Here is a 144,179-nt window from a genome sequence, read left to right on the forward strand (position 1 = left end):
AGGGAGAGAAAAGTGGCAATGGTGCTAGTTAGATGCACTGTCATCACACACACGGACAAGACACAGATCAAATGGAAGAAGTAAACGGGCACTGTTCAAAGACACTCATTATTTTCAGAAGAGAGTAAACAACTAGCATTTTTGAATACACAAGAAAAAAAGCACCTCAGTTCAAGGTTTATTCCTTCCACATTTCAAAACAGGAAAAGTTGTGAAAACCTGTGAAAGGAGAAGTTTCAGAATACTGGGAGCTTCTAATATGCCTACTGAGGAAATCCTGCAGACCTTTCCAGAAGGATGATTGCCTACAGCTGATGCAATATTTGCTAAAGCTCTCTGTTTTCAAATGGAAGGATAAAGACTGGCAAAGAGAATTTGTTTCAATGGTCCTATTTAGAATCAATCGGAGGTTTTGACGAAAATATTGGGCTCTATCCCAAAGCAAAAATTATTGAAACTGCTGGAAGAAGCATTTTGCTGATGTCTTTCAGGAAGTAAGAACACACTGGAATGGATGAAATGGAAAATCATGCTTGGAGAAGACGCTACTTGAAAGCTGATCCAGTGTTTTCCACTGCAAAAGAGAGGCAGATCTCTTGAGGTATAATGGCAGGTAAGTGGTGAGATGGAGCATGTTCCTGTGGCTGCAATGAAGGATAGACTCACACTCATCTCTGTGATGATTTACAGAGAACTACTAGCATGACATAAAAATCACTATCTGTCATCTACATGGAAGGATATGCTCAACTTATTAACTAATGATAAGAATTTCCTTACGTGTAATTCTACATAAAATTGAAACTGGTGTCAAGAAACATTAACTTACCAATGTTGTTAGTGTAAAAGAGGCCAGTTCCTACAACAAAATGATTCTCTGCTGGTAAAGATGCCCTGCACAGGTTCTCCTTTCTCTGACAAAGACTGTAACTTTATACACAATGAAAGATTACACTGAAGTGTCTCTTGCCTCTGCTTGTAGGTCTCTATCTCTGCCAAGCTTAACTATCTCATACTGAGAGCAAAGCCCCAAATGGGCTCTGGGTATGTAATAGGTTTTATCACAGGTCACTGTCCTGTCACTGACATGTCCACTCAGAGAAGACCGTGATCATCACTTTTGAAAGCTCACTGCTATGCCATTTATGTTCAGAGTTTCAATCAGCAAGAAAATGCAGCCTGCTGGTAGTTTCACCATTAGTAGGAGATAACAGTAAGCAAGCAGGAACAAGGAGAATCAGAGTGTTTTGCTGAACAAAGGCTGAACAAAACATGAAGAAAACTGAGAACGGATAATTCTCTATCAATAATGAATATAATACAAAAATGGACTAGCTCATAAGCTTCCCTATGGCCACAAGAACCATGACATAAAACATTTTTTCATGAAATAATCTCCTCCATGCAAGTTTTTACAGTTTTTGCTTCTCAGAGTCAAAGGAAAAGGTAAGCCTTTTCTTCAAAGAAATATACTGTGGTTACTGAAACACTGTAGAAATGTTGCCACTTCAGCAGGACGGGGTAGGGTAGGTTAGGGTATGGTAGGGTAGGATAAGATTGGAAGCAGCCTCGCCTTGGATGCTCTCTCCAACCTGGGCCTCCTCACCTCTTTGCCTGGCTGCACACTTGCTGCAGCAAGGATCTGCTCTGCATATTTCTTGCAGTAGCTGATAATCCCACTCTCTTCCAGGCCTTCTGATTTTATTGAGATTTAGTATTCCTTTTGTTAAGCTCTGGTTTATAAAGATATTGAAAGACTTAATATCTGAGGTTCAGGGCCTCCAACTGTTTCTCAAAAAAGCCTTATCTCTGTCATTGCTTTTATCCATTTCTTTTAACTGTGTACAGTTACATACAGTGATATAGAACAGGTAGACAGTGGTGCCAACTGATATTTATTTCTGACCTATTACTATGTATCTGTCATATGTCTCCACAGCCCTATATACAAAGATTTATGACTATTTGCTTTAAGAGGACAATACACATAAAAGATTTTTTTTATCTATGGGCAGAGCTTACTTAGTACAAGAAAACAGAGGACTAACCAATTACTCTCTTGCAACAGTTTTGCGGGTTCATAGAGAGAAATATGATGAGATTGCAGTAGATACACAGTCTGAATAGCCTTAAGGATCCCATGTGTATCAAATACATCCTGAATGAGGATGAAATTTCGAAAACTGTTGCCTTTACTGATGGCATCTTTTGAACAGAATGTGGATCACACAGATCACAGTTTTAATCCAAATTGCTGTTTGAAATTATTTGAAGCACATCACATTACTGTCTTACCATCCTGCCATAATAATATTAGTTGCAAGTTGGATCCAGATATTTAGCAAGCAAAGTATGTCATGGGTCCAAGTGTGCCTGGTAAATGCACAGTGTGCCAAGCCGTGCAGCAGCTGTTCCATTGGGTTTATCAAGCTCCTGTGAAGCCTCGGCAGAGGGCATGCCTCCATAGGGTTTGTCATTGCCTTTGCTGCTCAGCATCTGCCATGCAATTTGTCACATTACAGCCACTATTTGGAGTCCTGCTGACACACTCGTTCTGAGCAACCAGAATTCTGTTCAGCAGGGTCCACTGCCAGGATCTAAAGCTGAAACTGAGAAGGTGACATTACAGAATCAACGAGGAGGATCTTGTTTGTTACTGAAGTAGAAAATCCACTTTTCACCTTAGTGGAATAGCACACTGTACAATGGAGTCATGCTGGTGGAAAAAGCCCAAACACCTGCAGATAGGTTGGAGAGGTTCATATACTGTAGGAGAATTGAATTCGTACAATTTTTCTGAGGTAGCTGGAGAGCTGCATCCTCACAATACCTCTAACAGTGATTGAAAGATACAGGAACAGGGAATGATGCAGTAGTTTTGGTATGACAAGGGTGAGCATAGTTGCTTTATGGGAAATGAACAGCTCCAGATTGAAGCACAAAATTCTGTAGATGAGTAGCAGATGGCAAATGAAGGCATGTGAATACGTGCCTCCCATATTAAGCAAGGCTGATACTTTATTTATGATTTTTCTTCTGTTTTTACAGGTTTTAGCATTGATACCTGTTCCTTTTAGCCATTCACAAAGAGTTAAAGATGAATGAGAATTCACAAATTGTTCTCTCTTATCTGCAAGTATTGCATTCCATTAGTGCTTACCACATTTTGTAGCATGAAATCTCACAGGAATAGGCCAAAGCAGGCATAGCTCTTCCATGCAAGTTTGAACACACATGCATCCACAGCTGTTGAGAAGCCCTGTGAGTATTGCATTCTCTTCATATGGACTTGCTGTGTGGAAAGAACATGGTTTTAGGTAAAAGGATTAATACAACTGGCCCAATTCATAAATATTTCTGATTGTGGTTAGAAGAATTCGTAGTTAGGAGTGCACAGCCATTTTAAGGGTCCTATGGTGTTTTCTTCAGAGCCCAAGGAGAGAAGACAATGGTCATCTAAGCAGCTTCCCTCAAGTGTGATTTCCTATATGGATCAGAAAAGCAGAAAGCCTAGATTCTGTCAGCTCTTACACACACATCTGCTTTTATCTTTGGACTCTCTTTGGAGTCAAGCAGGTGAAATTTATAGCTGATGTTTATCCAAGGCATAAACCCAAATTAATGCTTTTGGAACAATGTGTTCTTGTTCCCATTCACGTAATGAAATTTGTCTCTGACTTGAATGGGAACAGTGCTGCGCTCTCTGCAACTACTGATTATGCATGTCAATATTGGGCTGCGTTTGAATTATGCTGTATTATGCATAAGAATAAAGTATCATGGAGTTGTGAGACACAAGACAACATAATTACATGGACTGCAAGAGAGACAAAGGAAAACACACACCATATACTAATGGCCCATCTCAGTCTTGCCTCATTATATCTGGACCTTTATTTACTAAATTAGGAATTATTTAAAAGTTAAATCTGCGTTTATTTTTTTTTACAATTATGGCTTTGTTCTGAAAATACATACACTGAGAAGCCCTTGTTGACATGACTGAGCAGGATATTGTATTTGATTAAATTCACTTTGGAGACTCGTGATGCCAATTGCTAACACGTTCACTGTCCCAATTGAAAATCCAATATCAGCATGAGCTTAGATTAATACCCATATGTTGCTCCTGGGTGAAGAAAACATTACCACCAAGTACTGGCAAGCTACAGGAGGCTGAGATGTGGTTTGCTATTAGGGTTAGGTAAAGGAAGCTGCTTGATTTTTTTTCTGCTTACATTCATTCAAACGGATATGAGAAAAATTTCCCACCCTGTGTCCACAGCAGCATGAAAAATATTGTTATCAGTGTCTGCAAAAAATAATCATAGATAGCGTGAGCGCTATTATTATCTGAGGCAATATCAATATTACGTGTATTTATTTTTAAGGTAGGAAAACAATCTGAGACTTGGTTCATAAATGGAAAGGTGGCACTGAGGTACCAAGAGATCAAGGCAATTTAACACAGAAAATGCAGGAGACAGAAACAAAGCCCCAGTGCTAACATCTAAGTAGAATCTATCTGCTCAGAAATAACAAAAACCTGTACCTGACATGCCATTATTATGATATAATCCAGTTTTTCTTTTAATCTTCAGTGCAAGATTCCTCAGCAGGTTTTGTACTTTCTTATAGGAGACCTGGATTTCCCATGATCAAACTTGAGGTCCAAAATGAGCAGTTATATTTCAACAGATTTCTTCAAAGCAAGGCCCTTAGCTGTGCCATGGTCCAGCGGCGAATCAACTTGGGTGGTAGGTAAGGTTACCAAATAGGTGTTTTGTGGCAAAGGGCAAGTCAAACTGGTGTTAATAGAAATAAGGTTGATACAACCTGGCAGGCATATGCAACAAGTGTCTTATATTTCAAAAAAAGGTATACAATCTCTTGCAAAGCAATCTCACACAAACAGATGTATTAGGACCAGCTAATGACTGACTTGCTATCTACAGAAAGCTCCATTAAGCCTCTCCTGCTGCCTGTACTTCATCTTTATGTCATTATAAATACTGACAGCTTTTCCATGATATAATTACATGCTTGTAGATGTGGTTTCAGAAGTTCACAAGAACCTGAAAATAAAGCCAGCATTATATGCGATTACCACAATGTTTTGTTGTTCAGTGTAATGTATGTAACATTCCTCAATCGATGTTTTGTTTCTTAACACGTCAGTTATTAACTACAACATTTTCAAAAGAATCAAGATAGAAAAGATCTTCATAACAGTCTCAGTATTATTGATGGGCATCTCCAAGCTCAATACTAAGTCTGTAAGAGATCCACTGCAGAACCAAGGTGGTTCATACTGAAGCTTCAGCATGCATTGTAAATCTGCTGTTAGCTTACCCAGTGTTTACAGCAGTTAAAGGGAGAGAAGTCAGAGCCCTGTTCTGCTGATGTCTTGTGTTTTCTGAAGTCCTGGTTTTGCAGTACCAGGATTCTATCTCCCACCAAAAGATGACATGCTTTCAGTACTCAGGTAGCATTCTTTCTTCCTGATGAGTTTCCATGTTTATTGTTTGTGTCAGTGTTGCAGAGTTACACATACAAACAACTGGCCAGCCATCAAAAAAGTATCCAAAAGCAAAGAAATGGGCTCACCAAGAAGGCTGTGTCTTCTTCCTCCTGCTGCAGGCAGGAAGGCACAGGCAGGGCTGGCCTTACAGGGGGTGTTTGGATATCCAAATCTGTCCGGCTCCGAAGTTGCTCACATGTGCTGTCCTCTGGGGTCTCTGGATGTGGGCTGTTTTTATCACATATAGATTTTAGCTAGTGGATTCCATGAAGTCTTATATAAAAGGGACAGTTAGTTAATCTTATTGAATAGAAATGTCAGTATAATTCACTAGGGAGGGCAGGCAGGTGCTTATTGTGCTATAAGGGTGGTTCATTCTGCGAGTATGTTTTCTAATATCTCCCTTGTTACATGGAAAAGAACATCATATATGTAGTGTCCAATAAAACAAGGTAATCAAATGCAATCTCCCTGTAATGATTGCAGTACAAATATCTGACAGAATTTCATAGAAGACAGGAAATTGAGAGAGACTGTAAATATCAAGCAGACGGAAAATTGACTCCTGTGGGAACTGCATGATTAGAAGCTTGGGCAGATATGGATAGATCCAAGCTCCACAAATGATTGCTGGAGTTAGCAAGAAGCAATGTAACACGTAGTGAGCGGGTGAAGGACAGAGGCTGACATGCTGCAAGAGACAGATTGAAGTCAGTAAACAGGATTATTTGCTTCATTTTGGGCATTGTGAAAGATTTTGGACTTCTTTAGGAGGGTGGGAAGGATGCACTTCTTCCTGGTTCGGTATAGAATGACTGTACTGTTATTCTAATCTTAAAATTCGAAACGATGCTACTGAGAAAGCTAAGTCGCACAGATGTGTTGTTTTACTCTATGCCTTCAGCACAGAAATTCAGGTGAGACCAAGGAGTGGGCTCTTGGAAGACCAGAGATGCTTGTTGCACTGGAGCAGGGGGAAGCAAGGACAAACAGTGGTGGTAAGAGCACTGAGTGCCTACGGAATGGGTGGTTCCAAAAGGCTTCATTATAATGTCAGCCATTTCGTTTTTAACCTGAAATGCACTGAGCCCTAAAGTTGCTAGTGCTGTTCACTTGGGCAGCCTCGTTGCAGAAGCCCTGTATTGCAATGTGGTCTGGGGCTTCAGAGCTGAACTTGGGCAACCAGCGACTAGTGGTATAGGAACAGAGCAGACTTCAGTGAGGTTCTGAAAGGAGAGGATCTGCATCTGCTGCTGATTCAGAGGCAGAAGCCCCTGAGCGATGCCCGCACACTGCCCCGGTGCAAGCAGGCTGCTTGCATGTAGAGTATGGGTGCCAAAGGCAGCATAGGAAATTGTGAAATGAAATTGTACGCGGTGCCTACATTGCTGATTCCGCAAGTCGCTGATACAAAGTGTGTTCTGAAAATACGAACCAATGCACAAACCAGAGAGCCCTTTAATTTAGTTGCTGTGCTTGGGGCATATAACGTTTTCAAGACTTGTCCCGTAATATTCGTCACTGCAGTCTTCCCCGTCGAAAAGCGTTAACAGTGAGCGCACGGAGTTAATGCTGTCAGGGGGACTCCGGTACCTCCGGGAGCTCCGTCAGAGCGGCCCTCAGCTCCTCCCGCCCCGCCCAGTTCCCCGAGCAGCACACCGTGCCCGGCCCGCGCCCCGGGGCTGCACTGCGGCCCCTCCCCTCCGGGCTCCCCGACCCGGCACTGCCCCCGGCCCGGCCCGGCCCGCCGCCTTCTCCTCCCCTTCCCCTTGCGGTCCCTCCTCCCGCCGGCGCCGGCCGTGCCCGCCTCGCTCCCCGCCCCGGCTGAGGGGCGACCGCCACTGCTGCTGCCTTCGCTGGCGGCGGCTCCGCTAAGATGTCCGAGCGCGGCGGCTTCTACCGGCAGGAGCTGAACAAGACGGTGTGGGAGGTGCCGCAGCGCTACCAGAACCTCACGCCCGTGGGCTCGGGCGCCTACGGCTCCGTGTGGTAGGTACGGGGCGGCGGGCGGAGGCCGGCAGGTGCCGGGAGCGGGGCGGCCGCCCTGGGCCCCGTTCCTCGGAGCCGCCCGGCGCGGGGACGCGATACCGCAGCGAAGGCCGCGCGCGGCGGCCGAGGGGGGAACGCGCGGAGGGGGCCGAGCGGCGGCGGGCAGCGGCTTGGGGAGGCGGGGGGCGGCGGCCGGCGCTCTCCTTTCGGCGCGCGGCGCCCTCCCCCACGGCCGGCGGCGCCCCGGGGTCGGGCCGCGCCTCGCCGTAACCCGGGCAACAGCGCCCGCCGAACGGGGCGGCCGTGCGGCGCTGCGCTGCGCTCCGCTCCGACCTTTCGCGCCGCTTGCGCCTCGGTGGCACCTGCGGGCATCTTGCACAGTCACGGTGCGCGCGGGCGGGAGGCGGACGGCGCTCTGCCTGTTGTTGCATTCTGCCCTTGCCCAGCCCGGAACCGCCGGTCCCGGGGAGCGCTGCTGCCCGAGGTTTGGGCTCGGGAGTCATTGTGTCGTGTAAGAGTTTATCACGCCGCTTACCGCACGGCGCTCCTGGGTTTTATTACAATACCGTGTTTGCGGTCCCAGTGCAGGGCTGGATGTATTTGATGCGCTGAGCTGTCTTTTAAAACGCCCTGAACCAGATTTTGGAAATGACTGTGCTGTTTAAAGAGTTTTTGAGAAAGGATCGTGCTGCTATTGTAAGCCAAGTGGAATTATGTGAAAACCCATCAATAGTGGGCCTTTAAGTAAATTCTGCGAAACTCCACCTTTTGCAGTTCGCAAAACTTTTCCCTCTGTACAGTTAGGTGCCAGAGCATTCGTGGAGTTTCTTATTTATTGCTTTCTTCTCTAGCTCTGTGAAATGCCCCACATGTAAAGTAGGAATATTTATGTAAGAACCCCCCTCCAACCAGTAGTAGCACCCAGGGCTTGAGAATTCTCTCTTAATTCTTCATTATTTTGGTTTGATGCTTGCACAGGGGAAAGCTGGGCCAGCACCATGGAGTGCTACCTGCCGCTGTGCAGTCCTGGGGCCATCTGATTCTTGTGAATAGTTTCACAAGGATGTGGTTTAATTTAGATCACAGACATCTTCCTTTTCTCTGAGATTTTACTAAGGAGAAGCTGGATATGCCGTACAACAGTAACTACAGTCATTTTCCAATTAAACCTGTGTTTCTGATTACTTTTCCTGTGGGGGGAAAACCCACTCTGCTGGCTTTTGTAATGAGATGTCAGGGCTTGAGAGATTGCAGCGGAAATGAAAACATGTGGTGGTTTGCTCACAGCACAGCTGGAGTTTTGTTGTGGCTGTTTTTAACAGGGTTAGTGTTGTTAATTTATGGTTGTTGTTGTTGTTTTTTTTTTTTCTGCCTGTGAAGCAAATCGTGGTATTTTGTCAATGGAGATGCCCATGAACTGGCATATGAAGAGGAGGGTGCTATAGGAAATGAGGATGCTGTAGGAAAGGTCCACTCTAAAATACCTGTTTAAGCACTGAGTGCAGTAATGAGATATTACTCTACGTTAATAGTCTTGTTAACATTGATGAGGTACGAGCCCAAATAGGTCCTGAATGTGAGGAAAAGACTCATGTCTTAAAAAAGCCATTTATTTTTAGTCCCTATTGAAATTGATTTTTTTCCCTCTATCAGCTCATGCTTTACCCAGGAGACCCATGAGGCACAACCATTCCCCTGAGAAACAGCTATGCTGCTTCTGTGAATAATCGTACTCCTATTCAGGAAGATGTCACAAAGCGTGTTTAAGTCTTACAGAAACCCCTGGAATTAAACAAATTCTTAAGTGCTGTGCTGAAAAGAAGCCAAAGTCCTGAACTCCAAACACTGGATTTAGGACAAGAACAAAGTTCCTGTTTTCTACCTCAGTGAAGCTCAGATTTTGGTTCTTCCCTTTCCTCTTGTACAGTAACTTATCTGCAAATCGGGATACTTGTGCAACCAAAGCAATATTTGGTAATAAGAAGTATAATGTAGATACTTGAATTTAAGCTAACTTCTGCTTATCCTCCTTTTGCTTGCAGCTGAAAATCAGTAGAGGAATTTGAGACAGAATGCCATGTTTTGGCCCAGTTTATTGACAATTTGTAAGCCCAGCTTTTGCTCTGGGCGTCAGCATTACCACCTGTCTGATAAAAGCTTTTTCATCTTTGAGCGATGTTTTGTTGTGCCCTAAGTTACATAACACGGACAGCTATTTGTGTGGGGTTTTTTTAAAGCTTGTATGCCTCTTTTCGTGCCAGGTTTTCAACCTGCTTAATTCCATCTCTGCCTGGGAGGTGCAGACGGCCCTCTGTGGTGTGTTGTCTCTGATCTCCCCAACAGGTTATTTTCCATTAGCATATTGAAAACGTTGCTTTCTGCCTTCTCAGGAAAGGACAGACCTTGCCCGATCAACAGAAGCACATGAAGGACTTCTTTCCAAACAGAAACGTGTGGTTTCCTCAGAGGCCTTTGCTATCTGAGGCAGTACAGTACTTCCTCTGTGCTGTTCTTTCCATACGCTTTGCCTTTCCTCATGCAGTCAGTCTCCTTTAGTTTCAACAGCATGCAATGCCCAGCACAAACTCAGGTTGCAAAAGTAGGAAAAGTAGGCTGCTGAGTGTGATGACATAGACCTCAGATCAGGAAGTGGGTGAGCAGAGTCTCCCTGAAGTTGTGCACATAGCACAGCACTTAAACAGGTCCCTCCACCCTGCTCACATGAAGGGCACACTTAAGATCCATTACATTTTTGTCCTGGCTTATCTCCTGAACAGCTGGGGGTAGCTTAGGCTTTTGTTTTGCTTTGCTTTGGGGTAGTACAAGTGGAAAAATAGAAGTGGAAGACTTGAATCCTGAAGTTTAACCGCTTTTGCCCCCATCCACCCAGTCCTGTGGTTGCTGGTTAGGCTGTCACTCTGATGTGTTGAGGGCAGTACCTTGTGAGACTGGAATGTAAGATCACTGAGACTTTCTCCATCGAGGGTCTGTAAACAGGTGCTGAATCACCCGTGCAAATTAAAAACAAACAAAAAATTCCGATATAAATTGACTACCAAAGCAAGAAATTACTTCATCCAAGGTTGTACTTGATGACTTATTGTATGATGTGCTATGATAATGTTTCTAAAGGGACTGAGTGTGAGATTTCAACTATAAACTCACCTTACTGGAATTATGATATGTGTCCTTGTAACACTTCATGTTTGTTCAAATAGTGTGTGCTTAGATAAGCTTTTAGTGTGGCAATAACACACAGCTGCTGTGTGTAAATAGAGATGGAAACCAAAGATCTCTACAGGTTGAGGCAGAATCCCAGGCACATCAGAGCTAACTGATTTCAGTGGACTTGCTTTGAGCTGCTTCTCATGTGGATTAGATCTTTTGTTTCCAGCGTATGTAGAGGGGCTGAGATTAGTCCTAAATATGATTGTATCTTATGGAAACATTAAAAAAAAAAAAAAAAAAATTAACACATTAACATTGTTGCTATCTGTGCTTCAGAAGATGGATCAGGGAAGGAAGAAGACAGGACAGTATATCTGAGCACTGGCCAGGGAGGCGAATACTTGAGTTGGGTGAAAGTGACTTTGTTGGAGTACAGGTGGGGTGCAGAAGGCATGTCATTGCTTTTGTCCCATTTCATTCAGCAGGTTTTCCAGTTACTCAAACAGTGTAGATACTGACTTTGGAAAGGAAAGGGAAGTGGTACTGAATGGAGTTGAGGTTCATATTTCAAATAGAAGTGTCTAAGAGTGTATTCAGTGAAAGATATTGAATCAGGAAAAAAGTGTTTGCAGAGAAGAGCAAGAAGGGCTGCAAATAACATCTGTAGGTAGGATGCTCTCGCTAAGCCACAGGAGTAGTAAGGGAGAAGATAAGAAACATGCATGAGGAGTGTGGTGGAATTAGGTATAGGATAGGTGAAGAAATGTAAGCTCAAGAAGTATGGAAGTCCTCCTTGTGTTTTGCTGGTTTTCTTCTAGGTGGAATTAATGAGAGCTTTCTTAAGGAGTAGGGCTACATGAGATGTGAAAGAGGTGAGGAGCATAAGAGGAGCGAGTTGTGGCAGGAAGTCAGAAATACAGAATTACGGCTTTCTATATATATGGCTGTAGGAATACATCAGCAGAATAAAAATTCTCTGTAGAGGGTCTCCTCTGTCTCTACTTCAGTATGGTTTGCTATAATATGCACCTTCCTGACCACTCAGTCGAGCAATGGCATAGCTAACAGCTTTCATCGTCACAGATATTGGGATTGCTATGGCCTAGGATGCATGGTCCCTGTTCCAGAGTCCTACAGCCTGATTACTTCCACACTGCTTCCCAGGGAGCTGTCTGCAATTTCAGAATCCCCTATTAGCCAGTGGGTGCCAAAGAGGCCCCGTCTTCGCCCTGTGTGTACAGTTGGAGGAAGGAGGGGAGGGCATTTCAAAACCCCTACGTGACCTGAGAACAAAGAGCTATCATTTAATATTTTGGGCAGCGTGCAGAGAGAAAACAGGAAATGTGAAGGAGCAGTGGGGGAGAAATAGAAAAAAGGACAGAAATGTCAATTGGATCTTGTCTCTTCAGGTTTAAGTAATGTATTTGAAAGCACTAATATTTTTCATATTAAACTTCATATTGCGTTTCACTGGGAGTGTTTCTGGCATGAGGTTCTGAGCCTGCAGTTTGTAGCTGCCTGCAGTCTTTAACAAAATGCTGGATAGAATACATTTGTCGTTAGCATTGTATTGGCTTTGAGGCAATTGACTGATTTTCTCGCTTAAATACTGGCATTGGGCTTATAGGCTGTCTAAAACACATTATTATTTTAGTGTCCATGAGTTGGCTGCAGATGCAGAGAAGCTAACAGCTTATGGCCCCATCCTTTTGTTTGTTTCTCTCATAAGGGTATTTTTAAATGCATCACTCCCACTGATGTAAGCTATACTATCTATAACTCACCTAGAAAAGTGTGGCTGCTCCTCCGTAAAGTTATTTGAAAACTTAAGTCTCCGTGGAGACATAAAAGACAGACCAGCAGAGGAAAATGAGCTTGTAGATACAGAGGCTGATACAGCATAATGATACATATTATCATTGAAAGAAAATTGGTAATGCATTCATGTAAACACAGGCATAGGAATTATTCAATAATGCTTTTGCAAGGTCTGCTTAGAAGTATGTATTTATTTTTATGTTGGTTAAGGAACAGTTACACCGTGTACGTAATAGATATTTCCTACTTTTATGTTTAGTGCTAGTGGTAAATTAATCTGAGGTAATTGACAGTGATTGAACTAAAGCCAAAACAATTGATGCCAGTGCTCAGCATAGTGTGTAGGAATAACATCCAAGTGATAGGATGTAATTTTACAATGAATAACCTGTCATCATTAAGGAAGTTCTTTTTCTCTAATGAACAGATTAATGTGTTGTTTCAGAGCTGCCCATTGCTCATCCTCCCACCCTTTGTCTAGTTACTGTCTCATTTTTTTGCCACGGGTTCCTTCCAATGCACATATGTGCTGTGATTGGTGTGATTTATTAACAAATACAAACTCTACCTCTTAATGGCTGGAAGTCACCAATTTGAATTCGTGTAAAGTAACAAACCATTTATAAAGAAGAAACAAATGAACCAGTGGATTTACTTAGCTGCCTGACTTGATCTTATCGTGGGTGGCCTTGTTCTGCTGTATTACCACTGGCTGCTGCAATCCATTTCCAGGTGGATAAATGCTGTCTATGCTTTTTTCAGGACTGTTCACATCATTGCTGAATGACTGAGGTTAACATTGATCCACTGGCCTAGCTGTGTGGATCAATTAACTGTGGATCCACTTGGCCTAATCCCTGCTCCAGTAGGGACACCTAGAGCAGGGTGCCCAGCCGCATGTCCAGGCAGCTTTTTAAGATCCCCAGGGACCTCCAGAGCCTCTGTGGACAGCCTGTGTCAGTGTTCTGTCACCTGCATAGCAAAACAGTTCTTTCTGATGCTCAGATGGAGCCTCCTGTGTTCTGATTTATATCTATTGCCTCTTGGCATGGCACTGTGCACTGAGAAGAGCCTAACTCTATCTTCATATCTTCAGGTGTACTTATTATATACCTGTAGACATATTCTGCATTAGTAAGAAGTAGTCTGGCTTTAAAAAAAAAAACCACAAGATCTTGGAAAAAATCCAGAAGACAAACATCGTCAACTAAACCTTGCAAACAAAACTCCGAACCTTATTACATGTATGTGCTCACATGTTATACAAAGAGCACAAGGACACTGTTTGGTGGTGCAAATTCTCAGCTACAGAATACTCTTTTTCAACATTATCATCACCATTAGCTGTGGATTTTTGCCAGCAACATCCTGCACGCTGTGCTCATGTAAATCTGCATTGAGGTGACCCACAGTTGCTGTCACCACTGCTGAAATGCACACCCACCGCCTTGCTGTGCTCATGTCCACTGCTTGGTCTCCATAAGTGTTCTGCAAGCACTGAGGAATGTCAATGGGTGCCATGTTTTCCACATGAAGGAATTCAATGACACACCTTTGCTTCATATGCACATTCATGTCAGACACCATTTAGTCAGACTGCCCCTCTGCTGCCATCTGTCACATGGCAACAACGTGTAATGGGATATTGGTGAGAAGGTTCAATGTCTATTGCTATACCACCAATATCTGCCTCAAATGTTGTGGGCCACCATCATAGCATAGGAAATATTTCTTTTGGAACAGCCCTTCATAAAAAGAGGTGTTATTCATGGCAGCTGTGAGGAACTCAGATGACAGACTGTGCAATAGAAAGTGTCAGGTCAGGGTTCCTGTGTGTCTCACTTTCTCTGATGTACTTGCCAATGCATGCTGCTTACTGCAGCAAGGGCTGCCTATATCAGAGCTTGTATTTGCTATATGCTGACTTCTCTTCCATACCTTCTCCTCAATGCTTCCTCACATACACCCTTCTGCTGCTGCTACCTGTTTTTTTGTTACTTTAAGGAAGTCAGGATGTTACTATGGGACATTTGGCCATAAAGATATTCATATTTCCTGCAATGGGAGGAGTCAGTGGGGATGTGAAAGGATGCCAAGGTCTGTGGACAAGATCTCAAGATGTGGCTGTGCTTAATATGTGGCAGGAATTCTGTGCGCTTTCCATTTTGTTTTCTGGATGTTGACTTATTTCTTACCAAAGTTATTAAGGTTCTGCTCATGTTAATCTGTGTTTTGAGTGTGAATTGCGTTTTGTTTTCTTTGATTTTTTCCTTTTACATTTACGTGTACGCATTTAGTAGGGAATACTCATTCTGGGAAGTGTCTCCCCTGGGTTGGCCAGTGAAGGAAAGGAACTCCTGTGTAGTGCTGTGCTAGAGGATGTAAAAGCAGTAGCCTTGAACATTATGTGGAAAACCTAAATCTCATATCATTGTCACAACAAATTTAAGGATTGACTTATGCATCATATTATCTCTCTCAGGTTTGGTATATAATGTCCATAGTGTCCAACCAGCTGTCAAACGTATGATGATGCAGGGATAACAGCCTCACAAGCTGGAACACTGAGTTGTATAAGTTAAATTGGAAGTGTTAGTCTTCTGTATTTATGTTGGGTGTTTGTTTGTTTTGCACTTAATCCTAAATTAGTCTCTTAGAACAATTATTTTTATGGATACAATGGTTCTACAAACATAAAATCACACTTTTCAGCCTACTAAAGCCTTACAGTTGTCTGCAGTGATGGGGTATGGAGTATCAGCTGGTAGGGATAATGGGGAAAATTGGGAGTTTGCTGCAGGTGCGCCATACTGGCACCATGCAGTCAGCTTGGGTCATGCCTTCATTGTGCATCAGTTAGACCCCCGCTGGCTGCTGAAATAAGGAGAACTCACTCACTTCATTCAAGCTGGGCTTTTTCCAGATACCTTTTACAGTATTGCACTCAGCAAATAGGCCCTCTCAGAGCCCAAGGCATTTATTAAGTTCAGGAATGGGACTTGTTGAGTTCTTCCTGCATTGCATACTGAAGTTTACTAAATGAGATACAAGTTGGCCCCATGCATGGCTTGGTAGATTGGGTTCTCACAAGCAGCCCTCCAGCTGTTGGAACAAATGTGATTTCAAAGTCTAAAACTGCCATAGCTGAATGTTGTGCTCCTAATCCAGAAAGCCCTGAGGGATGTGGGCAGGCTGCAGAGGAGTAGATTGTCCAGTATTACCTGTCTGCAACCACAGAGGATAAATGAACCATGGATGCTGTAGAAATGACTATATGTATAGTCAATATTTATAAACTTCAGCACTAAAAATCCATACCCTGTCAAAGTCATGAAGTTAGCTTGAAACCATTTTAAAATCTTGGACTTTTTGCCTTCCGAATTTTTGGACTACTTTAGCTTTTTATATCCAAACTTTTCTCTGAAGCCTTAAGAAGTCAAAACATGTGCATATAAATAGAGATTGTTCTTTCATCTGGTGGAACATCAACCAAAATATGAGATACAGGAGCTGACAGCACTGGAAAGGTGTGTCTATTTTAAGCAGTGATTGAAAGTTGCACCCAGCAAAAGTCTCTTATCTGTGTCACAATGATGCCATCCCTTCAAAGAAAATGATGACTCTTTTAGATCCTTGATCTGAGAAAGGACAGCAAAAAATGTTTGGCGTAACTGCCAGGGGTTCTGGGTCAACAACAGTCATATCTAAAAAAGGTATGACTGAGATAAGTGCAATGTTGTTTCTTGTAAAGTAGAAAACAGACTTGAGTTTCTTTTTTCCCATATACTGCAGAGATGTGAGAGCATACTGCTCTGTGGTAATGTTAGAAGGCTCACTGAAACTACACGATTAAAAACTCATTTTCATTGTTTTCAACAAATGAAATGCTAGAAGTAAAGAACAGTTTGGAGATGGGAGGTGATATCCCTTTATCAAAGTTTATCTCCGTAGCGTTATTGTGTCCAGCTACATAAAGCAAATAATAAATAAATAATAAAATAAATAATCAGCTCAGCATAAGTAAATGGAAAGAAACGGAGGACACAGCGGTCGAGTCATTGGAAGGATGATCGTTTTTGCCATCAAGCAATTGTTTCAGAGCTGGTTTACCCGAACTGAATCCTGTGCTCTGAAGGACCTGCTTCAGCAGAAAATGCCTTGCAAAAGAAGAGAGCTGTGAGTTTTCTGCAGATAAAGAGGCTGACAGAGCCAGGCCTCCCTAGTTTAAAAGCAGAGATAGGGTAAAGTACAGGGGTATGTGAAGAGTGTAATGCATTATTAGAGAAGGTGAGGGCCTGTAGCCCTTTTTTTTTTTTTTTTTTTAAATAGCAGCAAGCCTTTGGGCTGTTAAGGACACACTTGTTTTGGAGGAGCCATTTTGAATCTCTTTGATCAGCAGCTGGTGACAGCCACAGGGGATTCCTGCGGGCGCCGGCCAGGTGAGCCCACAGAGCTGCGTGGCTGCCTGCTGACAGGCTGAAAGCCCTGTGCTCTGAGAGACCAGCGCAGGAAGGGAAATGGCTACTCTTGCTGCTAACAGTCTGCCCAGAGGGCTGCAAGGGAATCTGGGGATGACTCAGATCACAACTGGGGTGATGCGCTGGGGAGAGGGGAGAGACTCAGTCTGAATGTCAGAGATGGAAGTGTGGCCCGCTGCTTAGAAGCAGTGATCAGAGGTCATAGATGCAAGGCATCCTTGAATCTGACAAACAAAATGTTCTAACAAAGTGAAATCTATCGTTTTGAGTGCTCCAGTGTTTGTAGCTTGAATTATAATGGTAAACCAGGAAAGGAAAAGGCTTGAAGGCATTAGCTCCAGTTACCGTTCTCCATGGTTTCTTGACTGTGGGGGGGACGCTTTTAGACCAAGACAGATCCTGGCTTGTTCAGCTTCAATTCATGCTTTTCCACTGAAGGTCCCAAAACTCGGGGATGTGGGTTTCCATCCTGGGTCTAAAAAGCAGCTGTCATAAGAATTACTAAAACAGAAAAGTAGTTCTTCATATCATCTGAATCATATGCAGGGTAAAATGCAACCTATCTGAAAGATCCGCAGTTTTTAAACTACTAAAACCTACATTTGACTTTAAAACAGGGAGGACAGGGATGTTGGTCATGCTAACGGGATTTCAAACTTAATTCTTCTTAGCCATATATATGATATTTCAAAGACTAGTACAAGCGCAATTGGGGAGGCTTGTGAATTGCCAGAAGAGCTGAGATATTAAACACACATTGCTGCTTTGGGCAATGTTATCTATTTGTCTGTATAAACATTTCTTTTTTTACACTGTAAAATGTTAGAGAGGATATAGCAAGTACGCATTTCTGGGTTTGTGCTGCTTTCCATTGGCTTCACTGACCAGGATTACAGTCATTGCAATTATACTGCATTTTTGTTATACTAACAGCACAGTACTGGCTTCCTTTTTATTTCTTCAGATTTACTTTTGCAGCCTTCATACTGTGTCTATGACCAATCTTGTGGAATTTAGGGTGTCTCTACTGTCAGCTCTTGCACCATTCGCTCTCTGAGCTTCTCCACATATTTGAGCAATGCAGTGTCTTTATATCCTGAATAACTGTGTCAGAACAGGCGTCTTTATGGTATCCTTTCACTCCTCCAAGTGAAACAGGTTTTCTCCTACTTCCTATGCTTTCTTCTGCTCAGGGAATGCCCTTCCTGAGGTGCTCAGCAAAGGCACAACCTTTATAACTGCCCTGAAGATCCGATGCTGTGATGCTGGTGAAAAAGTAACTAAGTAATCTGCTTATCTCTTTCATTGATCTTATGAGTGATTCACTCCTTCCATGGTGCTTACAAGAAATTAGTTGATTAAATCTGTTTCCTCTGATTCTGAGGAATGCCACTCACCAGACCAGGCTGCCCAGGGCCTCATCCAGCCTGGCCTTCAATGCTTCAAAACTGTCAGGAGTGTTTTAAAGACTGATCGCAAGGACCTAATAGCATCTAGTGTGGCTATTGCCTCTTGTCATCCTGCACAGTGCATTTTTCATGTCACTTAATTTTTACTGTTTTGTAATTCAAAAATAAGTTCAGTAGGATTAATGTATTAAGGTCTGTGCTTGCTAATCTGTTGCTAGCAATTGCAGATAGTGTTGTCCACATTTTAAATTGAGAATTTCAAAGTATTTTAAGAACTTTTAATTAATTGAATAAATAGCGAATTAAAGCAATATTTTTCTTAACAGTGGGAAGCAGCAAACTGAATCTTTTTGTAATCACACTGTTTGATGTCACAAGTAAAATATAAAGGGATCATTTCAGTTCTTGTTTTCCATAACAGACAGTATTTAACTGTGCTGTATTGCACTTGTATCATTTAATGCACAGCAAACAATGGTTTCCTTTTTGTGCAAATGCCTGTGTGTTTTGTGTGCTCCTCAATGGGATATCTCCATGTCTGAAGTTAAGCACATACTATATGTCAGCAAGAGCTGTGAAGTTCAGCATGTATCCATTGTTCATTTATTACTGGTATTGCCTAAGGAAACGTTATGAGAATTGTCTTTGAATCGTGGTTACTGCTGCCCAGCTTCTCCCACTTGCAACCCATGAGTGGAAGGTAAAAGAAGACAAAGGAGAGCTTTGAAAGGAAGTGTTCTTTCAACGTGGACTTTCTTCTTGTTGTAGTTCAGCTTATGATACCAAAACAAGACAGAAGGTGGCAGTAAAAAAGCTTTCAAGACCTTTCCAATCGCTTATACACGCAAGGAGGACCTACCGAGAGCTCAGGTTGCTGAAGCACATGAAGCATGAGAATGTAAGTGAAGAGTGAGTGCTATCCCTTCAGATTTTTTATGACACGAGTTTGTCATATAGGTGTAATTTCTAACAGGTACAATCTTACTAGAAAAGTGCATACAACTCTTTCTGGCTACACAAGATACCTGAACATGGATACCTCACCTATAATGAAGTCACTGGACTGTAAAGACTTCCAGTATAATAATGCCTTTTTACTGCAAAATGATCTACTTTGGTCTCAGAGCTTCAGCTAATGGAATCTGACGGAAGCTTTTCTGTAATGTGGTGTTACATTTCCTGACTTTCTCTGTTTTTACTGTTTATCTACAGTCCCATTCTGCTTTTTGCAATTAATAGATTTTTTAATTGGTCATGTTGAGTTGAGTCTCTACCTGCACAAACTGCCTGCCTATTTTGCAGGTTACACTGAGTCTTCAAGATGAACACATGCCGTGTGTTTGTAAGCTTCCTGCAAAAATTCTAAGCACTGGCAATAATAATTGTGTGTTGCTTTCCATCTTTCTAAAAATAAAATGTAAGTTCTCTTGCCTTTCAGGTTATAGGATTGCTGGATGTTTTTACACCTGCAACATCAATAGAAAATTTTAATGAAGTGTAAGTAACATTTTAAAATAATTCTGACTAGTTAGTAAGTAACCAAGTAGTACTGTTTGTAGAAAGGAAGCACATACGTTTGTAGTAGATTTGAAGCCAAATTTGACTCTGTATAAAGAAACACAACAACTAAAAAAAAAATCCCATAGAAAGAAAAGCAAGGTGACAGGCCGCCCTGTAGTACTTTGTGAATGATGGTTTATAAGGCTGCAAGTATCTCATAAATGTTTTGGTACTGTAGATTGTTTTTTTCAAAGGCAGATGGGATCATTCAGGAATGCAGGAAAGTATTCTGTTGGCTACTTTAGACAAGATAAATTAGATACCTGGATAGTCGAGAGCTAGTTGTAATTTGGTGTTACTCAAACATACCATATGTACTGAGTTGCTCTTGGCTTACATCTGCTATAAGCAACTACATAAACGGTTTAGACAAGGAAATACTAACAAACATTTTTTTTCTCCATGAAAATTAGTGGCCAGGCTCCTCTGGGGCAAAATTATACAAACAAGAGCTAAGAATGATAGAATGATAGATGCATACTTTTGTCCCAACACTTTTTTTTTTTTTTTTTTTTTTTTTTTGTGGCTTCTGAATATTTCTACAAGACTTACAGGGAAAAAAAAAATAAAGTAAAACCCAGTGGAGGTAGGGAAAGAAATTACACAAAACACTCGAAGCACTCTTATTTCAAACAATTTGATGTTGATTTCCATCATCAGATATTCCTCACAGGATCTATCGTTTTGAGGCCCCGATCTCCCACTTCTATGTTGTTCAGAATCCCTATTCATCTTGAGGCATGATGCCTTCTCCCCTGATTGAACTGCTTTAGTATTTCATGGAGAGAAAAACAGATCAAAGCTTTTAATGTGCCATAAGGATTTTTTTTTCCCCCATATTAAATCTCATAGCTGTGATTCCTTTATTAGAGCTTATAGCTGACTGGAGGGACATAAACCATACGTGAGTAGAAGTTGGAAAAGGAATCTAAACAGGAGTGTGTAGTTTACTCATTAGTTGTACTTCTTTTACATTTTGCCAATCTCAAATGGGGAATGTTTATTTGTTTTCTTCTGTGAGGTCTGTTTTATTTTCACAGGTATCTTGTGACAAATTTAATGGGCGCTGACCTAAATAACATTGTGAAGTGCCAGAAGTTAACAGATGACCACATACAGTTTCTTATATATCAGTTACTTCGAGGACTTAAGGTATTGGCTCAATATAAGGATATATATGAGAGAGCAACCAAGATGTTGTGGTAATGACTGGTTCAGTACTTAGAACACTTCAGTTGTGTTGGGAGTGTCTTTGAGTGCCACTCAGATAGTGGCAGATAGTTGCCACAGATAGTGGCAAATATTTCAGAATTTTTGATTATTTTACTAACCAAAAGTAAACCCCAAGCCTGCAAATGGTGACATGTGCACATGGAATATTTCCATCAAACACTGACTTTGAGTCAGTCCATTTAAGCTATTATTGAAGGAGATTCACTTGTTACATGGTCTCTCAAGTGAAGGTGTTTAGTAGCACGCATTGTGTGCTTCAGACATTTTCTCTGTCAAGGGAAAGTAATGAGAAACTTACGAAGAATATGAAATTGTTAAAGCTTAACATTGCAATTAATTCACATTTTCACATGCTTTGAAAGACCTGAGCCAGTTTGAAAAGAAATACAGCCCTGAGAGAGAGAGAGAGCATCTCATGGGTGGGGAAATAAGTGAGTTGGTTGGATTTATTGAGAAACTTTTGGAAGTAGTAGTTCATTCTAGCAATGTACAGCATTACACAGGATCACTTAGGATTTTTTCTTCCTGTAAACTCATTCTTTCCTTTAATCACATTGTTAAAGTTTATACAACTCAGTCATGTAGGCAGTTGGCAATGAAATTGTAGCAAAAACTTCCTAAAGAACTAAAATATGTTTCATTTTGCTGACATTAAACATGAAAGAGTCTATAAACAGCAGAAGATTTAGGAAATGCTTTGCAGTACTAGATGATAAACATTTTCCTCAGCCAGTGTTGAGTGTTTTTTTCAAGGCATATGCAAAAAAAAAAAAAAAGAGCTCAGCTGCTGTAGTAAACTTCATAATGAAAACTTTGTCATGGAAATACAAGTGTGTGTTTGAAAGCAAGCAGTGGTGAAAAGCTCTGAGATATTTACTGTGTGGTTTTGAGGAAGTCATCTGGTGCCTGAGAGGATAATTCTTATTTGTGCTTGTGCATTCTGTCAATTTAAGTGCAGATTTTAGGGAAGAAAAATTGCAGAACTGAGCCCTTAATTGCTTGGTCTCATTTACTTAAGTTAATAGCTGAAGTAGGAAGATGAATCCAGAGTTAACTATCCAACCCACGGTTTTGAATATGACTGTGTCATGTCAGAGCTAAGTAACAGTTGTGCTCAAAAGTGAATGTTCATTTCAGAAATGCACTGTTTGTGCTTCCAAGGGAAGGGGTTGCTTGTTACTTGGAATCGAAATTCTCACATCTCATTAGCTGAACGTTTGATCAGAGATAACTCCCTCTTTACATCTAGGCTGCCATCATTACAGCTTTAGTCCTTATACCTGGACTCATGGGTACATCTGTCTGGGAGTACACAATTCAGGCTCAAGCCCTGCAGATTCCATTGGAACACATGAGGGGCTGGTGTGGCAGGCAGGTAGAGCTGCTTGGTGGTACTACAGCAGCCCTTCTCAGCAGCTGTATGCAATTAATTCTGTTGCAAGCAGTGTTTGGTTTCCTCTGCATTCAGCTGTTTACAGTAATTGTGAAGAGCATTTAAATGTGTCCCTGTCCCACTGATAAACAGTGTGTAAGCCTGGAATTGAAAGAATGCAGTTTTGTTTTCTTTGGGTTTTTCCCCAGTTGATATCAACATTTTTCGTGCAATCTTCACTCCTGAAAGATGGTAGTTGCTTCTTTAGCGAATGGAAGAGTATGTTTCAGAGCTCCTACTGGTTTTTATCAGTAAGATTATATAAATAAATTGGCAGTCAGTCTTAACAGCTGAACTATAGGCAGTTGCAGGTTAAGCTTTTCTCACTCTTTGAGATCTAGTAATATACGTAAAATAGCAGAGACACTAAATAATCATTGAAACACCACTTTATGTCCCTCCTGAAAGTGGATCTGAAACAATGCCTGGATATCTGTTCTGGCCACTATCTTGTCCAGGGGAGCAAATAGCTGCCACCCACATTCAGTGTTCACAGTATGGAAAAAATAACTTGTATTACTTAGGTGTCAGCCATACTGTTCCCAAGGCCACTGACTGTACTGAGAAGCCAACTGCACAAAATGGCCATCTAGGTAAGATTGGAATATGTTTCAGTATTTTTAAATTTTCAAAATGAGAAATTTTTGATGGAGAATTACTGCTTACGACAGTGTTTACAGTTACTTTTTCTGAAATATCTATCTCTGGGTAAGAGAAAGCAGATAGGTTTTGAAATTAGTCATTTCCCCATCTGCCTTGAATGTGTAGTGTGACATAAATCTTTGCTGTATATAGAACCATCAGGTCCAGTAGCAAAAAGATAAAGCAAGTGACCCACATCTTCCTAACCTCTGACTTCCAATTTTACCTTTTTTTTCCCCATGTTGTTTCACAGTATATTCACTCAGCTGGAATCATCCACAGGGTGAGTTCATTCATTGCTATAATAAAGATGAATGGAGTGTGTCCCTCCGTGTGTCAAAAGTGTTATTAAGACATATTTATAATATACCTTAAAAGGTTAAAATGGTACCTGACTGACTCTCTGTGTTCCGGTCCAGGATCTGAAGCCCAGTAACTTAGCTGTAAATGAAGACTGTGAATTGAGGGTAAGAATCATTCTGCTGTAATGAAGAGTGCGTGAGGAATCAATCTATTATAATGAAGAATGTTTTAATAGCTTTCAGTGTTACAGTTCTCTAAGGAAAATTTTTATTTGCCAGTTTTGTTTCTGATTCCATTAATTTTGTACGCTTACTACTATTGTTCCCTGGCCATAGAGGCATTTCCATGAACATGTTTTCTCCCAAATGTGAGTTTATCATCACCACGTCTCCTTACAAAGCGTTCCTCCCTAGCTCCTCGCAGACAGAACATGGACGTATTTGTCTAGACACATCTCATGACGGAGTACTTAACTGGCTATCTCTTGCACTATGAACACATGCCAAGTTTAGATGAGGCCATGTAGCAGCTTTCATTTTTATATCTACAGAATAGAGTTAAATTTAATAAAAATGTTATGAAAGATGCTGGTATCCCGAGGTGCAGTCAGCATTAACACCAAAACAAAACAAACCTATAATTCACAGTATTCAGGTACTATGTTAATTCACATCTCTGTATAAATACATATCTTTCTGTGTCCATGTGATGCAATATTAACTAATAGCACGAGGAAAAAGGGGAAGTTGCTTTCTAAGCCTTAAAGCTTGAAAATGAGTAGCTTAGCATTTCTCCATGACATGTTTCTTTCTCTGACTGGGATTCTGCTATAATCACTTTATTCCAGCTGTGAGGGATTTAAATTTCCAAATATTGTGAGAACAAAAAAGAGAAATGCAATACTGAGTAAGAGCAATGCTTTTAGGTTCTCATGCTAATCCTGATCTGTTGTAAGAAGCTGTAGTTCCTGTTTGGGTTAGTGAGAGCTGCAGATGCTCAGCAATTTTCATTATTATCCCTTTAATGTTTTCATGCATATATGTTCAGCATCTGTGAAATGTTATAGTTCATCTGGTTCTGATCATTCACTTTAAAATGTGTGCAGTGCTTTTGTGCTGTAAGAACCTTTTAATCTTGTTTTCTATTATTTTATCTGTCCACATTTCTTCCTACCATTTGCTACATTGTTCTTTGTTTTCTTTATAGCTTTCCTTCCTCTGATGCCAAATTATTTTGTAGTGGAACAAACTAGTGGACATCTCCAAGTACAAACAAGAAGGAAATAGAAGCAAAAAGATGCAGGACATGTTTGTTGTACATATTTGATAAAAGGCATCAGCTGTTAAAACAAATCTTGCTGACACTTATTTATAATAATGGAGATGTTGGTATTCATGTTTCAAGCCCTTATTCATGCCTTATTTGTCTCATGTATCTTTTTATAGAAATATATAATGCTTTTAATGTTTATTGGAAGTAAATATGTGTTGTTTATACTTTAGCATTTTCCTTTAGACTTTTTATATCATTACATTGGATTATAAGTGCATAATTTTGAATTATAGTCTTAAAATGTTTACGTTCCCAGTGAAAAGGATTTGCCATCAGGTTAATAGATAGCACTGGATCTCAGCATGGGATTGTGACTGGTTTTATTCATGTTTCTGTTTGAAGAGATGCTGAATAGTCGGATAGCAAACAGCACTGAAGCTGAACATTGCCCTTTCACAGCAGCACCTCTTAAAGTATGGGATACCTTTTAGCTCCACAATTAGTTGGACATGGACTTATTAAAAAATGGAAAGAAAGAAATGAACAGAGAAAAAATATTTGAAGTAACTTTCTGTCAATGTAAATTCACCAAGAGAAAACGTAAGCAAGGGAACATTCTGCCATCGTGCCTATGAGTAACATGTACCTAAACCAAGCCTGTTGTTTCACTGGGGGAGCTCTATCAAAAACAGATGGCACATGATGTAAATATACCTTGTTGTGCAGGATATATGTTCCCCTCCCAGCGACATCAGAACACTGCTTGATTTGGGTAAATGCTGCCTGCGTGCAACAGTGCTGGAAGCAACATGAGGCAGAAACAACAGAACTTCTGGGGCTTGTGATTTGCTTGTGTGGTCTTTAAATGCTCTGTCCAGTGGCATTTACTGTTGGCACTTCATACAAATGTTCCCAGTTGGCAGTGTTTCATTTCTATAGCAACAGTGCTTGTTTTTCAAAAAGCAAATGTTAGAGGAAAGCTGAACATTAGGCAAGGTGTAGAGTTTTTCTTAGAAAACGAAGGGTCAGACTCATCATTGTGGAAGTATCTCTATAATCCCCACAGACAGCACACAGCACGGAGAGCACAGGAGCTCATGCACAGCACTGCAGTTTTACTTCACTGGTGGAGAGATGCTTGGGCTCAGATATGAACCATCATGGAATGGCTTGGGTTGGTGGGGACCTTAAAGATCCTCTTGTTCCAGCCCTCGCTGGGGTGGTAATAGGGAAAATCAGTACCCATAACAAATGTAACAAGAGCTGTTTCTATTTGTTTTTATCATTCTGTAGATTTTAGACTTTGGTTTAGCTCGACAAACCGATGATGAAATGACAGGCTACGTTGCAACAAGGTGGTACAGAGCTCCAGAAATCATGTTGAACTGGATGCACTACAATCAAACAGGTAGGCTACGGAGACTTCATTTTGCTGCAGCTGGATATAGTTATAGTATATCTATATGGAAACAACTCCACTTATTGATGTCTTTGAGTCATCCTACACATTTCTCTCTCCTATTTTTGACAGTTGATATCTGGTCTGTTGGATGCATCATGGCAGAGTTACTGAAAGGGAAGGCCCTGTTTCCAGGAGATGATTGTATCCTTAAGTAAAAGCAGAAAAATGCAGCTATAGAAATACTGTACAGTTCTTTCATTTTTCTAATAGATCAGGCTTTTCAGGTAACAAACTTCTAAAACGATAAACAATTTTTGTTATTGTTTCAGTTTGATACATATTGCAGCTAAATATGAGACCATCCGGTAGAAAAAGAAACAGGAGCAGATGTCCCTAAACAGTAGTTACATTTCTTCCTTATGTTGTATCTGTATTTAAATAACAGCCTGGTTGCAGCAGAACAGTTTTCTTCCACGTGTGTGTCTTACATAAATGATGGATGTTAAAAACGAAGCTGAGTAATTACAGTGTTTTTTGATCTGCTAATACTGTGTTAAGACATAGAACTGCTCTAAGGCTGGAAGTTCCTCTAGTGCAAAAAAACCACTTTTCAATACTAAGTGAATAAATAGGGATATCATTGCCTGTTACAAAACAAGCCAGGATTTCCAGAAGTGCCACAGAGGAAAGAAAGCATTCTGTCACCTGCAGCACTGTGCTGTGGATTCCGTTGGCGCTGCCTGTGCTGACAGGAGAAATAAGAGAACAGGTGCTGAGGAGAGTAGTAAAATAAAGCAGTAATGTTAATGGGGAAGGAGAAAATAACTGCACCAGAGAAAGAAAGCTTTTAATGTGAGAAACAAAAGCACATGCTTCTGTACTGGATATTGACAAGTCTTACTACTCTAAACCTCCCCAAAAGCCAATGCTTATGCTGAAACCAAACCATTGCCAGGTGTGGAACAGCATCATATTAGAATTGCCTGATATGTTAAGAGAAGTGAGAGGCCAAGTCTTCCCACTGACTCTTCTGCCATGCTCAGCCTCATTAGGCTCTACTATTAGCACAGGCATTGTTCAGATGTCCATCATCTGGGTGATCACTGTGCTTCAGGCTGGTTATGTGCTACATGGAAAAATCAGTACATCCAGCTCTGAAGAAATAAGGTATTTTGCTGTTCTAAAATATTGTCTACGACTATATGATTAGAATTATGTAATTAATTATATGATTACAACTTGAAGTTGTAAAATAGCATTTTCTAGGGAAAAAGTAGTGCGTTTTATGGGTTGTATATGACAACAAAAAATGCACATTTTAAAGTTTATGATCCTGACACGGATATAAAACAGTTTAAAGCTACCAAATGACATTTTTCCTTTTACCAGCTCTCAGATTAGTGATCTAGTCCAATTTAGTATGATGTACTGTTTTTCAGTCCTTCAGAAAGAAAAATGCACTATTAAAATTAAGCTTAAGAGTCTGTTAAATAGGAAGCTGGGACAGGGAAGCAATGTTTTTGCAGGCAGTGTTTTAGCTGGGGCAGGGAAGCAATGATTTTCTCGCATATGGGCTCACCAGACCAAAGATTCACATAGTGCTATAGAAAAGATAAAGAATTAGGTACTCCAAGTTAGGTTTAAGCAGGTGTGAATTTAAATCATCCAGTGGACTCAAATGGAATTGTCTTGCTTGTTTTAAACAACCACCTGCATGAAAGCTCATGAACTGTTTAACCCAGCAGTTCTGTCTGACATTTACTTTTATTACGTTGCCTTTAATTTTCCTGAAATAATGTAGATATTGATCAACTAAAGAGAATAATGGAAGTTGTGGGTACACCCAGTTCTGAACTTCTGAAGAAGATATCATCAGAACATGTGAGTTCACAGCTTCATTGAGTTAGCCAGTGTTTTATCATTCTTCTTTAACTGTGTGACAGACATATCTGATTTGGAAATGAGCGGGCACCTTAAGATCATCTTTCTTTTTTAATGCTACAATAGCACCATTAAGAAAACATTATTTTCTGAGCTATCCAAATACCTTGACTGTCAGCTGGATTCATTTTGATACCTGTTCCTGTTTCAAAGGAGTTTGCAATTGATCCTGATGGTTTTTTTTCTGCTATACTTATAATAAAAGAATTCAAACTGACATTCAGCTCAGAGCACTACATTGTTATTATTAAATCTGATGTCGTTTTCACTTCTACTTTTTTCTATCTATTTTCCATTGATGTGAAGGAACAGAGATATCAGAATCAAATAATGCGTCCTGTGTGAGTAATTTTATTTGGAATAATACACTAATTTGAAATTCATATTAATTAATCTCTCTGAATGCTTGTGTGAGGTCCACTCTTAATGGTGGTATCTGTATCGTTAATAATGTGATTTTTAACTCTCCATGTAATTTTTTTTCCCTTATTCAGTAGACAAACTATTTCCACTTTGTTTCTCTGCTAAAGCTACGCTTACAATTCCCTTAAGGCAATAACAGTGCGTGTCCAGCTGAGCTGTAAGGAATGAGAGGTGGCATTGGCTGATAAAGGCGTGTGATGGGCAGGGTGTAAAAATTCAGATAAACAACAGCACAGATACCTGCTGAGCTGCAGCTTTTTTCTTAAACATTTTCTATATAGACATCACTCTAATATTGAAGGCTGTTTTTCAGATCATGTGTATACTGATGTTTCCTTTGAACTCAATAAAGAAAATGCTAGTTGTTCAAGTAAGCAGAAAGAATAGGGGAGCCTAAAACCAACACTACCTTGCTTGAAAGTCCGAGCATGATGAAACCTCATCAGCACAAATCAGTGTGTACCCTGGAGTTTGTGGCTACTGAGTGCCTGTGAGCCACAGGGCAGGAAGAGGATCAGCCCTTATGCCAGGAGATTGGATCAAGTCTTGTACTGTGCTGTGTTAAGCGTAGGAACTTGAGTAGCCTTTATAAGTTACTAAGATTCTATGACTTTTGCAATATTAGATACCATAAACACTTATTGGAGATGGTATCTGGTTCTGTCTTAGATTTCTTGTTTAAACAGACATGCTGATCCACAGGGACTCTGAAACTGTGACATGGGGGCTAATTATAGAGCATAGGGAGAACACAAAAAAAAACGGGTTAATGAGTGGGAGTGCAGCCAGGTCACCTCCAGGCTTCTGCTACTGAGGTAGAGGAGCATTGCCAAGAAGGTGCATACCTTGTTTGGAAGTAATTGTCTTGTGTGTGGGAGTGTCTATTCCAGTCCTCCCTTCTCGTTCTTTACCATTTATTTTTTTTCATTTGTCCTTACAGTTTAGATATTACTTAATGCAGCTAGTTTTTGTGAGCAATTTTTTTCTGTTTCTCTACCAGCAAAGCTGGAGGTTATCTGGAATCTCAGGCCTATTTTCAGTTGTCAGTAGAGTGTCAAATAAATGAGAACTAAAAATCAACAGGATTTTTCAGCACAAGTTACTGAGCTGTTTTGTCAGTCTGTCATTGTTAATACAGGTTTTAACTGATAGCACTTCGTTATTTTCAGATTAATTTAAACATCTAGATTCTATTAGTTGAGTTTAAGTGGCAAATACTTAGATGCAGCTGAATGGTTGCTAAGCATACTTTGACAGGTCTGCATTGGTTGGAGGCGATTTTGACCATATCTTATTCAGTCGTGGTTGGATTAGTGATGTTAATTGATGTCAGCATAGAAAAAACTAATCCTCAAATCCACAGATGTTTGTCATGAGATAAATGTATGTTTTGTCTCTGCCTAGTCCATAGCTTCAATGCAAGAAAGTGCAAAAGCTCTCTTCTGCTGCACTGTTCATACACATGTATAAACTAATGCCCCAGGAACATATTTCTGACATTCTAGCATGTGTTTTCTACCTCTGTGAAATTTAGGAGTATAAAAGAGGTGGTGTGAATCCTGTGTTTGTATAGACTTCAAACATCATTCTCTGGATAGCTGGCTATAGCTGCTGAAAGCCTTGCTGTCAGCTCCTGCAGCAGAAAGGGAAAATGCTAATATCATTTTAGTGTGTTGGAGACATAAGTCATGAAGTTTTACTTCCATTAGGATGGGAACATTATTAAGATTCTGAAATCACTAATGGTAGTCTAGAATTACAGTAGACTGTGCCTATAGCTTTGAAACGGCAGGAAAAAAAAATAAAGATCTGCCTTGTTAAATTAGGACACCATTTAAAAAGACTGTACTATGTAATGCAATGAATTTAAAAAACCTTTACATCAATTCATAGTAGCTGCAGAAACTAAGACGTCAGAGAAAGGTAGGGAACAGGATCTGTTTCCTAAACGTGGCTGTAGGTCTGTGCAGGTTATGTGTCAGAATAACCTCAAGAAGTTCAACAAGGGAAAGTGCAGCATCCTGCACGTGGGGACCCCAAGCACCAGGACGTGGCTTCTATCAGTTTGGGTAGGAAACAAACTTGCCTCTTTAGCTGTTTTCAGAACTCCTGGTTATGTCTGCAGCCTTTATGATCAGCATTCAGCCTCCTCACTGAATAACAGTGATTTATCTGCTCAGCCCTTTCCTTGGATGATGTGGTGTCAGGCATCACGCCAACATCTGTGGGTCAGATATGAGTGTAGGCCTTCCTAGTGGAGTTTGGATGAGCCTTTCACAGCTGTGGAGACAAGGCAAGCTGTAAGTTCTGTTAAACATCTGCAAATCTGTAGTCTAGGACAATCAGGCTTTGTTCTTTGGTTAGTGAAACTACTGCTCATCTGAGGAGAGGGAGAAGGAAAAGGAAGAACACAGGATGATGCCACTTTACCGAGGGTAACTGAAAGGTTAGGTGGTGATTTTTGGTTGAAAGCTCCACGCGTGCGTTTCCTGGGGATGCACATCAGTGAACCATTTTGCACAGATGAGAACTGAAGTGCTAACGTAGAACCTCTAGAGTTGTACACCTGTTTCAAACTCTCCTGCCTAGTAATCATATATATGAGTGACTGTTTAGAAGGTTTCCCATGTGTAAGAAATTCGATGAGTATTTGATTATTTTTTTTTTAGAGCTGATACTGTTACTATTGGGCAAAATGTAACCTCTGTGCATGTGGTATGTATATTGATCTGTTCCTAGGCAAGAAAGTACATTGAATCTCTTCCACATATGCCTCAACAGGATTTGAAAGCAGTATTTCGTGGTGCCAATCCATTAGGTAAGAAAGTCAGAGTGATACAGCTTAAATCTCTCACTAACATATGAACCAAAGATTTCCTTTGCTGTGTGATCCCATGTGATAATTGGCGCTGTGGAGAGAGCATTGTGTTTAACCTTTCATCCTGAGATGGTTTTTCCTTTGCGAAGTCCAAAGCTTTTGTTGTTGGAGATTACTGGAACCTCCTAATGGAAAAGTTGGTGGGTGAAAACAGACTGTGGGTGAAAAGCAAAAGCAAGCTATATATAGCAGGGGTAAATAAAAAATGTCACAGGATCTGGACTAGAGGCATCACTTCTGGCTCAGGAAGGCCAGGAGCTGTGAATTGCTGGCAAGGGGGAGAATACACCAGGAAATAGAGCTGTTTGAATGTTCCTCTTGAGTATTGTTTCCTAAGAATTTATGAACCATTGTTGGACACAGGATACGGGGCTAGACTGACTGTTGGTCTGATCTGGCACAGCTGTTATTGTGTTTAACCAATTGGATCTGCCTGTGCAAAAGAGATTTTCCTATGAATCATTTGTTGTGACATGGCAAACAAGATGCTCGAGTCATCTGAAACATCTTGCTACACTTTCTAGCTTGTTTCATCTAGTGCACATTCAAGAGTTGTACAGAGGGACAGATTTTCAGTTAAGATGTGGATTATTTATATTTGTTGAAATACAGTTTTATTTTTACAAATATAACTAGTTGTGAACAAAAATGGAATCTGTTTGCATGTGTTCCATGAGTACATGCTATGCACTGATATTATAAAAGGAACTTGATGACAGTACATATATGAAGGCAGTAACAATTGTTTTATGTAATAATTTGTGGTAAACTATCCATATAAAGCCAATTTCAGTCTTAAAGATCTCTCTCATTTCTAATAATCTGCAGCTGTTGCCTTTAAACACCATTTACTTGGTGGTAGGTCCTGTAAAGTTCTTTTGGAGTTTTTGTCTGATGGGACCGTGTTAAGCACCAGATGCACAACACTGGGCTATTTAACTTGAGGCACACAGGTGTTTTCACAGTCAAAGCTGTGAATGTCTGAAGAGGTGAGATAGATTATCATGAACCAATACACATTCCACAAGCAAACCGGAAGCTTCTTCCAACTCTGACAGTTCTACTCACAGTATAAAATCTTCAAAAATTGTTTGTTATATTGCTTAAGTTTTGTGGGTTTGGTTTTTTTCTTTTTTTTCCAATAATGTTAAATGAGCATAAGGTGAGAAGAGATAGCATGTGAACAGTTGCCTTCTCTTTCACTTCTAGATGGTCCCTTCTGGTTTTGATCCTAGTTTCTCTTGTTCCCGTAGCGGTAGACCTTCTTGAGAAGATGCTGATACTGGACAGTGACAAAAGAATTACTGCCTCGGCAGCCCTTGCACACCCATACTTTGTACAGTATCACGATCCGGATGACGAACCTGAGGCTGAGCTCTATGATGAGTCAATAGAGAATAAAGAGCGAACCATAGAAGAATGGAAAGGTAACAGATAACTGCACACAGGTGGTAATGTGGTCAGCAGAACAAAACCTGACTTCAGAAACAGTTTTGCTCTGTTTCTAACCAGAGCAGTTTTAATTCTTAAACTTCAGGGGTGCAAGGACAGTCCATGTGTGTTCCTGTGAGTAGAGGGGTGGAAGGGTTGGTAGTTTCTCTCTGGATTTTGCTCCCTTTCCCCGTTATGCCTCTAACAACTCCTGACTAAGTTTCCTATAGCAAGTTTAATCTTAGCTAAAAGGTGACTCTACTTACCATGCAACCACTCATTTCATCTTCCTTTTAATCTGCTAAGCCAGATCCTCAGCTGATGTAACAGTCTTGTAGCTGATGCTATTTGGGATTCTGGCCTTGCTTTCTTCAGAACCAGAAATGAAAAATTGCTATGTAGATGTGTATTTTAATAATCCTTCTTGATATAGCCAGCTAATTGGGAATAGATAAAGCATGCTGTTGATCCTGTTCAAACTGTGAGCAGTTCATCTTAATTTGGAGTGACAAAACCCAAACCCATTCTTGAGGAATACTGCAACAGTCTTTTTTCAGTAGTTAATTTCCTGCTTGCATCATGATCATATCGCAGTATAGCATCACAGAAATAACGTGCCTAAACAATAAGTTTGCAAGTATACTAAAAAGCACAATCCAATTTCATCAATGTCTGATGAGGATATATCATGCTAAAGCATCCTTACTCAATGTTTTAAATTGAGAAATGTTCTAGAAAACTAATTCTTCCAGTTTATTAATAAAGCCCTCTCCTTGGCTTAAGTTCATCAGTACATAATCTATGAAATAATTGCTTTCCTGTTTCTATTTATATATTCTATAATTTTTTCTCCAGAAAAGTTTAATAAAATATATGAGCGTAGTAGCTTATTTTATGGTGAACATTACTGATCTCCTGTACCTTCCTCATGTCCTTGCACTGACTTTCTGCATTTTGTGCCACATTTTATCCTGGGCGTTGAGGAGGTTGACTAAAACAAACACACCTTCAGGCTGCCCAGAGAGGTTGTGGATGCCCCGTCCCTCGAGGTGTTCAAGGCCAGGTTGGATGGGGGCCCTGAGCAGCCTGGTCTAGTATTAAATGGGGAGGTTGGTGGCCCTGCCTGTGGCAGGGGGGGTTGGAGATTCATGATCCTTGAGGTCCCTTCCAACCCTGGCCATTCTGTGATTCTGTGACACCTCAGAGAAAGACAGGAAATGGTTTGTGGATCTCTGTACAATAAAGCAGCCTCCTAGAGTCCTGAAAAGGCTTTCTAGAGTCCTGGAGGGTCTGTAGAAAAAAATGAGGATCGAGTGGCATCATTTGCTCCTTATCCATGCAAATCTGGCAGTGAGGAGGTGTGTTCAGTTTTCTTTAGCAATGGATTTGCTTTCTGCTGCTTGTTAAGCTGACGGAGTCCTTAACAGATAAGTTTAACAGTTTGCAATTCATTAAAGCTGATTTCTGTTTGTGATGGAACTTTGTTAAAATAACTTAAGAACAGTCTTAGTTTGACTCTGAACTGATGAATTGGAAGCAAATTCTGTAGGAAGGGCAGCATATCCTGCATCAGTACCATATTCTTCTACATCGCTGTGCTTTGGGAACTACAGATGAAATTCCTTCTTTATACAGGAGAAAACCATTTCAAAACTATACTGGCATGGAACGCGCAGCTCTTCCTCCTGGCCACATTTTTAGCTTGGGAAAGTAAATATTTTCACGTACCATGTGGGGTACATTTAATAAGGTGACATTAAAGGTCACAATTTGCATAAAATGTTTGAATTGTTAATGAAATATTGACCCATTTTTCTCCAGACATCAGTGCCATATTTCTCCTTTTCTGTTCAAATTAAAAGCGGTGTTTGATCCCTAGGGGCACTGAGCAGCCAAAGCAAAATGAGATTTCAGACACTTTGTGTTACACGTTGGGCACTTAGGAGTTTCCTTGACCTCTGCTGCACAGCTGAGGTTTGCAGCCCCAGCTCATAGATTTTGTTCTGACATGTTTAATCAGTTAGAAGATATTTCAAAATGCAGAGGCCAAGAGAATGCCATTCAGCGTTGAATGCTACGCACTATCGCTCCTTCGCTGCTGCTCCAGTTTCACATATCTCAGCATAACATCTGTACTTTCAGCTAACTAGGTGACAGGAGAACAGGAAAGAGCTTCATAAGCATGCAGTGCACAGCCAGCCGCATAATTTATAATACAGTCCCAGGCACCTGATCCGTGAAGGCACTGCCTTACTGACTTCTGCCAGGAGCTCCTTGACATACCTGGCTGCCTGTGACCAGGTGCTCTTCAGATGCTGCAGATGAAGCACTGAGTCACCCAACAAATGCTTCAGCCCCAGGGCTCTGTAGGTGGAATTTCTTCCAGGGGAATCCTTCAGTTGTTAGCAAAGCTCATTGGATGTGCTGTGCTACTGAATGCTGCGCAACTGGAGCACAGCCAAGACCCAACTATAGGGTTTGTACACACTTCTTACAGTAGTGCTCAGTCCGCTTTTATGTTTATTAGCTGTCAGATCCTGAAGTAACACATAGTTGATCATTTATTTATGTATGGACTGGATTTGATCCTTAAAATACATTACCTGGCTTGAGAAAATCCATAGGAGGTGGCCACCGATGCTGTACATCATTGCTGCGCAAGGCACAAAGTATGACGTCAACATGAGAAGATAAAGGGCTCTTCCAAAAGCAGCATAAAACAGTCAGTCTGTGTTTCTAGTTAGGCCTCTCTGGGTGAAAGTAGAATTGCTGCATGCTTGTAAGACAGAAAAAGAACATTTAGTCAGAGGATCTTTAAGTTAATCGCAATAAAATACAAAAAAAAGCCTAAACCACCTGGATTCAAAGGCATCAGTGCATTGTTGCACGTGATTTACGTTGTAGGCAATTGACGGAAGATTATAAAGAACATTCTTTGTGGTTAAAAGTGCACATCTTAAAACCTGTTTTGGTGCTTTTAAAGATTCCAGTTTGCATTACATTTTGTCTTTTTTTTCAGTAAGGTCATCTGACAGCGTAACTGATGGTTCCATTTCAGGGCCAGTTGTGATTCAGTAATTAGGTGAAGGGGACAGACACATTAATAGAATAATGTATCCAGGTTAGCAGAACTAGTGAATGCAGTCTGAGTTTCGATCTAGATAGATTGATGAGGCTGGAAATACAGACTACAAGTCACGCACGCATTTAACAGTTCTGTCTGGAATATTTTTCTCATAAAGAGAAATTAGAGAAAGTCACGTAATTCTTCTCTCTCTCTTATCCCCTCTCTGCAGAACTTACCTATGAAGAAGTGATGAGCTTTAAACCACCTGACCTGAAAATGGATAGCCTGGAAATAGAACAGTGAACGCTGGCAGCTGTGCTTTGCCTTGCTGCACTACAAGGACTGTTAAAATATAACCATACAATTTAACCTGTGTTCAAATACACATAGATTTCACTATCCAAAGATGTGGAAAAGCAGATACGTTACACAGAAGCCAGATGTTGTCTGTTTCGAGGTTTTCTTACCTTGTAATATGAATGTACTCCCAGTTCATAAAGGGTGATAAAGAACTGCTCTGTTCTGACAAAATAATGCACTGAGTTCTGTTTAACGGTGTTTTCTGCATGTTTCATTTTATCAGTCGTATTGCCAAAATGAAGGTGATGTTTTTAATTAATTTTAAAGTTGTGCATTTAACGCATGAATGTATACAAACATAAACATAGAATTCCATACAGGCAATCCTTTTTTTTTTTTTTTTTCCTGGCATTAGCCTGATTTTAACTGTCTGTTTTCATTTTATTTATAGTTAGTGCCTTTATGAAGAGAGGCTGTGGTAGCAAGATAGACAGAATATGCACACGTAGTCCTATCTGTGGTGGTCTGACAGATTTACTAGATGTCTCTCAAACAATCTAGCACCAGTTGGAAGTCAGTAAAAAATAAATCTTTGTCTTCTGTTGCCATTAAAGTGTCTGTCCTCGTTCTTTTATCTTTAATCTGCACAGTGCCAGTTTGTGAGCCCATTGTAATTCCCCATGGTGCTCCTAACCTCACCTGTGCCGGAGGGCTGCTGGTCTTGCACAGTTTACAGGAGGGTGCCCTGAAGGCACCCAGCACATTTCTGTGGTTTTCTGCAAACATCAGCCAAGGCTGTCACAGATCAAAGTGCAAGAATTCCAGTTCAACACTTGGAATTCAGTATTCCTCATGATCTTATTTTCCTTCAATTGATCTGTGAGAAAGTAGTCTACAAAGTGCCATTGGAAGACAAGACAAAATGAGGTTTAAGAACAGATTTGTGAAAAACAAAGTAGCCATCTTGACAGATTTTCTTTTCAAGCAAAATGTGAAAGGCTTTCCAGCTTGGAAAATTAGAACATACATAATAAATTGCAGGGCAGACTGCATACTGAGTTGTATTAAATAATTTAATTTATTGCCTTTCCCAGTGGAAGGCATAATACTAAGACAGGAATATCCTTTGGCATAAGGCCTCCTGTGATTTAATGGCTGTCTTTCTCACGTACTAACAAGCTTGGTTGCACAAACTACTCGGTGTTCTTTTTTGTGTCTCGTTCTCATTGTCAGAGTCTCATTTTGGAGGTGGCTTTTTATATTACTTAGGTTTTCTTCAACTTTTGTCATTAAGATCTAGTTGTACAGCTATTACATGAGATAATGAATTCTGCTGCCTTTGTTTACCTTCCTCTGTATCTTTTCTATGTAAAAAGATTTTTTCTTAATAAACAGACAGAAAAAAATCAAGTCCAAGAACTTTTATTTTTCAAAGACACTTGACGTAGCACTTTTGTCTTCTTTGAGAAATAGAAATCATCATTCCACCTAAAAACTTGCTCCTCATTTGTGCTTTACACCGGTAGATAGTGATAGGAAACGGGGAATGGTTTTAAACAAAAGGAAGGGAGATTTAGATGAGATGTCAGGGAAGTTCTTTACTGAGAGTGGTGAGGGGCTGGAACAGGCTGCCACAGAGGCTGTGGATGCCCCATCCCTGGAGGTATTCAAGGCCAGGTTGGGTGAGCCCTGGACAACCTGCTCTAGTATGTGACCTAGAGGCTGGCAGCCCTTCCAGAGGTATGGGGTTGGGACATGATGAGCCTTGGGGTCCCTTCCAACCCAAGCCATTCCATGATTCCATGACTCCTGTCAATGTTTGCCAATTACCTCTTACTTACATTCAGTAGAACGCAGCAATCTGAATTCAGCTTTCTTCAGCGCACATTAAGCTTGCGTGGATTTATTGAGAGTCCTTTGAATTGGCGTGTGGCTGTCATTACAGTGCCACCCTTTGGTGCTGCAGGAGGCCTGTAATGGTTGGGCAGCAATCATCTGAATTTCACACTAAAATAGATGACAAGGTTATAAATCCTTAAATGATCTGTCTGGCTGCCTAGTGAAAATCATAACTCAGGCATGTCTCACGCATCTATTTTTTCATTTACTTGTTTACCACTTAACAGAAAAATAGTTCCGTGCTTTATTTTCTCTGAAATCCCATGCTGAGCTTCTTGCCTGGTCTGCAACTGTTTTCCAGCTGGAAGGGCAAGGATGCAATAAATTTCATGAGAGCCCTCTGCATCGAACGATAATGAATTTAGTGTGGGATTTGTCCCATCATCTGTTTAATCTGGTTTCCTAGCTATGGGGGTCTCCAGCTCCAAATGTTTCCAAAGAATGTGTAGAACTCCATGATAGGCAAATAGCAGACGATCTCTGGTTATTATATCTAGTTAAGTAGAAAGACAGAGTTTTTTTGTCACATCCAAAATTTGTTCTCCTGGCAACTCTGAGTCTTCCTTAACTGGGTAGTTAAAATATCAAACAAATTATATTCTATTTTCCATTCACAGATGTGATTTTTTTTTTTCTAGGAGATAAATTATGTAGGGAGAATACAGTTGTAGCCACATGCAAACTAATCAGAGGTGACAGTAATGGATAACAGGAGCTCAGCTATTTTTAATGAAGTACTGTCAAAACTCATAAATCATTATCTCATTGTAATGTCAAGAAAAATGACAGCATGAAAGACAGTTTTTTCCTTCATTTCCCAAATCAAGGCCATTTCTTTGACCTCAAAAGCCACTAATTAACCTATTTTTCCTAGAACAGGTAACGGACTCCCTAGTGGAAATGCAGGAAGGCGGTGTGGTAAGTTTATCAGTTTACAACAGCAGGACAGGGTAATTGGAAAGGCAGTAACCCTACTGAGACCAAAACAGGGAAGGCTTACTACTAATAATGCTTATCATCTGAACACAGATGGAAAAAAACATCTGTCCACCAACAGAAGCAGGGAAAAGAGGTAAATATCTCTATTAGGGTCTTTCACAGCTGTATGATCACTTAGAACTAAAAGCAGAGTTTGTAAAAAAAGTAAAATAAAAATAAGTATTTCATTTTGGCTTTTTGATAAAAAATGTTTAATAAAGGGATTGTTTGCATGGCCTGAATTTTAACTGCAGGACTTTTTACAGTGGGCTTAACTGGGTTTTTTTTTTCAGTCTCCTGACACCATTTTTATTACAAGCACGATTTTGTATGTTCTCTAAATATTGCATGTACATCATATTGCATGTACATGCAGAAAGTGCCCTACACTGTCCACAATAAATGGTCATAGAACTGCTTGAGTTGGAAGGGACCTTCAAAGGTCATCTAGTCCAATCTTCCTGCAGCAAACAGGGACATCTACAGCTAGATCAGGTTGCTCAGAGCCCTGCCTGGCCTGGCCTTGAATTTTCCAGGGATGAGGCTTTCGCTGCTTCTCCGGGCAATCTGTTCCAGTGCTTCACCACTCTTATAATAAAAAACTTTTTCCTTGTATCCAGTCTAAATCTCCGCTTTTTTAGTTTGAAACCATTTCCCCTTGTCATACTACAACAGACCTTGCTAAAGAGTCCATCCCCTTCTTTCTTACAGCCCCCGTTTAGATACTGAAGACACTATTAGGTCGCCTTGGAGCCTTCTCCAGGCTGAAGCCCCATCTCTCTCAGTCTGTCTTCATAAAGGAGGTGTTCCATCCCTTGAATTGTTTTTGTGGCTTATCTCTGAATGTGCTCCATGTCTTTCCTCTACTGAGGACTCCACATCTGGACACAGAACTTCAGATGAGGTCTCACCAGCACAGGATCACCTCACTCGCCCCACTGGCCATGCTTCTTTTGATGCAGCCCAGGATCCTGTTGGCTTTCTGAGCTAAGAGGACACATTGCTGGCTCGTGTCCAGCCTGCCATTCACCAGTACTCCCAGGTCCCTTTCAGCAGGGCTGTGCTCTCTATCCTTCCATCCCCAAGCCTGTACTGATAGTGGGGGTTACCATAATCCAGATGCAAGACCTTGCACTTGGATTCACTGAACCTCACGAGGTTCATCTGGCTCACTGCTCAAGCCAGTTCAGGACTCTCAGGCATCCTGTCCTTCAGGCATGTTGACTGCACCACACAGCTCGGTGTCATCCAAGGGTGCACTCCATCTCAGTGTCATTCATGAAGTTATTAAAGAGCATCGGTACTGAGGGAAACTACTCATCAGTGTTATCCAGATGGACCATTAACCACTGATCACCAATCTCTGCGTATGATCTTGCAAACCAATTCCTCATTCGTCAAATAGACAACCCATAAATCTGTATCTTTCCAATTTGGAGTGAAGGATGCTGTGGGCTGCCGTGTCAAAGGCCTGACTGAAGTCCAGATGGATGCCATCAGTGGTTCTTCCCCTGTCCACTGATGCAGTTACGCCATTACAGAAGGCCACGAGGTTGGTCAGGCAGGACTTGCCTTTGGTGCTGCTTATAATTGATGGTGCTCGTTATCCCTGACCTGTAAAGCACAGAATTAATTCTCAGCAAAACACATCTAAACAACACAGCTGTGCCTCAGCTACTCACATTTCCACTGAAGGAAAACATCACAACCCTCTGAGGGCTCTCACTAGTTAATTACTGTCATTGTTAGCAATTTACTTCTAATCTAAATTTACCTAATTTCGGCTCTCAGTCACTAGAGCTTGTTATCTCGCTACCTGCTAGACTGAAATTACCTCTAGTATGTATTATCTCACTCTAATCAGTGTTAAGTGCAACTCCAAGCCTAGTAATTTTGTCATTGGAAGTAGAAGGTCTTGCAAAAGGAAAAACAAGTCTATACCATGCAGCTCAATCTTTTGACATGCTCAGGTGTAGGCTGCATATCTTTTACAGTCTGCATCTTCATTTTTAAGATACCTCAGCAACACTTCTAATTTACAAATGCACCAATAGAAAAACTGGGGATGGGTTAGGGGAAAAGCACAGCCTAAGGCTGTCATGTGCCATAACACACAGAATTTCCTCCTCCCAGTACTTGTGGCCACAAAAGTAGGAAACAGCACAGTTACTGTTTTAGGAACTTATAAAAAAAAGGTCAAATAGAAAACCAGGTAATCAACACTGGTAAATGAAAAAACACCATGCAACAGTAGGTCAAGACCTATCAATTAGACAGCACTGTTGCAGAATTCCCATTAACGCTCTTAGTATGTTTTTATTTGGCACAAAAGATGAAAGGAAAAGAGGAGGTGGTTCAGTTCACTGCAAGGTCAGACACAGAGAGTGAGCACTCACCCCAGGAATGGGGGGGCAGCTGTTTCAAGGACAGAATGCTGGCAAAAAAAATACATTTGGCAGAGGTGGGGAGCATCAGTACAAAAGCCACTTCCTTCCTTCTTCCTGTCACATGTGCTCCTGGATAATAAAGACCATGCAGACATCCACCTCTCCAACACTCACAACCTGCTCAGAGATGAATCTATTAAAAATTATACTATTTAAATGCAGTGAACTACTTAACTAGCATCCTTAGTTCCAACTGTAATTGCTGGAATGGCTCAGGAATCCCTGACGGGTGAGCAGTTGGAAAGATTTAGCTCTTGCTAAAAGAGAAATACACTGCAAGTTGCATAAAACTATCTCTTTTGTTAGTAGCAGAAAGGAATTCAGGCAAGGCAAGCTCAGTCTCACTGGGAAAGAATTAAGGGTAGCACCCCTGCTCCTCTTTGAAGGAGCTGCTCGTTTCTCTTGCATATGAACCATGCTGCCAGTGTCTGCAGATACAGTGCAGCCCCCTAAAGCTGCTTCTCAGGAAATCAGCATGCTCTTGCAAAGCCTGCCTACCAAGTGGCATTCATTTATCAGTCTTTGACATTGATTGGTTTTCAGTTCTGAGTGCTATGCGCATTATTAAATGGGACCCATGTAAGTAGGCAAAGACAAAAGCACGAGGATTTTATGTGACTAGTATCAAGAGGGTCAGAAAGCTGCATTAATGTAGCTGCCATCGACCTTGCTGCTGCTATATGAAGTGCAGAGCTGATATGCATAAAAAGGTCTAAGTTAAGGGGGGATATCTTGTGAGCTTCCTATACTAATGCTGATCTTCCAACAATCCATTATACAGAAAATCTCTACATAATGAACGAAGCTGTTCAATTAGGCTTCAATCCTCCATGCATACAGATGCTTCATTTTGCACTCGCATAGTCCCTCAGCTTCAATTATTGCCACCAATTAACATGTGCAGTTGTACAGAGGTTTTAGCTGCTCCTTTTAGGTTCCAGATTGATCACAAAGGATAGTGAGTGCAGTAAATAATGAATCTCAGTGGCAGCCACGAGACAAATAGGCATTATGCCTGCCATAACTGGCAGCCTCCACTGAGCCATACCTTGCCCCTCATACAATGATGCCCTCTAGATTAGCACTAAGATATATTCCTATTTCATACTCACTTTGTTATAGAGCCCAAAGGCTCAAACCAAGAACAAACCCCAGTCATGTTTCACTCTGTGCAGAAACTACACAACTTGTCCTGTCCAGCCTTCTCATCAGGCTGAAATGGAAAAGCAACAAATGGCCCCAACATCAAGGGTGATGGAAAACACGGGTAAGAGTGGCACTAAGAGTGGTGACATAAGCAGGTGATAGCACAGCTATGTAGAGACAAATAGGTTACGCTTTCAGCTATATCCATTAATGCCCTTTTTGTATGATTTTTGCATCAGAGATGGAAAACTCTTCAAGAGTAATTTTTCCTCTGCACAATAGGATCTTGGGATAATAATCTGTGATAGTTTAAAAACACCACTGCTTCCTTCTGACCCCCCAAATTCAGACACAAACCCAGACTCCCCACACATCAGTTTATGGCAGGAATCAGTAAGAAGAGGTCCTTTAGGCAGGATCTGGGGACAGAATCATGAGAGCAAGCAGTTGTTCTATACATACCCATCTGCTATGTCTACACATGGCTTTGCTTCTTCCATCCCACTTCCAGAATGCAGAGATAAATGGGGCAGGAAACACTGTTGTAACACCTCACTCAACATCCTGAACAAATGAAATGCCTAACCAAAGAAAATAAAAATAAAAAACACCTAGGTAGTACCTAACTATTCCTATCAGCTTATTGTAGAGCATTCTCACAGCATGGCTGAGCAGCTCCCCTCTGTGCCGCATACAGTGGAATTCAGGCACCCTGTTCAGGGGTCAGAGAAACAACCTCTGAATAGTTGCAAAACATTTGGCAACAGCTCCACGAGGAAGGGTGTGGACACAATAGCACAGGAACATTGTCAGAGGAAAACTGACATTTTTGTTTCAGCTTTATTTCTCCTTGCAATAAATGAAAATTGATTTGCTTCTTCCACAGCAACAAACATGAATAGGCAAGATCAGACTACTTTAAAAAGAGGACTGGCTGTTGGCCCATGCTCTTCTGCCCTGACAAACTGCCACCTTGTCACCATTAATAGAGAGTTTGTCCTGAGCAGTTATCATGCAGCTCCCTCACCAGGCTGTGTAATTTTTCTTCCTCTGCAGAACTCCTCAGGAAGACGTGGTTAGCTTCTCTACTACCGTCTCACAGAACTGCTTCTCCAGCACTGAAGTCTCAGGTCCTGTCTGGAGTGTGAACTGAGTTATTAGTCCCTGGAGAGATCATAAAGTGTAATCTCTGTACACATGTGTACAGTGTACACTACTGTACACATCCTATTTACCATGTGTTTTGCAGCTGATGGCAACCTTACAGCAATGAAAGGTGCTAAAAAAACAAAACAAAAACTTCTCCACAGTAACAATCTTCCCAATGTTCCCCTCACAGGTTGGGCATTAAGTGTGTGTTTTGCATCGTAATACTATTTATTACCTTTTATTCATGATGTCTGAGAAACCTTTTGTTCCATTATCTTTACATTAAAAGTATGCCAAAAACAGACATATGATAGCATTTGTTTTTCAATTAGCCCTTCCCAGCAATACTGCCTAGGCTGTATGGCTGTAGTATCACACCAGTGTGACTGCAACAGATTGTCTTCAGGAAAATACTGTATACTCCATCCAACCAAGCCCAGCAGGTCACCAAGACTTTGCATTTTGTGACTCTGCTGTAAGATTTGCCAGCTGTGGATGGATCCAAGCTATTAGATGTTAAATAATGGACAGGCTCAACACCCAGTAACAGGTACTGCTGTTTAGCTCTCACCTGGCCCATACCATATCCAGCCATCATCTGAATGTCAAACAATTCAAAAAAAGCAATGTTGGAAATTTAATAAACAAATTGGGGATGGTTGGGATGGTTGATCTGAAAAACAAATGTGTACAATTGATCTGACAGAAGCCCAGCACTACCTGCCGAGTGCCAGAAGGCTGCTTTCTGTTCTCACTAACATAGCGAAGCCAAACGGGTCACCTATCGGCAGAGAGCAGTACTGGAGATCGCCTGTGCGGTGGAAGGATGTGAGTTTGTACCTGACACGTCAGTAGTGAGAGGAAGAGGGCAGGGCTGCTCGCCCGAACTGAGCAGACACACAGCACGGCCAGATCGCCCCTCTCCAGATAAGCCACAAACTGAACTCTAGCAACAGCAAGCCTGAATTGCCTAACCTCAGCAACATTGCTCAGGGCTGAAGTCAGACCACACAAAGGGCAAGAATTCCAGTTATATACGCACAGAGAAAATATAGAACATATTAAAAAGAAGGCACAAGCCTTAAATGTGCCGACCAGGACAATTTGCTGCGGAAATACAGCACCATGGAAGATTTAAGCAACCATTTGAGCCGCTTCATACCACTCCAGAGATGCATGGACCACTTGCACATCCACTGCCTCCTGCCTGCAGACACCCCTGCGCATGCAGAGCTGCAGGCAGCAGCGGTCGCACAGCCCCAGCCTGGCAGGAGGACTGCCCACACCCTGCCGCTGTCCCTGTCATGCCCAGGGCTGCTGCTGGCACCTCTGCTCGTGTCCTTATGACTGCAGCACCATTCCTTGTCACAGCCACCACGCATTTCTCTGCTCCAGCTTACTGGTAGAATATCATTTGATGCAGTACAATACTTTAGTGGCCTCTACAATTATAACTAAAGGCAGTTTTTCTCCACTGCCTGTAATTCTCATTTCTTCCTCTTTCCATTTCTATTTTTCACTTTGTATCTCTTAACACTTCAGTGTAAAAGTCAGCAGAGTTTTACCACATCCAAAGCACTGACGCAAGAGTGCAGACTGCAAGAGCCACACCACAGGACCACAGAATGGGTTGGAGGGAATCTCAAAGACCATCTACTGCCAATCCCCTGCCATGGGCAGAGCCACTCAGCAGCTCAGGTGCCCATCCAGCCCAGCCCTGAGTGCCTCCAGGGATGGGGCACTCACAGCTTCTTGAGGCAGTTGTGCCAGTGCCTCACTGCCCACTGGGTAAAGCATTTCCTTTGAATATCTAACCTGAATTTCTCCTCTTGTAGTTTAAAGCCATTCCCCTTGTTGTACTGCTATCAGAGCGTGTAAAATGTCATTCCTCCTCCCATTTATAAGCTCCCTTCAAGTTCTGGAAGGCTGCAGTAAGGTCTCCCCGGAGCCTTCTCTTCTCCAGGCTGAACAAGCCCATGGTGGGCACACACCCAGATGAAGGCCGGGGTGTGCTTGTGCTCAGCTCCACAGTAAGGATTCTCAGTTTACCCCAGCAGCACAATACCCAGCACAGCACACAGGGCCTGCACGGAGTCCTGGTGTCACCACGCAGCCATCCATCTGCACTCCTGTCAGCTCCCACTCCCACCTCCCATTTCCAAGGCTGATTTCATAGGACAGGGGAGATATTTTGAGCTTTGCAGAACAATAAAGCACACATCACCCACCAGATCCATAAACACACGGCAGCATGCAAGCGAGTCATAAGGAACAGATGGATTTTGAGCGTGTCTTGGTGCGGCAGAAGCCTCACACCTTTTTCTCTGCACGGCGTTGGATGAGGCTGAGCGGCCACGGCCGCATCTCAGCTCCGCCGAGCTTCTCGCTCCGCCGCGTCGGCGCTATGAGGGAGCTGCCCTCGCCGTCCACGCAGGCAGCGGCACGGCTTCGGCCACGCTGCTGCGAGGACAGGGGCGGAAAGCAGAAGCGCTGGAGGCGCTGAGCCGCTGGACGAGCTAACGCGGTGTACGCAGCACGGGCGGTGTGAGGGAAATGCCGGGAGCAGCACTGCCACGCACCGTTCCTCCCGTGCCCAGCACCTGCCGGGTCGCCGCCTTTCCCCGCGGACAGCCCGCCGGGGATCAAGAGCGGGCAGGGCGCCGGGCCGGGCGGTGCCCCCAGCGGAGCGCGGCGCTGCCGGGGGAGCGGGGCAGGGAGCGGGGCAGGGGCAGGGGCGGGCGAGAGGGAGGGAGCGAGGCGCGGAGGGAGCGCGGCCAAGCCCGGCCCCTCGGCTCGCTCAGCCCGGCCTGGCGCTCGGCGCTCCCCCCCGGGCTCTTTGTTGGAGGTGGCGGCAGGAGCCGCGCGCTATGTCCTCCCCCAAGAACGGCTTCTACCGGCAGGAGATCACCAAAACTCTCTGGGAAGTGCGGGACCGCTACCGGGACCTGCAGCTCGTGGGCTCCGGCGCCTACGGAACCGTCTGGTGAGCGGGAAGGGGTCGGGCTGCGGCTGCCCTGGGGAGGAGGGCGCACCCCGGGACCGGGGGCGGCCGAGATGGCGGGTCGGCGGGGCGCAGCCCGGGGTCGGCGGGACGCGGCGCTTTCGCTTTCCTCCCGACCAGTTTTCTCCGGCGGCCGTTCCGAGCCGGGCTGCGCTGCCAGGTCCGGGGGGACTGAGGAGCGCCGGCCCCACCCGCACCTGGGCGGCCCCGTCCCGCGGAGAGCCGGGCGGGGGAGCGGGGGTCCGCCCGTGCGTGGTTGGGAACGCGCTCCGAGCCGCGCGTGTCCCCATCCCGGGCTCCACCCTGGAGCGGGACGCCTGGCTTGGGATCGTTTTTCTGTGCCGGGCACGCCGCTGGCAGGGCGAGGCAGCAGAGAGCGGCGGTGCCGCTCCGCCCGCACTCACAAGGCGCTGTTCTGCTCCCCTGAAGCTCCGCTGTGGATGGAAGAAGCGGCACCAAAGTGGCCATTAAGAAGCTGTACCGCCCCTTTCAGTCCCAGATCCTTGCCAAGAGAGCCTACCGAGAGCTGCGCCTCCTGAAGCACATGAAGCACGAAAACGTGAGTTCAGTCTTCGCAGAGCTTACGTGCACTGAAAAAGAAAAGAACTGGGCAAGCTGATATGCAGCTGTAGCGTTCAGGGCTCTTTGACGAGACCTGTGGTCTGTCCTTCGTCTGCCTGTCCCTGATCTGCAAACGTCAGCTCACACATGGGAATCTCCTGTGAGAAGCACATCTCACTGTCCTGTAGGAAAGGTTGGGTGGGAAGGTTTAGAACTGCAGTGGAATTTGTGCTTCAGACCAGTGAGAGAGATGGAGTGCCCAGAAATTCCGTCCTCGTCATTACATCCCTGTGAGGTACAGGAGGATGGGTCTGTGCTGTGCATCCCACACGGCAGCATCTGAAAAGTGAAACAGGTTTTCAGAACTTGCTGAAGGTGGGCATGTTGTGCATGCTTACCTATTTGGGGGAGTAGGGCTTTCTTTATCTTTCGTGAAGTATTCGGAAGTGTTGGGTTTGTGCTAATAGGAAACAGGGAGTGTTTGGGAATAACTAAGCAAAGTGCTTTACTGGAAAGTAAAGAATAAGATACAGCACTCGGCACAGATTCCCACACAGTACAAAAGAAGAACAGCTGTAGGAAGAAGTGTTGAAAGTGTGATTAAATTGTTTATCCTGAACAGATCTGTGTGAAAACTTTTGTGGAGTTGAAGCGTGAGGAGAGGCTCCCATGGTGGGCTGGGGGGATCAGAGTAGTGGCTTTAAATGCTTTAAAATGAAGAAGAAAAAAAAAGGAAAGATTGGGGGTAGTGGCTTATCAAAATGATACATCAGAGTCTGTTTTCAAGTAATAATGTGGGAGATTAATGTGGGAGGCTGGAACATTTTTCCTTCATATAGCCTTCATGATGGCAAGCTACATGATGGAGAGTGAGGATGAGAAAAACTGGTGCTAACAGTAACCTATCATTGTCATTTGACATTATGGGATTAACAGTCTGAGTACCAGTGTTGTCTAGGTTTGTTTTGAAGAATAATCAGTGGGATATCTGGACTGTCCAGAAGAAGAAGGCCTTTTGTAGGCTTAAAGCTTTTCGTGCCTCTTAACCTTTTGGCCTAAATCTTTTAGCATATTTCCTCATTTTACTTGAAGTAACAGCTTTTTAACCACTATTGTACATATCAAAGACTTAATTTTTGCAGGGATCTTCCATGTCATACATGGGCTTTCATACTCTCTGCATTTTCTCCACTGAATATCTGGGAGCAGTTATCTCCTGCAGTCAAAAGCTCTTAACGGTGTCCAGAGTTTGCAAACTGTCTTCCGTTTCCCAGAGTCATGCGTTGGGTTGCATTTTCCACTCACGTAGGCCCTTCAGGACAGCACTCTGGAACCTCACTACATGCTTGTTGGATGACTACAGAATACAGACAGAAGTGCTCACTATGGAGTGTGAGTGCCATTTGTAACAGGTACAAATCAGTATACATGGAGGAAGGGAATATTATGTAACATATAGTCTTAGAAAACAATTTGGGCCACAGAAGGATAAATCTGGTCTAGGTGCTAAGGAAAAAAATTGCCACAAATTATGGTATTTACTCATTAAAGATCAATGACCAAATAAATGATCATGCAAGGAATGTGTGGACGCTGGGGAGGCAGACACTGACCCTCGCCCATCCAGTATAAGGCTGAAGGGGCATTACAGCTCTTCATGAGGATTTCTATCCACGATTCCAGTCCCATACCATTCATTTCACCCACTATGAATTAGGACTGGCAGCAAAGCCTTTCAGGATTTCTAACCCTCATGCTGACCTCGGGATACTCTTTAAACATTCCTCCCATCCCAAATTAGACCAGAGTGGCAGTAGCACTCCTCATCAGGATTTTCAGGCCTCCTCCCGATCTTTGATCTGCTGCAATTCTGTCAAAGAGCCTCTTTCTTTGCACATTGTTGTTCCTTTCATCTGTTGTCATTGCCTTTGGATAGAGCACGTCTGCCCTTTGTAGCTTTCAAGGGAGCGTTATGATGTGTATGCATCAATGTATTATCATAGTTTATTTAACCTTATGATGCATTCAGAATAATAGAAGAAAATAGTCTGACACGCCACAGTAAAAACTGGCATCTCTGACCCTCCATTAAGAGCACAGGAGACATCATAAACCTGTGCTACATTTCTTCATTGTGTCCTGCTAGAGTGAAGAAAACGCCTGCTCGATACCCTGCATTACCTCTATTGTTGATCCTTCGAAGAGTACGCTCATTTATTTAGTGTGGAAGTGTCGTAGGATGTCCTGTTATCCTACAGGATGAACGTAAATATGGGAGTCATCTCACTTAATTTTACTGAAGTTGTATTTTACCTTGTAGGAGAACTAACTCCCAGTCATTTTGCTCATCTATTCAGGCATTTTCAGGAGTAGGCAATAGCGGTTGCAATGTACGATTAACAAACATACAATTAGCAGAGTGGCATGGTTGGGATGGTATTCTATAGGTTTCATAATTAGAAAGATTATTGCAGCGGAGAGAGAGAATCAAAAATAAATGGAATGCTCACTCATGTCCTAGGCTTGCAGTAGAAAACTCCAAAGGGAGCCATCTCCAGAAAGAGATCCTTCCCCCATGGCAGTCAGGCCTTAAATGGGGTCTAGGAGAGGTGCAACCAGCTTCCACCTTTTCTGCACACAGCTGAATTGCCTTCACCTGTGCTCCCATGGCTGAGCCAGTCTTTGACTCAGGTGGTCAATCAGTGGCTCAGGCTGTGACTCAAGAGTTCCCATACGTTGCAGAGATGACTATCTCTTCATTTTATATGCCAAATCATTGTGGTCCCTAATGGCTTTCTAGGTGTGCGTTACTGAAATGTAACAAGGAATATTTCTGTGTAAGCCATGCAAATTTGTAACATGGAACTTCTCTTCATCCCTCAGAAAACAAATCCATGAGGGAAGTGGTGTTGAGGACCATGGGGTAGAAGCCATCTATCAAGAGAGTGAGACCTGTCTCTGATGGCACTCAGATCTGTCTTTTGATGGATGTTATAGTCTGAGAGAATTTGGGATGTTTCACAAGCATCGTAAGTTACTTCTATTGCCTAAGAAGTAATTTAACCCAGATATTAGATATTGCCTTAGATATTGCCAAAAAGGAAAGTTAGCTTCCAGCAAGATAAGTTGCTGGATCACTTTTTAGCTATATAAACAGATACTCTGGCAGAAAAGAGGAAGTGGTGTGAAAATGGGGAATACAAGCAGCTAAGCAGAATGAAAAGCATACTGTGTTTTTTGCTTTTCTTCATTTATTCATGCTATCTCCCACTACAGATCTTGGTTGTTTCTTTGGCACCCACTGCATCATGTAGAAGACCAGGCTGCTTAGCTTTTGGAAGTTTTTTTGGGTAGTGCTGCTTTTGTTCCCTGCCTTTTTACATTTTGAGTTCATTTAAAGTGAGGACCCTTAAAATTATCTATTATGGCTTTGACTTAAAACCAGAAAGAAAATGAAAACCTGTGTGCCAGCATACATTTGTATCTATATATAAACATAAGCACACGTGATAATTCTGACCCAGTTGTACCAATTTAAATTCTGAATATGCTTTTGGAATAAGATTTTTGACAGATGCCCATTAAACATCTCTTTAAGTTGAGTCAGTTAATATTCTACAGATGTCTTTCTGGAAACCTACTAAGAGTCAGCTGCAGTATTTGTTTAAAGGTACTCTATATATTACTCTCTCAGTCATCTCTCTGTGAGAACATTACCCTCTGGTGAATTCCAACATCTCAAGAACAATGTATGTTTTACATTAGGAGAACCATTTAGTGTTTTTCCCCCTTTGGAAGGAGCTCGGGTATCCAACAGACACCAAATCAGCTCTCACTCTACAGCTACGCTTCTGAGGATGATGATGCAGGCCTTCCATTTCAGGTTAGCTGATGCTTAATTATCTTGAATTCTTAATTATGAAAAAAGTGAGGTCTTTTGGCATCAGCCAAGGGGCAACATTTTTTCAGAGAAAATGCTAGGAAGGTATGCTCCTACCTGAGGAGATCTTCAGACTGTCACTTTTGCAGCTCATCTGGCCTGGCGTGAGCATTAGAAGAGGAAGTATACTAAGTCAATCCAAGAAGAGAGTTACAGGTGAGCAGTGCCTTTACACAGATGTGTGGTGCCACTGTGAATGCTCACTGTATTGGATTTCCTGCAGGAAACCCTGTAGGACTGCATCAGCTGAAAATTCACATCCTTTAAGGAGATAAGTGCCATAAAATGCAAATTGTGAATCCTGTCCGAAAGTGGCAAATCTGCTTTCAGATTGCAAGTGAGGCATGGCTGTATTATTTACTGCTGTCAAAATGTTGTAGGGCAGTAACATTCATGGTGCTTTTTCTGCATGCTGAAAGCTACAAACAGCAAGGCAGCTAACACAACACCAAGTACGGAAAGAAGTGACTCCAGGAGCTGCTGGTAAATCAACATGGCAAAACCAGTCATCACACGTTGGGCTTGTTTTTACAAACCTACCTGGTAGGTGTTTTATCCAGGCTGAACGTCAGCCATCACCTGTTTCTTCACACCCAGCCTTAGACAGTAATAAAGCAGACGGATGTGCTTAGTCAAGTAAAACACGGTGAGGACAGCGCTGAAACCCAAACCTTTTTGTTTTAGGATTTTTGCTCACTCCAGGGTGTAAGTCTAAAGCATTTGAGTCTGTTGGGTGTTGCGTATAGGTCTCTAGCGGAGCGTGGCTTGTGAGACATGGCTGGTGTCTGTGGATGTGCTGCCATTTCCATCTCTCCTTGAGGTGCAGCAGAGGTAACCCTGGGTGGAATGGAAGTGACTGCAGCATGAGCCTTGTGCTGTGGGTTACAATTATAGAAAGATTGAGGCTTCTTAGCATAGTTAAAAGGACACCGGTGCCCTGTGATGTGGAAGAGCACAACAACATGAAGTTGAAGCTAACACTGCAGAAAATGTAATGCAGTATGATATATAGTTCAATATACCCCAGCAGGGCTCTCTTAAAAAATGTATTTGCAGCTTGAGTGCCAGAGCTGCTCAGCTTCGCTGTGTGTTCATGCGTAACATCCATGGGATAAAGAAGAACTTATTGCATGAAAGACATAGTCTGCATTACTTATTAATTTATAGCAGACCATGTCTTTCATTTGCGTACTGCTGCTTGCATCAGAAATTTCCTTTACAGAAATCCAGTGAAACGGTCCTTGAAAATACATGAATGTGCATGGGAGCATATGGATGAGGAGCTCCGCGCTGCTGTGTGCCCATGGTAGAATTGTGTTTGGAACAGGAGATATCTGAGAAGAGGAGGGTGGTAACCACCTTACAAACACAGCTGTTATTTGCTGCCAGTAATTAAAACTGATCAGAATGATCAGTGTAAATGTCTTGTGCAGGGGAATGATAGAGATTAAGAATAAGGCTGGAGCCACTGGAGCGGCTTCCTGGGAGAAGGGCACAGTCAGCAGTGTACAGAGCATGAACATCCCCACTTGAAACAAGTAGGAGCAGCAGAAGTGTAGTTCTGCAGCTGGTTGGCATTGCTTTGCAGGAAGATGGGAGAGGCACACATCAAGCTCTGTCCTTAGACATGCTTTGTAACAAGCAAGGAAGGTACTGCAGGGGAGCTGATGAAAATCCAACCTGTTTTTCAGTGAGATGGGCAGAAGTAATCAAAATGCATCCTTTGTGGGGGCTTCATTCTTGAAATTGCTTCCTGGCATAGTTTGTAGGGAAAAAATGTGGTCATGGCTCCTGGCAGTTTCTACAGATGCTTTTCATCGCCATCCCTGGGTGCAGGGAGTTCATTCCTTATTGGAGGGGAAGAACACGGCTGCAGGATGCTTCACAATACCTCAGCTTTCATAGAGAACACGCTATGAACAAGAGATGATTCTTGTGATGCATGTTTTGTGGTGGCTTCATTCTGTGCTGGGACAGTATCTTTAAGCACCACGAAGTTTTTGCAAATACTGTATTTAATTTGGAGAAGAGGGCATTTTAGACAGACTTGGGATTTCCCACAGTACGGAAAAGGGAGTTTCCTGTATTCTGTCCAGTTCTTTTCCTTTTCCTGGAGAAGTATCTGGAGATGTATCTTCCTGGGAAGACTTATTTCATTCTGTGCCTCCTTGCTCTTAGCATATCCGCAGAAAGCAGTGGTCTGGGTGGAAATACTAAATGACTCTGTTCCAGGGAAGGAAGATCACCCCAAAGCACAACTGTTCCATAAGGAGCACCAAGGGGAAGCAATTGGGCCCCTTTTATTTTTAAATCAATTAACTATTAACATGACATATATTGGGCACTAATGTGGATCTCAGGTTTTTCAGAAAACTTGCTTTGAAGAACAAGAAAAGGAGCACTGTGAAACACTTGGCATATTAGAAGAGCTTTCTGTGTTAGTATTTAAAATTCCCTCCAGTGGGAGCAGTGCTGGTCTCTGTGGTATTCCTCACATCACGGGGTTTGCAACAACTCAGGCCAACGGTACGCTCATCTCCGGAGGTTTGCAGCCTCCCTTGGAATCAGTAGTTTGTACCTCAGGAAGCATAAAGTAACGATGGGACACAGTTTAATGGAGAAGTAAGATTTTGGTGTGGTTCACGGAATGATTTTTGTTCTGCTGTTCTCTTTATTGAAACGTGTTCTTGTGTTGACAGTGGAGGCCTGATAACATTTTGTTATGATGAGATGGAAGCAGTGCAGCATCCTTATCACTTCATCTTCTGCTCCATCAGCTCTGTCTGTGGGGTTGTCCCCCGTGGGTCACTGCTGCATTCTGGCATCACAGAGTTTATCTTCAGTATGTTTTGTGTTGGTGAGGCAAGTAGCTTAGGTGAATGAAGGCATAGAAATACCTCCTTGGAGAGAACAAGCAGGACTTCTGGAAAAGTGGGAAGAGAGGAAGAAACGCTGAAGATGTCACTTCAGAGAATAACCAAATCCTCTGTGGGTATAGTCACTGTTTTATGGTAGTCACATTACTCTGAATGAGTTTCAGATAACGGTCCTCAGAAAAATATTACTAGCTATTTTTTCTAAGATACGTTTGGCTACAAAGATGAGGGATTGTGAGGTTTCTGTCCTCATCTAAGCCTTGCAATGTTGTGATAACACCCAGTCTAAGTGTGGTACCTCCCTTGAATGTGAAAAGGATAAAAATAGGTGCACAAAGGATGTCATCAGTGTTGGTTGCGTTTATTTAAACCTTTGAATAAAGGAAGTTGTTCTTCCTTTCTTTCTTTTTTCCCCTGCATTTCTGCTCTTTCTGCATTTGTCTTTACTTCCCCATAATTTGCTATGCTATTATGCTAATAATGTCCCAAATCCATCCTGATTGTTATCCAGGTGAACTGTGCAGTAATTTCAGTACTTTGATGGTAACATCGACAACATAATACGCTGTTAGTCTTGTTTCCTTTCATGAAGCTTCTAGTTTTTCAATTTTAAACTGATGTGTAATCCCTAAACCACACAGCCATAAAGATTGCTCTGAATAAGGCTATAAAGATTACAAGTCTCTTAGGAATAATATTCTCTTTCATTTTCCATTTCCATTGCTTTCTTTCTGTGCCCCCCTGGTTGGTACTCCACAGGCCTGCTGACAATAGGAGAAGTGCTTTCTGTCAAAGTGTTTGGCTTCTAAAAAAGCATTTCAGACCTCAGCACAGAAGCCAGTCTGCACTGATGACATCAGAGCCAGACAGACCTGGCATCAGTTGGGGGGTGGCATGATAGTCTGTCTTACTGATCTAATGCCATTCCACTCCTCACAGGTGTTTCAAATACCTTTTTTCAGTGTGGCCTTCAATTCAGTACCACAATAAACCTTAGCCTGTGACGTGCCTGTCTAAAAGTTGTGTTGCAGAAGGTTGCTGAGAGAGGCATGTGCATCAGTTAATCAGTGCATCAACCAGCCTAAAAGCTGCCGTTTGAGATAGTGTGCATTCGTGCAAACCCAGAATACCATGTTCCAGTGTCAGTGTGGCAGCCTGGACCTGGCACAAGTAGCCCACTGCCCAGAGCACCAACAGGCTGCTGGCAGAGCATGACTTCTGGGCCCTGCTCAGGGGCTTCCTCTGAGCAAAGAGAAATTGTGAATTAGCAGTGCCTGACTGCAGGACTCCAGTTTGAGGTTTGAACCACAGATGTTCCAGGAAGCTGAAAAGAAACAACTCCAACTGCCTGTAATGTGTAGGAATTTACAGGATTAAGCAGTGTCTGAGCTGAGATTTGGCTTTAGACAATGCCAGCTACATCTTTTGAAGCATCTAGCTCTGTATATTTAATTTACTAGTCATTAATGAGCTTGAGAGAAGCACTGGAGATGACTGTATTAAGTCTATGTTCAGCTGATGTAGTTGCACTGAAAAATACACCCTAGAATCATAGAATGGCTTAGATTGGAAGGGACCTCAAAGATCACCAGTTCCAAGCCCTGCCATGGGCAGGCTACCATCCACCAGCTCAGGCTGCCCAGGGCCCCATCCAGCCTGGCCTTGAGCACCTCCAGAGATGGGGTGCCCATGACTTCTGTGGGCAGCTGTGCCAGGGCATGACCACCCTCTGAGTGAAGATCTTCTGCCTAACATCTAACCTAAATTTCTTAGGAAAAGCTGTGGTGGGGAGATGTACTTTGCTAGGTGGTTATTTCTCTTGATAATGTACTCTCTATGGGAAGAATTTAGGTCTAGTTTCTTGTTTGCTCTCCCAGTTAGGGATTGCAATCTTTCTACCTAAATTACTTCCTCAGGGAAATCAGCAGGTGTTTGAAGTGTTCTTCATTGTTATCAGTGCAGGTCCAGCTAAGTGAGGACCACTTATGACTGGTTCAGATTATAAACTGATTTATCTGGTTTATTTAAAATACTGAAGTCATTCAGGTTCAAAGGCGCTCCGTCTTCCTGTATAAAACGGTAAGCCTCTGAGCTTTTTATTTAATACATACATCTTTTTTTATCACAAGTAGCCCTCAAAGATTTAAAATTTAACACATAGCGAATCCTAAATGTTGTTAGGCGCTACTTCAGCCACCTTTATGCCCGTAGTTAATGTCTTGTTATGGAAATGTTTATTACATTTCTCCACTAATTACACTATTCAGGAATTTTTCTGTTAAGGTAGTATTAACCCATGGTTTCTTTCTCTCCCTTCTCCTTATTTTCAGGTGATTGGAATACTGGATGTGTTCACACCAGATGTCACAGTGGAGAAATTTACTGGCTTGTGAGTTTTGAGTTGTTTCTGTTTGGGAGCAGGGGACTGTTTCTTGTATGGAGAAAGATTTGTTTGTGTGTCTTAATAATGGAGAATTCCAAACCCGTTGCTTCCTGACTTTTCTGAATTCTATCTTAGAATGGCTGTTCCATGCAACTTTGAAATTGGTAGGTTTTTCAGACTATTGTTAGAGCTAGTAACCTGTTTTATAAGCTGTGTGGCTGTGTGCTTCTTGCATCCCTCAGTAAACACCTTCTGATGGGCTCCATAACCCACCTTTAGTGGTTCTTACACTAAAGCTTAGATGATCAGATAATGGAACCATTCTTAACCCAGGCAAGTAGTCTGAAAGTGATGCCTTCTGCATGACACATCTCCAGTGTGGTCCATTCTAATTCTAGGATTAATTCAAAACTGCTGTTACTGTTTAATTTTTTTGTGAATATCTGAGCTCTGCTCTGTTGCATTCCTCTCTGTGTGGTTTCCCAGTGCTCATTCTGCAGTCCCTTATGTCCAGTTGAAGGTGTTCTACACTTCCCCTTGACTACTAATCTCACAGGCCAACATGATCCAAGCAGAATGTAATATAAATTATTTTCTGGCACCAGGCATCTACATCTCTTTGTTGTCTGTCTTTTGGCAGCGTCTCAGACACCAGATATTTAGTGCTGCAGATATTAAGCCTGTTTTACTTGTGGATCCTTCTGCAATTCTTGTGAATTAGAGTCACTACAGAAACAGTGGTCAGAAACGCTCTTGGACTTACTGTAGATGATACATTATATTTGTAGAACTGCACTGAACTTCCTCGGATGTATCTATATTTTAAAAGCAACCCTGTGTATTTGTATGTTGACAAAAAAAAAAGCTATCTGACAAGAAGATGAGGGAAACAAATACAAAAAACATGGACCATGTGTTCATATTGATCATTTAAGAGACCACAGAGCCAAAAAGGATGTTGTCCAAAAGGTTGGATTAGATACGTGAGGGAGCCTTCCCTTGGCTGACTAGTTGTGAGATGTTATCTCTTACTGACTGTGTAAAGATCAAATTCAAGTTGATTTGTGGCCAGAAACAGCTGAAGAGAGGCATGTGGTTTCACCACCAGCAATCCCTAAGGCTGCTGTCATCCAAGACTTTGGGTTTCTCAAGTAATTCTGGCCCTCCTGTTTAAAGCATAATATGTTCCTGCTCTGTCTGCTGCTCTACTTTCCTGCTGCTCTACTCCATGAGTCAGTGTAATGAAGACTAAAAACAAGATACCATTTCCTGTGTGAAGAAACAGTCAGTGTCATTTCCCTGCTTGCACTTGTTTTCTGTCAGAGCTGGAAGTGCAACTGATGGAAATATTGTACAAAATCAGTCTTTACCAATTGAAATCCCACTATGTACAGCTGTTTTTCATCTTCTTTGACTACAATTTTTGCACTGTCTGTCCTTGTATCATAAAACAAGTATCTAGAACAGGTTGCTGCCCTCTAAAAGTTCTAGAGTTTTAACTTGGACTTGCAAGGAACTTAAATGTGCTAGGCATCACGTTTCCATTGGAGTGATTTGGCAATCAAGTGTCTAACCTCACTGTAAATACGTTTCTAAAATAAAAACAAGTTCGACAAGCTTTAAATAGAAGACAAAGTGTTCGAGTGAGCCTGTAACGTTTGATCCAGTCATTCCAGTAAGTTACTCATAAACTCGTACTGAAGTTTGGATTTTCAAACTCAGAAATGGATTTTCTCTGTCTTAAATTTTGTTTCCCCATTTTGTTTCCTCAGTTTCAACTGTTAGGTTTGATGTCACCAAACTGTAAACTGAGCATATTGCATATGGAAAAGTGGTCTTAGAGTGCCTGATGGTTACGTGTTGTTTTTAATGTTGTCTATTTACATAAATCATTATCCATCTAGAGGCCTGCGATCTGTATGGATGATGGCAGGCTAGTGAAATCTTAATGAATCTTGAAGGTCACTGCCATTACTAAAAGACGCACAGATATTTCTTTCTGGTTTTTTTTTTTCGTTTTTTTTTTTAAACTAATGTCATTTTCTGGTTCATTTCAAATATTCCTGACCTCTGGGAAAATGCATCTAATAAGTCTGAATAAGGGGAGAACGTAATATGCTTTTAACATTCAAGAGCATCAACAAAGCAGAAATCAAACTTAGTTTTCTAGGTTACTGGATCTGTTGTTGAGAAGCATCCAGAGTGAGACTTGGAGAGAGAGAAGAAATTTCATTCTCAGTAATTGCTATGTCCTTATATGATTACAGAATTGAATTGCACATTTTTTCTGTCCAAGAGATAACAAACTGGCCTGTGAATGTTGAGACTGGAAGCCAGTATGAGTTACTGATGATGAAGGAGGTTACAATCTTAGATAGAAGTTAATTTGTTACGTCTGACCTTGTCTATTTGATTCTAGGCCGTTTGATTGCTGCTGGTTCATATACCCTATGATAATGATGGTGAGATAAATACCACTGTGTGTGAATGTTCCAGTTTCCTGTGTAGATATCTTTGAAATATCACATGGCTGTTGTGTAGATACCTTTTATCTAGTTCAGCATCTGTACTCTTCTGGTAACTGCCAACTTTCCATAATCAGTGTCAGGGTTATGTGGTACCTCTTCATGACAACAGATAAAAACACAGAGGGGCCTGAAGGGAAGATAGTGGAATTGTTTGGTAAACAGAATGATCTGTAATATTGTCAATGAACCACAGCATACAAGTATGTTTCAATTTATTTGACAAACTTAAAATTATTCTGACTTTATTTCCTTTTTTTTTTTTCATTTTAGCTACCTAGTCATGCCATTTATGGGAACAGACTTGAGTAAGATAATGAAGCATGAGAAACTCACTGAAGACCGAATCCAGTTCTTGGTATATCAGATATTAAAAGGCTTAAAGGTTTGCCACTTTTTATTATTTCTATTTCACAATATCTTGTTTTCCTAGTAAACTGTTATGGAGAGCTGTACTTATCATTTGATGGCAGGATAGAGCTTACCTTGCCTTGTTTGGTACAAGTATTGAATTCTGTGCAGTAGTTATTTTGTGACAGTGTTATCTGGCAGGGCTGGGATTTTTTTGTGCAATGCTTTCTTTGTGGATTTTGTTGGTTTTTGTGTGGGTTTTTTTTTTTTTTTTTCAAGAAAATGAAAAGAATTGAGGTCATTACATCGTGCCTATATGTATGGATGTAACCTGTAGGTGTGGTGTTTGGGGGAATGAAAATCTGAACTGGAGAGAAAATCTGAGCCTCACCGTCTCACATGCACACACTGGTTTTGGTGAGTGTTCAGGGACCATAATAATTGTCACATTAATCTCTGTGTGTTAAGAGCCCAGTTCTGCAAAGCACTGTTGAATGTGACTAGGTAAGTTATTCTCTGGGACACATTTCACTTATTTATATATTCAAGAAACAAGAATTCAGAATGTAGGTGATGTCTTCCTCTTGTAAAATTACTGTTCTAAATCCCTTCACCTAGCTCTGCAGGCTGTGTCCAAGCTCTCCAGCAGTGATGTCATTTAATTCCCTTTGCTGTTCAGGAGACACACTGTGTAGCATGAAGGCCATAGAACTGCACCGTCTAGGATTGGTGTGGTTCCTTTGGCTGCTGCCAGCATTGTACAGCTTTTGTTTTATAGTCCTACAACATATGGGCAGACTTTTCTCTGCGCACAGAGGTTAAGTGCAGACTGTGCTGGGAGTTGTATCTGATAGGGATATGCATATGCGGTGAAAATCCAGCACTGCTTTTAATAGAGGAACATTTGTCACATCTGTCAAGATTCTGATTTGTTCAGATGTGTATTTATATTGCCAAACCCTATTAAAATAATCAGTATTGCGGGACAACTTGGTGGTCCTGTACAAGAGCATCAGCATGATTCCTTTGTAGCTCCATATTTAATAGATAGAGAAGGGCATTTATTGTTCTGCTCTCATCATGAAACTTAGGAAACATGTTTTGTGCTTGAGGTTTAGGTTAGATGTTAGGAGGAAATTTTTCATACAGAGAGTGGTGACACGCTGGAACAGGTTGATCAAAGAGTTTGTGGATGCCCCATCCCTGCAGGCATTCAAGGCCAGGCTGGATGTGGCTCTGGGCAGTCTGGCCTGCTGGTTGGGGACCCTGCACACAGCAGGGGGTTGAAACTAGATGATCTTTGAGGTCTTTTTCAACCCAGGCCATTCTATGACTCTATGATTTTTATTTTGGTGATATAGCTGTATGCTTTTGTCTTATTTAAAATACTTGGTTAAGCTTACAACTTAGAAGGGCTTTTGCCATTCTTTTGTTTTTGGCAGAAAAGCTATGTAATGTGAACAGATATGGAAGGCAAGCTGAAAATAACTGTCCTTACGCAGGTGGAACAGGACTGGAGTTTCCAGCTCCTTCAGTCTTGGGTTCCTTATCTGCAGGAATGTGAATTGGGTTTGTTTTCTTAGAGGTCTGAGAATATGGGGTTGGTCATTGTATTTCTTGATTTATGCAGTATTTGAGAACATAAACTTAGCTCTTGGGCTTTATGAATACCTTTTCAAGCATCTTTTACCATATTCATGGTAATTTTTGTTTTCTCCAGTTCTCTCCTTCGGTCATCCCTGTTTACTGTATTTGTTCACGTTTGTGGTATTCTTTCTTCTTTACTGTTTTCTCCTCCCTCACGCATCTCCTCTTCAGTTTTTCTTTGCTGTTAAGTCACTCCTCATTTTAATTTTTCTTGCTGCCTAGAATGCTTTTCCAATTAGATTTGTATTGTACATTCTACAGTTGTAGAATTGTTGAGTGTACAGTTGTAGAATTGTACAGTGTAGAATTGAATTGTAGACTTTTCCAATTCCCTTTTTAGTAGATTTTTATTTTGTATAGATATTACATACGCAGACAATAATCCATAGAATTCAGACAACTGTTGGATCTCTTCCTAGCACAATCTGAAGCTTTCAGTCAAGGATTTATGAATGCAATCAAAAGTCAAGATTATGCACAGAGCTCCTGTGTTCAGAGGGACTTTGCACTCATTAAGCTGGAATCTTGAATTAAATTTTGTTCCAGTAAATTGGTAATAACACTGTGAAGTGTGTGTCTGCTGTGGTCTCGGTGTGTTTATCACATTAAGAGTGAATAATCTGACAACAGATGGATAACTTAATGAAGAAAATTGGCAAGAATAGGATCCCATTTCAGAAGGCTGTTGAACCGAAATGGAAAACTTTCTGAACTAAGAGTTTAGTTCCAGTGCTGTACCTGCCAGCAGATAATAGAAAGCAGTCACGAAATACCACCATTGTTGAAGAAGCACTGCAGCTCAACGCAGGTTTTCCTGTTTACAGAAGGGCTAGCATTTACACAAGCACCAGAAATAAGTGCTATTTCATGTAATCTCAGCAGTCTTACGTAAAGAGAAGTGTTGAGAAGATAGATGAGTTCTCCCCAAAATGTTGATATGTTTTTTGGTGCAATTAACTGTCTTAATCTTCAGTGGAGCGAGAACACCGATAAAACCACATTCTTCATCAAAATGGGTGGGTTTATTTAAAATGAAACTCAAAAGGGTGCAGTCCCTTTAATTCCTGTTTCTACATGCTACATTCTTAGGCACAGAAATTCCTGAATCTGCTAGTTATTTCCTTACTGTGTACAGTCATACCAGCAAAAATAGCCTATAGAATATTATTAGCCTCTGCTTTGGAAAATCAAGAGGCCTCAGTACAAAGACACCAAAGTGATTTGGAATGTAAGTAGTCATGGTGGTATCCTTGATAAAGATGGCTGTTGGCTGAAGACTCCAGCCTTTTCTCCATTTGTTGGGAGCCTAACTACTTACAGGCATATTGATAAAAATATATATGTATTTATATTTTCTCCAGGTTCTGTACCTCTGACTGATCACTTCTTTTTGCATCTGGTTCCTTCCATCCCGATGCATTTCATGCACATCCATGACAGAAATAGCATTTCATAGCTCTTTATGTGTTGTAGTGGTTTTACAACCTGTGCTCTGGGTAACAGTTCCCTCAACCCTTTGTGGCTGCCTCCAGGAACTCCCGTGGAGTGCTTTGGCAGTTCTATGTGAGATTTTAAAACTTGGATAATAGGCAGAAGGAAGTGATGTGCCATCTGCTGGAGATACATAGTGCTAGGGCTTTGGGCTGCAGAGGGACGGAAAGCTTTCCAGAAGGGGACTCAGGCATGGCAGTCAGCAGCATGCCCCTGTGGCAGCAGAGCCCTGTTGTCATCTTGACTGTATGGCTGAAGTTGTAATCTGTGAGTGAAGTGATTTTTTTCCCTCTCCTCAGAACTTAGCACTGTGTTCAGTTTGGGGCATCCCAGCACAAGGAGGGCACTGACAGAGTGAGGACACCGAGGCACTGAGGGGTCTGAAGTGGAGAGCGTATAAGTAAAGGCTGTGCAAGATAGGCTCATGCATCCTGGAGAAGACATGGCATGGCTTTGCTCTGACCAGTGTCTATGTGGATCTGATGAGAGGATGTAAAGAGGGCAGAGTAGACTCTTCTCAATGGTGCCTTTTGACAGGATGAGAGGCAACAGGCACAAGGTGAAATGGACAATTCTGTCTGAACACAAGAAGAAAAAGGTTTGGTGTCTGACCACCACACTGGAATGGGTTGCCTGGAAGGGCTCCATGCTTGGAGCTGATCAGAACCCGACTGATCCCATCCTGGGCAACCTGCTGTGGCTCCAAGTGGGGTGGTGAGACTCGATCTGCAGAGTCCCAGTCTGCAGCTGTTGTGTGGTATGAAACCAGCTATAGAAAAATAGAGGAACAAACATATAAACATTTACCAACTGTAGATACTTTGTTTAGTCAGCTTACTTCCCTGTAACACAGAGAGAGGGATGCCCAGGGAGGAAAAGTATTTGCTTTCTTTTCCCTGTTCCCCTCATCTGGTGGACAATGAGGATTCCTTTGCAGAGGGACTGTTGCTATATACAAAATGGCAAAACCATAAATACTGCCATCAGAGTCGATAAGCAAGAAGAAAAGAGTTAAGAAAACCAACCTTGAGAGCAAATGAAGCAACATCGTGAGCAAATAAATCAACGCTGTGACTAGCAATTATTAATCTAGTATAATGCCTGTAAGAATTTTATGTCAACAGATTCTGTTTGGATCTGTCATTAATTCAACCCTTTGGGCCCCCTGTGGGTCACCACAAGGACTGCTGTGGTTTAACTGCAGCTCCCTGCCACATCACTGCTTATTCTTCCCCCAGTGGGATCGGGGAGAGAACTGGAAAAAGATAAAACTTGTGGGTTGAGGTAAAGACATTTAGGATTCCCACTTCATCCATCATTTCTGAGGACTTGTTAAAAAGCCCTTATTGTTCTCTTGTTGCTTAGTCTGAGTAATACAGATGCCTCAGTCTTCATGGTCTGCAGTGTTTTCAGAGCAGTTCCCTGCACCTGAACAGCACAGTCACATTCAAGGTCACTCTAGGGCAGTGTGTCCTCACTTTGGAACAGCAGGCAAGCATACTAATTGGTCTGAACCAATTACCAGAGACTCCTGTCATGGCCTATGATGAGACATCTCTTTGAGGGTGGTATTCACCTGGTGAGAGGAATTGGGCACCTCATGGGAGCACTGGGTAACAAACACAGGTGTAGGTACCGGTATTTGGTCAGATGTCTTGTTTCCCAGCTTCCTTGAAGAACTGGTCTTCAGCATCCATGTCTTGGTTTGAATTTTGAGAGCCCTTAAATGCATGATGAAAACGTGCTGATAAATCTGATAAACTAGATTTGCACACAGGCAGTGGTGAAGCATACAGCAAGGCTTAATCCTGTTCTTAAAGGATTTCTGAAAGCTCGGTACTGCTGAGGCATGCAGATCTAAACTGTGATGGCAGCTGAGATGTCTACTGCAAGAGAGCATTTCTGATGCATAAAAGAGCAGGATTTATTTCAGTAGATGTGTATGCAGAAAAACTGTATGATCTGGTACAGTACTCAAACTTGTTTACTGTCATGTAGTTCTGGGGGGAGGAATAGGGTAAAATGCTATTGAATTACCTGAACAATAAAAAGATCTTCTGTGTAGTAAATGAACATTTCCAAAATTCAGATTACTTTAGCACCATGAAAAAGCCTGCTCCCCAGCTCCTTAGAGTCACTTAGAGTCGTGAGCTCGTTAACTAAAACATGCTTTCTTTGCTTTTTTTTTTTTTTTTTCCAGTATATTCACTCATCCGGTATAATTCACAGGGTAAGTAGAAATTACATAAAATATGTTTAAATTCTTACAGTGGGACTGTGATTTTGTGTAAGCATGGACATAAATGTTCTTGAGTTCACATTTATGATGTTCAAGTTGGATTATTTGTTTGATAGAAACAGTGTAACTGCATCAAGTGTAAGCTGGCCACCAAAGTTGCACCGAGCACAGTTCAAGTTCTGAAAGTGCTTCATGCAATTGAGTAGTAAGTCCCCAAAAGAGCAAACAGCACCTAAATTGAGATGGCTAAGATTTTTTTCTGACTTTTTGAAGACAAAAATTAGAGTAAACTCTTAAAAATATTTAAATTTTATATAAGAATCATAGATTTTTTTTTTTTTATTATTTGGAAGGGACCCTTAAAGGTCATCTAGGGGGAGAACACAAGGAAAAATGCCATATAAATTCAAGTTTGTGTCTTTACTTCTGTAATTTGTTATGTCTAATTTTCTGGTTTATATTTATGACATTGTTTTACTTGTTTCTGCGTTAAGTAGTTGCAGGAAAACCATCTAACCTAAATGAAATAAATACTTGCAAAGTGTGGTTTATTCTGTATGCTGTAAAAGAAATAATTAACATCCATTTAAAATCTGATTGCAGGACCTAAAGCCTGGAAACCTGGCAGTAAATGAAGACTGTGAATTGAAGGTAGGATATGTTCACTGGAAAAAGTTTTTGTCTGTATGAGAGATGTGCCACAGAAAACACCAGGGGCAGCAGCTGTAAGTGTGCTAACTGGTGTCAGTGGTGCACAGGGGTTTCAGCCCAGGAGCTCAGAAGAGTCTTGGAGAAAGGAAGAGGATCAGATGGACAGTGGTAATGAACTTGAAAAAAATGGATGGAGACTGATACTTTTAAATATTTTCCCATTTGTGTGAGTTTAACACCACAGCAGTATTTGTGTATTTATTTAAGAAATAAAGCCCTGAATACTGAAAATCTATTAGTTTCCTATTTGCATGTCCTTACTGAAGTCAGTGTATGTTTCATGCGAATGGCAGAGGTGATGATGTCTGAAATCATTATGGAGCCAGGCACAAGAGGTGGCTGTACCAGAAAACAGAAATGTTGCCAAGGATGTCAGAGCTGAACGTAGGTAGAACACTCTGGGAAACTGGTGCACCGTTAACAGAGGAGAGCTGAGGGTTGGCTCCAGGGTGTACAGAAGACTGCTGGTGAGGAGGTCAATGCCACAGGCTTTATTCATAGCTTTAGTCCTTCCAGCTGGATGAGGAGCAGTGTGAGAGCTGAGATTATCTTCTTGTTGGGTTGGTGTTTATGTGGCAGTCGTGCAATAGCCTTGGGCCTGTGAAAGGTGTGTGCGTAACTATAGCAGTCAGGCTTCTCAGGAAATAATCATGTCATGGTTACGGTTGCACAAGAGCTGTAATGCAGAACTGTTCCTATGATGCCTTGCAACTCATTGCTTCAGAGAAGCATGGGAGGAATAAAATACTGCTCACCACAAACATCACGTTTCTTTGAAAGCGATTCCTTCCGCACCATTAGAATAACATCAATTGCATGTAGACCACATGTACTTCGTAGAAAGAATACGTCGGTTCTTGATTTTTGCTTTTAAATTAATTACTAAGAAAAAAAAAACATTAAAGAGAAATGGTTGCTAATTTAGCATTGTAGAGTTCATCTGTTAACTTTCACTGGTGTGCTGTAAGACAGGTGCACTTTATGGCATTTCCTGTATTTCCTGGTTGCTGCTTATCTGGAGTGGGAAACTGCTGGCACAGACCATGCCTTCCTTTGCCCTTCCTACCTGGGCTTCTGTCCAAAGGTGGGTGTGAGGATGGTGCACACTCACACCTATCCCCTATGGAAACGGTGCTTAGCTGGAATGCACACCTGGAGACAGGGCTGTAGCACCCACAGTGGAAAGTACCTGTCCTGAAGAGTGGGTGTTGCCATTCCTGCTGAATCTTCTTTGGATTTGTTCTCAGTACAGTCTATCTGAATAGTAATTCTGCTGCTGCACATGTGGCATCGCAGGCCTCCTGAGATGGAGTTGGACTGAAGATGGACGTTGGACTGAAATAGTGAATCTGAACTGTTCAGATTTTTTTACTCAGTTTCTTATCTCTGTTAGAAATCTTCCAATACCTGTTAGGAAACATATTTGTACTTGAGAAATAGATACACAGTGTGCCCCAAAGTAGTAAAATGCATCTGGTTGAGCTGTGCAGAATGAGCTGCTTTAAGAAAAGCAAATTGTTCAGTATCAAGTTGAACTATGTAGTGTTCAGCACTGTTCATTTTAGGAATACAGTTTATTCTCCTGTGAGATAGGGGCCTCACACTGTTTCCAGTCCTCAGGTCAGCCTATTGTATTCTATTGTATTCTTTTTTAATACATCACTATTAATTTTCTAGACTTGTTTTTGTTACCTGTCTTCTCTTAGCTGTGGCAGTCTGAGAGGCAAGCCAGGACTTTTCAGTTAATTACAAATCCAAGCTACGTTTTCTGTCCTGTGCTGTCATGGCTGGTACATACATCTTGACAAAACGACAGTACGTTTGAATGGGACGTTTGTGTCCTGGTATGTAAGGACTCTTAGATCTTACGGCCAAGGCCGTCTCCCTGAAAAGATATAAGCCTTTATGGAAGCAGTTCAGTCATGTGAGAATTCCAGCTTTGAATAAATACAGTAAGTCTAAGTCTACAGCTGGGAGATACAGAAGATCAAAGGTTGTAAAGCAGTCCCATAATTAAATGCAATAAAAGTGCTTTTTAGCATGTAACATATGGATTATATACTGCATTATATACAGCATGTAGCTGTTGCAATACAGTTTCTTGCTCTTTGGAGACTGAATGCAGCAGACCTGGATGTTCAGGGCCACGTGTTTTCAGGATTCCCCTGTTTAAGACAGAAAGCCATTGTCTCTTTCTGGCTTGTGTGAGGCCAAACTGTGATGAGTCCCAGTCTGATAGTGGGGGAAAAAAGAATCTAGGTAAACCAGTTGGACATGTTCTCCCTCCACCCCCCCTACCTGTACAGTGAGATTTTGAGACGCAGTCCAGATCCAAGACATTATTTCTCTGTATGATTGCTCTATTTCCTTACCTAATACAAGTTATTTTTCTGTTGCCGTGGACATTTTTAAGCTTTTACATAAGCTGAAGCAAATAATTTGATAGCAGAACACCGTTTTGTTAAATGAGTAGGAGAAAATGTAGTACTAAGTTTAAGTTTTCTTTCTTGATTCTCAGGGCAAAATTATGCTATCCCTAATTTTATGATAAGCTCTGATATCGCATACTGAAGTGTGCTGATTTGAAATCAGTGAATACCGGTCGTCCAAAGGCAGCTCCAGCGTATGGGCGGAAGGCAAGCTATCAAATGTTGAGAAATGTACATTAAAAATATGAGGGCAGGGATTTAACTGTGACCCCACTTACACTGAACCAACTGAACTGCCTTTCACTGCGTGTGCGTTCCGCTGTAACGCATAGGATGTGCCTTGCCCTGTGAGCGCACCTACGCTGGCACAAGGCAGTACTGACAGGGATCATCCCATATTTTTTCCCCCTTATGTATCTCAGCATCTTCCCTTGCCTCAGCTCTAGCAGCTGTGTGGCTTCCTTGAGTTAATAAGTAATCAGCCCTATTTCTCAGAGCGTGCTTTCCAGCTGCCTTGTCTGGCTCTTTCAGCTGCTGCTTAGGAATCAGAGAAGTGACAGTGGAGGCTGCCACAGGGGGAGTCACTGCCCTTCCTGTTGTCTTGAAGCTACAAATTATTTTTGTTACAGTTACTGAAGCAAGGAAGAAAATTAAGTTTGCTAAATAGAAAGGGAGCTTACTCTTGAGCCATGGGGCATTTGCTCTCTTTCATAATTCCTGCATTATAAAATTGGTTTTCAACTTGCTCTGAAAATATCTTTTGAAGTTCTAGTATAAAACTAGAAGATCAGGCAGAGTTTGAGAATAATATTTTTATGTGAAAATTGTTGTTGCATTGGTACTGTGTTAATGCTAAGCTCCATTCATTCATGACCCTAATGAGCACTTCAATGAAAAGAAATCATAAAGTTAATGAATAACACATAAAAATTCTTGCTTTCATTTTCTGCCTTTAGAAAACTACAAGTCCAAATTCCATCTTAGCCCTTCTCCAAGACCTGGTGTTATAGCCTTTTGAAAGAAAGAGGCTTACAAAGCTGTGCCAGACAGTACCAACAGTGGCTTTTGAGCTACTGCACAACACACTGATTTCCCTCACCCTCTTCTCCCTCCCAGCATTAAGGGAAGATGTGTGTGTGTGCCCTGTGTACACTAAATTTGAAAGCTGTATATAAAGATGTATTGCAGTTGCAAATATTTTGAGACTGGTTTTGAAAGGTAACTTTGGGCTTGATCAATTGCATTTTATTGGTAAGAATAAAACTCTCCCATTGCTTCTTAGTCCTTTCCAAATTTGTAGGTAATCAACAGTTATGGGGAAGTTATGGAAATAATGCTTCTAGTGTGGCAATAAAGACAAGCCCTGGCATTTTATATTCTTTATCTATGAATGAAATTACAGTTTCCCTTTCTATTAGCATCAGGGAATAATGAAATTGTCCTGCTTGAAGTGAAATATTTTAAGATGTTTGACTACAGTGAAAGCATTATAAATATGTCACTCTTGCTATAGCAATGCACGGGTGCTCCTAGTAAAAACTTCTGCTGTGTCAGTCAATATATGTATGAAGCCAGATGCACATGGAGAGCAGTGGCCCTTCACATGAAGCTACCTATTCAAGTATCTGCAAAGGATGATCTGAGCAGGCTTCTCTGCCAAGACTCTTCTTGTTCATAGCGTGGATTTCCTGATAAACTGCGAAACGACTGTTGGCCACATCTGTTGGCTTACTTCAGAACACTCTTGGAACACACTCTTGAATAATCGTGCCACCTTGGATGTCAGAACAGTGGATACCATGTAAGCTGGGTGCTTTTCTTCAAACTCTGAAAAGATAAGGTAGTTGTTCCACACCCAGGATTGAATGGAACCAGTATCTCTTTAACCATTAATTGAATAATGTATTGTTTTCTCTACTGGCTTTACAGCTTTAAGTGCTGATATAAAGGTATCTATCTAACGTGGAAAAAAATTGTAAACCTCCTTGCTACTTTTGTCTTGATTAATAAAATGAAAGTGAAACACTTCAATGAGAAAGAGATGCAAAAACAACTCAATCTGCAGGATGCTCTGAGTCTTTTATTTCCTGTGTTTGTTAAATCTGCATGAAATAGATAACTCTCTGGGTGTACTTTGTGCTTCCACTGCAGATCCTGGATTTTGGAATGGCCAGGCATACGGACAGTGAGATGACAGGTTACGTGGTTACAAGGTGGTACAGAGCCCCAGAGGTCATCCTTAATTGGATGCATTACACACAAACAGGTCAGCATCTCTTTGGAAAAGTCTTAATACAGCTGAAGCGTTCACCGAATAAGGCAAGTCTGTGTTTCTGAAGTGAGTGAGACATTGGAGGTGGAAATGATAATATAATGATGAAAATCTTTCTTGTAGGTTGCAGGTAATCATTTGGGGGTGTGTTTTTTGTTTCGTTCATGGGGTGGGTTTTTTTGTGTGTGTTTTCTAAAATGCAAATTGTTCAATTGCTCCAAAACAATTGGAACAAACCTCCTCTATGTATTTGTGTTCTCCCTGACTAATCTTTCTGCAAAGATGTGCTTCTTGTAACAGACAAGGTAAATGGCAGAATGAGGGAATCGAAGTAATGCCAGAATAACCATAGAGATTTTTGAAAGCATAGCAGAATTATTTCCTGCATGCATGTTTGTTACTGAGAAGCTGACTGTGCCCAATACCAGATTATCTTCTGTTTGCCTATCAGAAATGCTAGTAGTTTTTTCTATATTGATTATCATAGTCTGCAAGGCACCCATGTATATTGTAACAGACTACAAAGGTAAATTTTAGTCGTCTTTGAAATATATTTTAGATTCAACTTTACATTTGGATGAACAAATATTCAGTAATTTAATGCTACTTTATCCTCTTTTCAGTTGACATCTGGTCTGTGGGCTGTATAATGGCTGAAATGATAATGGGGAGGCCTCTGTTCAGGGGAAACGACCGTATCCTTCCTCAGTGCATTAATGAAACCAACGTCAGAAAACGATGTGCAAAAAGGTGCTTATGTGGTGCAGTGAGTGTGCTGCAAATCTGTTGAGTGTAAATTAAAATATAGTTATGATGTGGCTATCATCTATATTTAATTAGTTATTTGATATTTGTACCACATCTGTACATCAGCAAATTAAAACTCACATTACTGAACTTTTTCAATAGAGAGTGGGATATCCACTGAATGATGCCTCAAATCATCAGCTAAAAGTTTCAATGACAATACAAAAGGTAAATATTTATATATAAATAAGTATATATATATATAGTAGCAATAGGTTCCACAACTCCAGCACAGAAAATTCTGGTGTAGTATATGAACTTACCAGCATGTGCCAGTCCATTTCATGCTTTTTGAGGCTTTTGTCAAAAATGTCATGTAAATAATACAGAGTACAATATTTTAGATGTGTAGAAAATATTTGGTCATGTAATTTCATTGCTGAAAAGTTAAGAAAATAGTTAAGACTTAGCCATACTTCAACCTTAGGTGATACTTTGTTGGCCCGTGTTGTGACAGACAGTAGAGTGCAGTGATAAAAGAATACAGCAAGAATTCTTCGCTTGTTTTGTTCACGAGTTCTGTGTGTTTGACAGCTCATCTTTTATACATCTTCTGTTCAGTGTTGCATTGTTGGTTTTCCTTTGTTCTCCAGTAGCAAAGAAACACATAATTTTTATCCTACGGTGAAAGACTTTGTTCCTTATTTCTGGCATTCAGATCTGGATCAACTCAAAGAAATAATGAAAATAACGGGTACACCAAGTCAAGATTTTGTGCAAAAACTGAAGAGTCAGGAAGTGAGTATTCTGCTTTGTCAGACTGCTTTATGTGCCCTGATTTTACTTAGGCCATTCTCACTTCTTAGACTGCCTGAGATCATGTGTGTTGGCTGCTGAAATGACCCCCAGTAGCACATCTCTGCCTACTTATGAGGTTTCACAGCCAGGAAGATTACTGGACGTTAAGGGGAAACAGAAAATGATTAGGACACTGAAAAAAAATGAATGTATTTAAGTACTTTATATCAGCGGAGCTGATACACTGCTTCCTTTGCTGGGAACATACTGAAAATATGAACCTCTTCAGACAACCCATTCATTCTGTAGGTGTCTCTGACTTCCTATTTTCATGTGATGTTTTTGAGAATCCTGAAGTCCCTACAATAAAGAACCTGAAATCATTAGTTGAACTGTACAATTTAAATACTGTAAGATAGACACTTTTAGAGATTTCTGTAAATTTCAGAATGACATTCTTTCAAATTATGAACACATGTTTATTCTAATCAACATATTAGATGTTGATTAGGTATCAAAGTTTTACATTTAATTTCTTAATCAGAATTTTAAGGTTCAATTTAAAAGAAACTGTTCCTTTCAACAGGAAGGTGAACATAACCAGGCCTTATAGCAAAAAAAAATTCCATTTGTACAAGGTACTGTCAGAGCATCACTAAGTTACCTAGTAAGCACATTACGAAGGAGGCAAAGTTCTAATTTAATATTCATGTTTCTTTTCAGGCAAAAAACTATATCAAAAGCCTTCCAAAAGTCCAGAAAAAGGATTTTGCATCCGTCTTGAAGCACGCGAGCCCTTTGGGTAAGGCAGTTTGTGCGATGTGTGCCATTTCTGTTGTTGTTTTGTTTGCTCTGGAGTCAGCAGCAGTATCAGTCATGTGATAGGTTATGTGGTGATTCTCATGCTGCTCTGCCTCTTGCGTTCCATCACTCAGATCTTTGATTCTAGTGGCTGAACTGTGCCAAGTTTAGACTCTGCCAGGAATCAGATGATTCAAAAGAGTAAAAAAGAAGTATTTTATGCTTTAGGCTCCGATCCAGACCGCGCTTAATGGTTTTACTGAAGCAGCTTTCTCAAAAGCCCTGGGGATTTAAATATATTTAATAAAGTTTTCTGTGCATTGTATTTTAAATATAATTCTGAAAGGTCCTTTTGATGTACAACAGAAATGCAAGCAAATAGAAAGCTGACATTTTAGACGTGGAATGAATGCATCCTGAGAAACATCTGTGCATTCCTGCAAAGATCTGGCTTGTATTTGATGGATATAAACAGCTAGAAGAACATACCAAGTGTGCATAACTGTGACGTGACCTGAGGGAATAAGAGCTCTGAGATGGCTCTGCCCAGCTTCATCCATTCCCCAATGACCTGACTCATAAAGCCAGGCATTCTTAAAATATAAATTAGGATAATTGACTCTTGTGTATTTAAGCATTTAAAATGGTATGTTAAGATACAGTAGGATTATTATCTGTGGCCCAATAGCTAAACTCACTAGCTGTCCCAGCTGCAGAAAAGTCTACAAATCTCTACTTAAATTTCTTCCTATCACTTCTTTGGCCATCTGGCTGTTCCTTATGTGAAGAACAACTGCTCTTGGTCTGGGAGAGAAGGTTGGAGAGACTTGTAGTGTTAGGTGCATGGTTGGACTTAAAGATTTCAATGTTCTTTTCCAATCTAAATGATTCTGTAATGTTATGAATCCATAATGTGCCAAGCAAGCATTGCAGCATCTTTTCCCATGCTGCTGCCCCTTCCTCCTGTATGGTGTTCTACCCAACTCAGAAACTTTCTTACAGGATACTTTTAGGAACATAATAGAATCGTGTCTGTTTATACTAGTGCATTTTGGTAGTCTCACGGAGGACCCGATCCAAAATCCACCGGTGAGGAACGTTGAAGATGTTCATGGATTTCATGGATTGTTTTGGTGAGGTCAAAACACGTTGCAGATAAAGCTAGTGCTGACATTGAGAGCATGGATATCTTGGTGAACTTGAAAATGTGCTGCCAATGCTGAGGGTATGGAGTTAGTCACATAACAAACAATCCTCAGTAGCTCTACACCCATCTGCAAATTCTGCCGCTGCCAAGTCACGATGTGCCTTAGAACCACAACACAGTGCTGGCAGTGAGGGCAGACAACTGGGAAGTTCCTAAATGCCGTGGACCTGGAGTCAGAAGCTGAGAAGTCATAGCTGAGGTGATGTGGCTGTATTGCATGTGGAATTTAAGGAGCATCTCTGCATTGCTTGGTACACGTCCCAGCTTGTTCACGGCACTCTGTTTTGTTGTGCAGTAGGGCCCCACTGGCTGTAGTATGAACAACCAATTATTTTGCTCTGTAAATCTGTAATATCTTTAAAGCATCTTCAGTGCAGCATTACTTTGCATAAGTTGGAATTGGTGGCTTGATTTCAATGCAGTGTTTATTTTCTGTTCCATAGCTGTAAATCTTTTGGAGAACATGCTGGTGCTGGATGCGGAGGAGCGAGTCACGGCAGCTGAGGCTTTGATGCATCCTTACTTCGAACCAATTCATGATCCTGAGGAAGAAATTGAGGCTGAGAAATATGATGAGACATTTGATAACATGGATCTAACCCTGGATGAGTGGAAGCGTGAGTTTAGTTTTGTGATGTTTTCAAAATAGGCAGTTAGAAAGGCCATCCCAAAATGAAAATACTCTCCTTTGCTGATGATTGTCACTACTTTTAATGGAAAAAAATAATTGAACAGCATAAAATAGAGAAACACTGTTGGTCAGTGTTCCTTTCATCAAATCCTCCTGAAAATATCTTCAGAGGTTTTCTTCTCTTCCTCCTAGCAGTGGCTTCTATCTTCTTCATACATCTTTCTTCTTATCTCCTGCAATATAGGAAGGAAACGTGTTTGTTACAGTGGATAGGACAGAGCAACAGATTCCTTAGCTGTTGGCTTTGTAGGCCATAAAGTTATTGCTGGCCTTAATTTTCTGTTAGATATGTTTTCTCTTTCTGAGAAAGCCTGTCTCTCTCAGAAGAAATTAAAATCTGAATCTGGTTTTTGTCTTATGTCAGAGTTTTGTATTTTGACTCGTAAATGAGGTGAGGTCTTGATTTGTAATTCTGCTGTACTTAGGAGCACTTTCTGGGCGTATTTTCCACTATATTATAATGTCAATGCTTACACACCTTTGAAAACACCTACAACAGTTTTGTATTGGGCTACTTCTTCACATCTGAAGTGGCAAAGCAGTGGTAAAGCAATCTCTGATTCCTTTATTTTTTGTACTGTTTCTCTCTTTTTTCGCCTGAAGAGGTCTCTGTCTTCCTCACCTTGATCAGAGCCCAGCCATGCTGGGGATTGCACCCGGCTTATATCTGCAGCTCCTTTTCTGGCCAGACCAGCAACACTCTTTATTTTGTTGTTTTGTGTTGTTGTTGTTGTTTTTTCCAGGTGTTACGTATAAAGAGATACTGAACTTCAAGCCACCACAAACATCAGAGTCAAAGGAGACAGCAGTGTAATTGTATGGCTTGGTCTTTTCAGAAGTCAGAAGAAAGCAGGAAAGCTGTAAATGTTTGTAATATTTCAGGTGTATAAAATTTTTATAAATAAAGTGGATGTAATGTATTTCATCTTTCACTGTAAGAAGGAGCAGTGTCTTTTACTATGCAGGAAATGTAGTGCCTCTGGAAGCAGCACCTCAGAATTGTCCAGAAGCATATTTCTGCTCATAGCTTCTCCCCTCTGCACAAAAGGATTCGGTCTCTGACAACCCTTGAAAGAGCAGGTGGGACCAATTCTTCAGATCAGAAATCAAATGAGAGTACAAGCTACTACTGCAAACAAGCTGAGACACAGAGTACATCAGTGATGTACAGGGTCTGCTCTCTGCTCTCCAGGGCTGTTGAACCATCTTGAATTTAAGAGGTATTAATAGGACTTCCTCTGGAATATTTCACCTTGATGAGATGTCTGGGGAGGCTGATCAGCTTCTGTGACCTCAACTAGTGAGGAGAGATACAACCTGAATGGATGCATTTCTTTTCTCCTTTGTGAGGGCAGAAGAGCCTGAGCTCCATCCAGGTCTGAAAAATGTATGCAAGAGGGAACAAGTAGGCAAGTGTCATCATCCTAGAGATTTTTACAGTAACCAGTGTAGTAGGACAAGACTTCCCAAGTGCACTAGGTGAACAACTAGGTGAACAATCACTTTCTAGAGTCACAATGTTTTTATCTCAATGCAGTGGAGTCTCTTTGTATGACAGAGTTGGGATTTACAGGGAGAAACTTTTTAAGACTGTTTGAAATTGTACAAGCTTTCTAGCATCTTATGTCTGAAATAATCATTGAAAATATACATATTCTCAGAGGACACACTGATTAGAAAACCAGCAGTGCTGATCTTAGAAATACAGCTGCACGCAAGTGACATTACAGAAAATTAAGTGAGGATAAACACCCACCACTGCAGCTATCCATGCTGCTTGCAGCAGGCTCTTGTACAGAGGTGTCACCAGGCGCAAAATCACAACCATTCTATTTTGGGGCCTTTTGGAGTCATCTTACTTTGGGGGGAACCTCCAACCTTCCACTGGGAGGTACCTTACCAGAAGGAGTCAGATTCCTGATGAGCTACAGTGGGATGTGAGATGCTTTATGAGATCTTCTTTATGTCTTTATGTCTTTATGTGTTTTCCTTGGTGCTTAGTTCATAATCATAGAATCATAGAGTGAATCATAAAATGGCCTGGGTTGAAAAGGACCTCAAAGATCATCTAGTTTCAACCCCCTTATCATGGGGCCAACACTTACTTACTTAGGGTCGTGCCCATGACCTCTTAAAGGTCATGGGAGAAAAGTGCCTATTGGAGATAGTGGCTTTTGGTAGCCTTGCTCATTGCAAATGTCAAGTGGCTGAGGTGCCTCTTTTAGTACTGTAGAAGCCACAGGCTTCTGGAGACATAAGGTGATGACGTTTGGTTTTTCTGTGTTCGGGAATTACAGAACTCTTACAGTAACTAAAGAGCAGACCTCGATGTGTGTGCCAGAAGAGACAGGAGAACTGCTGCACTGTCTGTCAGTAAACACTGTGTTAGGTAAATAACAAACATGAAAAGTTTGTTGCATCTTGGCATGATGTTTCTGTGAAGAGATTGGAATCTGAAGAAACTGCTCAAAAAGCAACAGGAATTTTTAGTATAAATAGCTTATTAAGAGAAATGTGAGGTGAAAGCAGAAATATTTTGCATGAGAGGCAGCTGCTCTTTCAAAGGGAGCGACATCTCCCAGGCTTTTATTTGCTATTTCTACTGGTGCTTAGCAACTCAGGAATAAGAACCCAATTTCTGTTTGCCTTAAGGACAAATGTAAATATGTTCTGCATGTACTCGAAATGTATTGTGAAAAATAAAAGTTGGATTTTTGTTTTTTTTACACAGTAATGGTGTCATTTTTCCCCATATGTATTCCCAAATGTATAATCAGTTCTGAAAATACTATTTTCAGTACAAGGGAACTATATGAAACCTAATCTGTAGGTACATTTCATGTAATGTGAGCTGCTGATGTAGTTTAGTTTGAAAGTCGGTCAGCCCACAAAACCTAACCTTTCTCCCATTTTCCAGGCTGTGAGTCAGCCACACAGCTGACTTGATTGTACTGCTGCCACCTAATTTTTTCCTAGAGCATCTGTTTTTAGCAGACATCCTGCTTTGTTCTGAAGGATTTGCATTTTTGCATGTTTGTTCCTCAGCTTGATTTTAAAAGTCAGACTGATGGTCATCAAGCATATACAACTTCACGTTGGATACGGGACCTTTGCGTTGAAAACCTATGTGCCTTCAGGCTGCTTCCTGTGAAGATCAGCCCGTTATATGCCCATGGCATTGAAGACATTGGTCATGTTGAATTTTGATCAGGTGCTGCTGGGGGTGGATGTGGCTCACCATTTCATTTCTTGCTTGTTTTTTCTTTAGTTACAAGTAGCCCTGAGATGAGTGTCATGTGTCTTGTAAAATGTTTTCAGAAGATCCACTTTACTCTCAATTTGGAACTACCAAGCATTTGAGCTGGATGGGTTCTTTAAACTTCCTACTTTCTGCTGTTCAAATACAAATAGCAGATCTTTCTGATGATTCAGAGCTGGGAGGAGTCACAGATGCTCCAAAAGTCTGTGCTGCCACTCACTAAGACCTAGACAGCCTTGAAAGTTGGGCTGAGGGAAACCTTATGATGTTCACTAGGGGCAGGCGTAGAGTCCTCCACATGGGGAGGAATAACTGTGTGCATCTGTACAGGTTAGGCGCTGGCAGCCCTTAGGGAGCTCTGTGCAGGACCCAAGTGTCCAGGCGGCCAGCAGTTGCCCTTGTGCCGAAGAAGGTCCTTGCTATCCTGAAGCACATTAAAAAGAGTGTGGCCAGCAGGTGGCCTCAAGGGAGGTGATCCTCCCCCTCTGCTCTGCTCTGGTGAGGCCACATCTGAAGTACTGTGTCCACTTCTGGGCCCCTCCATTAAAGAAAGACAGGAGCTTCTAGAGTCCAGCGGAGGGCTCCAAAGATAATTAGAGGTGTATCTCCCTTAAGGAAAAGCTGAGACACCTGGGACTGTTCAGCCTGGAGAACACTGAGAACGGTTCTTATTAATGCTTATAATAAAGGGTGGGTGTCGAGGGCAGACAGGCACTTTTCAGTGGTTCCCAGCAACAGAACAAGAGGCGGTGGTCACAATCTGGTACATAAGAACTTCCATATGAACATGAGAAAGAACATCTTTACTTTGAGATTTACAGAGCATGGGAACAAGCTGCCCAGGGAGGTTGTGGAATCTGCTTCTCTAGAGATATTCAAAAACCATCTGGATGCTTTCCTGTGCAACCGACTGTAGAGAAGCTGCTGTAGTGGGAGGGTTGGACTAGATGATCTCCAGAGGTCCCTTCCAGATGCTGTGATTCTGTTCTATTTAGCTAAGATCACATAGATTAAGCCATGTTAGATGCTGTTGTTCACTGGGTCTTTGTATAAGATCTTCCCATGGGGCTTTACCTGCTCCATGAAGGTACCAGGGAAAGATCAGGGGTTTATCAGAGCTGTCTTCTGACTGATCTGATTTTCCATTTCCTGAATGCGCTGTGGGGCAACTGGTTGTGTAAGCCAAGCTATACCAGAAGCAGATTCATGGACTACCCAGCACCTAAAGTCTCATCCTCAGTATTTTCACAAATTCAGGAAGTAGATCTGGGGAAAGGTCAAGAAAGGAGGACTTCCATCATACAGACATCCTTTGAAGTCACAGACTATGAGTTAATGAGCAGCAGCTCTCACGCACAGCTCTTGTTACTGCTTATTTGCAGTTAACTGGGATAGTAACGTAATGATTTCGAAACTGCCACATGCAGCTCTCAGGAATGATGCATGCTTTATAGCTACCAGGAACAGCAGCCCTCTGCATGGAGGTAAATGGGGACAAGGAAAGTAATTTAAGCACTCATTTTTATCTCCTGCTATTCTGCAAGCTGAGTTCCCTTATGCTTTACTTTGCTATATGTCCATAGTTTTCTAGTTCATACTCTCTTTTTCATCAGTATGCAACAGGGAGGAATCCTCAAGCACTTTGTCTACTAGGGGCCTGGGTCAAGGCAGTGTTAGTTTGGCATTTTAAAAGCCCCATTTATACGTAACAGAGCTCTTGCCTCTCAGCAGCACAGCTTGGCGTCTGTCCGACCACTTTGCTGTCACTAGAAAGCTCCTGGCACTTGGGGGCTTGAGTCAAAGTTTGAAATTTAGTTATTTATTTTAATATACACAGTAGTGTATTGATTGCTGTAAGGATTGCAAATAAGGTGAAAAGTCTAATCAGAGAAACAAGAACTAAGGTTTTCAGTAAAACAACTCCACTCAAGGTCTTGGGTACATCATAGGCTAAAGTTCAGTTCTAAGGAATCAAAATTGCTGCTCAGAAGGAATCCTGTGCTTTGGCTGCAGTAACTCAGTATTTCCAGTGAGTGAATGAACTCTTAAGGAACCCCGAGTATTTAATGCATTTAGTGCAGCAAGTATCAGAGTGTAAAACTTCCATAAGGAGGAAGTACACAAAATGTCTGCTAGTCCTGAAGCAGGGCGATTCTTTAAGGATAGGTTTGCATATTGACGAGAGACAGCACTGCAGGGACCTCACTGGAAAGCATCACACAGGAATGTATCTGGAGCAAAAAACTGCTAGAACAAGATGATAAAATCAGGCAAATATTTGATTACATTTAAATGCTTACAGTAACTGTAATGCATCTCCAGTGAGTGTGTTAGCTGGAGCTTTTAGTTCTGGAATTCCAGACACAAATTTTAGCAATCATCTTGGGGTTTCATCATGATCCCAAAAGTCTCAGTCATTCCATATTGTTACTACCATTAATAGGCTTGACCTTGGTGATATTGATGTCCTTGTCAATGTGCTTTAACATACAGGCTTTTTGTCATTTTTCCTTCTGTGGTATAACTTTCAATGTGGGCAACAGCTAAGTTTTCTCTAGGAACATATTAGGATTTATTTACTGACCAAGATGGTTGCTCCTGCCCCAGCTCTCACAGCAAGCAATGTGTGCTGGAAGATGAGGCAGAGTGCAAGACATGGAAAACTGTTGTGGCGCCCAAAATGATCCCTATGGGATCGGATTCCCCCCTTTTCTCTGCCAAAGCCATTTCAGATGTTCCTCACATCCCTATTTCAGCACTCAGCTCTGATGCAGCTGCAAATGCTCCATGCTCCATGTGCTGGACATGTGGGCTGTGCTAACAAAATCACCATTGCTGGGAACACCTCTAACTGCTGCACATCAGCATTTGATGCTGTTGAATGACCAGCACAGTTTGGACCCAGGCCAGTCTTCCCACAACTCCACAGGCACAGCTGAGGAGCTGGTAGGGCCAGGCAGTGCTCCTGGCCAGCAGTGCAGTGCAGGCTGCTGGCTTTGGAGGCTGAAAGCTATAACAGCACAGTCGGGCAGTTTCCTGCCAGCCAGATGTAGACACAGAGAGCTGCTCCAGGTACAGTTAAGGTACCAGCCCAGACAGAGAGGCAGAGCTGATAGTACCTGGAAAATTGTGTTCACCCCAAGTGGATGGATGCTCAGGACTTTCATCTGTTTGTACTGTTGCCCTCTTTGCCATAAAGTAATAAGAGCACAGTCTGTGTGAAGCAGTTGTTCATGAATTGCTCAGAACATGTAGTGGTGAGGCTGCTCTAAGGGCCTGAGACCATCCTTGCTGCCAGAGATTTGGTCGCTGTGGCCTGGGGCAACTGCTCATAACAGGGACCCTGAGGACCAGCCCCAGCCTGGCCTGTCCCACAGATGTACCCCTGGCCTGGCCCATCCCCACAGAAGTGCCTCGGGCCTGGGGCAGCTCCTGCCATGCTCTGGCCTAGACGTGGGGGTTTACGTTACATTAGAGTCAACCTGAATGCAGTACTCCAGCGTAAACTGTAGCATAAAATAACAGTAACTATTAAAATAAATATTATTGTTTTATTGCCAAATAATAAATATTGCAGATAATAAAACATAGAAGAAAATAATAGGTATTTTCCCTGCCATTTGGGAAATCAGTGGAAAGTCACTGTAAGCCTCTTGTTTGCTATTAATAGGATCTGGACCAAGCCGGTGTCCTGACAATAAAATTGCTCTAATAGAGTATTGCTTACATGATGCTTTTGTACAGAAGTTGTACAAAAGTTGTACAAGAGTTGGAAGGAAAACAATGTAAGAGAGCACAGATCCCATTTAAACAAAGAGAAGATTGTACAGGATGATTTTCTGAAAGGCATTACTAAATAAAATCCTACCTAAACAATCTGACTTACCAGGTTAAACCACAGGAGATGGAATGCTGTGCATTTTGAGATCATTTTGCACGCCAACAGAATAAGAGGACAAGGAAGAGGACTTCCATCCCATGTCATACAGGCTTTAAGTGTGACTCCCTTTATGACTTCTAAATCAAAACACTCAGTTAATGCTGTAAATTCGGGATGCTGAATTATAGGGACAGGTGTGAAACTACTGCTTTATGGAGACAAGTGAATATTTGGAGTCTCATTTGGAGTAAAATGAGTGGGATTCTCTATACAAACAAAGCTCACTATAATTATAACTGCTATAGCTATTCAGTGTTGCCATTTCAAGACTATAAACCAGAATATTAACTACTTTTCCTTCGTTTTCCAATTGCCTTGATTTCATGGCCTTTTGTGCATTATAACTGGATTAGCGGTTATGATCACCAGGATTTGATATGATTAAGATTATGAACTTGCTGCATGTCTTCCAGCTTTTGAATTGCTTTGCATAGCCAGTGTTTGGCAGTGTTCGTTGAGTACTTTGAGATATAAATTATTTATGCAAATGGAAAATTCACTTTTGCTCTGTAACCTCCAGTCACAGCACTGGGACGAGCAAAGCCACCACTGAAAAAATGCCAAGGAGCTGAGCTGACCCAAGCTGAGCAGCAGGCAGCACTGCTGTGCCCCAGAGCTTGTCCAAGTCACACCAGAGGGTGCCTGACAGTGCCTGAGTGTTGATGTAAGTCTGCTTTGTTATGGTCACGGGATACACTGTGCTGGCGCAGACATGCTTTGTGATCAATTAGTAGGTTTAGAGATTGAATCTTTTATCTTGTCTAGGAATGTTAGGCCTTAAAAAAAAAAAAGGGGGGCACATCAGTAGGACTGGTTTTAAAAAGACTGAACCAAAATGTGCTGTTCCTCTTAGATATTTATTCTTGGAAAGGAGGAAAATGGAGGAGGAAAATGGAAAGCTGAGATACGGCAGAAGGCAAATCAGTAATTTCCTTTCGTTTTCTCAATACCAGTTGAGAACTCCCCTTACTGTGAGAAGGGCTGCTGAGCAAGGGCTGCAGAAAGCAGGGGAGTTGTGGGCTCACCCAGGCAAGAGGTACCATTCAAAGCCATGAGCTTTGCACCACTTGCAGCAGCCCTTGCAGGAGCCAGGTTTTTGGATAAGGATGTTTTCCTCAGTCTGCCACACGTCAGGGCGAAGGCCATTCCATCCCAAGTCCATTTTTTAATAGCACATTCCCAAAAACATTTTTATATATCATCTTGAAAGATAATTCACCAAAGAGTTGAATGGATGGCCTGTTTACATTGGCCACCTTTGACAGTCTTGCTAACATTGAGATATACCATTAGAACTGCACTGAAATCAACCGGATGTACTGTAGGACTCAGCATAAGCAATGTGGGCAGACTCTTGTCTTTAAAGATTTGGTTATTGATCATGGATCTGTCATTGTTTTCCCTGGGTACAGCATCAGCCTATCAATAAAGAAAAAGAATAAAAAATTAGACTTTTCTCAGTGGTGCCCAGAGCCAGGACGAGAGGCAGTGGGCACAAACTAGAGCACAGGAGTTGCTATCTGAACATGAGGCAGCGCTTCTATGCTGTGCAGGTGATGGAGCACAGGCTGCCCAGAGGCTGTGGAGTGTCCTCCAAGGAGATCCCCAGAAGCCACCTCCACATGGGCCTGGGCACCCTGCTCTGGGTGTCCCTGCTGGAGCAGGGGTTGGGCCAGCTGGACCCAAAGAGCCCTGCAAACCTCAGCCATTTTGCATTTCTGTAAACTGAATACTTCTATTCCATCTTCATGGAATGTCAGGAAGAAAAATACTACTCAGTGTAAGGATGGATGGCAATATCTGACAGAATTATATCTAAAAAAAAGTAGAACATTTACTCACATAACTGAATGCTCAGGTTTTCAGTCTGCACTCTCTAGATTTGCTTTCTAAATACATTTTTCTCTCTCATCAATCAAAATCTCTTGCCTTGGTATATTTAACGGTAATAATATAGGAGAGATGCAGATGTAACAACAGAAAGCTTATGAGGAGCAGTGGTATCTTTTACCAGGCAAACATACATAACTGGGGAGAAAAACTGAAACAGACAAACATTCTCTCTTTAAGGTCTGAAAATAGAGCCTCAATCACAAATCTTTGTCTCTGGGTGATCTTCACTGTAATTTCAAAATACCTTTCCCTCTAAACTATTTACTCCTCCGTGGTCTCCCTAATGAAAAGAGCCTCCCATGGATACAGTTGTCAATCCTTGGTTGCTGCAACCAGCATGAAGCCCTTAGCATTATTTACTGAATGAAAATGGCAGCTAACACAAGAAAAACATGATAAATAAGTAAACACATAAACCAGCCTCTCCTGATTAGCCTTCAGTTTAATTATTTCTCTGGTTCAGTTATCTGTCACTCAGCTTCATGAACTAATCCTAAGTAAATTTCAGATTTCAAGATCTTTTCAGGCACTGATTAATTTTGAGCAGTTAATAAATGGTTGCTCTATAGAATTTCCTTATTTATTTGCTCAGTTCCTTTGTAGATCTTTAGGGTGGATTAATCTTGGTTTCATTTCCCAGTAGCAGCCCTAGAAGAAAAAGAAGGCCCAGGGATGAGTGAATGGCTGTGAAAGTCAAATGACATAACATTGCACAGACAGACTAAGGTGATCTGCAGCCTGATTAGCAAATGGGCACTGGAGTCAAGAACCTCCTAATCCTGGCCTGCTGGCTGAAGGCCTGCGCTCAGGTATTCAAATCCAAATAGGGTTTAATCATTAGGGTGGAGACTTCTTTATCAGTGAACTTCTCTTTGAGATACAGTAATAGAAACCACATGTCTTTGATCTCAGCAGAGGCTGTGTGTGTGACACAAGCTGCGGTATAAAGGAAAGAACCTGCCCCTGCTGCCCTCTGAAATTTCTAGGGGACAAAAGGCCCAAGGAGAGAATATTATTTACTTTTCTCTTTTTCTAAGCATGGTACGTCTACATTTTCTATTTGAAGATTGATTTTTATTTATTTATTTATTTATTTTTAAATTCTCTGCCCTTCCAGAACTTGAAATCTCTCAGGAATGCAGATAGGGCTGTCCCACAAAGAGGATCAGCAGGGATGAAGCAGCTAAGTTGACTCTCAAGCCCATTGAGAGAATTGCTACAGCAATACAAACACCTTTCTGAAGGAGCAATTGCTGGGGTTCGGGAGATTTTGAGGAGGGGGTGTCTGTTGCTATTTAATTACAGTGTTACGAGAAGGCACTATGCAATGTTGTTAGGATGTAAATATAAAGATCTAGTAACTCTACAAGATGCAAGGTCTACTTACTTTTATATGACTGTCCCAACAGATGTCTTACCAGATGAACAAGAAGAGTTACTGTCTATAAAGGGAAACCATCCCATCCTTATGTAACAACATAGGGATAATTATAAGGGTTTGATTTAAAAAGTAGTGTCTGTCAAGCCATTATCACATTTAGTGTTTCAGGCTGTTTCCACAGCTGCCCATGGAGACCCACCCAGAGGATGTGGTGGTGTTCTCTCTCCCTTACCTGCCAGCTGGTTCTCCTTAGAGCTCAGCATTCAGAGCTGCTTCTCTTCACTAAGCTGGCAAATAATACCAAAACAAAACAAAAGAAAAAAAAAAAAAAAAAAAAAAAAGAGAATTTCCCAACTCAGCTAAAATGGCTTAGCGCAAGGTCAGAGATCAGCTGAGGATGCTGTGGAGGTGGATCTCAAACCAGTAAACACCTCTGACTCACTTCAGTAGGCAGGCAGCCTCCTCTAAATTACAGAAATTAAGAAGGAAGCCAGCAAAGTACTCTTCAGAGGGTTGGATGCAACATCTGGAATCAGTTCACACAGTGGTGGAGTTTTGTGTGAAGGGCTGCTATGTCTGACTTGAGCTATGGATGTTACCAACCTGCTGCTCTTCACTTGGCATGCAAAGGTGTGGTTTGGCTACACATTTTAATCAAAACGAGTTACTGTGCTGCAGTTAACTGAAAAAGAATCACAGAATCATAGAGATTCAAAAGACCTCTGGTGATCATCTAGTCCAACCTCCCCCCGCCCCCACTAAAGCAGATTCTCTACAGTAGGTTGCACGGATGAGTGTTGAATAGGAATGAAGAATACGCTACAACCCTCCTGGGAAGTTTGTTCCAGTACTCTGTCATCCTCATAGTAAAGCTTTTTCTTGTGCTCCTATGGTGCTTCCTATGTCCCAGTTTATGTCTATTGCCTCTGTTGCTGGGCACCATCCAAAAGAGCCTGGCCCTGTTCATTTGACACCTATGCTTTACGTATTTATAAAAATTGATATGATATCCCCTCAGTCTTCTCCAGGCTGACCAACCTTTCCTCATACAGGAGATGCTCCGGGTCCTTTATCATCTTTGGGGCCCTCCACGGGACTCTCTCTAGAAGTCCTGTCTTTCTCTAATGGAAGGGCCCAGAATTGGATGCAGTAATTCAGATGTGGCCCCACCAGGGCAGAGTAGAGGGGTACAGTCACCACCTTGACCTTTATTGAAGACTGGACTAACATTGTCTTGTGCACCTCTCCCATACCTTTGAAAGATGATAGAGAGCAGCTTGGCAATTACTTTTGCTAGCTCCCTCAGCACGTCCCATCAGGGCGCACGGTTTTGTGTGTGTTGAGTTTGCCTAGACAATCTGACCAGATCTTCCTCCACCAACTTGAGAAATGTTGTGAGCTCCTTGAGAGTTACACAAGAAATAAGAGAGAAAAGTATGTTAGTGACAGTTGTAATAGTAAATGCCTCTTCTGTCAGAGTAAGAAGGGGGATTAAAAGGGTTCCAGAAGGTGTCTGCAAGAGTATCTAAAATGAAGAGACTGAAAATAAGCATGGAACACTCAGTCCTTCAGCATGTATACCTTACCCATCCTATTACAGAGCTCAAGTAGCAGAATAGAATTAACTATTCCAATCAAGCATTTGCAAAGCAGTCAGGTAAAATTTACATACTAAATGACTGTGAGTGGGCACACTCATTTGTGGAGCAGTCATAGTGGTTTGTAATTGCCACAATTACAAATATATATTCTTTTCCCCAAGTCCCAAAACAATTCTTGAAAAGTGGTGCTATGCACACACTTGAGTTTAGGATGCAAACATTTATCTTAATTAAGCCAACCAAAGTTTAGTATACGTGTGTGCATTTGAATAAAATAGTTTGAAAATGCTTTTAGAAAAAAAACTCTTTCCAAAAATAGTCTGACATGGAAATGTGGCAATGAAGGTGAAGATATATCCAGAAAATACTTTTTCTTTTCAAAAATTTAAAATGTAAATCTGCATGCTTAAAAAGATGAGTAATGTCTTGGAGACTAATTTATATTAACACAACAACAAAAAGCTGCCAAGAATCCAACAGATAGAATCCATAATTTGAAATTCATTTGATTATTTCTTGACAAAGCTGTGTGTTCATCTCAATTCACCCAAACCAATTGTAGTGGGAACACTTGATTCTATTAAGTGCATTCAAATACATTTTTCAGTCCAAGGAAAGAGATGACATTTAAAAAATGACATCATTTTTTAAAGAAAAAGATCTTATTAATGCCAAAGGGAACTTTGCTTAGAGAAAATTTGCCCATGATGTTTCAATTCATATATTTTATGCACATTTATTTATTTGTGAAACCTTATAGACATTACATGACTTTTCTTCTTCAGCAAAGCAGGTATGCTGAAATTTGAATTCTACACAGATGCTTCAGGCCCATTAATTCCAATGGCATCAAAGAGAAGCGGGTTTGGCCAGCCATTTAATGGTATAATGTCAAATTCTGGTAGCCTTTCCTCCAAGTAGCTGGAAGAGGGAGAAGATATATGCAAAAAGCTGTCAAGTGAGTTAAAAGGGATCGGCTCCAGGCCTGCTGGAGTCAGCTGAGCACTCTCCCAGCCTTTTACTGTGCTTAACTGATAGAGCTATCTCTTCTAACAGCCAGAAGCCAGACATAATTTTCAAGACTTAATGTGTTTCTGCCTTATCATGATAATCAGTAGCTGACTACAGGCCACAGACAAAGAAAGTGTTGGGGATAGACAAGGCGACCCTGTTTACTTTCTCAATGGACTACAAATAGTTGGTACATACTTGCTGTTTACGCCTAGGCAGGACAGCTGATCCCCTGTGGTCTGAGGAAACACTCTTGAGCCTGCTTTTACTGTCTTGCTCACAGAGTTTGGAAATGATGCAGTGCACTGTCCTTTTGAACTGGCTTTTTTTTCTGTATTTGCCTGTAACAGACAAAACCTCAGACGGGACGTTGCCCTGATATACAGTTCTGTGACAGGAAAACAGAGAATAAATGTCCAAAAAACTGCAAATACAAAATCTAGACAGAAGCTTTTCTGCATGGCAGGGATTATGCCTGAAATATGTAAAACTCCATATAACAAGAAATCAAAGCAAAACTACAACGAAAGTAAAAACTAAGAAGAGAAACAGGCAGTGCCAGCCAAACCAGCAAACCAGTAGCACTGAGAAACCCCGGCCTTGAAAAGTTTGATTTTCTAGCTCAGAAAAAGAAGAGACAAGTGGCTATCAGTACCGGCTTTGTGCAGAAGATGCTCATCTAATACATGATCGGTGGTTTAGAAGCCTAAATTCAGACAGCCTGATTGCCAGCTGATCTCCCTGTGCCCTATTTCCGTCTCTGCTTATCTGGTGTACTTCGGAAATGCTATTTACTCAGGCTTTGTACAGCATTCAGCACATCTGTGCCTTTAGGTGATGCTGGAATCTGTAAATCCTGTACCTACATCCCTTTTCCTGACTCTTGCAGTATCTCAACACTTCCTATTCAAATGCATCCATCTTCCTGCATCCCCTGTACTGTTGCCCAGAAATCCTGTCCCTGGTCTATGTGTGTGTGCGTATGAAATGCAGTGGGGTTACAGGTTAAACAGGAAGTCTGAGGTCAGAAACTAAATCTGGGTCACTCCACGCATCAGCTTTCTCTTTCACTAATAAAACAAACTTTCCTCTGAGTTAACCAACTTCCAGTAACAAGGACAGAGTTCAGTGTGCCAAGGCTGAGCCTTCAACTACCCGCATTACAGCATATAAGGGCATACAGTACTTCTGTTATTTAAAAATTAAAGCAACACTACAGCCATTGTGATGGGTAAATTAAAGAGGCATTTTCCAAAACCAGCCATGGTTCTTCCTCTGCTGGTTTATAGATACCATATATGAAATGAATGCTGCCCCTCAGGCTGAGCACATTGCTCCAGCAAAGCTGCCCCTGCTGGGCCAGCTGCCTCTCTGAAGTCCTCTGGGACTCTGGGTGCATAGCTGTAAGCTTTTGTCTGTGTCTGCAGTTACACTTCAAATAAATTCCAGCTGAATATTGAACTAATGTTTAGATGAAGTCCCCAAATCCCCAGGTCTGTGTGCTTGCTCTCAGACTCCCAGTATCTTTGAAGAAAAATTCAGTTCTATTTCATATTAGGGTCTGAGTGGTGGCTCCGGGTTAATCTCTGTCTGTCTCCCTGGTAACAGTCAAAGAAGGCAAAACAGAGGTAGGAAGGGTCTCCAGCAACTATTCCTCTTATCAGAGCTCATCAGCAGGTGACCACTTCTCATATCCAGGAACAATAAATACAGCCTGTGGCTAATGGACCGACCCCACAGCTTTCTTCAAACGTTTCAGAGAGAATTAGCTGGTGGCCAGACTTGAGATGGAAGGCTGTCTAAACCTCAGGTCCAATGTTTTGTGCTTCCCAGTCAGAATGCATGCAGATGCTGCAGTTCTCTTGATATCTCTTGATAGTCTGCAAAACTAATATTTTATTTTATTTTATTTTATTTTATTTTATTTTATTTTATTTTATGTAGCCTTTACTGGAGGAACCTCTACATATATATCACTACAATTAGAAATATTCCTCCTCTATCACCTGTTACATAATTTGAATGTTCATCTTATGTGGCAAGAAGAAATCAGTTTACTGCTTTCTCAGAAACAATGTGGGCTAACTTTTACCTGGTGGATTTTTTTTTTCCGCACAGCATCAATGAACAGCTGAGCATCTGCAATAAAGGAGAATCCATAGCAAAACAACATCAGCATCAATGGATGCAGAAATCTTCTGGCTGAGTGAGGAATTCCTATATAAAGTTTGGTTCCCCTGTCGCTGTTGGATCTCAAACTGACACATCAGAGATGTCATGTTGTCTTTTTTTTCCCCAATATATTTAAACAGATACTGTAGCTTAGCTAAGAAAACAACTAAGGAAGAACCAGTGGGAGTTTGTCACTGATTTGAAAGATGCTAAGATTAATACTCTAAAACGTAGATATAAACACATAAGTAATATGTAGCACATAGTCCAAATGTGCTACATCTAAGTATAAGCACAAAAAGATGCTGTTTCTGAAAAATGTATTTCAGTCAAGCACCAGTAATACTAGCTGATATGCTATTGCAAACAGGCTTTTGTCTAATAAAGCCAGATATTTTACAATAGATCCACCTACTTGTTAATATCTAAACATTTCTATAAATAAGAAAGGGAAATTTAAAAACAAACAAACAAAACAAAACACACCACACACACCTGTATCTAAATGAAAAAATATTAAAAATTTCCATTAGAAGTTTTGTTTAAAGCTTCAAGTCTTTTAACTGTCTAGTAGCCTGACTTCTCAGTTCACAATAGGTAAGAAACACATCACTCAAATCCTGTCACCTTACCTGATTCCCCAGCTTCTCATCTATAGGTAAGAGCTATTTGTCAATCCTATATTAAGAAGAGTAACAAAATACTGTTCACTCTTAAGAAATTTAATATTCATTTTATTTTGTTTTGTGCTACAGACAAAATAAGTAAATCCTTTGCATTATTTGCTTACACAGAGTTTTCTACAGTCATAATTTATTAATAAAGATGAGAAATGATGAGTTCTTTGTAGAATTCTAAGTGTTACTAAGTTCATTTGACACAATGAACTCCACACGTGTAACCGTCTTTTCTCTCTGAATATATACTGATAGCCACAACAGTCCTACAATATTTTTCCACTAGGAAAGGTTAAATCCATCACTGCATTGAATAAGTAAAAGATACAAGTTCTGTAGTCATTCTATAGACAGTAAAATTGATGGAAGTTGAGAGCTTTAGCATGTCACAGCACAGGAGTCCCAATTTCCAGCCAAAATATTTGGTTAGTAGAGTAAGGCTGATTCTTTTTTGGTGCTTGTGCAAATAAAGACAGTGCCTCTTCTACACTGTAAAACATGGAAGAGACATGAGCAATTACCACAAGCAAAACGTTTTCACTTGATAAGTCAATCTGGGCTGTTTTTTCTGGCTAGTCAGCAGTGTCTGAAAACAAAGGAGACACAGCAGCCCTAGGAGACAGCTTGTCTGCCCAACCACTTTTCTGGGGGATCTCTTAATTTGATTTAGAAAGCACATAGCAAGACTTCTAGGTGTCAAAATTTAATATACCACATAGCACCCTACTGCAGCTGATGCTGTCAGGCACGTGAAAGCCTATGGCTAATCTGTCTTTAGAGAATATACCTCTGTATCTCATCCCCACCTCCCTGGTTATCACAACAATCACTTGGATAGGCTATAAGATCTGGTGCTGTCTCAAGTGATTTGATAAGCAGACGAAAACCAAGGGTTCATTAAGCTCCTGGGGTATATAAGCCACAGGGTTTTCAGCATGCCCCTGTACTTGGGAGGTTTGACAGCTCCCTGTTTGGCAAGCTGGGGCTCACAGGAAGATGTTGTTGACTGCAAAAATACTTGTTTTCACTCTGAGTGGTTTCCTAAGAGTGGGCACAGGCTTTGACATTGGATTATCCACCAAATGTGTAGTGATACCCAAGGAGATGGACATGTGCCACGAGATTGGATACTCCGAAATGAGGCTTCCCAACCTGATGGGACACACAAGCATGGCAGAGGTCATCCTAAAATCCACCACCTGGCAGCACCTGGTGCACACGGATTGTCACCCTCATGTGAGGATGTTTCTGTGCTCTCTGTTTGCCCCCATCTGCCTGGACACGTAAGTATCACAGCACCCAGCCTTTTGGCCAGAACAGGGATCAGATCAAATGTATGTCAATTGTAATGGAAAGGTGATCTCCGCCTCATCAGAAATAATTCTCTTAACTATTTCATACTCATTGGGGAAAAAAAAAAAAAGCACTGAAAAGCTCTGGAGTTCAACTTCAGCGTTAGTTTGCTTTGTGGAAATGAATGCTGTAGCTAAAGAATATCATATTTTAGTTTGTTTCAGTTGAAATTTTGTTCTTGTTAATTTAAAGTTGAATATAGGTGACAATGAAACCAAATACCCGTTGCAAAGAGACTCGGGCTCTTGACAAGGATTTTCTCAGATAGTAAGAAAAGCATAAATAAAAACATCATAGCATTAATAAAAACATAACTTAATTCTGTAACATAGAAGAATAAGCCATTTCTAGAAATGAATTATTGCTGAAGGTTGTCAAATATCAGTATGTACTTTGTGCAGAAATCACTGCTGAACTACTTTGTTATCACGGAGTGAGTTGAACAGCTTCAGCCTGGTGCTCCCTCTGGTGCAGGTTCATCCTCCCCTGTAGGAGTATGTGTGTTGGTGTTCGGGACAGCTGTGCTCCTGTGCTCGCCTGCCATGGCCACGCCTGGCCAGAAAGCCTGGACTGCAGTCGGTTCCCTGCAGACGAGGACATGTGTCTGGCATCGCTTACAAAGGAATATAAATATTTGCACAAAGGTAGGTGGAAGAAGGCAGGGTGGCTGTACTGTATGCTGCAGGTAAACAAGATAGAAGGGACACAGTTCTCAGTCTGTGACTTTGTAATCGGAGTTGCATCTATGCATACTTGTTTGTGCAGAAGGGGGGAAGTATTAATGCCTGCAGTGAAAATTGTGGCACTCCTCAGATGATGTGAGTCAGCATCAGTTCAATTCAATGAAGAGTAGTTGGTCTACACATAGCAGAGGAAGTGATTATCTCCCTGCACAGCTACAGGCACTGTATTTTATTTATTTTGAGGTCTCTTTACAGGCTTATCAACTTTATGAGGGATCTGATAAACTCACGATTAATTGAATTGGTCTTCAGATCAACTTGGAAAAGTTGGGAGGACTTATTATCTGATTTTCCTAAGGGAGTTAGCATGACATTAATGATCAAATCTTCAAATGTGCTTAGGTGTGTTTACTTAGGAAAATAGCAGTACAAGTAAGTTGCTGCTGGCACACTCCAATTCCTATGTTCTCAATATTAGTCCAGCTGAACCTAGGATCACTGACAGAATTCTCACTTGACCCCTTCTCCATTCCACAGCTGTACTGAAAATAAAACACTAATTATAAATACTGTATTTGATGTTGATGATTGAGTTTGTCAGTTTAAGCAAAGAGTCAATGTGCGTGGAAACAGAAACTCCTTTTCCTCCTTAGCCATGTTTTCGGAGAAGCATGCGGATGCATACATTATCACTGAACAATTCTGTATTTTTTATAATTACTCATAGTTAAACAGCAAGCTCTCGACTTTCACAGCAGAAAACTAACACAAAACATTCTAAAAGATAATGATGAGACTTTGCCATTTCTTACCAGTCCTACCAAAGCCTGCATGCCAGACCTGCCCAGCAGTGGAGGAACTCTTTACACACAAAAGAGTTCTCGAAGTTTTCTGTGACAGTAATTTTGGTAAGTCCTTGTTAATATGACTATTAAACTATCAGTTCTCCTTCTAAAATGCTTTTAAATTGGGATTAAAATAGCTGACAGCTTCTGCTGGGGTTTCAAAATCTTCATCCTGAGAGCTTGGATACTGAGTCAACTTTAGGTTATTTTTCAGAATATATTCTTTCTGAGCAAAATTTAAGGATTTATTTTGCACGAAAGACTTCATCTTCATCATCTATTTTACAAACAAATAGCTTTTCTGTTCTTGTTGGGCTGGCTTCATTGCAGTACAATATGGTATATGGAAAATATTTCTGGCAAAATCAGGCATATAAACCAGTTTGTCTTTTATTAGTAATTAAACCCAATAAAGCTTTGGTTGTTTCACCAGTGAATGGCATGTCCTTGTTAATTGTGCATTAATTGTTCACAATACATAGCTTACTGAAAAGACTCAGAAAATCATAAAAAATAAATTCTGACCTCATGTTATTTTACTGAAGTGGCGGGCAATACTTCTGAGTTTGCCCTAGAAATGTCCTGCAAAGTCCTTTGAAGTCAATACTAGTGAACACAGCTGGCTTTAGAACAGGTACTGCAGAGAAATTTCATGCTAAGAAGTGTTGGTGGGGTTGTGTTAGATGGACAGATGTCTGTGATGTCTGTGATGAAAAGGGAGTATGTAACAGGGTGGTATCACCAAACATTGCTGCTGAGAGAAACAAAATGAGTTTCAGTAGACTAGTTTGGCCAAGGAGGTCAGCCTCGTGATATTAGAATCACGCCAACAGCTTACAGGATCTAATTATCCAGTCACCATCACGTATACAATGACGGCAAAAATACATTACACATCTTTGTGAAAATATGTTTTCCTAGTTGCCAATTCAGTGAAAAAAATGATCAGTTGCAAACTTATTTAAAAAAAAGTTAGAAAATCTATGCTGCTGTGGGAGAAGATGTCACCACACTCCATCACCAGGAATTATGAGAGTATTTTTAAGGAATCTTCCTGCTTTAACGGGTATTTATTTCTATACTTGAACAAACTGAGTGACTTACATGTTTCCTTTTTTCCTTAGCAGTGAAAGTAAAGCTGTCCAAAAAAAGAGCAGTAATTGGCGACCAAGAGTACAACATTGAGTGCCACGTGGAATTCATTACCCAGGGCTCACTCTTGCCTTATGAAACTCAGCAAATGATACAGCAATGGCTGCTTATCAATGAAAATTGTACACAGAGGATGACTCAAAGCCATCGTCCTATGGTGTATCTCCTTGTAGGGAAGATTGAGGAGGGTATCATTTTAGTTAATCAGATTTACCACTGGCAGAGAAGGGACTCCCAGCTGACTTTGGCCACTCAGAAATGGAGGTACCATAAATGCTTGTAAATATTTATCTTATTACTTGTAAAAAGCTTATTACACTTTTTATGCCAAACCTGCATTGTAAATAAGAATGTATAAGTGGCATGTAAAATCTTTGTTTCCTTTTAAACTGTATTATAAGTTGAACTTAGATCCAGTGTTATCAGGCCTACTTTCTATAGTATTTTAGCTATTTGTGAAATTTGAATTTGGTCATCTATGTATAAAGGCTTGAGTTATTGCAAAAATCTTTTGTATTATGTATAAAAACTGAAATGAAACAGTTTTCATCCAGCTCAGTACCTTTAGTGTATTCTTCTACAGGGTTCACCCCGCCATTTTCTTGACTTACCAAACTTTCTCTGGCTAATGCTTCATTAACACACCTCATACTTTTCCATTAGAGAATTTTAAAGGAAGGTGGCCCTCTGCTGGTCACTTTTGTCCGAATCAAAATGGAATAAATCGGAATAAATAACAGCAAACGTAACACAGCCCAACCGCAAGAAAATCTGGTCATTTGTTGTCATTTTACATTGATCAAGATGATCAATGGTGGTAATGCCTCCGAGCATGGGGTAACTGCAGTTTTGGAATCTTTTTAAATCAGGACTTCCTTGTTGAAATGTCCTATTTCATATTCAGACATACAAAATGTCAGTGCACCAGAGGGTGGAGGGCATGAAAGTGGCTGCCCAGGGCAATGGGCACAGCCCCGAGCTGCTAGAGCACAAGGAGAGTTTGGACACACGGTTTGAATTTAGGGTGGTTCTGTGTGGAGCCTGGAGTTGAGCTCAATGATCCTTGTGGGTCTCAGAATTCCAGCTCGGGCTATTCTGTGAACCTGTGATTATATGATTTTCTATCATGAGCTAGAAAACTTCTGGAAATGATGAAAAAAAAAAAGTTGGAACAACCTATATTCAGTTTATACTGTATAATGAAGACACTGTTCTGAATAACGTAGGTGACTCAAAAGCTCGGTTCATTTGATCCCACCGAATCTGCAATGGTTTCTGCTGGAAAAATGGTAAATATTTAAAGCACTCCATCAGTGCCCACAGTTGCCAACTGCTCCCAAAGGCATCTGATGGGGCTCAGGTCGGCCATGGGCGGCCCTGCAGGGAGCAACCCATTTAAGTGCCAGGACAACATCAACTGCCTGGTCTTGGTAGGAAAGGACGTGGCTACTGATGTGAGCTGCTGAGAACTGGTTGCTCGATTGACTATGAGGTAAAGGAGGTCATCTTAGCTTGTGTCGATTTCCATTTATTTCTCTCTACATGAGGGGTTACCTTACAGCCCTTTGCTTACTTGCTCTTGGAGCTGCTGTATATTTAAAACAGCGGCTGTATTTGAACTATCCTGAGCATAACGCAGCTCCAGCTGCCAGCCCCACTTTGCAGAGCTCTGACAAAGTAAAGTGGAATTGGATGGAGCAATTTTGTCTTCATATGCACATATGTGTGATTTAAGACCCTCTGCTATACATCAATGAGGTGTGCAGAGGAGCCTGGTCCAGGTGGCAGCCCTGCCCGCGGCTGGGGGCCTGGAACGGGATGATCTGTAAGATTCCTCCCCACCTAAGCCATTCTATCATTCTACGGTGAGCGCCAGAGAAAATTCAACTCGGGAATTTGGGCTGGGAACGTTTCACCCCTTAACTACCAACCCCTCGGAAGCCAAACGACCGCGCAGCAGCAGCAGCCACCTGAGGGCGGGGCTGTGGGCGTTCCGTTGGACGCGTCGCAGCCCCGCCCGCTCCCGCCATCCCGCCCCGTGCTGCGAGCGGGCGGCGCCGTGCCTTCAGCCGGCGGTGAGGCCGAGGCGCTGCTTGGGTGGCCCGTGTGGGGACCGCGGTGTGCGGGTGCCGTGCGGGGCTGCTGAGCACGAGCTCTCCCGCGCACCTGTCTCAGCCTGAGGTGAGTAACCCCTACGCGCCTGCCGGCCCAGGTCTCGCCCCGGCCTGGCCTCAGGCCCTTATCCGCGGACTGAGGGAGCTTCTGTACCCCCTCCAATGCACCGCACGTCCTTCTGCTGAAGCCTGGGGCGTTGAGGTAACCGGGAATCCAGCCCGCGCGGATCCAGCTTCCAGGGCCGTGCCGGCCGTTCTGCCCTGTGTCCTCACAGATCAGCCCCTCGAGGCTTCTTTGTTTGCGCTTTGTACTTCGAAGTCAGAAGTGCGAGATCCTCCTGCAGGCCTTTGCCCTGCATGCATACATTCCCACTGGCTGTTCATCGTACATCTGTTCTGTACCTGATACGCACCTAGGGACCTCTCTTCTGTCTGTAGCGATGGCTTCAGGAACAGCCCTGATTTACGATGAGGCGATGACCAGGCATAAGCTGCTTTGGAACGAGTAAGTCAGTAATGTCCTGTCCTTTTTATGAATTGATTGTTATCAAGAAAGTACCCAGTGCATGTATTTTTTGTAAATGTGACGTGGAGTGTGTAGTGACAGGCAACCTGGTAACTTTCCTGCTGAACAGAAAGTCTGCCTTCTCGAAAAACTTTTACTGCTAATTAGTATCTAGATACTCTACTGCTAATCTGAAGCTGGATCTGAGAAGCTGAAGCTCTGCAGTCCAGTAGGCCTTAGTAAGGGGATTAGTTCTCCAAACACTGCAGTTTAAGCTAACTAAATTGCTCATAAAGATGAAGTCTCACTGACCTTGGAAAAATATATGGATTTACTTTCTCATCTGAAACCCTTCAATTAAGTTCAGTTAGAAATTGATATATACAGCTGGCTCACATTTATGTAAATTAGACCAGTACCTTTGTTGTGCTTGAAATGAAGTCCTGTCAAATCCTCTGCTGATCTTCCCTGTAAGATCTTCACTTTTAATCTCAATGTCTCCATGTCTGTGGTAATAGTTGCTGCTTTAAGTGGTGAGAGAACAAGGAAAATTTAATGTTGTTTTGTTTATTTCTGTGCAAGAGACATAAATTTATTTTTGCTTACAGATTTTGTAATTGTTTGGCTCAATTCTAAACTGGAAAGTATTCAAAGAATTTTATTATAATTATTTTACTCTCACAAGTCCCTCTGAGGATATTGAATCTTTACTTATAGTGCATAGTAGGCATTATTATTACTTGAAAGCTGTGCTGGTGTGTGTTGTAGTTATATGAATATTGCTTATTTTCAGTCCTATTTGTGATATTGAAGTGCCAGAAAGACTGTCGGCCTCCTATGAGCAGCTTCAATGTTACCATCTTGTGGAAAGATGCATCCGTGTGCCTGCTAGAGAAGGAAGTGAGGAGGAAATCCTCTTAGTTCACAGGTCTGAAATTTATTTTTATTGCCATTCAGTTTAATCTAATGAAATAACAGATGTCATACCTTCAGAGCATGTTTTACACCATTTAAAAATATCTGGTCCTAAGCTCAATAACTTCCAGTAATTTCAGTGGAAAATGTGTCAGGCTGAAACTTGCACAAATCATGTTGACTATGCTATAGATGCTGAAATATGAATGAATTTGCTGTTCCACTATATCACCATTTCCACTCTTTGGATTCTTGAGCAGTGATTGCTGATTTGAATACAATATTAAAAGTAAGTTTCTAATTTAAAAATGTAGGAAAACTGATAACCACCTCTTTCTCCCAAACATCTTTGAGACAGAGTGAACCAACAGGAAAGCTTTGTAGCTAAGTCTGTGGGGGAAATTCAGAGGATGAGCTTCTTGCCCCTTCTGAACTCATGGCTCTAAAGTCTGCTCTGGCATTTGTCACCTTGGTGCAATAGCTCTGCAACCAACACGCATGTTGGTTGTGTGCTCATTTTCCCTTGTTAGGAAGCAGTGAAGACTTTCCCTGAAGGACAAGTGGAGCTGGGAGCAAAGCACTGATGGCAAAGCAGACAGAGGCAGTGTCTGCATAGGCAAGGGCACAATCCCACAGTCCCCAAGGGAAGTGGGCAGCACAGATGCTATTAACCAAATCCAGCTGAGAGTTTAGATTGCTTGACAAGTCTGCAGTGACATGGCAGAGGTGAGGTTAAGTTAGAATAACATTCCACAGGGCAGCATGGAGGCCCACATCAGTGGATGCAGAGGTAGCTATACAACGTAACTAAAATGTATCCAGGGTGAGGGCTTTACCTTTAAATCAGCTCCCAAGTGAAGGGTGGGAAGGCTTTGCTGAGGCTTCTTAGCGGAGTTGTTTAGGGGAACTTTCACTAAGGTTCCATCTAGCTTGCTCCCTTAAGACCATCAGCTGTACTGTCTTTAAACAAATTCTGAACCCAGCAGTAGAACCCCAGGAAACAAAAGTTTGCACACAGGTGACCTGATGCTTGTTTGAGGACAATGACTCCTGAATCATGTTTAAATTTTCAGATTCCAGAACAGTATTTTTCCTCAAAATGTTCTTATTGGAATGCAGGCAGCTCTGCTTACCAATATAATTTATATTTGCAGTAAGTACGTTGCTGATCAGGTACTGAAGAGACTTGATAACAATTCCCAGTTAAGTTGTCCCTTCTAGATGGCTTGGAACAAAAAATTCACTAAGGTCTTGTTTTTCTTTCCAAATGTAGGGTAGAGATAATAGATGTCTTTTTTTTTTTCTAAAGACTTTCATATAGAAACAAGTGCATAACTCCTACAAAAATGTTGTTTGAATCCTCCATTAGGTAGGAGGCTGCTGAGGAAGTAAAACTAGTAATTACACAATCATTGAGTTTCATACGGTTTTGTTCTTGATAGCATCTTCATTTTGAATTCACTGCTTAGAACTGTTTATATTAGGTAATGCTGGTCTGTCTCACTTTGTTGTGAAACTGTGGTTGCTTTGGATGTCCAGCAAGAGGAGCACACAGAACACATACGTGGTTGCTATATCCTGTGTTAGGATGCAGATAGGAGGGTAGATGCCATCAACCTTAATTTCCATCTCAGCACCCAAAGGCAAAATAGCAGTGACAGAGAATTGGTGGAACAGTGTTTCTAAGTACTTGTTATGCTCTTGAACCAATGAGAAGAGGGAGTTATACATACATCATAAGGAATTCTATCAAATACCTGTTTTCCATACAACAAGGGATGATTGGACACATTCTCAGTCATAATTCATATGCTGACAGCTGTCAGATCCTAATTTACTTCTAGTTGGGATGGTACCTGTCTGTAGCGTGGATTGCAGAATAGATTGTAGCACAACAAAAAAACAGCTTTTCGGTGATACTAAGACCACTGGAAAAGGGGTGAAGCATGTCATCATATTCTTAGGATATCCAAGAATCCTTAATTTCATAGCACTCCATTGCTTTGCTATATCCTGCAACCAGCATCCGTGCAGGATACGTGCTGGACTTGTGAAGTCACACAGATAACCTCTCTTAACATGTTTTGTTAGCTTTCATTACAATTCAATTGTATTTAAAAACTGTAAGTCTGTTTGCTTAGGTAAGTGTTGTTCATCTCCCTCTCCTCTGCAGTTCACAACACTTGGAGGCTGCAAAAAGCACACAGACAATGAATGAAGAGGAACTGAAAAGAATCTCTGGAAATTATGATTCTTTTTTCTTTCATCCGGTGTGTAAGTTAAACTGCTTCCTGTAGTGGGATTTGCAGGTATTTGTATTACTGCATCTGTGTGATGGTTTTCTAAGTAGGGGAATGCTGATAGTAATTTGTTTTGCTATCTAAATATACTTGCATGTGTTTATGTCCTTCTGTTGATCCGTTTCCAGTTTAGTGCTATGCTGTAATTTAAATTGGTAAGTGTTCTTTTACCTATTCTGTAATTATATCATGCCAGTATACATACTACTCAAATTTTGATTTTGCCTTTGTTACTGTAAGGTTTTGCTCCTTCTTTTCAAAGACACCAGTAGAGCCAGTCAGTTCAATACGTCCTTTTCTTATTTCTTATCTCCCTCAGAGAGAACATCCTTACAAAGGATGTGATGATTACAGGTAAACCTAATAGAAAGCACAGTGGCTTTTCTGTTGTAAAATTATGCCTTTAACTAACTGCATATAATTTCATTAGCATAGACTTATGTCAGTTTCATATTGGGTCACAAAGCACATTATGCATGCTATCTCTAAAACTAGCTGATGAATGACTGATAATAACAATGAAATTCTCTTTTTTAGAGCACTTACCACTGTGCCAGACTCGCTGTAGGAGCAGCTTTGCAGCTAGTGGACTCTGTGATGTCAGGAAAGGTGTGCAATGGAATGGCATTAGTAAGGTAAGAAAATGTGAGGAAGTCTTCACTTCTCACCAAAATTCACCTTTGTTGTGGATAATGACATAAAACTTTGTTTTAGACCTCCAGGTCACCACAGTCAGAGAAATGCAGCTAATGGGTTCTGTTTGTTCAACAACGTTGCTATTGCAGCAGAATATGCAAAACTGAAATATCGCTTACAGAGGTAAGAGCGTCGCTGACTGTAGAGAAGCTTTTCATACCCAAGTGTGATGTTGCATTATTGTTTGACATGGTACCATTTTAGAGTGATGTCCACAGCCTCGTGGGTGTCACGTACCTTTTTGGGTCCCAAAATCTTCAGTCATCTGCACTTCCTTCAGACCTCTATGCCGTGGTTCTTCCACTGAATGTTTTATTTTGCTTTTCTATGCAGAATCCTAATTGTTGACTGGGATGTGCACCATGGGCAAGGAACTCAGTATATATTTGAAGAAGATCCAAGGTTTGAAGGATGTTTTTGTTATCTGGCTAAATACTGCACGCTTCTGTAGGGAATAAGATTTTGTTTTATACTCCTAAGTCTAGAATGTCACAAAAGGCAAGATGTTCTTGCTATTTTAGTGATTGTTGTTTTTTTTAACCTGTTATCAAGTAAAGGGGGAAAAATCTAACAAGAAGAAACACATAAATTTATTTTACAATGATGAATAAAGAATAACAAACAAAATGAGCGAGCAATGTTACTTTTAGGAAGATTATTAGTTGTAAGATCTCTCTATACCAGGATTTAGGTAATATCTCAGTTCTTTCTATTCAGGAATCTCTCAGTTCAAGTGCTAGTTAGATAAAACAGATGAGCTTTATGCTGTTTTCTGAAAAGCCACAGCATTGGGTTCAAGAAACAAATCTGTTCTACTGAGAATGTCCTGTCTTTCATCTGAAGGGAGCACATGCATGACATTACTAAAAGCTGTCCTAGGTTAATTTTGACATAGGACCTTCTGTACCAACTTTTATGGTCAAAAGCTGCTTAGCGAACTAAGAGGAAAGGATAATTATATTTTCACGGTTTCACTATATATTAGAGTTCACAGGGTCGGTTTTGGAGCCTTTTTGTCAAGCTGGATTTTTCTTGTATTTTCAGTGTTTTGTATTTCTCCTGGCATCGCTATGAACATCAGGAATTCTGGCCATCGCTCAAAGAATCTGATTATGATGCTGTGGGTTTGGGAAAAGGAAAAGGTTTTAATATAAATTTACCTTGGAATAAGGTAAATGTTATTTACAGCCCAACAGAGCAAATGCAATAGCTTTGTTTCTTATGCATTAGATAATGCTTTCTGAATATGTGCTGCTTTGCCTGCGTGGCAGATGTAGCATAGTGTATCTTATTCCTGTCAGTGAAATGTCTTCTAAAAAATAAGGTTCAGAATGTCATGTTTGTTTGTTTCAAGAGAGAAGACGACCCATGCATATTGTTTCTCTTCAGTATCTTGGCTAGCCACTTCAGGAGATGGTTATGTCCATCCTTGTTGAGCAGAGAACTGAAGACCCAAAATGATGGATATCTGTATATAGTTCTTTTACAGAGGAGTTTGAGCTGATCTTACGAGGCTGTCTTGTCTTTAACTTTTGGTATTATCTTTCCTTATGTCTGGAAAAACCTTAGGAAAAGCTATTACTTCAACAGGAAGATCTGATCTGTATTTCTCTCACTTTGCAGGTTGGGATGGGAAATTCAGATTATCTTGCTGCATTTTTTCATGTGTTACTTCCAACGGCTTTTGAGGTACTTTACAATTAATGAATATGCTGGTGTCATGGCATAGCAGTGTGCAGTTGAAATGCAGTGCAAAAGAATGTGCTACATTTCTTTCTGTTTTGTAACAGTTTGATCCTGAACTGGTTCTTGTCTCCTCTGGATATGATTCAGGAATTGGAGACCCTGAGGTAAGTAACATTTTGTGGTTTGTGTTGTCAGTCATAGATGTGTTTGTAAAATATTCCTGCATCTTAAATGCCCATTGATTGCTACGTGCAATTCAGTGACCAAGCTGAAAATATATGTTTGAGTCTTTAAGCTGACCCAGCTCAATGCATAGCACACAATATATAAAGATAGATTGTCCTGTAGGCACAACTCCTGCATCATCTTTTTGCGTCTTCCTTTAAAGCAGTTGGTTCAGCATTTTTGTTAGATACAGCTACAGGCGAGTGTTCCTTTATGCTGAGGCTGAGTCCAATCTCATTTATTTCAGATCATCTATCTATCTATTTATTTTTCTCACTAGTGTTTTTGATTCAGGGTTTCATCTCTTAACAGAACTTTTCTTTAATTTAGGGGCAGATGAATGCCACTCCTGAAGTCTTTGCCCACCTTACCCATTTCCTGATGCAGTTGGCCCATGGGAAGCTGTGTGTCATCCTGGAGGTAAATACTTCTGGAGCTTAACAAAATAATTTCTTTTTGTATCTCCTCTTAGAATCAATAATACAAAAAAAGACTAAAATTTGGCAGTGCTCTTAGACATGAAAAGAAGTGTGTGTCCTGATTATTATTTTAATTTAAAATGTTAGAACAGAGGAACATGTGCTTATTTTTCTGAAAACAGCTTCTACAGCTGTGTTCAGTTCTTGTGCACAGTGACTACAGAATGCTGCTCTGGACAGTCCCCACTTCATTAAAACTTATATAGGGAATAAACTCTATTTACCAGTCTTACTCCTGAAGAATTTTTAAAAGCTTTAGCATAAATACACTGTAAGTTGGTTATAGAGCCTGTGCTGCATTCCCATTTGGGGAGTTTTTTTGTTTGTTTTTAATAAAAACATCTATCGAGATCTTTAAGAGGTCTTTTTAAAAGCATTTTTTTCCTCCTTTTGAAGTCAATGTCAACTCCTCTTCTGCACGGTGGAGAAACGGTCATTTTGCTGGTAGATAAGTTTGTGAATCTTCCCAGCATGATCCCAAGCAAGTGAATTGCTTAGAAATTGATTCACTTGACCTCTGTTCTGCTTGAGCTGTTTTCCATCACCCTTTCTTCAGCAGGTTATTATACATACTGCCTGAAGTGCAAATAATCATCTCCTCACGATGCAGATGATCTGACTGCTCCATGAATGGAATTCAGGAACAAGTCTGCCATCTTTAATTTCGTCATCTTAAATCTATCTTCATTTCTCTTCCAACTCTTGCCAAATTATCAGGACAATGATATTTTAAGTGTCAGGCTGTGGGAGATTTCCCCTGTGCAGATATTTTAGAGGACAGCGGTAATTTTTACCTTCTAAGGAATCTTCCACCAGGACTGTTGAAGCTGGAATGCTATGGGAGGGGAGTGTAAAAGAATGTTTCTAGAGTTACAGGGCAAAGTGACAACTGACTTCCAAACTGAACTGAACCATGATGAAGTGAATAGAGTTGTTGCTTGCCGCTGAACTTCAGCAGGTAACCTCTAACTTAATAATTTTTTATATGAAACACTACATTGTGTTTGCTTACAATCTTTCATTTCTGTAAATTCAGGTACATTCAGTTTGAGTTATTTCCCGTGATGACATTCAGACTTCATGTGTATTGGTCCCTTATGTGGAATGAAACACTTTTTCTAGGGTGGGTACCATCTGAGGTCCTTGTCTGAATCCGTCTGCATGACTGTAAGAACTTTGCTAAGAGATCCTCTGCCTCAGGTAACTGGAGAAATGGCACCTTGCCTAAGGTAAGCATAGGAATAATTCTAGAACAACCTGTGTAGCTATCAAAGATATGAAGATGTGCAAGCTTTGAACACTTTGCCTGCCAAGGTTTACATGTGATACTTTGCAATCTATTTCCTGCTTTGAGACATTTCTTCAGTGATTTTATTTTCTTGTTGGTGTTGTTTTTTCCCATTGGTAAATTATTCCCTGTTCTTTCATCACTGCTGATACTGTTAATCCTGTTTCTTTCACAGTGCTATTGAATCTATTCAAAATGTGAGAGCAGCACATAAACCCTACTGGAAATGGTTGACGTATGAAGGTAATTAATGGAATTGGTAAAAGGATTCATACAGAAATTCAAAATGAAGATTATTTCCTCTGGTTTGAAATAACTGAACTACCAGTTATTCACCCAAATGATTGCTGGAGGGCCGTGAGGCTTCCTTCAAGGCCAAGTCTTCAGCTAGTCTGAGGAAAAAAAAACATTGTTAACTTCTAGAGGTGACAAACATCACATTAAAAAGTAGTGCTTTGGTATCTTTGTTTGCTGTGTGGGGAAAAAAAGATGGTGGAATTTTATTATCACTTACAAACTTTTTCTGGATTAAAACAATTGTAGCATCACTGAAAAATGTCTGTGCCAAAATATTGCAGACAGTGCATGGAAACAAATATAAACACTGTGAATACAGGTGTACTTTGTTTTGCAAATAATTGTGACTAAATATTAACATACTGCTCACAAATTAATACACGTGAAACTTTTTTTTCTAGACACATCGTTTTTGCACAATTTGAGCACCAAATCAGACTTACTAAAGACTGCTGATACAAATCCCTGTACAGATGGTGAAGTTAAGATAGCTGACAGCAATGGAACTGACAGAATAGAAAGATTTTTGGAGTTGCACATGAAAAATATTGTATTTCCAATTCCTCCCATCAAAACAGCAACAACAGCTGAGTTGAAAGCTTCAGCAGACCCAAACACCTTCCCAGTACACCTTCATGTTGTGAAGGAAATGGACAAAAATGAACTAGAAGCTCTTGTCAGGTTGGTCGTATTTAATTAATTTTCAACTTAATTATAAGGATGAGACATCTCAGAACAAATCATAATCTTATTCTTTCCCTGCCATTGTCTCCGTGGCATTGGTCTACTCAGTCATAGGCAGAATTACTACTTCTGAAAACTTAAGACATTAGAGTTAGCTACCATTTTTATCCTTAAAGTCATAGGATCATATGGGTCAAAAAGGACCACAGTGATCATCTAATTTCGACCCCCTGCTGTGTGCAGGGTCATCAACCAGCAGACCAGGCTGCCCAGAGCCACATCCAGCCTGGCCTTGAATGCCTGAAGGGATGGGGCATCCACAGCCTCCTTGGGCAACCTGTTCCAGTGTGTCACCACTCTCTGTGTGAAAAACTTCCTCCTAATATCTAACCTAAACCTAAAGTTTAAAACCATTTTCCCCTTGTCCTGTCACTGTTCACCCTCGTAAACAGCCGTTCCCCCTCCTGTTTATAAGCTCCCTTCAAGTACTAGAAGGCCACAATGAGGTCTTCCTGGAGCCTTCTGTTCTCCAAGCTGAACAAGCCCAGCTCCCTCAGCCTTTCTTCATAGGAGAGGTGCTCCAGCCCTCTGATCATCTTAGTGGCCCTCCTCTGGACTCCTTTACATAACTAATCAGAATGTTTCTCGAGAGAGAGGACAGTGAAAATGTGTTAGTTTAGAAGTAAGGTGTTAGGAAAATGCCTCTAAGATCTGTGTAGCTTTTAGCTGGAAAAGAAATACCCGACTGGTATTGCAATTTCAGAAACTCAACTTCCAAAATTAGAAAGTCTCATTTTAACAGCACTTTATTTCCTGAATATCATCAGGCATTTTTTGTTTTCTTTTAGTGCAAATAGAAACGGGTTTGGAGACTGTTAGGCAGGAGTGTTGTCATCTTCCTGCTAGAGCTAGGTCTTTGAGAATGAATGTGTAGTATTTATAGAAAATGTGTTGCTGTCAGTACTGACTGCAAAATACCATTATCAGGATCCTCTCCAAAAGTGCTGTCATATCTAACCTAGTTTTGCTTCGTGTGATTCATTTTACAGTGATTTTTATGCGGACCTTGTGGAAGCAAACAAAACTTTGCTCTCTCTTGGCAGTGCTTTGACCATCCTAGATAAAATACTTAAGAAAGAGGTAAAGAGAATGTGGTTTAATTGAGGGGGCTGGGGGTTGCCTTCCTGATTTCTGCTTTTACATCTGGATATTAGTTACTGTGTAGTTCATAACCCTGCTGATCTCAGCTAGTCTGTGCTTAGCTAACAAGAGAGGATGTGAGATGAGAAAACATTTTAGGAGTAGTTAACCTCAAGACACCTTTCTAATTATTATTGGGCAAGACATTATTCTGCTTTTCTGCAGTCACAGCTCATGAGGCATCGCTCTCAAACATAAGGATGAACCAGATATTCATTCTTCCAGCTGCTGTGGGCACAAAACTGTATCAAGCACCAGCGAGCAGCAAGGAATCTGAGATAGATTTCAACTTCTGCACGGAGTTTTGCCTGCAAACTTCAGGAGAGAGTTAACTTCTGCAGTACCCTATAAGATAGCAGAGTATGCTAAGCTGTACTCTCTATCATTATATGTACAGTAATTTATGCAGTCATTTGTTTTCCTGGCCCTTCACCCTGATTGCTTTCATAGAGCAGTTCAAAACACCACTGTGCCCTGTGATTCCAAACAACCATTCCAGCTCAGCAATCTGATCCTTGCAGTCAGGAATGAAAATGAGGCAGACTTAGAGGTTGCAAGATTGTATTTATGTACTGACATTTTGAAAAACAAAGAGGAAAACAACAAGCAAGTTGAAAATAAAATGCCAAATGTATATTATGCAAACAGTCTCATTTGGTAAATCAGTCTCTTTTGAATAAAAAGCTCTCTCTGAAGTACAAAGCCAGTGAGGATTAATAACTGTGAGAATGGCCTCTTTCTTGTAAGTCATCTTCCTTGCTGTTGGCGATCATGGCTGTAGATTTTGGGAACAAATTTCTATTGTTATAGGCTGCAGGTATCTCTAGGAGAGGTATACATTAGATAAACTATAAATGGATTAAATAGATTATAAATAGATGAGATAAACTACTGGCAGAAGGAAATAGCATCTGCAAGTAATGACTATTTGAGATTATATGGAGATGATGCTGAGATTTTGTGTTCAGAGTTAGAGGAGAACTGAGCACACGTTGTGTCCTTGCTTATGTTCCCTTATGTTTCACAAGGAGTTTAAAGCTCTGCACAACACAAACCAGCACTTAAATGTTGACTGGTTAATACTGTCACCATGTTTTCTAGAAAGTAATGGCTCACCCATGTTAAAGGAAGAGTCAGAATTCTGGGATAGCTTTCTTTTCATAGTGTCTGTCTTTCCAGTGTGTTTTGCATTCTGGCACACTGAGTGCATCTAATCTGCAGACTGCTGAGAGAACCACTGAAGATGACCTTCACCTACATAATCTACTTTTACAGCTGACTTTCAATGCAGGACCATGCACTTGAAACTGTACAACAGCTTTTGGTGTCAGAATCAAATGTGACCTTTGTGTTGTACACGAATTAATAACATCTTCATCTTAGGATCTCTTCCCTGCAGCTGTGGCTTTGTTTGAATGATACATAAGTTAAAAAAACAATCGGTACAAATAAGAAACGACACGATCTTGTGCAGCACTAATTACTTCTGAATAAAAAAAAAAATCTTTTGTAGGTATGCAATGGAATTGCAGAATCACCTGCAGCTTCTGCTTCTGTTGCTGTTGCACTGAGACATTCTCTTCGTTTTGGGTTTCAAAGGTGAATTTTTATCTTTTGCATTTGGTACTCAAAATGTAAAAAGATGAAAGTGGATAAAATATGTCAGGTTGCCTTTGTTGAAAGGCTTCATTTTAAAACAAATGTGCACAGCTTTTTTGATTTGCAGTAAAGACAGCATTGCATATGACAAAATCCTTTTGCCTTACCAAATGCAGAACACCTGTAGGGATCAATGCTGTGCAAACTTAGGCTTTCTGTGCCAGATATTGGCTGCCCTTGACCTAAGGGCATTTTCTTGGCTTAGTTTCCCCAGGATTAGTGGGAGAAGAGCGTTCCCTTGAGGTATCCTAAATTTCTTTATACTTCTAATAGACCAAGTTCAGAGAGGAGTATATTCTTTTTTATTTATTTAATCTGCATGCAAATTCTTTAAATCAGTTGCATTAATTGAAAAGAATTATTTGCACATACAAATGAATGTATACATGATTTTCCTTTGTGTTTTATAGAGTGCTTTGCATCTTTGTTGGAGATATGGATATCGTACCGAGCACAGAAGATGGGTGAGGCTTCTTTTTAATTTGGGAAATTAAATTCCAGGGATGATAAATGTTCCTAAATGACCATATGTATGATGAAATCTGCACTAAGAAATCAGTTGTGAATTGATTTTTCATTGAGTTTAACCTGAAACAAAATACAGAGCAAGCCAAAATGTATTTCTGAAAACAAGCTTCTATTTCTAAACTCTGCCTTATTAGTTTAGTGGTTGGTTTGAAGTATAGCCCTTCTATATCAATTTAAATTTGAATTATTACTGAAAATGTAAGATTGAAAATACAATGTTGAATATGCAAAATAATAAAAAAGGCAATTATTTAAAAGGGTAAGACAAGATAGGGAAGAAAGTATACGTTATACTGAAATAATGGATAAAACAGAACTTTTTATCTCATTGGAAGTTGGTGAAATACTCGGATGTGGGTTTCGATTACAGAAAAATACTCGTCATACATGTTTGCAAGAAAGAACAGACTGGAAAGAGCAGCTCTAAACACTCTATTGTGCTAAACTGGAAAGAGGTAAGGTGCACTTTATGAAAACATCCTAAGATAAAAAGTTTGGGTTTTTTAAAACAAAGAATAGAATAGATTTATAAATTAATAAAATGTCATTGAGAATTACACCTCTCACTGCAATTGGGACTTAAAAAAAAAATTTCTTTCTTTGCCCTTCCTGTAGTGCTGCTCCTTCACAGACCTTTAATGTGAATTAGAGTGCATGGTTTGAGTAAGCCTGCAATGGCTGTTTTGTTTTATGTTAGAGAAGGCAGAGTTGCAATGCAGCGATGCTACAGAAAACATCCTAAGAATGAATATGAATAACCAGTGTTGATCAAAGCTGCACGTTTAATGTAAGGATTGCTGTGAAAACACATCAGTATTCTGTTCCTAGAGTCAACAGAAAGCTTTTTGAATCTCATGTTATGTTGGGTTTGGGGTTTTCTTGCCTTTTTTTTTTTTTTTTTTTTAATTTTCCAATCCTACATATGAGCATCTTCAGCTTCATGTTTGTTCTAAATTGCTTTTCATTGCTGTTAAAGGATGCTGACAGGAATGACTTCTTTTCTGCTGTGCTTGGATTCATTCTCCCTGTAGCATACAGTTACCAACCCAACTTGATAATAATAGCTGTTGGACCAAACAGGAGCCTTGGAATAAGTGGGATTTCTCTTATTATTGGTTTGCTACAAGGACTAGCAGAGTCTCGAATTCTTGCAGTGATTGAGGTAAGAAGTGGTGCTACACCATGGTGCTTCAGGTGACCTGGGACAGAACCCAAATCAAGCAACAGCGTGTTGGGTTTGAACTGCTCTGAGCTGCTGTATTCTGACTGTGCTCATTATGCTGTCTTTGGAACATCTGAGTTGTTGACATAAATAGCCCATGTTTCTGTCTGGCCTGAGAACAAAAGCAGGCAGACACATACTGAGCTGTAGGCAGCCTGCACGATTGGGAAGCTAAGGCGTGAATGCAAGGCCTGAGCTAATGTTTGTGTTTATGTGCAGCAGATGATGATCCAACAGTTTGCCTCAGTTTGGGGACTGGCTTTGCTTTCCACATGGAATGTGCAGCTTAGAGTTGTGCTCTGACTAAAGATATTTTATGACCTTTTTCCATCTAATACGATTGGAAGCAGCCCACTGTTCTGTTTGCTTTTTTTTTTTCTTATTTAGGACACAGACATAAATCTAATGCAAAGTGTAGCCAAAGCACTTGCAGGTGCTTCTATGCCAAATTTTGGAGCTCATGTGCCTCCTACCCAAGAAAAAGTAAATCAAATAAAAAAATTAAGAAACCAGCTTCAGCAGGACTGGAAAATGCTTCAATGCTCAGGTAAGTAGTCTTTAGTTCTTATTAATATATATGTACTTAGAAAGATGATGAAATACAACTGAATTCTAAGTCAGTGGGAACACACTGATGCAATGTGAGCAGTGAGAGAGAAACTGCATGCCCTTGATTCTGCCCATTGAACCTGAAAGCACTGCATTTCATAGCACAGTGTAACTGTACACTTTGGAACTCTGAGTATCATTGCTCCAAAAATGTGTATTATTTATCCTGAAATAAAGCTACCATAATTCTATGAGTTTAGATAATGCTTAATTAGACGTGCACGGGCTCTGACTGCTGATGTGTTTTCTGAAGATAGGGCAGAATGAGATGGCATTATAAAATAATGAAAAATAACTTTCCTTAACTCAGTAGTGGTTAGTTCTGATTGAAATACATTCACATGTAGTTGAAGACCAGGTAAAGGAAATCAGTTTAGGAAGGCATGTGGGCTTTTAAGAGTACCAACTTACAAACAGTTTTCTGCTGAATAACCTTTGGTTTTAAGCAGAATATTCGTAAACAGTGGTAAAGGTGGGCATCTCTCTCTGAAAGAAAATGCTTTTAGAAGAAAGGGTCAGGAGCAGTGGCCCAGCCCCAGTAAAACTGTTGTTATGCACTTGGGAATAAGCTTGATTAATAACTTCATCTTACTGGCGTTCTTTTCAGTGAACGATGGAATTTAAAGCACTTTAAAACCATTTTATGCAGCAGAAGAAAACGGGACACTTCGTTTTGCCTTTCAAGTCACTGGGGAAAAAAAGCTGGTTGATGTCTAAGCAGAATAAGAGCCATTTACAGTTTCCTCTTTTTTTTCAAATACTTACAATTCATGTTTTTGTCAGGGTGCTATGCTTGTACATTGTGTTGACACTACGCAACAGACATGCGAAACCCAGTCCTCTGCGCTCTGAGGCCTGTGTTATATGTGACTGCAAAGTCAGGCTTGCACAGGCACTAGCTTGACTGCGTGAATGTTTGCAAACTCCAGAAGATAGGAATGTGAAATGAGCAATTCTAATAGCCAAGCATTTCAGAATGACTCAGTGTGACAGCTGAGCGCACTACCCCCATCTCACTGGGAGTTTGAACTCAACAACAGGTCCTTCAGATTAATGATACATTTCTAGGACTTAAAGGATTCACCAAATATGGTCTTTCCTTTAATTCCTGTGACTGATGAGAGAACATTAATAGCATCCCAGCAGTGGCAGTGTGTGATTGAGACGAAATCTAATCTCCTGAACTACACAGAGCCCAAGGAGAAAAACCTATAATACTTTGCATAGGTAAAGTCACTCAATATGTTATTGAGTAAAACAGTGTAAAGACTAAAATAACATTTATGACATATATATGTGCTGTGAATGTTCTGGGGCTACGGGCTTCAGTCTGCTCTCCTTTCAAATGCAAGTTTTCTATATAAAAAATAAAAAGCACTGCTATTACGTTTTGGTGGTGGCCTCAGGCAAGGCAGCTTGTGAACTCTCAAAACAAAATAGACTTCCTGAGGCAGCAGCCATACTGTGCCTTGGTTTTCAGCACTCTCCTTTCTGTGCTGGTTTCCAGGTGTAGGTCTCTGTGACTTCAGTAATGTAACCTGCTTTCAAGCACTTAAAATCACACGTATCCATTAGGCTGCTTTCCTGCTGCCGTTGGTATTGGGATCAACTGCACACACTGATTAAATCAGTTTTCGTTGTCCTATTTTTAGGACTGTTTTTGGAAAATTCTATGTCCAGTGTGTTCTCTCCCAGGGAGGATCCCACTTGTTCTGTTTTGCTGCTCTCTGTAAGCCATGAGATGTAGATTACGTTTATTAGAACATGACTAAGAAGGCAAAACTCTATTTTCAATAAAAGAACTTTGCAAGTACTGTCAGAACTCTGTTTGCAGCACTACGTTTGCTGGCTGGGGACCGCTCGCGTTTGCTGAGCTCCCCGCTGGCGGCCGGGCCGAGGAGGGGCGTTGCAGCGCCGATCGCTACTGGCGAGCAGCCGACGCGGGCGCTCAGGGGGCGGTGCTGGCGAAGGGGGCGGTGCGGCACCTCAGGGCCGCGGTAGCGCCGTGCCCCTCCCGCCTCCCTCGGCCGTCGCATTCCCGTGACGTAGCGGCGCCGGCAACCGCGCCGCGCTGAGGGAGAGCGGGGGGGCGGCTCGAGCTGCGGGCGGCGGCCGCCGGGGGAACCCCCGCAGGTAGAGGAGCTGTGGCGGGGCCGGGCGGGAGCTGCCGGGGGCGGCTGGGCTCACCGACGGGCGGAGGGGTGCGCGGGATGATGGGGGGTGCGAGCAGCTGGGGGGCGGCTGGGGGCTGCGCACCGCGCTGCCGCGCTGCCGCGGCGGCTGTGTACTCATGTAGGTCTGCAGTGCTGCGCTGTGCTGTGCCGTGGGCGCGGCGACTGGGGGCTGGAGGGCACGCCTGGGGATGTTCCCAAAGGCATGGAGTCAGGCGGGTTTCTCTGCAAAAATAGGCTTCTGGAGTTAAGCGCCGCTATAAAATGAGCGATTTTAAGTTTGGGTTTAAGTCACGGCAGTGTGTCCTAAATATGTACTGGGTCAGTTTTTTCGTTCTCATTTGGGATCTGGACAAGCTGGATCGATGGCTAAGGCAAGTGGGATGAAATCTTATTGAAGGTCGAGTGCTGGGTCCTGCGTTCTGACTGCAACAGCCCCAGGCAGTGCTGTAGGCTTGGGGCAGAGTGGCTGGAAAGCTGTTCTGGGGAACAGGACTTGGGGTGTTGGTCGATGCTCGGCTGAACAGGAGCCAGCAGTGTGCCCAGGTGGCCAGGAGGGCCAATGGTGTCCTGGCTTGTATCAGAAATAGTGTGGCCAGCAGCAACAGAGAAGTGATCGTCCCTCTGTACTCAGCTCTGGTGGGGCTGTACCTCGAGTACTGTGTTCAGTTTTGGGTCCCTCACTGAGGCCCTGGAGCGTGTCCAGAGAAGGGCAACAAAGCTGGTGAGGGATCTGGAGCACAAGTCTTATGGGGAGCAGCTGAGGGAACTGGGATTGTTTAGTCTGGAGAAGAGGAGGCTCAGGGGAGACCTCATTGCACTCTACAGCTACTTGAAAGGAGGTTTCGGCAAGGTGGGAGTTGGCCTCTTTTCCTGCATGACAGCAATAGGATGAGAGGGAATGGCCTCAAGTTGTGACAGAGGATGTTCAGGTTGGATATTAGGAAAAATTTCTTCTCCGAAAGAGTGGTCAGGCATGGGAACTTGTTGCTCAGAGAGGTGATGGGTCCCTAGAGGTGTTCAAGAATCATGTAGATGTCGTACATAGGGACATGGGTTAGTGGGCAACGTTGGTGGAAGGTAGATGATTGAACTAAATGATCTTAGAGATCTTTTTTAACCTTAATTATTCCGTGGCTATGGGCTGCCTTGGTTTCAGTTAAAACATGCTCACCTGCTTTTCATGTTTATGTCATGAGCATCTCCTCTTTTTCCTGATATTTTCCAGATCTTCACATGAAACCAGAGACTCACTGTGAAGCTAATTGCTGTAGCCTCACGGTTTGACAAAAAATGGAGAGCATTACACAGCTGTTCAATGACCTGTGTGAGGCACACCTGACGGGTTTGCCATGGAAGGTGCACCTGGGCAGGCAGAAGATCAGCAAGAGGAAGGCTAAGCAAAACCTGAAGAGGGTTGCATATAACACTCTGTTCATAAACCTTTTTCAAGATGAAGCACGTAAGCTGCAATCAAACATTTCCAGGCTTCCAGTTAAAAACAAGATTTTGATGTTGTCTTTCAACCTGAGAGTCGGTGGACTAGGAGCTCAGGCAGATAGGCTGGAGAGTCTTGTGGAGGAGCTGGAAGCAGCCGAGGGCTTACCATTTACTGAGGTTAATGCTGTCCTGGATCTCTTTGTACAGCTAGCTGGAACAGGTCCTCCACAGCTTGTACCACAAAAAAAGGACTATTTTCTGAACAACAAATATGTCGGGAGAAATGTCAAGTATCAGGGTTATGATTATTACGATGTAAGTGTGTTTGAAGCTGATATACAGTCTCTAATAACAAATGAAGAATGTCAGTTCAATGACACAATTCAGAAGACGCTTCAGATCATGGAGGCTGCCCCTGGAACAGGACTCCCTGCCATAGGCTTGTTCTCACAGAACTATCCTGCTGGGGACAGGTTTGAGAGAGAAACACGCGTCTCGCTCTTTGGTGCTCTTGTCCACAGCCGTACTTATGACATGGACATCAAGTTGGATTTGCCACCAGTGCCTGACAATGCAGATTTGTCTGGACTTGCAATTAAAGTATGGTATTGTTTATTTTGGACTCAGAGTCTATGCATGCTTTCAGTATGGCATTTTGAACTTGTTTTTTGAACACAGGTGGTAATTTCATGTGTAATAGAAGCAAGTGTTGGAATTTAAGCTGGAGCAGGGATCCTTTGTTCCTTTCCTGTTGCAGAGATGTATGATAATGAAGATGTTGGTCTTGTCCTAGAACTGTATAAAGAAGCGGCTGGCTATAGGTTGTGTGAAGTTAAGCCATCAACTTTATCTGTGCCTTTTCCACCCCAGTAATCTTTTGCTTACATTTTTTGCCTGCTTTGTGTATTGAACTTCTTTGCCTTGCTGTTTGCTTGTTACTGTTCCTGACTGCATAAGCTCTCCTGCCTGAATATATGTGCTTTGCTCTTCAGATTATGTGACCCAATGTGTATTTTCCTTGTGACTTTTGTATCTTGAATCATTTTTTCAGTCATTATATTTCATCAAACCTCCTGTGTCCCGCTGTCCTTTTACCTTTGCAGCATTTAGTTTCTACTGTATCTTTTACTGTCCAATCTATTCATTTTTGCTACATTATATTCTTATCGAGGTACTAGATAATGCACTTGTGGTTTTTTTTCTGTCTTTCCATTTGTTACAGTTGGTAAGTTGTTATACTGTTTCTTTTTTTAATCCTCCTTTGTTCTCTCTACTTAACATACAAATACCTCTTGCAATTCCTTAACTCACAGTCCTCAGTGAAACTAGAATTCAGATATTAAAAACAAAAAGCCCTGTGCTCATACAGATGTAAGTCTTAACTGTGAGGAGGCAGACTTCTTGTTGAGTGCTGTACTCGCCATCAGACTGTAGGATTTGAGATTTCTTGAAGAACGTGCTGTGTTTTTTGTGTGGAGGTCATTGTGCAATTGTCCTACTAGAACTGGGTACTGCTCTGCAGGTACAACTGCTGAGATTAGAGTGTGGCACATGCAGTGCTTGGACACTTTCAGGTTTTCTGCATGTGAATAAACATCAGAGAACAAGCTATGTTTACAAAATTTGTACAAATTTTAAGAATTAGAATTAGTAATCTGCTTAGAAGTCATTCTGAGCAGTACCATTTTGTTCTCTACAGAACTATATGCTTACAAAGGAGTAGGTTTCAATTTTAGCATTAACGAACGTAGTGTTATTATTTCAGTGGTGATTGATTGTTGTTTTGTATTTAAGCATTGGTGCCTGTGGAAGTGGAACAAATGAAAGTGTTTAAGGAAAAAAGTTAGAGACGAAAGGAGTGGGCACTGCCTGAGTCATAGTGAATCACTTAATCACAAATGATAGCAAAATCTTTATCAGCATATGTTTCTCCAGTAATGTTTTCATACGTAAAGCTTGAACTCTCTCCGACAGGTTCCTCAAAGCATAGACCAGTCAGAAGATGAAGGATTCCAGTCGGCATCCAATCTGACTCCTGATTCTCAGTCAGAGCCAAGCATGACTCCAGACATAGATCTGTGGGATGCAGTGCTTACATATGGGCCGAGCAAACGAAGATGCTGGGAAAGAATTGGATAGTATGTGTCTGATGTTATTGGCAAACTTCCTGTGCATCACATGCAAATGTGTGAAGGTGCACTTCATCTTAGTTCTGAATGAGCTCAGTATAGGAGTTAAACATTCAGTAGGAATACCGCAGATTTAATACCTAGAATTCAATATGTGTGTTAGTGATCGAGAGCAAAAAAGATCATGCCATTTCAGGGAGCTAGTCTTTAGATTGCATCTGTTTCACTGGAAGAGAGAAAATCACCTTAGCACTAAAAACTGACGGAGTCACAGCAACGCTTTCTGCCCATGTGAAATGCAACATTTTCTAACTAAGATCTCTAATCTAATTTCAACCTGAAATGATTTCGTATTTTCAGATACAGAAGAGAAAGCACTAGAAGAATTAAACCCTTACCCCCCAGTATTGTGCTCCTTTTCCTTGGTCTGTAACTTAAACAGAAATCACTAACTGATTGTTGATGGTATTTGACTTATAGTCCAGCTATTGAAAGAGTTTCTCTCCTGAAAGAATGCTCTAGGCAGCCCTGTCAAAAGATTCCTTGCTTCCCTGATTCGGAAGGAAAAGAATGGCAAGTTTCATTCTTCCATTCCTGCCGAACAGCACCTCACCCATTTCTCAACAAAACTTGTGTGTGTTTTCTGTAGTTGTAAGTAATGGCCTAGTGATGCACCTGCTGCAATGCTGTATAGTATTGAAATTTTCAAGCCCGAGCTTAAGCTCATTTCTGTTCCCTTATTTCCCAAACCCACTGTAGCACCCTCTGGCTTTTCTCATAGTAAGAAAAACAATTTTTCTTGTTACCGTTTAGATTTTAAGGATCTTAAAAGTCAAATGCAGGCCATATAACTGAAGCTTTCCTGTTAGAAATGCTACTAGAACCCAAAGCAGTTTGGAAGAGTTGGATGGGAGGTTTGTTTTGGAGGGATGGTAATTCCTGCTAGAAAGCAGTAGAAAGTGATAATACAAGTCATTATACTTTGAGCATGTTGCTCTGGAACGTGTTTGAATATCAGTATTACATTATCCTGGAAATCAAGTATGTATTGCCCTCCTTTTCCTAAAATGGAAACTGCAGCAATGAAAGCCACAAAAGAGAGTAGAATTTCTCTGGCCACACCTGTGTTTCTGAGGTGATGTTCAAATTATCTGCCAGGTTATTTGTTGTCCTGAGTTAGGCCTATGATTCTGTAGTCTGTATGAACCATCCCTCGAAAACTTAGCATTCTGTGGTCAGTACACATTAGCAGCTGTAAAGCATTCTGAAATACCTTTTTTTTTTTTTTTTTTTTTGCCTTAGATATATTTCTCATATAATCCCCTTTCAATATTTTGTTTGCTGTGGCAGCCCACCTGGTAAAAAGGAAGAGCCATACCTCACTGAGGCTGGGAGAGAAGCTTTTGACAAATTCTACAAACTGCGAGAAGGGGAAATGCAGCTCTTCAGTAGTACTGTACTTCAGCTTCCACAGCTTGTGCTGATGAGGGAACCTGAACTGGTGAAGGATGTCTTGAATGTCCTCATTGGTGTGGTATCCACTACATTTTCACTCAATCAGGTATGAAAGATATTTAACTGCAATTCACAGTTGCTTTTTTTTTTTTTTTTTTTTTTTTTTTTTTTTTTTTTTTTTTTAAGAAACCTCCTTTTCAATGCATGATTTATTTTGAGATCTTGCAGTTGTGCTAAGAGGGTGAGTGTGACCTAATTGCAGTAATGTCATATCTATCTATTGCAATAATGGCTAATTGCAAGAGGCAGGGAACAAGCATTTGTTAAAATAATTTGCGAAAATAAGCTAATGAATTATGGAAAACAGAAGTTTAAATGATGTTGTAGACTGGGTCTTCCTGAAAAATGTTGATAATTAATCTTTTTCGATATATTTGAAAATGCACTCCTGAAATTTTGCTATGATTTAATATTCTTACTGTATTTTCCTACATACGTAGTATGAGCTATCAGAGCGTTTATGCTGAAAATTTGTTAAATTAAATCAGAATGCAGCTGGGTAATATTTGAAGCCTTGTTTTTCCTCTCCCATTTCATTTTAGGCTGCTCAAACCTTTGTTATAAAGGAGGGGGTATATGTGTCTGGAACTTCACCAGAGGCAATGCACAACCTGCTCTCAGAAGTTGCAGAATATGGAACCTACTACACACGGCTGAGTCGCTTCTCTCTTCAGCCAGTCTTAGATTCTTCGTACAGCAAAGGGCTTGTGTTTCAGGTAGCACCATTGTGTTAAATCACTTACATTTAATGGACCAGTTATTTTAGGTAGAGAACGCAACTTTGATTACAAATAAGGCTGGAATTTCTGCTTTCTGCAGAACTGCAAAGTATTTTCAATACAAATATGTATATTTATGTATCCCAGGTCAGCAAGGAACAGCGCCACCATTGGAGCCCTGCTTAAACTGGGGCTGTGTGTACTTAGGGTTTGCCTTCCCCAAGGCAACAAATGAGAGCTCTTCATTACCTGAACTATGATCTGTTATGTGGCTTTGTTGAGATTTAAAGGGACAGAATTTAGAAACATTTATATGTTAAAATGTATAACTTTAAAATACAATAGCTTTCTTAATACAGTATGTATATATACAACATTGTATATATTACCTTGATACTGAAATAGAGAAACATGCTATTTAAATAGCTTTAATAACTTTTTCTTAGTTCAGAATTAAGGGCACATTTTACTTGTCAGCCCTCTTTATATTTTTCTAAACTCTGTGTACCTGCATGATACCAGGTGAATTTCTCTTTCTAATGCGTATAATTCTTTTAGGATTAGTTATGAAAATATATGCCTTCTCAATCTTTCATTTATAGCTATATTAATAGAAATGGAATAAAAATTCTTATTCAATTCTTAGTCAACCTAGAGGAAGTTAGACGTTATATGAGTTTTTTCCTCGGTTTAGTTTAGGTATGGAAGTAAGGAACAGGTTTCCCTGGGTTCAGAATGGAGCTGCTATGGAATCAGAAGCTCTTCAAAAGGGCATTTCAAGGAAGATGAACCAAAATGCTCAGGGTGTGCCTGGGTACAGTCTTTGTTCATGGCACATTGAAAGAGTATAAAGGAGTCATTTGGTTAATTGTATGCCTGAAGTTATGTGGACTCTTACTTTCCTACACAAGCTTCTCTTGCTTTCAGATGCAGATTATTTTATTAAAGGTTTGTTTTCATGCTGGTGCAACTGATGTGAGATATAACTATTAACATCAGTTACCAGTAAGGCTTTGTAAATATTTTCTGTTGACAACAGGCTTTCACAAGTGGTCTGAGAAAGTATCTTCAATATTACCGAGCCTGTGTTTTGTCTACTCCTCCTACTTTAAGTCTTCTGACAATCAGCTTTCTCTTCAGGAAATTGGGTCGTCAGTTGAGGTAAGAGATTAACATTAAATATTTAAGCTTTCCATAGAACAAAAACTGCAGTCTGTTTTTTTTCTTTACACTACAGGAGAATATTAGGCAGCCTTATATAATCTTTCAGTATTTTTCCAGCATTTTCACGCAAAGATTTCTGTATATTCCCTAGGGAAAACATGTAAAGTCTTTACACTCAGATAATGTTATCATTCAGATAATACCATAGGGTTGTTGTGTGAATTTAATCTATAGCAAAGTTCAGATCACCGTGATCTCAGAGCTTTCTGTCTGAAATTCTTACATATGCTTTAATACTGTTTTTTAGATATCTGGCTGAACTTTGTGGCATAGGAACAACAGCAGTGGGGATCAGTGGTGGAGCTGGTGCTTCATTTCCTACGGTGATAACAGATTTTCTGTTTTCATGTTTCACTTCAGTTACAATTATAACCTTTTTCAAAAATGCAGTTTTATATAATGCATTTAGTTTCTACCAAAGATACGACCTCAGACCTCTAAAGTGCAGTTTATGTTATTGTAAAGGAGATGTTTGTAGCAAATGAAATTAATCCAACTCTCCAGTGTTTATAAAGTGAGAATGAGATCACTAGAAACTTAGAATCATAGAATGGTGTGGGTTGGCAGGGCCCTTTAAGGTCATCTAGTTCCAGCCCCCTGCCATAAGCAGGGACACCTCCCTCTAGACCAGGTTGCTCAAAGCCCCATCCAGCCTGGCTTTGAATGCCTCCAGGGAGGAGGGGGCATTCACAAGCTAACTCAGATAAAGTGATCTTAACTGCAGATATCTAAAGATGGATCCTGCCTTCTGTGTGTGAAATGGATCTAAATATACATATTCATCAATTTTTATTAATAATGTTGTAGCGGAATTTGTCATCTAATATTATAATATTTATCATTTTCATTTTTAGGGTGTGAAATTGCTTTCGTATCTGTACAAAGAGGCCCTCAACAACTGTAGCAATGAACACTATCCAGTTCTTCTGTCTTTGTTAAAGACAAGTTGTGAGCCATACACAAGGTGCGTCCATAACTGTTCTCTGCACAGTTGTATTTAAGAGCAGTTTTGAATTAGCAATCTAGTGAGTAAATGCTAATTGCTAACAGCTCTGCTAACTGTTAACATAGCAGTGACTTTTAACGTTTTCAGAAAATACGTAAGGTGCAGCTGTTTCTGCAAAATACATGTTAAAATCCATTAATTTTGCTGAATGCTTCTTTCCCTCTCTTTTCCAGATCAGTAACAATATGTGGGTTTTAATGTAGAATCCTGAAACTGGCAATCATGCCTTTGTGCTAGAGTTCTGCAGACTGGGAAAGTTAATGCTTATTTCCACTGTGTTTGTGGGCTTTTCAGTAAGCAGAAATAATAATAACAACAATGTCTTGCAGATCTTTATCAAAACATCAGTCATCAGGGCTGACATGGAAGGAGGCATCCATCACATGAAGAAATATTGTTATCCTGAAAGAAATTCACTGATCAAAGTTATTGCTCTGATAGATAATAGGAACACCAGTTCTAATACATAAAAAGATCTTAACTTTTATTTACAATGTCCAAATTGAACTGTGGCTCCTGCACTAAAGGTTTCCTGTTTGTTGCATTGACCAAACTTCTAGGAAAGGTGTTGGTATTGGAACTATTAAGGAAAAAGAAGGCTATCAGGGTGCTCTGAACCTTTTTGTCTGTAGGTTCAGATAATTGTATTTTGTATTTCTTTAAAGGCTTGGTATTGCACAGAAGAAATATGTAAAAGCATGAATAAATACTCTGAAATACGTTTTCTCATTATTACACATATATTCAAAACTGTCTGTGGATACAAAGGGTTGGTATTGTGTCTTTGTTCTATAGTCTGTCCATTTCTTCCTGACAAGGTTACATCTGACTCCTGCTTCTCTCTCCCTGCTCTTTTGATGTGACTGGAATGTTTCTAGAGGTTTTTAATATTTTCTTAGTAAATTTACATGCAGAAATAAAAAGATTGTTTTAACTGGGACAATCTTTGATCGTAATAATCAGTGAAATATGCTATATTGAGTTGGTTTATTTTGAGAAAAATGCAGAGATAGAGCCCTGTGTATACTTAAATGTCAGTGTGACAGCACTTGATTGCATGTTTTTATTCTTCCTGTAGCTTGTGTGCTTTGATGTTTTAAAGAATATACTGGTTGGTTGGTTGTGATAAAGGTGAGAAAGCCAGAGGATTCATTTTCAATATCATTTAATTACATTTCTTTTAGATTTATCTATGATTGGGTGTACAGTGGTGTATTCAGGGATGTTTACGGAGAGTTTATGATCCAGGTGAATGAGGATTATCTTTGTTTCAGAGGTACAGTATGCATATTGAGCACTTCTATTTTACACAATTTGTGCTGTTAATTAAATACGTGAAAATACATAATTTCTTCTTTTTTTCTGGTACACAGATAAGCATTACTGGACTCATGGTTACGTCTTGATTTCAAAAGAAGTAGAAGATTGTGTCCCTGTATTTCTTAAACATATTGCTAATGACGTGTATATATGTGGGAAAACCATAAACCTGCTGAAGTTGTGTTGTCCCAGGGTATGTATTGCTTTGGTTCTTCCCTGTTTTATTGAGAAAACCATGTCTCTGCAGAGTTGGCTTGCCGTATTTTTAGCAAGTGAACTCCTTCATCTACGACTGGTATTGCATAAGCAGGAGGCTAATGCATGAATGTCAGATATTCAAGAACTGATTATCCACTCTACTTGCTAATATCTCAACTGCATGAATACACATTTTTAAGAGCATCAGATTTATTGTATACTGTGCATGTGCTAGATTTCTTACTTTCCTTCTGCTGAAAGCAGAAATGTTTTAGTCTTTTAAGCCTGTGCCGTCCATTTTTCTCTCCAGATACCTTAGTTACTAGGTCTTGGTTCTACATAGCTCTTCTATGTCAGCTCTAGCACTGCCTTTCCAAGAAGAGCTTGAATAGTTCCTTTTTTCCTTGTTTTGCAGAGCAAGTGTTGTCCTTGGCAAGAAGAACTGGTTAAATTACTTTGTTTCTTTACACTGTTTTGTGCAGGTCTAACAGGGAAACAATTATAGAAGTGTTTGAAGTGTGTGGGCACTCTTACGTAAAAAGTATTCTGGGCAGCTCCAGATAAAAGTCATAACACTGATATCTTAAACAAGATGGCTCTCTGCTAGTTCTCCTAAATCTGCTCTGATAATCATTTCCAAACCACGACTCAGGTGTGCCAGTAGCACTGGCACGTGAGTTCATGATCGTACATCTTACAATTTTTAGAATGCATTGAGAAGAAAATTTCTCTCTGTTTTTCAGCATTACATATGTTGGTCAGATATACCCGTACCCCGGATTTCTGTTATTTTTTCACTCGAGGAGCTGAAAGAAATAGAGAGAGATTGTGCAGTGTACGTAGGTCGGATGGAAAGAATTGCTCGGTACAGTTCTATAAGCAAAGAGGAAAAGGTAAATGAGTGAAAGAGTAAACAACTTATAGTTTGATCTTTTTTTAATTGCTCTTTATTTTTATTGTCACTTCAACAGAATTTGCATTGATGGTCAGACTTTTTCTTATTGGCCAATTGCTGTTTGACCTGTTAGTGCAGTTAACAGACTTTGAATACAGCTTTTAAAGCATTAGGCAGTGTGTTGTTATTTGTCAGCATTTTCACATTTTAAAGGAGATTTGGACTTCCATCTTAGTTCTTTTCCACAAAAGATTTGCCTTGCCACTAAAAAGCATCGAAAAGATTTTAGATTCTTACTTAGCTAATGGAAGAAATCAGGAATCAGAAGAGAGGTGGCCAGCAGGGGCAGGGAAGTGATTGTCCCTCTCTACTCCGCTCTTGTGAGGCCCCATCTGGAGTACTGCATCCAGGTCTGGAGCCCACAGTGCAAAAATGACAGGGAGCTGTTGGAGAGGGCCCAGAGAAGGGCCACAAAGATGATCAGGGAACTGAAGCACCTCCCCTATGAGGACAGGCTGAGGGAGCTGGGCTTGTTCAGCCTGGAGAAAAGAAGGCTGTGGGGTGACCTCATTGCAGCCTTTCAGTACCTAAAGGGAGCCTACAAACAGGAGGGGAATCAACTCTTTGAAAGGGAAGATTTAGGTTGGATGTCAGGGGGAAGTTCTTTACAGAGAGTGGTGAGGTGCTGGAACAGGCTGCCCAGAGAGGTTGTGGATGCCCCGTCCCTGGAGGTGTTCAAGGCCAGGTTGGATGGGGCCCTGGGCAGCCTGGTCTAGTATTAAATGGGAGGTTGGTGGCCCTGCCTGTGGAGGGGGGGTTGGAGATTCATGATCCTTGAGGTCCTTTCCAACCCTGGCCATTCTGTGATTCTGTGATAATACTCCTTTTCCTAATTTGCATGGCTAATTGTTTTGTTAGAATACTTGTAGTTCTGTCCTACACATTGCCTGATTGTAGTACATATACTGGACTGATGTGCTTGTGCTTTGATGTAAGGTCCAGAGTACAAACAAGTTTTCAATAATAATTTTAACTTACTATAGACGTAAAATTTAATTAATTGTTTTATTCTTCTTCGCTTACTGTGATCATGAATTAATAACCATTTTATGGTTATGGTATGGTTACATGGGTTAATAGCCACGTGTAGCTGTATTTCCAAGTCTAAAATAACAGGAGTATTTCTACCTGCTTTTTGTGGTTGGTTGATATTTTCAGGATTTGCGCATGGAAATAGCCAAGCAGGAATTAATTGTTCATGCACGAGAGACTGCTAGCAAAGTGCTAAAAGCCATTAATGGTGAGTTGTGATGGAGTTTGGTGTGTTTCTGTGTTCTGTTGGGTTTGTTAATGTAAAATAACAGCATCCTTGTTGTAACACAGATCGGCAGATATCGGAGCGAATGGCTTTAGATGCAAAGAAACGTGAACAGTTTCAGAAGTTGAAAGAGCAATTTGCAAAAGACCAAGAGGTATTTCTGTGTTTATTTCTAAAGGCTATGTGTATTTCTTATACAAATAATTGAAAGGTTATTTTGATTTATTGTACTGAATTTGAAAGAGTAAATATATGGACGTTGTGAATTAATATGAATGAATTGAATGAATTAATAGATAGAGGTTGTGGATGCCCCATCCCTGGAGGCATTCGAGGCCAGGCTGGATGTGGCTCTGGGCAGCCTGGTCTGCTGGTTGGCGACCCTGCACATAGCAGGGGGGTTGAAGGTAGATGATCATTGTGGACCTTTTCAACCCAGGCCATTCTGTGATTCTACAATGACATATTCCTGAAATGCAGGTAAGAACTTTTTGCAGATGTGTGCATCACAGCTAGTATTGAGTGGCTTTAAATATTTATGCAGCGTCGCCTTGCTATAAAGCAAGAGGAGATTGATGATGATTTCAGCTATGCCCGAGAGCTCAGAGAAAGAGAAAAAAGACTGAAAGCTTTGGAAGAGGAACTAGAAAAAAAGGCAAGGTAAGTCTGTGTGAGTAGTCTCCCAAAGCTCCCAAAGACCTCAAGAAAAAGTGTTTTATTCTGTAATTTATGGCATTGGCAGTTTTCAGACACAACTCTACAGGGCTAATGTTCACAGCTTTTGGATGTGTAGGATTGTTTAGTGGTCTAGAAGCCTGGGTTCAACTGATTTGTGCCGATTCTATCCAGTCTGTTTACTGTTTTGATCAGAGTTTGGGTAAAAATGTTAATCTTAGAATTAAGACATGAGCCCGTAGCAGAAATGGCCATCTGTATGTCAAAGCAGAGATAAAAAGGAGACTCCAGGTACACTGATAATCAGTTACTTGGTGTGCTAATGTTACATAGCTGGTGATATTTCATTTTCTTCACTTATATCCAGAAATACTTACATAAACGAGTGACATACTAAGCGTAGTTATAGGAGCATATTAACTAAAACTGCAGTCCTATTTTCTGTACTTGTAATTTCGCTGTAAATGAAGCCTCTGTTTTTTAATGTTAAAAAATTTATTTCTTGATTCTGAAATGCAGAAAGATCTAATTCTTCAGAAGGGAAGAGGAAAAATTACTATATGAAAATCTGTAACTCAGCTTTATTTTTACTTTTGTTCAGGCAAGAGTTAATTGACCATTATAGCAAACTTTCTGACGACGCAGCCCGTAGGGAACAAAGAGCTTTATGGAAAATCCAGAGACACAAGTTGGAAACAGCTCGTCTTAAATTTCTCTTTGAAGATCAGAAACGTATCGAGGTATTTTCTGAAAAGATTTAAATGGATGATCTTTAGAAAATCTGGTATTTGATGTGTTAAAGACTTTTAGTTTTGTCATTTTTGCTTACAGGAAATGCTTGAAAAACTTCCAGATGGAAGCTACAGGAGGAAATTAGATATTATTCCTTATAAACAGTGCCAGCTGGCTTTGGATAGAAACACTGCTGTGGAAGATCCACATTCACAGGTGAGTTTATTTTCTTACATAAACTCCAGGTAGATGTTGCAAGTTTCCTTAAGGGGAGTTCATTTCGTAGTTCAGTTCATCAAATAGAAGGTTTGCTGTAGCAGCAGCATGAATAGTTATCACTGTATCTGTAATGCATCTGAAAAATTGGAAAATTTCAAGTCTTGCATGTAACAACATGATGCCTTATTAAATAGCTTGATTATGTGACTAGCCATACAGTGTAATAATTACTTCATTTTAGGTGTCAACTGTGAAACCTTTGCATTCTAATGAACGAGTTGGCAGAAAAGAATCTGAATCTGGACTGGAATACGTTACATCTACTGACAAACCATTGGCCATGCCACAGCTGGCAAATATTAATGCTGATGAGCGTTTTCAGCCTAAACCTGCTGGATCTGAAGGCAATCTGCAGGGTTCAGAGCAAGCACGCAGCCCCCTGTGTAATGCTAATTCTTCTCCGGAATCCAGTGTGAACATAGAAGATTTCTTACCAAAGCCACAAGATGAGCAACCTGTTGCCATTAGCTTACAAGGATCTCTGCTAGATGAAGCACTTAGAAATATTAACTCAGATCTGTCAGAGACTTCTCAAATAGGTGAAAATCAGCCTGTCTCAGAAGGAGAGGGTAATGCACTGCTACATCAGCAAAACGAGTATGATTTTAATACTGTTCTCAGGCCGACTGCTGCTTTGCAAGGGCACATTAGAGTTGGAGAAAATGTATTTGATGTGGAGTCTAGAAGGCCTCGGTGGAACATCCATGGGCATGCATCTGATGCCAACATCAGAGTGGGAGAATATGTGCCTGAGGTGGACACTTACCAGCCACGTTCAAGTCCCTATGGGCATTCTTCAGACTCCCATATAGAAATCAGCAGCTATACCTCAGAAGTTGAATCTACTCGACCCCGATGGAATATTCATGGGCATGTTTCTGAAGCTCATATTAAAATTGGGGAATATGCTTCAGAGGTGGAGCCCTCAAGACCGAGGTGGAGCATTCACGGGCATGCTTCGGAAGCCAGTATTAGGGTTGGTGAATATGTGTCCAATGTTGCTCCTGCACGGCCCCGGTGGAACATCCATGGCCATGTGTCTGATGCCAATATTAAGATTGGTGAGAATGTGTCAGAGGTTGTCTCAGCTAGACCTCGTTGGAACATCCATGGGCATTCTTCACAGTCACACATCAAAATTGGAGAGCTAGTTTCAGATACACAGCCTCTGAAATCTCGTTGGAGCCCGTTTGGTCATGCATCCCAGTCAAGCATCCAAATAGGAAAGTGGACTCCGTCTACAGAAGATGATCCCATACCTCATCGTAAAGCAATTTCTGGTCCTTCATCTGATTCCACAGTTCAGACACTTCTGTATAATGAACAATTGTCTCCTTCTGGAGAGAGCGGAAAGGAAACAAAGCCATCAGAAGCTAAGGAAAGTATTTCACCTCAGTCACAGTCATCTGACGTTGATCCTGTCTCTCCTGATGCTAAAGGTGACAAAAAGGAAAATGCAGTGGAAGAGAAGCAAGAAGGTAAAATAAAATGAAGTTTATTCAGTCAGCATTTGTTTAAGACATCCTGAAAGTCACCGTAAACGTTTACATTCAAAATGGCTACTTATTTCTTAATTCCTTGTATAAGTTTTACAATGGTTTTAGAATCCAGAGTCAAGAATTCCACGTATTCTCTTCTTCTATATACAAGAAATAGAGAATTGAGGGGAAAAAAGAAAAAGGGTTCTGAAACTTTGTGAAACAGGACCTCATGTGAACTTGAGTAGAGAATATGCAAAAAGCTGCATGTGTTGAACTTTGGGGAGGAACTCTTACTGTGGCAATCTATAGACTTTAGGGAAATTTTGAACAATTTTGGGAACAGATCTGAAGTATGAACTAAGTACTATCAGCAGGTCTGAGTAATTGCTGTCTTTACTTTATTTGTAATTGTAGTAATTGCAGATGAGGTTCACAGGGACCCTTCTCCAGATTCATCACAGAGCTTGCAGGTAAGAAACAAACTGGTAGTGCAGAAGACTTCAAAGAATTGAGTGATCTGGTCATTAAGGTAATGTATTAAGGTAATTAAGGTAATGTGGGTCTGTGTTAATTTACTAATCTGTTATACTGTATTGTTTTTACGTGTCAAAAAAGAATTGACAAGTAAGCTGTCTTATTTTCAGATGGAACAACTTGTCAATTGCCTGTAAGAGCACCTGAAGTGTGAATGGCCAAAAGCAGCAGCTGTCCTAAAAGCAATTTGGCCGTGTTTTTTCTTTTAGGCAGAAGAGCCTGAAAAGGCAATTCCACGGGATACTGTGCCTCAAGAAGCTTTGTTTTCTGAACCCAGTGCTTCCAAGACTAAGGATGAGGAAGGAGGAGAGGAAGATGCATGGAAGAAAGAACAAGCTTATTTGAAAGCATTATCAGATCAATACTGCATTGAAAAGTACCAAGATAGTTATGATTTAATGTGTGAGTAGAACACTTGGGAGAAGTAGGGAGAGGAAGATGTAGCAAACTTGAGCAAGAAAGTGGGGTGCTGGAACAAGTATCTGAATTTTCAGTAAATTATCAATATTATGAACTGCAGTAGCTAAACAAATTATTTCTAGGCACAAAGATGAGAATTATACATTGACATACTTTGATTTTCTGATGTAGAGGGGTTTGCAGAAGTTAACAGAAGTAGATCATCAAATTGCTGAAGTATAACAACTCACAGTGTCTATGTATTTTTAAATGCAGCAGAACTACCAGTTTCCCATCTCTTGCACCATGTGATACCAAGATCATACACTTTTCCTGTGGATCCTATGGTACAGTCAGCAACAGATGAAACAGCTGTACAACTGAGTGAGCTCCTATCTCTGCCCGTGCTGATGAAACGTTCCATTACTGCCCCACTGGTATCTCAGTGAGTTCTTATTGGAAATAATGTAATTTGTATTGTAGCAATTCATGTAGTGCTCTTAGTTCTGTTCTGAGACAAGAGTAGCACACAGATGCGTGCTTCTAAATTTTCCTTTTGCTTCCAGAAGTGGTCTGGTTGCTGGTTTATTACAAACTAAAAAGTTCAGATTTACATTGTAAATAGTAATATATACATACATTTATATGAGTAAATTACAAAAGTGAAGGTCTATTTGGAATACAGGTGCTGAGAGGGAAGAATTTGCTCTCACATTCCTGGGTTTCACAACTATTTCACACCACTGTTTCCTTATTCTTTTAAACAGGTGTATTATTTACAAGATATGTGCTTTCTTTGGTAGGTAAAAGGTGAGGGGGAAAAAAGAAGATCTTTTGATTATATGAAAGTTCATGCGTATTGAGCAAAATATGTTTTATGTTTCTGTGGGATCTCCATTGTCTTCAAGGCTGATTTGAAATTGACTGGAGTCTGTTCTTGTTGTTGTTGGAATATTAAGGGAACCCACATGTGTGTGAGGCTATTTTATTGGTATGGTATGTTAAACAAAAGTTTGTTAATGTGTAAAAGTTCGGCTTCTGTCATGAAAACAGTTGCTCACAGATAGGTTGAAATGCTTCCTATTTTAGAATCTTCTTTCTTGCAAAATTGGATTTCCACTTACTAGCTCTGTCTATGCTGTATTTTTAAGCTCATAATAGAAAGCTCTAAGTACCTTATTTTCAAACATCCAGATTGTCTACCAGAGTTGTGTATACAGTTGCATGTATTCAGCAAAGCAAAGTATGTATGCCTGAGCTGTTTGTTTAGGTGACAAAAATAAGTTAGAAGACTGTTGATGAAATGTTGCTACAGAGTCAGCAGCCCGTTGTGTGAGTAGCCAGCCTTAAAGTACTTCTGCAGTACAGTTCAAAACCCAGTTCACTGAGGTGGTAGCTTTTAGTAGTGGCATATCCTGAGTGAAGACTTTTGAGCATAAGCTTTATCTCATTTTCTTTTGCTTATGTGAACGTGTTCCTGTCTTGGATATCAAAGTACTGAAGCATTAAACTGATGTAGCCATAGCAGAATGTTAACATTAAGGAGATCCTTGTAAGAATAATACCTTTTCTGTGTTTTTCTTTTAGTGTTTCTCTTGTGAACAAAGCAATAGTTGATTACTACTTCGTGGAACTGAATGTAGAGAAGCATTTTGAAGCGCTGAGACACTTCCTGTTAATGGAAGATGGGGAGTTTGCTCAGTCGCTCAGTGACCTGTTGTTTGAGAAGGTACGTGCTGCATCTTCTAAGCCTTTGGTTTTTGGTTATTTGTTTTAGCTTGACACTTGTGAATGAAATTGGATGGAAATAAGGGAATGGTGTGAATCAGAATCCTAGCTGGTGCTGTTTTCCTCTTTGTGCTATGTCAAGAAGTGAGGAACTCTGTTAAGCTTGTAAGGACTGAGGCAAAAGGTCTTTGCTCAGAAGGGGTGCCCATACCCAGGGAAATTCCAAGGAAGGTTGTAATATTTCTTACAGATAATCCCAGAAATAGAGTACTTGGTACATGGAGAGTGGTAATTTCTAACTTTGACAGATCAGCAGTTAAGGAAGGGAATTTCACTCTTTCCTGTGAGAACTGCTGTACTCTGTCTCCTGGTAGCAAAGCTGGAAGAGTCTGTTGCCACTTGAGGTCCCGTGCAAAGGCCTGTGTTGTAAAATAGCAGCTCCTACCTCAAATGTCCTACACAGCAGAAGGGGGGACATCTGAAGAGAGTGCTGCACTATCTGATGAGACTGCATTCTTCTTGTGACGGCATGGGTTGATATGATAAAATAGGAGATATTGCTTTCAGAGCAGCTCTCGTGCACATGCTTGTCAGTAGAGAAACATATCTGCAGGGACAGTTAATGCATTTTCCTGTCCCCTTAAGAATGCTTTTGGTGCAACTAGAAAAAGCACTCAACTCCTTGAATAGCTTGATTTGTATGCCTCTGAGGCTGCTGCACTGCGAGATGGACTGGAGTCAGGTGGCTAATGCCAGCCCTGTCCCTGGCTTTCTGCCTCTCTGAAGCCTGAAGGCCGTGTTCCCTCCAGCAGGGATGCTTAACAGCAGCTCCTGACCACAGCAAGCTCCAATCCCACATATCAAAAGAAATCAGTGCATGTGGAGATTACCTTGATGCTGTGGACGATACATTATTCAGAAATTTCTTCATAACCTCTTTGTGCATCCCTACTGCAAAAGTAAATTTTTCCAGTCAGAATGATGGGACATCAGGTAGTTCAGGTAGTAATCACTTTACCATTCTGCTTGAATTCATCTGTTTGCAAGAGCCAACTCTTTTAATTAATAATGTGTAATTAAAGTTTCTTCTTCCCATAGCTTGGATCAGGACAGACACCTGGTGAACTGCTGAATCCTCTGGTTCTTAATTCTATCCTAAACAAAGCATTACAGTACAGTCTTCATGGTGACACCCAGCTTGCTTCCAATCTTTCTTTTGCCCTCAAGTACCTTCCAGAAGTGTTCAAGCCCAACGCACCTGATGCTCTGAGCTGCTTAGAGCTAAGGTACAAGGTAAGAAAGTATGTCTGAAGGCAGTAGTACTGCAAGCATAGCATGGTTCTTGTGTATTATGGTAGACTGAACATCTTAATAGTGGAATACCTCCAAGAATGGAGTGAAAAACCGTGTAATTGAAATTACAGGATTTACATACTCTGGCCACTGTATTGTATTATCAAAATACTTACATCGGTTTATATGTCTTGGAAATATTTGTATCTGAAATGTGGTAATAATTTCTAACACAAAACGCAGCATGGTCAGTGCTCGGTTATTTCTTTTAGGTTGACTGGCCTCTGAATATTGTCATAACAGAGAGCTGCATGAATAAGTACAACAAGATCTTCTCCTTTTTGCTTCAGTTGAAGCACATGGTGTGGACTCTCAAGGATGTGTGGTTTCACTTAAAACGCACTGGTAAGTATAAAACAAGTGAGCTGGAGGGCATGCTGTTAAAAATGTGCTTAGCACCTTGTGCTAGTTGCAGAATCACTGAATTGTAGGGGCTGGAAGGGATCTTTAAAGATCATCGAGTCCAACCCCCCTGCAAAGCAGGCTCCCTACAGCGAGCTGCACAGGTAGATGTCCAGAAGGGTCTTGAATATCTCCAGAGAAGGAGACTTCACAATCTCAGATTGTCAATTGATCATAAATATGACTTAATGCAGTCGTGTCAAGCTTCAAATGTCACAATAAAGAAATTTCCTTAGCATTTTATACAGGTCTTAGTAAAAGAACTGTTCATTCCTTTATAAATCCTGGTTTAGACAGTCCCACTGGATTCCACTGATAATATATTTCTGTTTTTCCTTTCAGCATTAGTGAGTCATGCATCAAATTCTGTTCAGTTTCGACAGCTGCAGCTGTATAAACATGAAATGCAGCATTTTGTGAAAGTTATTCAAGGTTACATTGCTAATCAGATCCTTCATGTTACGTGGTGCGAATTTGGAAACAAACTGTCTTCTGTGGGCAATTTGGAAGAAATTCACAGAACACACGCTGAATACCTCAACAAAGCAATTTTCAGGCAAGCTAACACGCTTATATTTATTTCACATATTTAAGTGAATGGATCTGCCAGTCTACACATCTGTTTGGCCCAACGTAGGTGTGCAGACTGACTTCTCCCTAACCACAAACACTGCTACGTCATTCTCATACATGAAAGTACCTAGAGTCAAAGTGTTCTTATAAAGGGAAACACAGCAGCACATAGAAAGATCCATAATTTCCTCAGCTAGCCATCTCCTTATGCATTCAGACTCCCTGCAGTTGCTTCCTGCTCTGCCTCTGTGAACCTTAGATCCCCTGAGGTGCGGAGCTCTAACCTAAGTGGCAGAATCGTGGCACTTCTGCCACAATTGTTTTTCTTTCAGCCCATCCTTGTCATAGCCTCTGTTAATGAGTGTTATTTTCATTCTGTGTGAGTAGTGTTCACAAGCAGTCCTGGCTCGAGAATGTGAGATGCTTGTTCTGTACATTTTTGTACATTTTGCCCTTGATACTGTGTGGTGCCCAGGACTGGGCTGTGTGAGAACAAATGTGATGTGATGCCTCCATCCAGATTCACTAGCACAGCAAGAGACACATGTCTGTGGGGAATCTTACATTCATGGCCTTTCGGTTACTTTATATGGGAAGGGTGGTGGTGGGAATAAGAGGAGAGCAACAAGGGTTTATTTGATTTCTTCTTAAAGTGCATACACTGGAATCATAGTGGGTGGATAGAAAAGATGGGAAGAACAGGAATTATAAAATCGCCGTTACAGTTGACTGCAGACTCATAGATTATTTTTTTTTGTTATCATTTAAAGCAACTAAAGAGGAAACCTAAAGGACTGTCGCCCCATTGTCGTGTTCTTCTTCCTACAAACTCAAATAATGTCAGCTACATTTTTACCATTGTTACTTTTCTGTTAGGGGTCTGTTGACTGAGAAGGCTGCCCCAGTGATGAACATCATACACAGCATCTTCAGCCTCATCTTGAAGTTCCGCAGCCAGCTGATCTCTCAGTCGTGGAGCTTTGATGCTGGGAAGCAAATGGCTGTTCATCCCAACTTTGGTTTGATGCAGCAGTCGTACAATACTTTCAAGTATTACTCTCACTTCTTATTCAAAGGTAAGAAATTGCATACATTCTGGGACAGTGACAGATGACAGCATTCAACTGACAACTGAAAAAATAGTTAAGAGGTTTTGCAAGTACAGCAGGAAGATGCATGTAATTATTGTGTGTTAGAACACGTAATTCTCAAATGAAAACTGCATTATCTTGTTCTGCAAACACCAGATCATCTTAGTGGTCTCTTTCAAGCTGAGTGATTTAGTGATTCTAATTAAAACATCCACATAAGAACTCTTAACAGATATCCCCAAACTGAACATAAATCTTTGCTAATTTCCAAAATAAAGATTCGGTATTTAGCTCTCTCTATATGTGCTTATATTTTTCTTTTCTCTGCAATTGACTTCTGGAACTTTTTATTGGCAGCAATGAGAGATAGTTATATCTGAAATTAACTCAAAGCTTTATCTGTCTGAACTGGCTGAATGTTACCATTGCTGTGTGATTTGAAAATTCCAATTCCAATGTTAGACTGAGGCTCAGTGAGACCCTCCTGGCACTGCTTGTAGCTTGTAGCCAGTTTTCCAGGCGTGTATTATTCAACTGCATGGATCATTTGCCAAATGTTCTATGCTTTAATATCATAAAATTTCTTCTTGCTATCAGCTATAATGCCAAGAAATGGTTGAGCCATCTTTTTTTTTTCCATTTCTCTTTCAGACCTTGCTTGTATTTTTAGTAGAAGGCACTTACCTTTCCCCTGAATACAAAGGTAGTTCATGGGGTTTGGTTGTTTTTTGTTTGTTTGTTTGTTTTTCAAGAACCCTTCAGTTCCTGAAGGAAGCGCAACTGTTCTCCTTAGATCTATTTTTCAAGAACAATTTCTAGTCAGATTATATTCTTCGGGAAATGAGCTGCCCTTTTTATTCTTTAAGGGTATCCAAAAATGGTGTCAAAGGACCAAAAACAGATATTTCAGGATGAGTTAGAATGGCTGCTTCCAAATTCTACAGGAGGTCAGAACACCTTTGGGAACCACCTAAGCCCATACTACGAGATCTATGATTGCTTCATGGACAGAGATTAATAAACCATTCCGTAAGGAAATTTGCTGAGTGACCCAGTTCTTTCCACCCTCTTTATTAAGCACTACAAAACGAATCTGTGCTTGTTATCTACACGTGTTCCTCCAGTCACTGTGTATTGTAGAAGACTCTCTCACAATGTGTCGATCCAGTATCCATTGAAAGCCAATACAAAGTAGTCTGGACTTCAATGGCTTTGGTGCAGGCCCTGACTTCTAACTGCCCACCTTCCCTTCCTCCCTGCATGTTACTGCTGCTTGCTGATTCCCTTTCTGTAAGTGCATGGCAGAGCTTAGGGAGTTTCTGCTGCCTTTTTTACTCTGTTGAATAAGGATATGAAGAATAAGTCAGTTTGTTTATTTGTGGAGCTTGAAGGGTTTGTCCTAGGAGTTTCTTTGATTTTTCTCTCTCATGTGGACGTAGCTCAAGAGAGCATCAGCAGAGCTTCTTCCTTCAGAGGCCACCAGCAGGCCTAACCACGTTTCCTGGTCAGTTGGCATTACAGTAAGAACACAGCCTCTTGTTGTGAAAGCAGCCTGGGGAAAGCATAAGACAGTTTCACTTGGAACTTGCATCGAATTTGCAGTTCTTTATAATTCCAGAGAGAAAGATTGGACCTGTCTCATACAAAATTGCATGTTTGTTTCCATTGTCCTCAGCTTTCTACAATAGGCTGGTTTTGCTTTTTATCTCCTAAATCGAAATGCCGATCCTGACTTCAGAATATTAATCTTTGTTGAAGCTTATTTTGCCTTTTTTTTTCTCCCAGTGGTAACAAAGCTTGTAAATAGAGGATACCAGCCACATTTGGAGGACTTCCTACTGCGAATCAACTTCAATAACTACTACAAGGATAACTGAGCCCTGCAGCCTAAAGATCACTGATAGCATGGTAAAGCAGAAACAGTAAACCCTATATGCTTGTAATTTATAGGAGCTTATGCAAATGCCATGCAAGAGGCATTTTTGTCAATTAAATAACCCATCCTCTGATAGCTTGAAGAATATAGCCACCACATAGTTTTTAAGATGCATCACTCTGTCTGTAACAGCTTCCTGTCGTTTCACCTACTGAGAATCGATGTTGCCATTTTCACAAAGATAGAGGAGTGCCCCAGCTTAGCAGAGGAGGGAGTGCAAAACTGTATATCTGTGAATGTGTAAATGTTGTATTTTCAGTGTTGTGAATTTCCTCCGATGTAAATACGTACATGTGCAATAAATCAAACGATAGATACTTTCTAAAGTTGCTGAGTGTGAGGTGCAGCTGTTCAGATGGAACCTATTTGATGCGCTTTATTTCCACACTGACAAATAAGATCAGTCTAAACATGACAACTTCTTGAAGGCTGGTAGTTGAGTGAAAGAGGAGGGCTTGATGAAACATTGCAGTGATCGGGGAGAGGATAAGTATTGGACTATTCAAGCACTCAGCAACTGTGCGATCACTTATCACAGATCTACTGTCCTTATGGCTGATTTGGGCTTTACATAATCACCACAAAATGAACTAGAAGAGAAATTCAGCATCACAGGAGTGAAACACAACTCCATCGGCTGCTTCTAACTGCAGGAGCACAGTTTTTACTTCCTTGTTGTTTTTTTTTTTACCTCACCATTATCAAAAGAAACTATGAAATATGAAATGTTGCAGAGGGGGACTCTGCTTTGCATTTTTCAGGTTTGAAGCATGTTGACTTTTGAGATTATAAAGACACAATTGCTTAAAACATAGATATATTCAGAGCCTCGTTTTCTAATTGGCAGCCACTCAAAGGTATAGGCATTGCCCACATATTTCCATAATATGGAATACCAAATACGATCTTTTGTTACCTATGGTGTTGGTTTTTTTCCCCTGAAATGGAAATGACACATTGGAGTCAGAATATATCAGTTATAAAGCTGCCCTGGTCCCAAGTCACTCCAAAAGACCATATTACACAGTTCTAACAAAGCTACCCTGTTTTCTCTATCTGTGCTCCTTTCACTTCTGTGCTATCTTTCCTGCTGCAGAAGAAGATATCCAAAGGGCAGGTAGCTTGCAGGTTGAGCTGCTTTGTTGCACGGGCAGGCAGAGAGCTGTTTGCCTGCCTGATGTGCTTGTGCAGAAATCAGCTAGAACAAGTCTGCTGGGACTCCTGCAGTCCCTCCTGCTGGGACTGTTGTGCTGACGCACAGCGATCACTAGAGAGCAGCCAAAGTGCTTCCAGCTCCCAGGCTGGGACCTCAGAGCACCTCAGCACAGAGCAGCAGTCAGGTGACTTCCAAAGGAGCTCTGTGTGATGAAAACGAGAGGAATATGAGCAAGAACTAAAACATCACAGATGTCAAAGCACAGGTACCGCTCCTCATTTTCCCACTGCTTGCCTTCCTCTCCCAGTCCTTGCCTCCAGCTCTGTGGTACTGAGTGTCTGTATCCATCTTTTTGATAGAACTTCTGAAAAAAAAAAAAAAAAAAGATCTAACAGCAAAGTTGGGCCTTTAGGTGCAGTCTTACAACAAGAAAAGAAAAAAAGAAGTACAGAAGTGGTTGTGGGTTGACCCCTGGCCTCCAGCTAAGCATCCATATAGCTGCTCTCTCACCCCACTGCCACCGTGGAACAGTGTGGGTTGGAAGGAACCTTAAAGACCATGCAGTGCCACCCATGCTGTGGGCAGGGCAGCTCCCACTAGATCAGGCTGCCCAAAGGCCCTCTGGCCTTGCGCACTCCGGGGATGGGGTGCAACACACGCAGGACAGCAGAGAAAAGGGAAAAAGCAGAAATGAGGGCCCAGGGAGAGGGAAATGCTGCAGCAGCAGCCACTCCTCACATCCCACTAGCAGGGCACAGCCCAGCCACTGTCCCTGCAACTCTGTGATTCTGTGAACCCCCACCTTCTATGGCTGAGCAGAGTGATACAAGGCACAGAAGAGCAGCTGCCCCCCCCCCAACAACTCAGCTTGTGGCTGTGGGACAAGGTGAAGAGAAGGCCTTGAGACTGCAAAAACACTGCGAAGAGCAGCCCACACACAGGGCTTATTGGGGCAGCTGAGCTGCAGAGCCAAAGCTGCACCACAGGGCTGCCAGGATGAGAGTTAGTTAACCAGGTCCTGCCCAGGCCCTGTAAGAAAGTAAAATTCATTTTGATTTGGAAAACATTGCCTATGTAGAACCAGCTGTCAGAAAATAGCAAGAGCCACCTCTTCAAAATAGAATAACTAATGGGTATTTTCAACTTAGTGATGCTGTATGATGTAACACAGGTGTACAGGTATTAGTTGTGAAGAATGCAACACAGTTAAGGCTCCTACACAAGATGTGGCAGTACAGTGAAGCCCTCTAAGTATTTTTACGTCCACTGCCTCAAGTATCAGCCAGCTCTGGAAGGGTGAAGTGCAGTCTGGTATCTGTGTCTGTCTCCTAGTGACTCCTGATGGAGATCTTATAATGCTTCTTCCCTTTGGATTCCAAGGCCTACTTTGAGCAGGGCTTAAAAATCAAATCCTGTATCTGCTGACACTAGGCAGCCGAGTTCCTCCCTTTCCCCCCCCTTTCCTTCTTAAATCTTGGGGATTAAAGAGGCATCAGTGTAGGTCTTACAGACAAGGAACTCAGAGGTAAAGGTACCTACCTGCCCCACTGCTGGCATTGCTGGCAAGGCAGGAGGCTGCAGCTGTCACCATTCACTCCTCAGAAAACACTGCGAAAATATCCATGAGATTGCTGTGATCCCATCTGGCCAGCTGACACTGACCCAGCACTACTGCTTCTGCACAGAAGGCTGCTGAATGGCACTGTTAACAGGAAATGCCTCCCAGGAAACAACAGGCACGGACCAGGACATTAAAATTACATTTCAGATTTATTTTTTTCTTAATAAAAGAATTAAAGACAGCAGCATTTGTCTGAAGAGAAACAAACAAAAGCATTGCCAAGAGAACACCGACGGTCAAACATCAAGCAATCGTAGTTCTACAAGTTCAGGAAGCAGTGATGGTGAGATCTCAATCACGAGAGGAGCCCCACTGGAATGTGAGGCTCCTGGTCCCCTGGGTGCCATCTGCTTTCAGGCAATGGCAGGTCAGGTTGTACAGGCAGAGGACCAAAGTGCAACCAAAGGGTTTCCAAAGAACACCGTTGGTGTTGAAAAGTCACAAGTTCATTCTGAGCCTAAAAGTCTTTTTATATAAGCAGAATATCTGGTCAGAAATAATTATTCTCAGGCCTAAGTATAGCACAAATGAGCTCTAAAAAAAAAAAAAAACAAGCAGCGATTTTTGATTCAAATATTCAGACTCTCAAATGTTACAAGCCGTATTTCCTTCTCTCTAGAGAGCTGACCTAAAAGATTAAGTTAGCTAAGAACTGAGTTGAACTGTCCTTAACAAGCCACCACTCACACTGCTCCGGGAACAGAACAAAGCGACTATCGATGAGCTGAAACATTTGCCTTTTGGAATGAAGGTGCTGGAAGATCACAAGATTCTATTTGGCTTGGTCACTTTTATTCCAATCCAGAGCATCAGTATTATTGCATGCACTGAGAAACCAAGCAGTTCAACGCCAACAGCTCAACCCTGGCAGAAACATGGGGAGCATACTCACAGTTGTGAGCATGGGGTATTTATTAGACACAGCTTTAGGTGGCACACACCAAAGCAGCCACACGATGAATGTTCTCCAGTCGAGATTTCAAGCTTCCCAGTCCTCTTGTACTTGATTCTCACTTAAGAATGCAATTAGTGGGAAATGTACCCCACATTTTCATTCTTCACTTTTACATTTGGCACCCCTTTTTAAGAATAAATTTGCTCTTTCAAAGTATCTCCCTCTCTCTCTCTCCATGACTTTGGTGTTACAATGGCAAATCAATGTGCTTCTTTATATGGAAATTAATTCAGTAGTTAATTCAACATCTCCTGTGTCCAAATACAGTGCTAAAATACCATTCTCCTTCTCCATGCATTAATAAGATCTACTCCGACCCCAAAATAAAGTAACATCAGAATGCCATTAAAAACACATAATCCCTGAGGTATGGTTTAAAATCATTACTACAGACCACTTTGTTAAAGTCAACAGCTTACGCAGAGCTCCACCACAACAGCGCTCCCTCCTTTCTGCCTCCCAAAATATAAATTGAGAAAAAATGAGCACACAGTTAAGATCACTGTGAGCAACTTTTTTTTTTTTTCCGTTCCTATTAATTCCTCCTGGCATAAGAGATCACTGGTTCTGCAAATTTGCCATGAGTTTGCTTGAGATGTCTTTCAACTGCCAGCACATTTCCCTGGCCATCCCCCCCGGCACAGTCTTTACCCAACACAGCCTTGCAGTAAGAGTTTCCATGAGATGGTTTCAGAAGTCCCTAAGTTCAGTGAAGGGTAAAGTCTGATGACAGACACTTCAGCAGTCAAACTCCTACAGAAATGGATTTCTTCAACCAGCTGCACCAGCAAGCATTACAGAATCACAGACTTGTAGGGGCTGGAAGGAATCATTCACTCCAGCCCCCACATTATTGCTGCCTTCTTCAAGGTACATCCTCTTCCAAATGCACCATTCTGCCCCAGACTGGACAAACACTTCTTCACATTTACCCTTTTCAGTAAGGACTCTGAGATGTCACAGGAGGTGCCGTGTTTGTCAGATTCTCATTTGCCAGACATTACTTAGCATCAGCTTCTCTAAGTCAAAGGCAAGGCAGAATTCATGTCTGCATTCAAAACACCTCCTGTTTGCTGTGGCAGCAAGAACAAACTGATACTGCTAATAGGAGAACTGGACAAGCAGCAGCTCAGCTTTCTCATGATTTGAGGAAGACCTAGAAGAGCTCATTTCAACCTGAGCTAATACCTGTCCTGCACAGGGGCAAAGAGTATTTCTTAAACAGCCCATAAACTCACAGTGGAAGACAGTGGCCTCCTTGGAAAAGAGAAACCTTTGTACTACGTCAGATTTGCACAAGGATATGTGAGCCAGAGCCCTTTAGAAGCAAGTTCAGAAAGCTCAGTCAAACCTTTAACTTGGGACCTTCTTTCATTTTTGCTGACACGGCAATAGAAGAAGCAGATTTTCCCCTAAAATCTCAAATGAAACCCACTGAAATACTATCAATACATTTTCAAGCAAGTCAGCTCCCATCCTCCTCTAGAATTTTTTACACAATGCTCAAACAGTGCATTCCTTAAATAGCACCTTCCTCTCTTTACAGCGTAAAAACTCTCCAAAGCCACAGAAGCAGAGTAAGACGCACAAGACCACAGTGGGAATGGGAGCATCTCACTGAGCACTGTGAGCAGGCATCCCAGCTGCGTGCTTCTCTCAAGAAGAACTGTGGTAAGAGTACACAAATCAACAGAAGGAACCTGTGTTTGAGTACTGGGGTCACCTGTGCAGTTGGTGCTCGTTTAGGCAACTGAATTTGCCGGAGTCGACTTACAACTGGCTTACAAACTGCACTCATGGCTTTTGTAAATATCTGCATTCATGTATACTGTATGTAAACACTGAATCTGAAATGACTTCACCACCAAGGTTTCCACGTGCAAATATACAGTCTCCCTTAATTCTGCTCCTTATGTATTATTTATAATAAAACACGAAAAAGAACAAAACCCACGCGTTTGTTCGTTCCCCCCTCAAACCCCTGCCTGCAGACTCCCTGAAAATGAAGATTAAATATCAACCTAAAGGTTCACAATAAATGAACTAATTAACTGAATTGTGGCTTAAAACAAGCATCGCTGAATCTGTTCCTCCATTAAAGAGGACTAGAAATCCCTGCACAGAAAAAGCAGCAAACAGATGTTAGAAGTACTATTAGTTAAGACATCAGACAAAAACAGATCAGATTCCTGACTTGATACTTTTGTCTTCACATAACAACTCCATTTGGATGTTCAAAAGTCAGTGTGTCTCAACAGAAAATACTGCAGTGTGATATGAACAAAGGAAAGGCTTTCAGTCTCAAAACACACCAAAAAACAATCTGTTCAGACTGCCCAGCATTATCAGCTTGTTCCAAGGATCCAAGACTGCTCTAAATTAAGCACAGCTGAAGACTGTTGTAGATGCATCCAAATGTAGGGTTGTTTCAATAACTTAATAGCACTTTGATGAATGCCTTGCTCAATTCTTCACTGCTGAAGGAGGATCACAGTCTTCAGTTTACAGCAAAAAATAAAACAAGGCAGTTACGAAGATCATGTAACACAGAGCTCTGAAGCCCAGAGTGGAGGTTTACTGCAATATGGTAGCCTGCTTCTGGTTGCTTGAGCACAAGCAGCTGCTGTAGAAGCAGTTTCCTCCTCTATCTCTGTGCAATCTTCTGTTTCTTGGAATGGATTTTCCAGGAGTTTCAATACATTTCTCACCTACAGAAAAAACACAGTATGGTTACTACAGTTAAGAAAGACAAAATGATGTAGAAAAGAAACTCAAACTAAGTGATGATTGAATATGCTGTTCTTAATATGCAAACTCCAGGCAAGCCAAATAGGAAATAGATGAAAAATATCTACAGAAATGAGCCAAAAACTGTAAAGTAATTTGTATCTGCATGGAACACGAGCTCAGATAACTTAAAATGGAGGTCTTGTACCCAAATCCTTTTGACATATTTCTCAGAATACATTACTTGACCCTTATTCTGAATATAACAATCTGCATGCTGAACTCCACAGATGAAAGTCAGGAATTTTTAATAATACCATATAGCACAGCAAAGACCAGGTGGAAGTTAAACCCCAACTTCAAGACAGTGAAGTGTCTTAAGATTCAGACTCAGATTTTGAGTTCCTCTCTTTGTTCAGCAGTCATTAAAACCACAGCTCACTCAAAAACAGGACAAGCATTCCAAACAGGAAATTCCCAATCCCTTTATTTAAAAAACAGCCAGAAAGAAGCTCACCTGGCCTCGAGTGAAAGAGCAGCAGCACTACACATCCATGCAAACCTGTACAGCTGTTCAGCAGCAATCTTACCTCTGAGAAATCCCCATTTTCAGCTGCTTCTATGGCATTCTGGGCGATATAATTTCTCAAGATGTACTTTGGATTGTTGGAATTCATAACCTTCACACGTTCAGTATTCCATGCATCACCATCACTGACGTTTTCTACTTCTTTGTGTAAACGGACTCTGAAATTAAGCGTGCAGAAACGAGTTTGCTTCCAGATGTAGAAGCCGATGTGATTCTTGCCTAAAGACCTGTAGCTGATGTCCGTCATGCACTGCTCTGCGAAAACCTTCACATTCAGAACTTAGCTTTTAAATATTTCTGTGCTTGTTTATTGGTGGAATTGTTTCACATTCTGATGAAAGGGATGCAGTACAGCTGCAGCTGTTTGATCTGCCAGCAGGAATGCCTGCTAGAACTCTCAGACCCACTGTTAAAAGAGATCCCAGCCAGCCAGGTGAGGAAACAAGTCCTGACTTAGGCCACAGAGCAGAAACAACTAACATTCCACAGGACATTTTTTGTACTGACAGCCTCCCATTAACAGAACTCTTACACACTGGTGAACGCTTTCAGCTGCCTGCACCTCACCTCCAGCCCTCAGTCTACAGACTCTGACACATCATTCTCAAAGTGCAGAGCAAACATACTGCTATGGACACTGATAAACCTCACCTGTATTTCTCCAGCCATTCTGTCCAGTGTCTTTTATTTCTGCTGAGTAAATCAGCTGCTGTCAACTGCTGCAGTTTAGAGAATTGTTCAATGCGTTCCAATTCTTTATTTATACTAGCTTTTGTTCCAATGAGTGCAAACAGCTGAGGATTAGACTGAGCCAACATCAGCATCATTGACAGCTGTCTGGGAACAGTGGGAAAAAAAACACATTAGACATTAAAGTCACAAGGCCTGTTTTTGCAGCTAAGAAGTAGATGTGAAAACATCCACAATAAACTGATTCCACTGTAGAAATTAAATACCAGTGTTTATAATTCACAAAACAAACATATATATGTATATTACATATACATAATTTGTTTTATGAATATATATATACACACACATACATATATAATATAAAATATATATAAGTATATATATTATATA

At 41.2% G+C, this 144,179-nt stretch overlaps 6 protein-coding genes across 6 annotated transcripts in view; 5 read left to right on the forward strand and 1 right to left on the reverse strand.

Annotated features, from left to right (window-relative positions):
* Positions 1 to 7,397: 7,397 nt before the first annotated feature.
* MAPK11 (mitogen-activated protein kinase 11) lies at positions 7,398 to 36,270 on the forward strand (the record flags this gene model as incomplete). The annotated part of the gene is made up of 12 exons (XM_079536157.1): positions 7,398 to 7,510; positions 19,152 to 19,281; positions 19,822 to 19,880; positions 20,984 to 21,095; positions 23,504 to 23,533; positions 23,670 to 23,717; positions 26,119 to 26,233; positions 26,357 to 26,428; positions 28,029 to 28,108; positions 31,331 to 31,409; positions 32,723 to 32,896; positions 36,197 to 36,270. The coding sequence occupies 12 exons, from the start codon at positions 7,398 to 7,400 to the stop codon at positions 36,268 to 36,270; spliced, it is 1,086 nt and encodes a 361-aa protein (XP_079392283.1).
* Positions 36,271 to 46,753: 10,483 nt separating this feature from the next.
* Positions 46,754 to 75,370, forward strand: MAPK12 (mitogen-activated protein kinase 12; the record flags this gene model as incomplete). Its single annotated transcript, XM_079536172.1, has 12 exons — positions 46,754 to 46,869; positions 47,317 to 47,446; positions 56,595 to 56,653; positions 59,446 to 59,557; positions 64,862 to 64,891; positions 65,504 to 65,551; positions 70,192 to 70,306; positions 70,936 to 71,007; positions 71,778 to 71,857; positions 72,581 to 72,659; positions 74,309 to 74,482; positions 75,300 to 75,370. The coding sequence occupies 12 exons, from the start codon at positions 46,754 to 46,756 to the stop codon at positions 75,368 to 75,370; spliced, it is 1,086 nt and encodes a 361-aa protein (XP_079392298.1).
* A 16,116-nt stretch (positions 75,371 to 91,486) lies between these two features.
* On the forward strand, positions 91,487 to 94,806 carry LOC306957933 (secreted frizzled-related protein 2-like; the record flags this gene model as incomplete). Its single annotated transcript, XM_079549283.1, has 4 exons — positions 91,487 to 91,773; positions 92,318 to 92,487; positions 93,342 to 93,434; positions 94,496 to 94,806. The coding sequence occupies 4 exons, from the start codon at positions 91,487 to 91,489 to the stop codon at positions 94,804 to 94,806; spliced, it is 861 nt and encodes a 286-aa protein (XP_079405409.1).
* A 1,591-nt stretch (positions 94,807 to 96,397) lies between these two features.
* Positions 96,398 to 111,554, forward strand: HDAC10 (histone deacetylase 10; the record flags this gene model as incomplete). The annotated part of the gene is made up of 21 exons (XM_079533560.1): positions 96,398 to 96,704; positions 97,076 to 97,142; positions 97,936 to 98,070; positions 100,231 to 100,327; positions 100,895 to 100,992; positions 101,072 to 101,176; positions 101,387 to 101,455; positions 102,098 to 102,224; positions 102,677 to 102,742; positions 102,844 to 102,903; positions 103,295 to 103,384; positions 104,566 to 104,672; positions 104,907 to 104,974; positions 105,430 to 105,709; positions 106,762 to 106,852; positions 108,426 to 108,511; positions 108,982 to 109,035; positions 109,470 to 109,554; positions 110,076 to 110,261; positions 110,709 to 110,868; positions 111,538 to 111,554. Exons 2-21 carry the CDS (start codon positions 97,078 to 97,080, stop codon positions 111,552 to 111,554), a joined length of 2,046 nt encoding a protein of 681 aa, XP_079389686.1. The 5' UTR covers positions 96,398 to 96,704; positions 97,076 to 97,077.
* Positions 111,555 to 114,394: 2,840 nt separating this feature from the next.
* On the forward strand, positions 114,395 to 135,130 carry TUBGCP6 (tubulin gamma complex component 6; the record flags this gene model as incomplete). Its single annotated transcript, XM_079545653.1, has 25 exons — positions 114,395 to 115,141; positions 116,516 to 116,679; positions 118,021 to 118,231; positions 118,728 to 118,901; positions 119,944 to 120,065; positions 120,376 to 120,451; positions 120,983 to 121,092; positions 122,319 to 122,410; positions 122,508 to 122,647; positions 123,396 to 123,545; positions 124,766 to 124,847; positions 124,931 to 125,019; positions 125,410 to 125,525; positions 126,142 to 126,280; positions 126,372 to 126,488; positions 126,733 to 128,029; positions 128,447 to 128,502; positions 128,776 to 128,968; positions 129,242 to 129,410; positions 130,553 to 130,694; positions 131,792 to 131,986; positions 132,259 to 132,391; positions 132,791 to 133,004; positions 133,898 to 134,097; positions 134,979 to 135,130. The coding sequence occupies 25 exons, from the start codon at positions 114,395 to 114,397 to the stop codon at positions 135,128 to 135,130; spliced, it is 5,280 nt and encodes a 1,759-aa protein (XP_079401779.1).
* A 7,187-nt stretch (positions 135,131 to 142,317) lies between these two features.
* The window catches only part of SELENOO (selenoprotein O), a gene marked incomplete at both ends in the record, with an annotated part of 11,341 nt that continues 9,479 nt past the window's right edge, over positions 142,318 to 144,179 (reverse strand). Inside the window, 3 exons of the mRNA XM_079545961.1 lie at positions 142,318 to 142,488; positions 143,098 to 143,254; positions 143,748 to 143,933. Coding sequence (XP_079402087.1) covers positions 142,318 to 142,488; positions 143,098 to 143,254; positions 143,748 to 143,933 — 514 coding nt within the window. The remainder of the gene's footprint in view (positions 142,489 to 143,097; positions 143,255 to 143,747; positions 143,934 to 144,179) is intronic.

Source organism: Tetrao urogallus (assembly GCF_951394365.1).
Source record: "Tetrao urogallus genome assembly, chromosome: 1".
Classification (NCBI taxonomy): Eukaryota; Metazoa; Chordata; class Aves; order Galliformes; family Phasianidae; genus Tetrao; species Tetrao urogallus.